This window comes from Echiichthys vipera (assembly GCF_963691815.1).
Source record: "Echiichthys vipera genome assembly, chromosome: 9".
NCBI classification, from domain to species: Eukaryota; Metazoa; Chordata; class Actinopteri; order Perciformes; family Trachinidae; genus Echiichthys; species Echiichthys vipera.
In genome coordinates, this window is record NC_139834.1 from 6,933,720 (window position 1) to 7,077,898 (window position 144,179).

General features: G+C 40.4%; 4 protein-coding genes across 4 annotated transcripts in view; 2 read left to right on the forward strand and 2 right to left on the reverse strand.

Moving 5' to 3' along the window:
- Positions 1 to 13,859: 13,859 nt before the first annotated feature.
- syt6a (synaptotagmin VIa) lies at positions 13,860 to 78,750 on the forward strand (the record flags this gene model as incomplete). The annotated part of the gene is made up of 7 exons (XM_083919621.1): positions 13,860 to 14,052; positions 65,054 to 65,444; positions 66,669 to 67,230; positions 74,094 to 74,214; positions 75,266 to 75,437; positions 76,911 to 77,061; positions 78,644 to 78,750. The coding sequence occupies 7 exons, from the start codon at positions 13,860 to 13,862 to the stop codon at positions 78,713 to 78,715; spliced, it is 1,662 nt and encodes a 553-aa protein (XP_083775747.1). The 3' UTR covers positions 78,716 to 78,750.
- A 3,961-nt stretch (positions 78,751 to 82,711) lies between these two features.
- On the reverse strand, positions 82,712 to 90,535 carry olfml3a (olfactomedin-like 3a; the record flags this gene model as incomplete). The annotated part of the gene is made up of 3 exons (XM_083919732.1): positions 82,712 to 83,496; positions 86,636 to 86,948; positions 90,425 to 90,535. The coding sequence occupies 3 exons, from the start codon at positions 90,533 to 90,535 to the stop codon at positions 82,712 to 82,714; spliced, it is 1,209 nt and encodes a 402-aa protein (XP_083775858.1).
- Positions 90,536 to 115,239: 24,704 nt separating this feature from the next.
- Positions 115,240 to 139,541, reverse strand: c1qtnf12 (C1q and TNF related 12). The gene is made up of 8 exons (XM_083920664.1): positions 138,427 to 139,541; positions 123,269 to 123,373; positions 122,988 to 123,099; positions 122,608 to 122,792; positions 120,567 to 120,675; positions 119,845 to 119,938; positions 117,307 to 117,385; positions 115,240 to 117,215 (listed from the first exon to the last, which is right to left on the reverse strand). Exons 1-8 carry the CDS (start codon positions 138,604 to 138,606, stop codon positions 117,117 to 117,119), a joined length of 963 nt encoding a protein of 320 aa, XP_083776790.1. The 5' UTR covers positions 138,607 to 139,541; the 3' UTR covers positions 115,240 to 117,116.
- A 2,211-nt stretch (positions 139,542 to 141,752) lies between these two features.
- The window catches only part of sdf4 (stromal cell derived factor 4), a 6,995-nt gene continuing 4,568 nt past the window's right edge, over positions 141,753 to 144,179 (forward strand). Inside the window, exons 1-2 of the mRNA XM_083919962.1 lie at positions 141,753 to 141,954; positions 143,275 to 143,591. Coding sequence (XP_083776088.1) covers positions 143,281 to 143,591 — 311 coding nt within the window. The 5' untranslated portion in view covers positions 141,753 to 141,954; positions 143,275 to 143,280. The remainder of the gene's footprint in view (positions 141,955 to 143,274; positions 143,592 to 144,179) is intronic.

Sequence of the window (144,179 nt, forward strand, 5' to 3'; positions counted from 1 at the left end):
GGAAAATAATAAGACATTAAACCCTGGGCGGGCTGGATCCCTTATGCTGCTCGCAGCCTGTCTTTCGAAGAGCGGCTTTGCCTCCTTCTCACCAAAGGCGCTTAGATTTAGGGGCTCCTGCCTCCTGCCACATTTCCGAGGCAGCTGTGTTATTATGGGGTTGAGATTACTGAGTGTTGGTGGGCAGAAGACGACCTCAACTGATTATTAGGGAAACAAAGAGTGCAGCCTGCTAAGGGTGGCCTGCTGGATTGCTGCTTGAACACGTTAATCCTGCACGCTTAAAACTCTCTCATAAAAAGGTTAAATACGGAGTCCCAGGGTTCAATCAAATAATCTTTTGCAAAAGAAGGTTAAATAGTAGATTAGTACAAATTGAGAAAACTATATTTTTATGTTTAAGGAGTTCTTTGACTTGCCAGTTACTGAAGAGGGAAGTGAAAAGTAAGTGAGAAAAGTAGGAAAACCTAATTCAATATTCCACTTACATTTGTAATAATACAAATTGGACAATACAAATACAAAGTTTAGAAAAGGATGGTTACCTTAGGTTGAGGTTCTCTTTGTAAATTTCAGAAAACTCTTGTCATTAGCGTCCCCGGTGGCCGTTAAGTGGTCCAAAGTAGTCGTTGGTACGGGCGAGCATCGGCCAAAACAGTGAAATGGATTGTTGTTGAAAGACTGCTGTAATATGAATTACAATCATATGTGAAAAAATCTGATCCGACTCCCCACCGGATCAGCAATCTCGGAGCTGAAATGGAAACACAGCATGTGTGGACTGCTGGTTTGTTTGTTGACGTTGGCGGACTCAATTTCTAAGTTAACGTTAAGCTAATGTTGTACACTGTTGACTGTCTCGGATTTTCACAGAAAAATTCATCCTGAGTCCTGTAAGTCAGTCCAAAGGCTGTTATTGACATCTGAAGGTCTACTTTTTAAAATCACGTTAAAACCTGTTTGCCCATTGGCAACAAAAAATGATTAATGCATGTACAAAGTTGCAAACAGGACAATTAATGAACACCCTTTCCCCCAGACCATACTGTTTAAACGTCACAGTTTGACAGAAGAGTCAAGTCGAGGGGCTGCAACTAGTTCAGACATGTCTTTAAAGAGTAACTTAAAAACTTTTATGATCACCCGGCTCACGGCAGACCACAATGAAGGGGAGACCATACAGTTAAACCATTCCAATATATTTATTAGAAGTAGGCCCTAAGTTACAAAGAAAATAAAGATCAGTGTAAGTGGTGGCTAACTATTTGTAGTGTGATATGGACTGTTTTACTGAGAATGTGCGAACTAGCAAGACATAACTAGGAAGAACTGTTGGCAGTTGTCATCGCAGGCAGGCAGGCAGGGAGAGAGACGCGGCCCTGGAATCTTCTCCCTAAAAACTCAGACCGAACCATGTGCACCTGGATGGGACCTGACCTGGAAAGCAAAAATGGGCAAGCCACCATGGAAACAGCGCCTCCTCAACCACACAGGAGAAGGACACCTGTCCCCAGGAATACAGAGATACATAACAAAACCAAATCCATTTTTTTAAAGTTATAATTACATGTACATTGACTTTATAATGTAGTAACCATTTATTGATCCTGGTCCCATGTATTTTCCTTTTTCCAGAGAAAATCATAAATAAATGTTGAACGGAGGTTAGCCTGACAGTCGGTCGACGTGGGCTGCAGTCTTCGCTGTGTGTTCAAGTCATTTTTTTTTGGTCGAGACATGAGCGACGTGAAAACACAGTCAGACTTCATTGCCACTAGTTCTTTGATGTTGGTTCGGTGTGTCTGGGCCTTTAGGGTAACTGAATTTGTTAACCTTCTAACTTACCACCAAATGAAAATGTCAAGACTGTGTAATGTTACATAATTAATAAACTAGGTGGCTCACCAAGCCTGTGGCATTTGGCAAGTGTAGTAATGTAAAAATATATCCCATCGCTTGTTTTTTCTATAAAGGAGCTCAAAGATAATAGCTCAGCGACTGGTAATGCTAGCTAACATTAGCCATACTTCTAAGATAGCCAAGCTTCATATGGTTTATCCCCCATCCACTCTAAGTTTTTAAAATGCAGTGTTTTCGGCAATGCTACAAAAAAAAAACATACGATGAAATTATCAAGTCAAGTCAAGTTTATTGTCAGTTCCTGCAATACATACACAGGAATTGAAAATGTGTTTCTCTCTGACCCACAGGGCAATAAGTACAAAAGTAATATCCAAATAAATAAATGTGTTTATGTTGTCGTTCCGTGTGCCGCTGACAGACCCTGATTCACGACAAACGCCATCATAGCCTAAATGTTGCAAAATCTACATAACAAGACGTTGAAGAAAACAGCTGTTGCTCAAACTCTGTTTCTACATTTCGCCTTGATGACTTTTCTTTGTGTTGTTCCTGCCCTGTTGTGATTGTGAAGCTATTCCTTTAAACGCAACAAAAATGACAGAGCAGTATCGAAAAGCTTTTTCCACATCTTTAAAACTGACAACAAAGATATACAAGGCAATTAGGCGAAATGCTGAACCCGTTGTTGCTCCTCGTGTGATTACTTTCTGCCTCGCACACTTTGATATAGCAATAGAAAAGTGTTCTCAATTGCTGAGACAACAGTCAAGGCTGTGTTTATCTGTATAGAAACAAACATCCGACCATCCTGCCCGAATGATTTCATGCTTGGGAAAGCTGAGGTGAGGAAGGCAGAATATGTCAGGTAGGAGGGAACAGTAAAGTCCTCACCTTCTAAACACAGACAAACTGATTTGCTTTGCCCCCTTTAGCACAGGCTTATTGCCCTTTTATTGCTCCGAGGGCTGCTAAATCTCTAAATTGTCCTTACAGCACTTTAGTAAGCTTGAGGGGATACACAAGATATTTGATTCACACTGCTGCACACAATTTGGAGGGTAAAAAAACTACAGCTGCATGAATCCTACATGTGGAAAGAGACATGATTCTACTAAAAGCATCAAATATTATCAAACATACAGTTAGCCGTGCAGCATTTGCTTTTCTTAGCATAAACAATGAATTTTGAAGTATGCGACAGTTATGTCTCATGTTTCTGACAGACGGCTAATTGAAGTTTGGCTTTCATACAACCCCTTGACTTTAATTTATGAAACCTGTGTGCATCTCTGGGTTCAGTTGCCGTGGCGACTAGATCACATTTCCTCCCTGTATAATGAAAACAAGCTCATTTACTCTATCATCTCCGGGCTCTGTGTTTCTGCACCTGCTCAATACAAGGCTGTAAATGTCTTCAATTACTAACACACCTATGGAACCATAAATATGTAGCCTGGGGCAGTAAAAATGGAGCTTTCGGGGCTCATGAAGAGGAAGAAGCCTCTCTCTCTCTCTCTCTCTCTCTCTCTCTCTCTCTGTCTCTCTCTCTCTCTCTCTCTCTCTATATATATATATATATATATATATATATCAACAGTCACGGTATGCAAGGCTTCAGTGGACTTGGGAGGTAATCAGTGCTGTCATCCATGAGAATTATACTTAACCCCGGCTAATACCCAGGATATACCAAAATACACCACAAAAATATTATATTTTATTTCAGGAAAAGTTGCAGTTTTTTCAGATTTTTGGTGAAAAAGACCAAAACATTTGTAGCTTTGAGCTGAATGCATGTAAAATGCTCACAATGACATCACTTACATGCTGGTGTTTAGCAGGGCTAATATTTACCGCCCAATATCTTAAGCCCCTTTCACACATTCACTGCACACCTGAAATGATGTAGACATTACCAAGAGGAGCTGTATGTGTGAATGCAAATGTATGAATCAGTTCGGCCGTACATTAAACGGACTGCCAGTTCCCGAGTACAAAGTCTGTCTAATGTCCGATTGAGCCCATGTGTGAAAAAAGCAGCTTATTGGAGTTGGAGTGGTGAGTATTCATTGCAAGGGAGTGGGCGTGCTGTTGATGTTTCATCGGCTCGCAGAAACTGGAAGAAAAGACACATCCGAGGGTGGAGAAGAAGGCTGACTTACACAAAGACGGCAATGAAAATGTCTAACTGGAGAGGATCAGGAATTCCTGTCGGACAGGGCCAACGGCGAAGTCGTCAGACAAGTTTAAGGAACGGCAAGAGACTTGGTTGTTCATAGAGCCAGACCGATATATCAGTCAGCCAATGTAATCAGCCGATATGGCCTATCACAAATCGGTTTCCGTCTGTGTCAGGGTTGATGTTTTCGTATAGGCCCTTTATATAATGCAGAAAACGCTGATTTAAAAATGGTGTCATATACAGTGCCCATAGAAAGTTATGATACCCTTTTGAAATTGTCTTTTTTTTTTGTTTTAACCTGAAATGATGATACATAAAAAATATATTTTTCAAGCATGATTTACACATTTTGCCTTACAACATTCTAGTGTTTTTTTTCAAAAATTCTGAAAATCAATATAATAAAAAAAAAATGAAGAAATTGAATAGCAGGGTTGGAAAAGTGACGAGTCCCCAGATGTAATTCTTTATGGAGGCAGCTTTTGATTTAATTACAGCCATCAGTCTGTTTGGATCTGTCTCTACCAGCTTTGTGCACCTAGACAGGGAAATATTTCCCCATTCTTCCTGCAGAACTGGATGGACATCACTCTTCAAGTCCATCCACAGATGTTCTGTAGGATTCAGGGCTGTGACTGGGCAGGTCTCTGCTGATCGTGGTGGTGCCTGCTGCCGTGGTCCTACATGACGCTTCCTGCTGCTATTATCACTGTTACTCATATAAACTATCACTAGTTTAATAAACTATAAAATTTGTAGCTGTATCGTAGCTGCTATTGCCACTACTCATCACTGATCATGTTTGCCACCATAATAATTATCATTTTCATATTCTATCACCTTAGCTGTGCTTGTTTCTACTATTCTGTTGTATTAACTGTCTTAACATATACGTCATATTCACATTACTATAGATATTATTATAGTTACTGTTAGGCTTTGCTTGCATCTCTGGAAGTGTGTCCGTCTGTCTCTCTCTGTCCATCTGTGTGTCTTTTCTCTCTTTCTCTCTCCTTTTCTTCCTCCCCAACCAGTGCAGACAGATGTCTGTCCTCCACAGAGCTGGGTCTGTCTGACGTTCCTGTCTGTTATAGGGAAGGTTTTTGTTGCCATCGTACTCTACAGAGGAATTGTTGGGTCTATGTAAATCATAAATAAGTCATAGAGTGTGGTCTTTACCTACTCTGTAAAGTGTCCTGAGATAACTTTTGTTATGATTCGACACTATAAATAAAATTGAATTGAATTAGGCCACTTCAGGGCATTCACCTTCCTGTCCTTTAGCCACTGTGTTGTTTTTATGGAGGTTTGTTTTGGGTTGTTGTCATACTGGAAGGTGAACCACCTGCCCATTTTCAAGTGTCTAACAGAGGGACAAGGGTTTGAATCAAGAATGTGGGTGGACTTGGCAGCATCCATTTTCCCTTCAATCCTGACCAGTTGCCCAGTCCCTGCTGAAGAGAAACAAGCCCACAACATAATGCTGCCACCTCCAGGCTTCACTGTAGGGATGGTGTGTTTTGGATGGTGTGCTGTGTTTGGTTTCTGCCAAACATAGCTCTTAGAGTTCAGCCCCAAAAAGTTACATTTGGTCTCATCTGATCATATAACCTTTTGCCACATGGCATTTGAATCTTCAGTGTGTTTTTTCATGAGACTCAGTGTGACATTTTTTCAGAAGAGGCTTCTTTCTCTCCACCCTGCCAAACATGTAGAACTTGTGAAATTGTTATCACATGCACAGATGGACCAACCTCTGCCATTAAGACTTGTTACTCCTTCAGGATCTCCATGGGCCTCTTGGCAGCTTCCCTGATCAATCTTTTCCTGGCTCCGTCATCCAGTTTGGAGGGGCGGCCCAATCTAGACCAGGTCTGGGTGGATCCATATGCCTCCATTTCTGGACAATACTCTGAACGGTCCTCAGAGGGGAAGTTCAAGCCTTTGAAATCTGTTTATATCCTTCTCCTAACTTGTTCCTATCCACAACTTTATCCTGGAGCTCCTTTGAAAGCATATTTCCAACCATGGTGAATTCTTTGTGTTACCGTGCTCTACTAGGAAAGGAATCCTCAAGAACAGCTGATTTTATTCTGAAGTAAAATCAAAAACACCACAGTTGATGTCAGGTGGAGGCCAATTAACTTGGTGTAATACTTTTTATACTGTATGTATTATCATTTCAGTCTGTATAACAAAAAAGTGACTATTCCAAAAGGGTATCATGACTTTCTATAGGCACTGTAGCTTTTCAAAATTATTTATTTATCCTATAGTGAAACACCAGCACCTGACAGATACAACACAGTACTATTTAGATCTCTATTTTATTTTTTATCGGCTCTTTATTTTCTCTGTGTTTCATTTATACAATTTATGCATTCTACAAATGATATTTACAGTAATAATGTTAAATAATCTTTATTTATTTATTTTTTGGCCTTTCATGCCTTTATTTAGGTAGGATAGCTGGAGCTTTTGACAGGAAATGGAAGAGAGAGGGGGCAACATGCAACAAAGGGCTGCATGTTAGTCAAACCTGACCCCTTAAATAATCTTTAATAATGTTCTTCTTGTCAGTGTAAAACTTAAGATTTTAAAATACCAAAGGAAGCTAGGAAGGACATTAAGACACATGTTTTTGGTGGAAATCTCCCCTAACGATACACGTACAATAATAAAAAGCTTATGCGGATGCGTAAAAGCAGCATTATGATCAGGAAATGTGATTTTGTGCATCTAATATAAAAAGGCAAGCTTTACATAATGTATTGAAAACAGCAGATCCTTTTTTCTACGTCTCTCACTCTCTAAAACCCAGAGAATAGATCAAAGACATTATTGATCCTGTCCGCCTTCATTTGCCACCAGATCTGAAGAGAACCGCTGTTCTCCGCCTCCTAGAGTCAGCCTGCTGTCATTCACTGCTGGTACAGTATCTAACTACGAAAAGAAATGCACTGTAGTTTGAACCTGTAAACTTTTTACGATCATTTCTTTCTTCAGTGAGACACCTTTTCAACGATAGCGAAGCGATAAATTGACAATTACATTGTTTGGACTTTACTCAGATCTGTTCTGCCAGATCTGAGGCTTGGACTCGGAAGTAGCTACACTGGTTACAGAAAATGAAAAAAAGTGATGAGAGTGTTTGGATGTTTATTAACTTGTTAAATTTGACTATTCAGCAGCTGGCTGGCTAGTTAGCTAGCAGTTAAAAATGGCAGTTGCTGTTGCTGATGTGTTTGACCAATCAATGATGTACACTAGCGTCAGAACCAATCACAGTGCATTTACGTCACTCAAGGCTCCACTTGTGCTGGCAGAGTATCTACCTTGAAAAAGAAGAGCTAAAAAAGCCCCTCAACAACTATAATCGTTCCCTGTTCCTATAAAAACGTGATATAGTCATAAATCAATCTCGACCATATCATCCCAAACTGGTTTTTAATCATGCTTTCATGCTCCGGCCGGTATGATTGTGAAACAAGTTTTAAATTGAATTCTATAAAAAGTTTGCATTGTGTTGACCCGTAAATGAATTATGAGAATATTGAGCAGAAAACAAGCTGACAGCATTTACATGCCTCGGGATTGATATGCATGACAGTGGGCGCCGAGAATCGACTCTTTTGGACTCCATCGCTCTTCGGCGCCGCGCTGACAGGAGCTCAATTAAACACCTCATCTCAATGACATTCAGGACATGTTTGGATGAGATACTGCTCCGTGCACATTTCACCTGGACACAGAATAATTATGCTGATCCCTATGCATGCTGCCACTCTCGTTCATCGCCGTGTTGTGTGCTCAGCCTCATTGTAAAATACTGTGATATGGCTCCATAAGTATTTTAAGCTCCCTTTGAGGGCCTAACAGAAATAGCATGTGTATTTCATTGTAAATCCCACAGGCTGTGTTACATTCATTGGCAGATCTATTTGTTCGCAGATCACGGCTTCATCCGTTCTATTGTAGCTTCACAGACACATCCATCAGATCCTGCTCACACAATTTAAGACTGATACGAATAAGCTTATCTATGAGTCAAAATAGAAATATTTCTCGTGTTGCCCCACAGCTGAAATGGTTTGATGAATACGTCATGACAATGACAATGACACACACACACAGACACACACACACACACACACTGACTTTCTACTGTAGAGATCCTGCCACCATGGCCCCCAGGAGAAGTTTGTCGAAGTGCTGATTTTGATTAGCATAGCTTTGAGTGAGCCAGCCCTTTGTCATGCATTTGCCATGATGAATCAAGTTCAACATCTGCAGCCACCGGTGCTGTCACCGCAGAAAGATTTACCACTGATGAAGTTGATTTGCATATCAAACCGAGGACCCCTTGTGCCACAACCCCGACTCATTTGCTGTGAAAAAATATGCCCGCCCCTGCTTCAAAATTATCAATATGACCACCCCAACCCTCCTCATTTATCTATAGCTTTTAGGCAGAATCCTTAATGACAGCAGACAGAAATGTTTTAAACCTGTCGGATTATTAGTACTTTCTAAAACGAGCTCGCTCAGCAGTCGTCCTGATTATCGCATTAATTCAACATCAGCATAAAGAAAAGCCTTTATTTGTTTTCTTAAAATCACTTTTGTAGCTGCGGAGGATCTAAATTATTCAGTGATGGAAACACATTCGTATGAGAGACACTATTTCATGTTCTTTCTAACTGTGCCTCATGAATAATTAACAACGAGGGTGAAATGTACTGCGCACTTAAATCTGAGCCGTTTAATCAATGATTAATTCTGTTTAACTTATAAGACGGCGGCCATTTGAATACAGAAATTGTTGATAATATTTCTTCTTTGATTTGATGCTACTGGGATATTTTTAGCTTCAGTTGCCTCATTTAATATGACCGCACCATTTACTTAGGTAAAAGTACTAATACCACACAAAATAATCCACTGCAAGTAAAAGTCCTGCATACAAAACTTTACTTAAAGAGATATTTTGCAGAGTCAGTAAAATACGCCTTTAAATAAAAGGTATTATCAGCCAAAGGTACTTCAAGTATCAAAAGAAAAAGTACTTATTATTCAGTAAAATGTTCCCTGTCCTTGTTTAACCATTTTATTATCTGATTTTGGATTCATATTACTGGATTACTTTTGCATTTTATTGCTCTAGATGTTTATTGTTTTGCTTATTTTAACTCCTTCATGTACAGTGGGGTAGTGTAATCTACAATGCATCATTTTCTTTAAGATCATCATATGTTTTTAGTGTCGCTGTCCTGTGAGAATCATATTTCTCTAAAAAGTCAACTTTTCCTGATAAAAGAGCCCTGTTTTCAGCTCTGTGAGGATGTATTTTCCTGCTCACCCAAGAGGCTTTTTAAAGGGTTTATTTAACTTAAAAGTTACAAGAAGAAAAAACGTTAAAAATGGTCGTTACGTGTTTTAGGAGAGATCCAAATAGTGTTGCCTGTGTGGCGTTAGTCAGTTGGCAGAAGCCGTAAAAACCTGTCCTCTCTGGTGGCCCAAACGCTGCTGACTTAACAACTGCGTCACCTCATTTGGCGATAGTGACTTTATGAACATTTATTTATAAATGAAAATATTTGCGATTTTTTGATTAAGAAGCAGGAGAATTTTATTAACACATAAAGGAGCACTTCATCTTTCAGCTCATCAGAAATATTCAAATTTATAATGACCAAATTTGGATTTACATGGTTTTTTACTGTAAAAACAAAAAAGCTAAAGCGAATGTAGGAGAGTTAAAGAGACAACAATTAAGATGCAGTTGACACGTAGTGGAGTAGATGTATAAAGCTGCGAAAATGGAAATACTCATGTAAAGTACAAATACAGTTGAGTAAATGTACCTCGTATATAGCCTTTTTCTACCCCAAAAACAAGCAGAGACAGATTCATTTGTGGCTGAAGTTACTGATGGAGGCGACACGCATCATAGCATTGCACTTGAAAAGAGTGGAAAATCCATCCGGGTAGAGATGATAAATACTGCAGAGTAATTTGTCCCGATTGTAACCTTTCCCACTAAAGACAAAAGCCAGATGTTAGTGGGGCATTCCACCACTGGCCTGTCTTGATATAAGTAAGCATGACTTCCACTTGTACTTTTATATGTATTGTAATTTGAAGTTTACCTCAAACGGCAGCGTGTAGATGGGATTTTTATTAATGGGAGAACATAGGTGGGTTTTCTTGGTAATGGTGCATTATCTTTTTTACAGCAGGTTATTTCCCAGCTGTCTCCACATGATGGAATATATGTTGGAAATGAACCGGTAGTGTTGTTGGTTTGACTGGGCATCCTTGGACAACACCCTCTAAATAATGTAGAAAGGAGAACTGCTACACACCAGGTCCATTTTCTTCCACCATTAAAGCCGTGTTTTCAGCACTGGAAGGAAATCATTGAGTGGTTTTGTTTTGACATCCAAGCACTTGCTTGTGAATGCGAACACAGGTATATGCAGTGAACCAGTTAGCTTTAACGAGACCTCAGGGCAAATGAAGAGGGGGGAGAGTCAGTATCAGGTGCAGCAGATGCACAGAAGTAATTGACTCTTTAGAATTTGTTATTTGCCTGTTAATCAGGATTGTCCAAGGAGAGGAGATCCAGTCTTCAGTAACAGGAAGCACAGTCGACACCCAGACCCAACCTTTGAGGAGAAAGGCGGGGTTGGGAGCTACGATAAGCTCTCAATTATCTAAGCTATCGCAGAACAATAACCTATCAGTGCAGACAGTGTAGTATTTACGCCCTGGTTTAACTAAATTAAGGAAGGGAGTCAACCAAGATCTGGTCACTTTGTAATTACAAAGGCGTGAAATAATTTTTCTGATGCCTCATTCGTCACAGGGTTTATTAAATTACTTTAATGCTTAAGAACATAATTAAGGAATAAGGTCAAGCAAGTTCACAGAAAGGTCAATATAATATAGCAGAAAAGTCAAGGCAATTAGGTTTTTTTGCCCATCTTCACAGCCTTTAATTGGGAATAAATTTGAATGTTCATTCATTCTAATTATCAGATATGAGAAATTAATTTGAATTGAATCCTCAGAGGTTTATGAAAAAAACAGCACAGGGATCAGCTACTAGACATATATTTGCTTTTATTGAGCTTCATTAGCTACAGTGTCCCAATAGACACATTAAGGCAATCTTCACATCTCAATTCACACGGAGAAAAAGAAGAAGACTTTAGATTTTATAGTCCCTGAGGGGAAATTCCTCTCACAGCACTGTACACATCAGACAACAGAACATACAACAGCATGCATAACGACATACAAAGACGGACACCAGGACACACTCCAGTCTGTTCACTGAGGTTTACTGTTTGAGGCGGCTATGGCTGCAGGGATTTAGCCCCCAGAGTAAGCCCTTCTGCGCCTCAGTGCTGTGCAACTGCACCTGGAGGGCAGCGGGTTAGGTGGTGATGGAGTGGATGTGTGATGTCATGGCGATGTTAGATTGAGGTTGCATTATGTGCAAATGCAAAGCCCAGACACACCAACATCATCATAGAACCAGTGGTGACGAAGTCGGACTCACATCGCCTGTGTCTCATCCAAGAAGTGGCACTTGAACACACTGTGAACTCTACAGCTGACAGCCAGCTGGCATGTGCGTTCTGCAGCGGTGTGAGAGGAAATAGAGGAAACAGGAAGCCTGACAAGACGGATTCAAGGCACCAGTTAGGAACACAATTAAGAACCGTTTCTGCTGAAGAGCCGAACTTCCAAACAGAGTGATCTCACTCACTGCCGATGATTGAACATGCTGAGTGCCGATCGGGAATGCCAAGCAGATCTGGTACCTACACTTGTATTTATATTCAGGCGTTGTTTATTCTTCATGCCCTCGGTGTGTAAATACCATAACAGTAAAAATGTGCTCCACCAGCTGTAACATTAAAGTGCTGCATTATGTAATATTCCAATAATATGGTATATATTTATTGCATGACGATATTCTAATATTGCTGCTACAGTCAGAATAGAAACCAGATAGCGGTGCACGTGCGGTGGTGCGTTTATTTGTGCGCTGTATAAGATACAATGACGAAGCAAATTAAGTTGTTTGGCTCTGGGGTGAAGAGTTGGGCTAACCTGTCAACATCGCAAATAAATGTGCAAATAAAAAAACCTGAAAAACCTGAACCTTTTTGAAGTCTTGGGAAGCGAAGAATCCCGTCATCTTTGACCTCAAGGATTTGACCAGAAATTGAGGGTGGACATCCTGTAAAGTATCAGACTAACTACAAAGACTTTAGTTTGGTTACTGAAATAAAGTTTTTACTCTTTAATGTCACAATTTCATTATTTAGCTGACGTATGACTGCATAAAAACATTATTTACTCAAAGTACAAGGTGCCTAAAAATGGTGACCATATTTTCACAACCAGAACCTGATTGTCAGCCTGACAAACACTTTTAAAAGTGAGTTTTGAACCCTGATATATACAACAAATACTGAAGTTCATTTTGCTGTGAATGGCGGCACAGTGGTGTGGTGGTTAGCACTGTCGCCTCACAGCAAGAGGGTTCTGTGTGGAGTTTGCATGTTCTCCCCATGTCTGCGTGGCTTTTCTTCCTCCCACAGTCCAAAGACATAGACTTGTTAGGTTAACTGATGACTCTAAATTGCCCTTAGGTGTGAATGGTTGTCTGTCTCTGTTTGTCTCTATGTGCCCTGTGATAGACTGGCATCCTGTTCAGGATGTACCCCGCCTCACGCCCAATGTCAGCTGGGATCGGCTCCCCGCGACCCCAATAGGGACAAGCGGTTGAAGATGGATGGATGGATTTTGCTGTTAATACTTTTGTACTTTTACTCATGCGAAATCTTGAATATGTCTTTAAACAGAGTATTTCTACAAAGTGGTATTGCCACTGAAGCAGCGTTTCTAAATGACCATTTGTCCAGACTGAAAGCTGCCTCATGACTTGGTGTCTCACCTTCTCCCTGTCTTTGTTTCTCTCTCTTTCACACACACACACACACACACACACACACACACACACACACACACACACACACACACACACACACACACACACACACACACACACACACACACACACACACACACACACACACACACACACACACACACAAACACACAGAGTTAAACCTCCATCATTACAGGTTGTAAACACTCAGGGATCAAAATCAGAGCGGCAGGGGATTGTCGGTGGGAGTGGTGAGACCTGGCAAGTCGCAGGTGGTTCAGCTCAGGGGGGAATTTATCACCAGAGACATTTTGACCCGCAGGGACCAGTCGAGTCAGTCAAACTGTGAGAAAAACAAGCCCAGTGGCTGTTATGTTTTGTTTTTATTTTAGTTTGTGCACACTCAGAGAGGGAGTGGTGACATTACAGTCATATCGAGGGTGGGGGTGTTGGGGGAGTGACGTGAAAACACAGGGATGAAGAGGCGGGAGGATGGGGGGTTTTGTAAGGCTCTGGTTAGTTGTTTTTTTTAGCATATATGTGATGCAATAATTCAGTCCTACTACCACCTGGGGACAAATGTGATTCATTAAGTCCTCACACATTAGTGCACATACAACATGGTCATGCACTTAATGTTGGCCCTGCTTTCACACACAAACTGAAACACATAAACACACACACACGCCAACATGTACTTGCATTCAAGTGTGTTTGAACACAAACACACTTGAGGGACCGTGGAGGAGAAGAATCAGTCGTGGACGGGGGGACAAGTTGCATTTATCTTCTGCATGCTAGGCTGCTGCTGCTGCGCGTGTGTGTGGGTGTATTAGTCCCCTTCGGATGAGCACACACGCGGCCGAGGATGCAGCTGGGAGCATGAGTTCTGACCGAGAGGAGTATGACATGGTCTGTCAGAAAGCTGTGACCCTAATTGTTGACCTTTGCCTGCACAACAGCTCACTGTTGGACCAGGACACCTGTCAGGATTACCTCTTCCTGTTGTCCAGCCACAACTCTGACCGCAAAGAATTGGGTAAGGAATATAATTAACTCCTCATCTGTATTAGGTGAAGGGCAGCAGCTTTACTGATGTGCTGCTTTGTGAGTCTACATGCTCAGTGCTTCCTAGAAGAGAGTTCATAGTCAAATATTTCATGTAGCTTTACTTGCCTGTGTTATTTAATGTAGTTTTACTTTTTTTTTTTTCCTTTTGTTTACCACATGTGCGGTCTCAGAGAGAGCTTCGACTGAGCCATTAATACATCCTTAATGAGTTTTTGTGACCCCAGGGCAATAGGGAGCAATAGGTGTATAAAACAAACTCACATTGACTCCCCAGTCTGCTCCAGAGAACAGAGCTTCTATTCTGTTAATAGATAAGCCCGGAGGCTGACGAATGCCAGCCGATGCTGTCCTGACCACTCAGGCTTACAAAGAAAGAGAGATGAGAAACAAACAAACCTGTGTGTATGTTGACTGTGTCTGGGTTAACAACAACACACAGCAGTCATGTACTGTATGTGTTTTAATCTGCTCTGCAAAGTTTCAACATCATGAATATTTGACTTATTCATGAGGGATGATTTACACATCTGTTAGAGCCTCGTGCATCTGTTGCTTTGGCACTTGTAGTGGGATCATCACCCTCTCTAAAGGAATAATCCCTCTCTTGTTAATGTAGCAGCTCCTTATAAAGGCTTTGTGTGCTTTAAGTCTTTGTTGTGCTAATTCGAGTTGTGAAAAATGTGCCGTTAAATCTGGCAAATATTGGCCGAGTTGTCTTGACGCTGGTTTAATTTAGTGTTACATTGCAGATAATGCTAAAAAAAGATATGGCCAAAGGGTGTGGGAAGAATTGTAGCTTTATAGATTTAGAGTTCTGACGGCGTAAAGCTGATTTTAGATAGAGTTTTAACATTGAAATGTGTACAGTTTGGAAAGATGGTAGCCTACTTTAGTTTTGTCTGAAAAAGTGGATTAAAAAAACAGAGTAAGTAAATCAGGGTATGCTTTCATACCAAATATGTAATATGTTATATATTGGATATCCATAACCATGTGTTTTCTATAATCTTTATTATTCCATCTATTCTTTTTTTCTTTTTTCTTCCAAACACTGACTTCTGAAGTCCATAATTTGCAGTTTTTTGTTTGACTGAGGAACTGCTCTTTCGCTTCGTCAGCAGGTGCACAAGAAAGATGAAAATATAATTTGTGGCTGCTTTTTTTCCCAAGGAGGGTTCCCTGTTCACGGAGTGCATGCCACACCAATCCTGACCAAATCCACTGTCAACTCACATCATTCTCAGTGGGGGAATTGAACGTACATCACAGTGCCACTGGCATCCACTACTGAGCTGTGGGGACATTAAATGCCATTGCATGTTACGCAGCAATTGATGTAGATGATTTCTGCCACATGGAAGCTAAATACAAGCTGCTTCTCATAATGTTGGAGGATGTGTAGGTTTGGGGGGGAGGTTGTATGAAATGTCTCTTTGTATATATTTTTCTAGTCAATAATTCATAGATCCCGCAGAGAGTAAAAGCATGTGGTCGTAGAAAGCAGAATGTTCAAGAAACAGACATTCAAAGAAAAGGTTTTCTTCTCTGCAACTTAGTATTCTCTCCCTTCTTATAACACATGAAAAATCACACAGACCAAAGGTGAGAATCAACTACTCTCTCTGTTTCCTAAAAGTTACGTTCCCATACAACAAAAAACTGCTGATCTCGGATTACGTTTGTCTTATTACATTTTAAGAACATGTTTTGGGGCTTTTTTGCGTTTAAGATAGATACAGCAGATAGTGAGGAAATAAGGAGAAGGAGAGAAGGGATGACATGCAGAAAAGGGCCGACGGTTTAATGATAGAATGTATAAAAAATAGACGTAGCATACTCGTTGTACTCGTACTCTTAACTTGATCCAATCGTACTTGCCTATGGGAGTTGCCATCTTGTCAGACTTTGACTCCGCCTAATTTCCTCTTACCAAAAAAGGGCATTGATGTGAGGGGGGAGGGGGATACGTCCATCTGGCTGACGTACACCTCTGAGGAGAAGTGAGGGCCAGTGGCTAGCTGTCACCCAAGAGGCCACACCCCTAATTATTCACAAACTTTAACATCCAATAAAAAAAAAAATAGCCTGGTACAAACAAATTCACCCCCTCAGAGTTCATCATTAATTCATCTTCAACCGCTTGTCTCTATCTGGGTCACAGGGGGGCTGGAGCCGATCCCAACTGACATTGGGCGTGAGGCGGGGTACACCCTGGAAAGGACGCCAGTCTATCGCAGAGACAAACAGAGACAGACAACCATTCACACTCACATTCACACCTACGTGCAATTTAGAGTCATCATTAACCTAACACCTGCATGTCTTTGGGAGGAAGCCGTAGAACCTGGAGAAAACCCATGCAGACAAGGAAAGAGCATGCAAACTCCACACAGAAGGGCCCCAGCCGGGATTTGAACCAGAAACCCTCTTGCTGTGAGGCGACAGTGCTAACACCACTGTGCCCCCCCCCCCCCAGTGTTGTCATGTAGATATGACCTAAACATACAGACTAGAATGTTTTTTTGTGCCAGGCCTTAAATAGGTTTAAGGGCGCACTCACACTGTCCTTCTGGACCGCGACCCGGACTTTAGGGTACTTGTCCCCCCTCCCTCTCCCCCCGCGCCCCAGCCCCGTTTGTACTCACACTGCCAGGGCCTCGGCCAATGCTTCTTGCTGTCCATACGTCATCACGCCGTAACACGTCACACGCATTGATGCGTGTGTGTGGCTTTGTTTACAAATCTTTCCACAGACCTCGGAGTTTTTGTGCGTCTTGTCGACTGTTTTTGAATATTTTCATCCGACCAAATCTGCAGTAAACACTCCACCTCCGCATCACACCAACGTGAACCTTTCACCACCATTGTTGTTGTTGTTGTTAAATGTCCGTGCATGGTCCGTCCTTCTATTTACATGTCCGAACAGGCGGACATAATGCTACTGCCGTAGGGCTCGTGCTCGTGCTCGTACACGTGCGCACGCTCGTGCTCGTACATGTGCAAACGGCTCCGCTAAAGCCCACCTCTTTCAAGCGGGCCGTGGACGGCCCGCTGGCCGCAGTTATGCGCGGAACGGGTGCACTCACACTGCTTAAAGGTACTAGGCTTTAGCTGAAAAACCGGTTTTGGCCCCGGCCAGAAGGACCAAGTACAGTAAAAGATACTGTCCAAGTATCCTGAGGAAATGGCCTGTTTCACATTGGGGTCAATGAGAAACTGCTCTATTATGAAAACCTAGTGGACACTCAGTGAACTGCAGTTTTTGGCACTTCCTTATTGGATCAATAGGGAAGTCACTGTGGTGGGGGCTTGGGTTGGATTTGATCCCTGGGCAACATCTCAATCATCCCCTGGTGGCTGGCTGTATAGGCCATAAACCTCGCTCCCCTCCATGTTAGCGGAAAACGCTATATGTCAAATATATTTTTCCTAGAATGGTTCTGTCATTTTAGGTAGTGTTTATCACACTGATGCCTGTTCAAGTGTTCATTTTTCTCATATGTTTGGTTTTAATTTTGTTATTTGACGCTATAAAATGGGTTGAAATGACATGACTATCAGTTGTGACTGGCTTGCGATTGTTCTGGCGGGTGTACAGGCGAGACTTTGATGACGTGACTGTACCGCCCAATCACTGCTGCGCAGACACTGGTAACAAAACTACAACATGGCTTCACTTTTGTAGAGTGGGAGGAAGTGGAAAATATGTTGACCATATTTAATAAGTCCAAATAGGGAGGAGGTCGGGGTGGACATCCAGGAGACTACGTTCGTGACCTGCAAGAAACCAGAAGTCAGTGTTGACATATTTACATAACATGCATAACTTAAATTACGTAACAAACATTTAGTTGAACCCAAATCCTGACCTTTCCCTAAAGTAACTGAACAGTTTTGTTTCAATTCACAATGATACAATGTGTTTAAAGTGTAATTCTGGCATATTTGAATCTCATGGTCTTTTTTGGCGTGGAAATACATCAAATAAGCCATTGAGACAGCTTTTTTCGTTGATCACCTATTAACAGAGAAATTGTGGACAGTCGCTATCAGCCAGATATGGCTAACACTGATTAGCTTTGGGCAGTATGTGAACGTCTTTTTTAACCACTAATACTGCTCAAAATAGCACCAAACCTCTGAAGCAGCATGATGAGAGTCCCTACACATAAAACAAAACATCAACAATGTAGCAAGGGAACCCAGAGTTTATTAAAAAAAAGACAGTTTTACAATGCTACAAGCTTTAGCAGCCGGCTCTGTTTGTATTGAGTGTTGGCCCACATAAGTCAATTTTCCGAATACACTGGAGTTCAGTTCAATACTTTCCTCCTTAAAAGTATCTTACTTTCCTAGGGCCTGAGCTACTCAGTGTTAGCCATGTGAGGCTGTTAGCGCCTGTTCGTGATGTCTCTGTTAAAAGGTGATCAATGAAAAAAAACTGTCTCGATGGCCTATTTATATGGAAATTTAAGTTTAATTTATGTTTTTGCCTGATTCTTTTGTACCAAATATCACTGTTGGCTTAATAAGTAATTTGATCAGGGCAGGAACAATAGCGAGACGTCCTGGGGTTTGTTACCCACTACTTTTTGAAAGAACCTTAATAAACATATATTTAGAAGGGAACTAAAGTGTTAGCTTAGCCTGCTAGCTTCCAATTCTGCAAGTGAAATACTTAATTAGCAGCACGGTGGATCCTCCCAAATGCTTAATATTGAAATGGAGCAGACGGCTTGAATCACAAACAGTCACACAAAACAGCCACACAAAAATTATGAATTCAAATTTAAGTTAAACTTTTAAATATTTCAGACTCACAAAGCATGCTGCATGTTTTTAGTTCGTCTTCCTCATAGTGTTTCTAGTCAGTTGTGTTTTTTTCTTTAATCTACTTGTAATTTTCCTTTTTTCTCTCTACTTCAGGGAGATTTGAGAATCTAAAAATGAATTGCTTTCATTTTACCACGTTTCCTCCTCCGTGACTATTAAGTTTGCAAACATGCAGCTGTTTGAATATGTCTGCAGCTATCAGGCTCCCAGCAGCAGACTCATTCCACTAGAACAAAATTTCACTTCCAAACTCCCCGCTGTTGAACAAGCATCCCCTCGCTAGTTCAGGCATCGATTATGATAAAATAAGAATGACTAATTAGAAAGCCTGGGACTTTAATTCCCTCTGTCCCGATGCGGCAGAGAGATAATTACCCATCGTCTTTATTGACCAATTTGTTGTATCTTGAGTCGGCTGATTGTATTCCAATCAAGGCCACGCCGGGCCCACCTGCTGTGCGTGTGAAAGGCAACACAAGACCTTTTTTTCAGGGAGATAAATTAAAGCTAGGATCGGCGTCTCACACTCTGCTGAGCGAACATTTCCCACTGATCAACTGCCTGCCTCGGGTATTGATATTCACTTCAGAGCGGTGATACAGGTTACAAAACATATCCCTTAAGCCTGTGCAGCTCCTGAATGGCTGGATGCACTCATGAACCCACCTTCCGCCCCCTCCTCAAAACAAACACAGCGCTCACCCCTCATTACGGATTCCTCTTTCATTATCAGCTGTGCTTCAGGTGTGTGGGCTTTGAATTGACAGGGCTTATTTTTTTTTTTGATCACGCCCATCTCTTCTTGAGGTTTATTAAACAAGACCTTGGCTGGCAGAGGACATTAGCATCAGTAGATCATTCATTTAGTTCCCACTGGTATCCTCTCTCTGTGTCTGTGGTATTTGCAGGGACGGCTGGTGCATTGCAGGTCGAATCCAAAACCAGAAAAACAAGAACATCAAATTAACTGCACTGTGGAGATTAGAGCCCCAGCCGAATCACTGTGCCTTTTTTAATAATTAATACCCACTGTCTACTGTCTCTGGTATTTTATTGATACAACATTTCACTGTAGACCATAAAAGAACAGAGGAGACACCGCCTGTCCCTGTTGTGGGAGATAACACTTGCAAAAATATCCGTGATGAAAAGATCAAACGTCGTTCCTCAAAGGCTTGTGCTATTATTGCTGTAATCATTAGAATAATAAAAATGCATTTTGATATTATGCATCCGTCACTCAAGAAAGGTGAACAGGGATCCGAGGTACGGAGGGTTTTACATATTTATTCTTTCTCTGCACTTTAACACCACTGCTGCAGGTATAAGCATCTAAAGTAAGAGTGTTTCCATGACACCAGGGGTTTAAATCAAACAGATACGGTAGAGGAGGGTCAGTGAGCCGGTTCAGTAGGAGGAGGAAATAATGACCGTTAAAGTGGAACACATTTTTCATTAAAGTTAATGTGCTAAAGACAAAAGTCAAACAGTGGCTTGAATACCAATCAGGCCTTCTGTAAGCAGTCTGTGAACAGCATTATAAATGGGAGTGCCTTCATCTCTTCATTCTCTAAGGGCCTCTCCGGTGTTTCCTCCCCCCACATTTTCATTTGTGATGCTCAATGGCAACTGGGACGTCCCCGAAGGTGCTAATTTCAAGTGATGTTATCCACTCCACAGTTGAACAGCTGTGGAACTACCGTGCATTACGAATCCATCTCCATGAATAAATAATAAAAAATCCTTCTTCTTGGACTTCAGCAGGGCAACAAAACACTGTGTCCTACCTCGTGCCGGTATACTCTCTCTCTCTCTGCGTGGCTTTGTCCTACAAAATGCATCAGTGTCATTAATGACAAAAGTGTTAGCAGGATGAGTAATGTAGAAACCTGCTGCGTGTTATCCAGGCCAGCGCACTGGCCAAGGCCTCTGCTGAGCTATTGAGTAGGAACATCGGTTTATTGATTAAAGAATCAGGCCCCAGGCGAGCAGAGCGGCGAGAGCCTCACAGGGTGACGAGAGACACAACAGAACATGAGAATATTTATTATTTTGCTTTCTGCCCCACTGGAGGACTACATTACACTACAATTTGGTACTGAGATACAACAATTAACCATATGTCCCCATACCACCCTCCTTAGTTACTGTTGCTATGCATGTCAAGTTTTCTTTTCACATACAGAACAGTTTACAAGACGAAACACTCGAAATTCATGGTAATTCTGTAAACAATGGGTCCTTGATTTGAGACAGAGGTAGATAAAAACAGGCTCCTTATTTTCCAAGTTCCTTTCACACATGCACCGCAAACCTGAAATGATCTAGACATTACTACTATTACTGGAACTTCGGTTGAAAAACATCGTTCGAATTCATGGAACGGCAAGAGACTCTGTTGTCTATGACCAAATTATCAATCAGCTTCGTGACTACAGTGTGTTACCTGTGTCCTTTCATCCTTCCTGTATGCTCTACCGAGGCGCCACCCCTCGCCTAGATTAAAACAGAGTATTTCCTGTAAGTAAGAATGCATCTAACATGGACAATCAGCTGTTGTGTGTTGCATGTGAGAAAGGGAAACTTTGGACCATGTCCAGACCTGATGTTAACTTCATACGAGAAAACAGCTTATTCGACAACTTGCGGGTTTTCAGCTGTAGCTAGCTAAGTAAGCTAACGTGACTTGGGTTAAAAACGGCGTCAGGCGGAATTTAATTGTTAATTTATTTGATAGGGACAGAGCACGTTAATGAATATCAGTATAAAAAGATGTAAACATGTAGACATGCTTATTCACATCCGTAGTCAAAGGTAACAAAAACAGAAAATTCAAACTCTTATTCTAAAAAGAGAAACTCTTATAAGGTTCAGTCCACTTACTGTGCTGTAATGTGCCATATTGAAAGAAATTGTGTGAAATAAAGACTCAGAAAGATTGAGGCCAACTATCTTTTGGCTGTAAAAATCCTTTTTTTATACTAACAATTGCCTTTTCTTCATACATGGGATGGCTCAGCTTGGCTCGGTGGCCGTCAGCCCAGCACTGCAGGAATTTGTATTTCCATTACAACAGGGCTACCTGCTGTGTCTCTTCAGTGGTGTAGCTTTTTGGGGCTTTTGGGGTTCTGCAGTAGCTCTGTGTATTTTGCATTTTATATTTTAAGTTTCAGAAAATGAACCTCAATTCACAAATATGTAGAATATTACTCCAGACGTCCCTGTTCTTACGTCACAACGTATACTGTCCAATAAACACACAGTTTTCTTGGATATTTAGTTAAGTATTCTTTTACCGTACAACTGCAAAAACACATTTATTACATAAATAATAATACACATAACATGCACAATGCGAGGCCACTAAACAGAAAATGCTGACTCACAGTACAAGCAGTGCTAACCTCTTCCCCTGGCTATCAATTAACTCGCTCTAAAAATGTACCTTTCAGCAAAACAAAATTACAGAAAGTATTTTCTAGCTTATATCATCCATAAAATTAATAAACAATATACTCATGGACAAATAGTGTCCAAGGCAAGAATGCAGGAAAGATATTTGCAGCAGGAGGCCAGATTCATATGCACTCGGATGACAGAACAACAGCTACTGTGGATAAACACATTTCATTTCCTGTAAATTCCTAACAAAAAAAAATGTTATTTAAGTGTTTCATTTGCAAGTTGCAAAATCAGGAAATGTCGGGTTTGGAATCAGTAGTAAAGAAGAATAAGAAGAATTCCTTTATTATTATTTATTATTCCCGCGAATGGGGAAATTCAATTTTCACTCTATTATTTTTCATTTTACACACACGCACAGGCCCGAAATACACACACATGCACAGACAGGAGCTATATACATGCAACCAATGGAGAGATGTTAGAGCGATGGGGGCTGCCAGTGACCGGCACCCCGAGCAGTTGGGGGATCGGTGCCTTGCTCAACAGCACCTCGGCCGTGCCCAGGAGATGAACTGGCACCTCTCCAGCCACCAGTCCAAACACCATTCATGGTCCACACAGGGACTCGAACCAGCAACCCTCCAGTTACCAGCCCAGTCACCTATGGACTTAGGTACTACAGCCCGCGTTCGGGACCAGCTTCCATACAATACCAGAAGGTGGACGTGCTCATCATGAATGCAGATTTTAAGCTAGTTAGCCAGACATGCTACCGTTTGTAGCTAACATCAGACCATGCAATCACATTGGTTGGTCCACTGTTACACTTTGAAGAGGCTAATAACTCTTTATATACAAAGTATCACTCTAACTACCCCACCACAGATTACTATACTGTATTTTGTTTGTATTAAAGTGGTTCTTAGTCTTTTGTCTTAACCTAATTACCTCATGTCACTGACATCAAGCTCTTCTCACACCCCCTTTATTCCTAACGAAGCCTTGTTCACCTTCTCCTGTCTCAGAGTTTCACTGACTGGTTTCTGTTCACGTTGCTGTTTTATCATAATGACAATTATGTCACGGTGGAAAGCTTTCTGGCCTCTGGGGGCCGACGCTCCTGTCACGCTCGCAGGGTTGATGGTGTACAATCAATTGTGGGGCCCGTACACTTCATCACACAAATTAATGTGCAGTCTTGGAGGGTAATATCACTAAATGATGGAACATTAGCAATACTTTTGTTCCAGTAAAGTACAAATTAAGAACTGAGATCTGTAAAGACGTTACTAGCACCGGCTTAGACCTGCGAATTGGACTGACACTGAGAAACTTATTTTGTGTAATTTAGTAAGGTTCTGTTTCGTTTCAGACAGAGGAGGTTAGTGTGACGCAGTTTAAAGTCGCAATTAAGGATTGTTTTTGTTCATCGGAAGTTGGAATCATCAGCTGCCTAGAAACATGACTGGGGCCAGTCCGGATATTTTAAGTGTCGGCACGCCCCCAGTTTGGACAAGCAAGCAGGAGTACCAACATGGAAGCTAAGCAATGTACTGCTGTGGACGGAGGCAGCCGGTAAATATATTTTGCCCACATAAAAAAAAAAAATTAATGTCAGTTCGCTATATTTAGCATATTTTCACCGCTTTATCAAACCACCAGACATCCCTTCCGATGGGGAACTGAAGCCATTCTATCTATCTGTGCTCTCTTCAATACCATTGCTTTATTCAAATACAGTCAGTTTACCTCACAGAATAGAATTATTGCACAGTTATTGTACAAATATTGCACATTTTCAATTTCTTTGGGGTTTCTATACCGTTTGGTTTTGCCTTAATTTTGCATTATTATGAATTTACTGAGTGTATAATGTTATATTTAAAAAAAAAATTTAATCCTTTGTACTTCCTCTGTATGTCACACACTGCATACATTGCAGTATTGACAATAAAGTTGACTTGACTAGTGTGTTTGTGTTACTTTGTAAATGTCACCTAATATTTTAAAAGACCAAAGTCACACAATTACACAAACTCACTAACCGATAGACCAGCAACGCCTGTGTTGTGTGAGGTAAAATGACTGTTTTTGTATAAGCAGTCTGGTGGCTTTGAAGCATGATTAAAGTATAGATTACAGCTCTGTTCCCTGTTGTTATGGGATGTTAGAGAGAAGGTAAAGCGGTGAAAATATTCTAAATAAAGCATACAATTAAACTGATATTGATTTGTGGGCCTGGATGAACATACAGTTGGGGTAGAAAGCCACAATTAATGGAAAATAAGATGGAATATAATAGTTTAAATGCATAAAAAACAGGGAAATTAAAACCCACTAAATGATAATAAAGTTCAAACTGTTTAAATCTGTACCCATATTTGCAGCATGCACACAAAGGCTACATCAAGAAACACTGCAGCAGCATGGAAGGTTATCTATTCCCTTTTGCTCTGTTTTTGTCTCCTTTTTTCCACATTATTGGTGGAGATCTGAATTTTTAAGACAAAAACTCATATTTTGCCTCGAGTGCACTTTCTACCATCGGCGCCTCTGAGGCTGTAGATGAACACTAAAGACACTTCTTTACCCGATGGTCATTTCAAGAGTTCTTCAGTTCAAGTCGAAAGTGTGTCTAGTGTTTTATCCACTGTGGTCTTTTTTAAATTTTACACTGGTCAGAACAATACATTTCTCTTCTTAATGAACATGCATTGTCCAGACACTAATTTCATAAAAGATGTCAGCCTCGTTTTTTTGGTTTTACTCATTTTGTTGTATGAATCATGTACCAATTAAATACTTATCGGTTCCCACTGGTACTTAAAGGTTGGTGCAGTAAAGGAAAGTTAGAGAGAAAAGGGGAAATAAATTGTACTATATAAGTATGTTTCTACATATCTGCACCTGTGGGGTACAGTACCGGGAAACAAAACAGAAGTTTGGGGAAAATGATTAACAACTCTTATATTCTGTAGAAACTATGTAGTTATAGGATAGCATATTTCACAGTTACGATTTGCCAACCACAACTGTGGGAGTTCACTAAGTTAGCTTTTGGTAATCTCTGAAAATGTATACGTTACTGAAGAACGCAAAATATTTGGGTTAATGTTTGGCTACTCAACAATGTTGTGGTACAGCATTATAGCTTTCAGTTAGGAAGCTGAATAATGAGGCAATGTACACATTCACAGCAATGTACTTATAAGTGACTTAAGTAAGCAGCCTATTGCATATAAACAATTAAGAAAAAGACAATTATTTGGATTTACTGCATAAGAAAAACAAATGCATATTGTAATGCCAGTTATGTATTACTATACAGGTTCTCTATATTATTAGTGTATATTTACAAAAATGCTTTATTTGTCCTTTACTCTAATGTTGTTTTTCCACTGCATGGTACGGTTTGACTTTTTGGGTTTTCCAGTGGCAAAAGTTGTTGATAGTACCTGGTACCTGTTTTGGTACCCCCTCAGTTGAGGTTCTAAGCGAGCTGAGCCGATGCTAAAAGGTGGAGTTAAACCCAGGCAGACCACTGATTGGTCAGAGAAAATTGTAGATAGCATGACATCACACATTCTGCACAAACCTGCCATTTTTGAACAGCCAAGCTACCATCAATTCAATCAATTAATTAACTTTTATTATACATGAATAATACACTACACTAAACACTATGCCGTACACTACGCCGTACACTACACTGTACACTACGCCGTACACTACGCCGTACACTACGCCGTACACTATACCTTACACGACGCCGTACACGACGCTGTACACGACGCTGTACACGACGCTGTACACTACTGTACTACACCATACAATTAACAAAGAGTAGTCATTCTTCTGTTTGGATGCCGATGAAAATATTCAGCGGGTGTCGCATTAAATATGATGCCAGGCCTGTTTCCCATGGCGTCGGTATGGTGATCAGCTGGGAACCTCAACCACACTGAGGGGGTACTCTCCAAAGTGGAAAAACAGAAAATAACTGTACCATGCAGTGAAAACACTTAAAATGCCTAATTGTTGCTACCTCATAGTTTCCTTCCACTGTACCTACATTCAAGTACCATCAGGAAGTATTCTACCTTGTTCATACACTTAAATTACACTGTAAATTGTAAGAGGTTGCGTTATGAACTGTTACCAAATCTTTTTCTCATCGGTAGATTAAATTCCCCCAGGGAAGATTACATTTCACATTAAAATGGACACGCATCTCCTATAAGTGGAGTGACTTAGTGAAATGGTGCTGATATTCTCATGTAGACAGACAGTGTGTGAGAATAACACACACATGAGTCCAGACAACAGAAGGGTGTGAGATGCTGCCTCTGGGTGAAGGATGTGAGAGATTTTCTTTTTACTATAACTGTAACTACCCACGGGCTATGACAAGATAATGAGGAGGAGGTCTACTATATTAAAACTTTATCCAGTAATTAGATAGAGACGTTCCATGCATGAAAGGCTAAATTAAATACAAATACCAATGCTTGAGGGGCAAAACCAAGGGTGTCTAATGTATGCAGCACGGCATAGATTTATACTATGATGGCAAAAGGGTACAGAATTCTGCCGCCATGTGTTATGACAGTGATTGAAGATGTTTTTCTTCTTCTTCTTACAAAAAAAAAGTTCAGCCAAAGGAGGCGAGCATCACTTTATATATATGAAATGGTCTATCATAGAATGTGTATAATATTTTTTTTCAGGCTGATATTTTACTTTTGTGTCGGCCTGTAAATCCTGTGTTCCTGAGCTGCCAGAAAATGTGTTAGTCACAGTGCACCTAGAACATATGGCGCCTTAGGCCCTCCATCGGTTCAGTATATAATTCCTATTTCCTGGAATCTCTGCTGCTTCCTGTATTTTGTGTTTTCACTTATACTGCCATTAACAATCCCCTGAGGAAACAGGAGTACAATCAGGCTAGATGGGAGATGGGGGAAGGACAAACCGAATAACAACCTCATGACAAAAGACCAGGAGGCATAGAAAAGTGTGTCTAGCATGTCAATCTGTGTTTGCAAACGTGCATATGCAGTCGGTAGAACAGGAGGCCTTTGAACAACGTGGTAATCTTGTTTCATTAAAACTAAAGGCAGAATTAGATTTTTTCCTCTTGTTTGAATTGAACGGGTAACCAGAGGTTTGCAATTTGAAGTTTGTTGTGACATTTCATCCTCTGATTATATTAGCTCCCTCTGCAAAGCAGCCGATGCCTGGTCTGAAATGACGTTACCTAAGCTGACAAGAATTGATGGAATGACCTTACAGCGGGTCCACCGGTGGAAAATTGCTCCGTGATTTTATTGTGAAACATTGGAGATGTGAAAACAGTTGTGTATCTCTGTTGCATTTTTTTCCACTAATCTTTCATCAGTGGAACAACTCTAGACTGTGGCACAGGAGATCAGATGAGTTCTTGGGAGAAAAAAACACCTTCTGTATGAAATATACAGTAAAACCTATGGTTCATGTGTAGGGGGGCATGTTCCATTAAATTTGAATATCATTTGTCATTTTATTTTATTTTAATTTAGCAATCATTTATCTGTAAGATGCAGTTGTAAATATCCAGATACAGATTCTGTTCTGTGACAAAATTACTTGAAATTCATTAATTCTGAGGCAGAGGTCCAGGTTTTGCCAAGAAGACAATGTGACAAAAAGTGCAACTTTTTAATGTATCAATAATTCCAGATTAGAAAACAACTACGGTCCAATTTGTAAATTACATTTAATAAATGTATAGAAAGCAAAGTGACAGCAACACTGGTGTGATTTTCACACGTGTGTGTGTGTGTGTGTGTGCATGTTATCATGTCAAAATGTGGTCCTGGAGACACATACTGTAGCGGGAACTACCACAGGGGCGATTTTGAGTGTTATGCTAGGTGTTTACACGTCTATCTGTCAGATTTTGTAACTGCGATAGCATTGCAACCGTGCAATATGCCGTCACGATTTTAGAGGTGTGTTAGCTGATAAAAATGAACGCCTAGTTTGGAGATGGCTGTGATCCGAGCAAAGGTGCCAGAACTAGGGGGAAAGAAAGTAGGGAAGGGGCCTTGGCCCCACCACTCTACTCCCCTGGCCTGAATTAATCAGCATCACGGCTGGTGTGGTCAATAGCAAGATTGTCTCTAGTTTAGTACGTCTGAAATGTTATTATAAAACCAATAGGAAGTGAACTGCATATCTTTTCTGGTGAAGTAGTGTAGTATGCAAACACTGGAGACTACACCAGCATATATATCCCACAATGCATTGAGTGGTAATGACAATGATCACAGACTGCGACCCAGGCAGCTCTATAACTTCAATTAGGCTTCAATTAACATTTCTTCAGAATCCAGAAACCAGCGACTGTTGGACTTGTTCTTACCTTTTCTAGTTATTTAAGCATTATCTGGCGATGTTGGTAGAGCCCGGGTCGAACTGCCGTGGGTGCAGATCTTGGTGGTAGTAGCAAATATTTAAACGAGAACTTGGCACGGTTTACCATGGTTACACATCTTCAACCAGGAAGGAGGTTCTCAGGTAGTGGCGTGGTAATTACATCTCAGTGCGTCCATAAAGATACTACTGTTTCACATTAAAGTGTGTTTAGTGACAGTATAACTTAGTGATTATGTAGTGCATAGTATGCTGTTTTGGATGCAGTATTGTTTTTATATGATCAGTAGTTTATAGTGGCTTATGTTTGCTTATCGTAGCAACATTTTGGTCGATATTGCTGTATACTGGTCAATATTTTGTGCACATTTTGTACATTGAGCGTGTTCACTGACTTTCCATTCTTGTACTCTTGCTTCACTGTATTTCAGCATTAACCTTTTTCCCATTTTTTTTTCAACAGATCCAGATATCTATATATAATCTACTGAAAAGCAACAAGTAATTTGGTATTAGTTAAGTAGAGACCATGTCCAATGGAATTAATTTCAGCCGCACAGAAGACAATATACAAACATGCAATTGAACATATACAAAGTTTTCTATAATTAATGAATATTACCATATTTGTTTGAGTTAAATGGAAAAATATAAACTGCTCAGCACAACCCACTATAATAACAGTCATAACTTTCATTATTTCCACACAATTAACATCAAATTACATGGTTATTTCCAGGAAACCTTCAAGAAATGTCATTCATTTTCATCAGAAAACTTACTGAACTGCATCACATTGTAGACTTTTGTTTCCATGTCTAGAAAATAGCTGATCTGTTCAGCACATGGATTATGATTAATAATGATGATTATATTCATAATTTTCGCCAACATGACAATAAGGCGTATCTTGGTTGGTGTATCAGTGTGTCTGTGGTGAATTGTTCCCCGTGTGGCATTAATATTACAACAGGTGATATGTGTTGGGAGAGTGATGGGAACGAGTCACCCTAATTTACAAGATAGCAGTAATGACCTGGGGGTCACTTTATGGAAATCCCTCTATGTAAATAAGTTTTACAGATGGTAATGCATCCCCTGGTAGATCCTAGCCCCCCCCTCTTTGACAAGCTAATCTCCAGCCAAGTGTGTAATTAAGAACAGAGTCGGGTATGCTGGGAATGCATGCGCGTGACATGACAGTGAAGCAGCGGCCTGTGCCATCCATGTGGACACTAATCACCTGTCACCGTTTGTTACTGACTAAGTCGCTAACACATCCCATGAGCCAGGTTTGGATGAAGAAAGAGAAGAGGAGCATTACTAAGTGATGAATGGAGCGTCATTAGGAAATGACAGAAGGATTCTGTCACACGTGCAGGATGTTTCATCTGCGTAACACTGCGACAAACTGTGGATGTTTCAAAAATGTTACACTAAAGCTGGGGGAATAGTGGAGGTTTGTAGCCTCAGGCATAAGCCACCCTTTACACTGGATCCATATCATATCACTGAACTACCTTAACATGATTATGTCTTCATTGCAGCAGAAATGACACAGGTACCCGAGGGTTCATACTGAGAGTGAGCAGTCTGTGCTACATAATATAATCCTAACCAGTGGTGGTAGTACAGTAGTATTCATATCCTTTACTGTACTAATTTAAGAATGTGAAAATACTCCACTACCAGGAAAAGTCGTGCATTCAAAACCTTACCTAAGTCAAATTATGTAGCAGCCAAGGGTGTAACGATACAGCAATCTGGATCGATTTATCATTTCAATGATCAATGATCCAATACAATTGAAGCAAAGTGAAAATATCGATACATATCATCATCTTTTAGATGTGCCTTTATTTTGAAATGGCCTTTTTTTTTGTGTGTAACTAATTTGGTAAGAAATGTCAATATTAACACCAGCATTGATGTTGTGTTTCATCACAGTCCAGTCAGATCATTTAGTTTCCAGCTCAAAAAACATTGAAACCCAGGGATAAAATCGTCAAATCATATTTGAATCACTTTTTGTGAGTTGATATAAATGTAAACTGTGTCAAATGAGCGTATGCTATTGTCTCATATCCATCGCAAAGTCCTGTGTTTTTGGATCCATTAACCACCCTGACCTACCTTTGCGGAGATTAGCGGTCTTGGTCCTCTAATGTGAATAAGTGAAATACACATAAATTACTGTGCATTAGTTTTGTTTATATATCAACAGTGCGTGAGAACAGTCTGTTTAGGTTGTTCTTATGGCGCTGATATGGTTCGTCAGGGGCAGGTGTATGAAGGGGACATCGATGACGTGGCTCCACTGCCCAACTCTGACTCTGGCTCTAATATTAAAACACGTCAGCACCAGTATCTGGGATATTTTGTCTTCACTTTTGTACGGTGGGAGAAGGTGGAGACATGTTGTCTATCTTTATATACAGTCTATGGCTTAACAGAACTGCTTTAATAATACATACATCAATTTGACTCAGCGTTAATATAAAAAATTGATTAGTACAGCTTTAAAAGGTTACCTTTAAAGCTACCAGCATGCATGGGCTGTGTTCAGTGCACGGTTTGGCAGCCCCCCCCCCCCTGTTACTTTACAACTAAAAATGATTGAATCCCCTTTCAAGGACTGGGCTCTGTATACCAACAGCTTTCACATGATAATGACTCTCCAACTCCCTGCACCGTGCGAAGATAACACGTTGGGTAGCAAGGTGTTCTAATAGCCGCAACTCCTGTGTCAGTGTTGGAAAGCCGCTCTGCATTTAGAGCAGAACTGGTCACTCTGATGGAGGAAATGGAAACACTCCTCCAGGACTGCTGAAATCACTAGAGGGAGAAGTCCTGTAATATCCGGCTTCTTCCAGACCTGATCAAAAACTGATATATCTGTGGCTCAGCAAAGTGGACCTGTGTGCTTAAAATGGTAATCATTAAAGGGACAGTTCACCCCTAAATCAGTATCAGTCTAGATAGCGTTGGAGATATTGGAGGTAGAGATGTCTGCCTTCTCTCCAATATAATGGAACAAGATGGCATTCTGTGGTGCTCTAAATATCAAAATAATTAATTAAAATGTTTAAAAATGGCTGCCGTACTCCCCAGCTGAGTTGTAACGTTCCCCACAAGCCAGGAGTGTCAGACCACAGGGGACTTCTGCATGGTGATGCTGTTGGCAGTGGAGTTTGGTAGAAAGAAAAGTTCCTACATGAAACTGCTCACAACCAAGTCTGTGGATTATCTTGAGTAACAAAGTCATGATTTCTGGAAACAGACATTGCAGTTGAGTTTTTGAGTTATGTATTTTTGGTGCATTGAGCATCGCATGCTGAGTGTCATTTAGCTCCAGAGATGAGGCAGACATCTCTATGACTGATATCTTCAACACTGGGACAACTCACACTGTCACACCATCACACCAACACAACAACACTCTAGTTTTATAAATGGCACCACATGTAAGAGGGAAAATATGTATTTTTAATTTGGGGGGTGAACCGTCTCACAACAAATGTGGGTTAATACTACAGGTCAAAGAATACTCGGGGCAGCAAAACAAACTATTGTTGTTTTAATAAAGAAGTCAGGCAATAATTGGTCTATTTTCCATTATTCTGTGAGTAACTGTGGTCTGCAAACAGTGGAAGTGAAAGTAGTTGAGTGAGAAGTTGGAGGTGGGGAGGCATATTGCCAAACTTAAAATGCGCATAAAACTGGAATGGAAATGCACCTACTCTCTTTCATTGAGTTTGGAACTTAACTGACTTTTGCTTAAACCCTGTTGAAATATTCTCTGCTACATAACCCTGAAACAATATGCCTTAATATCAGACAGGTAGACAAGAGCAGCTCTTATTTCTATTTGCTGGCTGTCAATTTTGCTGACCTGCTAGCGGACTGTATCAGCTGTATGTAGCTTGCTTCTTAAGCTAGTGTGGAAAGTAACTCCGTTCATTTACTCAAGTACTGTAATTAACTATTTCTGAGGTACTCTACCAGTGTTTTCCATACATAGACCAATATGTGGCGCAGCACCACAGAATCAACACCGAGTGCTACAAATAGTTTCAGGGTTTGTTTGTGTTTTCAACGTGATTTTGAAATATAAATATTGTTTATATATATATATCTTTTATTCACACACACACGCACACTCACACACGCACACTCACACACACACACACACACGGGTGTGAACACAAACCCAACTACAACTAGAATAGAAATAGATGAAATAGAATTAATATTAAAAATATAGACTGCTAAACAACCTGTTTTTGGCTAATCCCACAAAAAAAGATAGCGGCGGCCGCACCGGCCTGTTTTATCAGAGGTTCTAACTCAGTTTTGTCTTTTGGAAGTGAAGAAGTTGTGCATCTTCTTCCACTGATTTCCTCTCCTACGCACTGTTGCTGACACAGGCTGGCAGCGGTGCGGAGCAAGTTATTGCGTAGAACATTTCAGGAATGTCTCAGCTAAGCTGCCTACGCTACGGAGGCTAGTCTATGTGTGTGCAGGTGAAGAGAGACGGAGGATGAAATCAGAGCAGACAGCTGTAGCTGGTGATGGTCGGAGCAGAGAAGAAATTTGCATTTAAGTTGTTACATTCTAGTAAATCTTTCATATTTCCTGGTTTGTTTCTGTAAACAGCGCCTCTGCTAACAGAATGGTATTCATCATGTGAATAACCTGAGTTCTCTGTGCTCATGTAAGCACCATATCCTGAATATGATCATAAGCTTCATAAACTGGATATGCATGTCCATGTCAAAGCACTCATTTGTGAATGTGCAGAGGTCTCAGCTTCTGAAAATGTGCTGATATACCTTCAAAAACAATTTCAACCTATGAACACAGGCAAAACCTTACTTTCTTTGTTTTGTAATTAAATTATTGAATTATATATATATGTTCAGTTTAACTTTTAGAAAGAAAAGGGAATGTGCACTGTTTTGCAGTTTATACTTCAGAAATAATCATTCTTTCATTTGATAAAAAAGAGAAGAGAATAGCCTGTTTATTTTGTAGATTTTATCAGTTTTGTCTATTTTAAACTCAGTATTGTGAATCGAATCCAATCATGAGTTCAGTCAGTGTATCCTTACGTCCCTACTGATCATTCTCATGAAACTGTGTTAATAGCGCTTTTTGTCCAGCTACAATACTGTTTTTTCCTCTTTTTATCAGGCACCTGGCCTGGTTTGAGCTCTTCCACACAAATAATAAAGCAAAAGAAAAGGTAATGGTGTCTGTTTTGAGCCCCTCAAATCCAGACCAGATGCCCGGCACCACCTGTACGGCCCTGCACCACACATTGCTACTTGGTCTGTGGGAAGCGTTGTCTAACTTCTTCTCCAATTTAATTCAGAAACAACTGCTCTCCTTTTTACTCGACTACATTTATTTTGTTTCATTATTTGTTTTACTAATTTTGCAGATTCAGGTTAATAATTCAAAATACAATCAATCAAAAACTGATGCTGTAATATTTATATAAACTTGATTGATTCCCAGGGGAAATTCATAAGCTGTATGTGTCCCACCTTTACCAGCTGCAACATTAAAGTGATGCGCTAGTATATATATTATTACGTCACTAATTACAACCAAGTGATGTCAAATTCAATATGACATATCGGAGAACTACCACCACTCTTCACTTGCCTCTTATTGTATTTGTGTTAATAACTCCTCTATCAGACAGGAAGCCATCACAAGAAGACCTAGAAATGCAGCGCTAACACTTGTTCATTTGCATGTTAAGCAGAATCCTATGAAACTAAAGAATTCTGACAATGTAATAAAAGTTGACGTGATACCAGAGAGAGAGAGAGAGAGAGAGAAAGAGAGAGAGAGAAAGAGAGAGAGAGAGAGAGAGAGAGAGAGAGAGAGAGAGAGAGAGAGAGAAGAGAGAGAGAGAGAGAGAGAGAGAGAGAGAGAGCCTCTTGCTAACTCTGTTCCTTCATTAACGCAGCAGAAACGCCCCCCTCTATTCCCTGATGCTCTCATGCCAGCACCTCTTGAGTCCGTCCTCGCTCAAGTCACTCCTTTAACCTTCTGCCAAGTTAACACACAGTTCCAGGTCAGTCGTGCTGATGCATGGGAGGATTTAAGAGGGATGTATTAAATCTCCTCCAGGCGAATACCTGACTGGATTTTGATTTTGATTTTCATTCTCAAAGCATCAGTCCCCTGGGGAACACAGTCCTCCAGCCGGAGCTCCGTTCCCTTTGAACTCTACTTAGATTTTCTCGCTGGGCTACCGACCAGAAGCAGATCCAATATGCTGTGGAGGCCTCAGAGGCTCCTGATGTACGGTTCATTAGGAAGATGTATTGTGCTGAGAGCATCCCTAGTGAGGATTGACCCTGTTGTTACAGCAGTGCATGTTTTTTCAGCCGAGGGCCTCTTACAAGACTCTTCATAATTTGAATAGGTTATTTTTCACTTCAATAGTCTAAGGTGAATGGGAAAGAACAACACAAGAGAAATGTATCAGAAATAAATAAGACAAGAATTAAAAATATGGGCACCATCTCAACACAGAAAATAAAACAATGCATATTACATGGATTCACTAGCTGCAAATAACACTGTACCTTGTAACTAAATATTGAACACACACACACACACACACACACACACACACACACACACACACACACACACATACACATCAAGAGTGTGAAGGAAAGTCGTCCATATTAACCAAGCCCACAACACAGCGACTTCCTGGTTGATCCAATACTAAAGTGCCAAAAACTGCAGTTCTCCGAGTGTCCACTAGGATTAGTTTGTACAATAGAGCCGTTTCTCATTGACATCAGCCAGATGGACGTATCTCCCTCTCCCCAACGTCATATACATGCCCTTTTTTGGTAAGAGGAAATGAGGAGGAGTCAAAGTCTGACAAGAAGGCGACTCCTAGAGGCGTATATGATTGGATCAAGTTGAGAAAACAGGCCCCGACTGAGAGGTTACATCCATTTTTTATACAGTCTATGATATTAACACACCTGAAAACACATATCACGTGACCATTTGTGTACACTGGACATGCAGGTGCTAGTGTAAAAAGGGAAGAAAATTGTCTAACGTTACTCTCTCACCACAGACATTGCTGTTCTTCCTTCTTGCCAGACTGAACAGTATCATATGAGTATAAGGTGGTAACGGTGCTGGAAAACACAGATTAGGAGTTGTTGCAAAGCAAATACGGTGACATATTAAAGCTCTACCAGGAGCATTATCCATCAAGTGAAAGCCATGGGAAAGGGAAAGGAGCACCCACACAAGATGGATGAAATCACAAAAGGTGATGAAACTGACTGACGTAGGGGTGTGCGTCGTCGTCTCCGAAAGTCTCAGTATTTCCCATCCAGACCAAAATGCAACTGCCTTTTCAAACTAAAAACGAGCTCTGTAACATCGGAGAAGTGAGGACTCAAGTTAAGTTTTTTAAGATCATTTTTTGGCAGTGTTTATTAAGTCTTTATTATATAGGGCCGACAGGAAATGGGGTGAGAGAGAGAGGGGGGACATGCAGCGAAGGGTCGCAGGTCGGAGTCGAACCCCTGGCCCCAGCCTTCACATGGTTACTTTATATTTCAAATAATTAACACTTCGTTAGATCAGAAGATAGTCTATGAAATGTTTTAGATTTAATCATTTAAATATTAATCCTTGAAAAAAAATTATCTCATAATTTAAATGAATGAATCTGAAAACTTTTCACTTTGACAGCCACTGATATACAGTTGGTATGTATTCAGGCCATTGCTTTCTCCACACTCACTGACAGCAAGAGACAATGTCAAGCATCCTAGAAAAGAAAAGGTTGTTTACCCAGATATGTCATACTTCTGAGGTTCAAGAGAAATAAAGTCAACCCTACAATACAAAAAACTGCACCTTCAAGTTCTGTCAAAATCTGACAAGTGCTGCGACATTTATGTCAAAAACAATCAAATCACAGCACCTAATGGTACTCATAAAAATAAGAAATAATTTTGATGTGAAAAAGCTCCAGCTCAGTTGGATTAGGAGGACATTTAAAGCAGGCGAGGTGGGACCAATGGGAGCTATTCTTACTCCTTCCCTTTAAAAGCACACTGTGACATGGCACTCTGACATTTTCGTGATGAAGACAGCGATAAGGAACGAATGAGCCACAAAAGCTTCCAGCAAGACTATATTTAGGCTACTGTGTGTCCTTGTGCAAGAAGGTAAGGAATGGCAGTGCGTGAATATTAGAAATGAAACCAGCGTGAGAGCAGGAAATGGTGCTTCTCTCCCTGGGAAAACCATTGACTGTACAAGATATGTAAATTCACTTTAAGGACAAAAACTATAACAATAAATAAAATCAAGATTAAAGCCTCTGTGTGGGAAGTAACACAAATATCTTTCTTAGTAGTTAAACCAAAGACAACCCTTTTGTGATGGTGAATTCAGCAGAATAAAGGACTTAAAACCAGAAAGAAAAGGATCTGAGAGGTTGTCATTAGATACATGGTTAGTGGCTTAACGTTTTGGAGAAAAACTGACTGTTAAGACATATGGATTTGTGGATTAAGCATCTCAAAGTCTGAACTGAAACAAATAAGACTCAACGTTATATTGTTTTCTGTCTAAGAAGGGGACAAAATGTCGGACGTCGAGTCGTCGGAGCATGCAGATTGAGGTTTGGAGTATAACTAGAAAGACTGTAGAGGGGAAAATCCTGAGAAACATCATGGGAGTAATGATCAAAGATGGGTAAACCTTTCAAATTACGGGAGAGCCGGTGGGGGTTCAGCCCTGCAAAATGAAAGGCAAGTCAATTTAGAGTTTGAGACCATTAGACAATTATGAACCATTAACATCTATAGCTCGTTTTATTGCTTAGGACACAACCTTACAGTCAAAGTGTTTGTTCATACAGTGATAATACCTGTGTCCATTACAAAAGTAATAAACACTGTGACTTGTCATCTGAAATGATACATTGGTCTTCCATTTTTTTTATCCATGCCATAATGTATAGTAACATAAATACTTGGGATCCCATGGTCTTTTTAATGAAATATATCTATTTGAACGTAAGCAGCAGTTCCAGTTTCATATCTTCTTTAAACAAATGTTAGGAATTGTATCAGATTGCATCGTATTGCATCAAACCACACCGAATTGTTATGTATTAAAATGTATCGGCTCGTAGCTCATGTATCTAGAAACGGATCAGTTCCGTTTAATAAAAGCATTTGTAATGCTGCAATGTATCATGAAATTTATCTAGGATGAGTATCCACTCTGTTGATCAGCATGCAGGGAAGACTTCACTTCCCATCTCACACCTTTGTGGAGCAGGCTTCTTCTTTTTGGCAGCCACAAGAAAAACAATATCTCAGAATAGAATAGATGCAGGAAAAAAAGCGCTGTAGCGATATCTCCATTGAAAATAACAAATTAGTTGTGACGCTAAAAACAAAAACAAGCCATTTCTGACCACGTGGTGAAAAAGGTGAAATAAATCATAGTGATACATACTGCAGCACTTTCTTTCTTCCTGACAGTTCGAGGCAGCGGATAATACTGGATAAGGTCGACTCACACATGCACAAGTCGAGACATTTTAGCAGCACAGTCTCTGACATAATCCCCCAACATCATCAGGGTATCTCTTCATCTTTTAATCTTTTTGTTCTTGCAGAACGCTTCACACAGTTTCAGTCTGTCGGGCAGAAAGTTAACGAGAACTCACAAATTCTCTGCAGTGATGGAAGAGACATTTAGATCCTTCGCTTGAGTAAAAGTACCAATACATTTACGTAAAATACTCAATAAAAGTATCCAAAATCCTTCTAACTACTGTATGTATCAAAAGTAAAAGTACAAATTGTTAAAACAGATGCATCGGTGTTCAAGCAGCATTTTACTGTTGTAAAATGTATATGTCAAGGTGGAGCTAGTTTTAACTACTTTATATTCAGTCAGGGGTCGGCAAAAGGACACTAACAAACATTGGACACCCCTATCTCCATGGTGAAAACACTGGCTGGTCGTCCAATTTAAGTCAACACATCCAGGACCGGACTTGAGTCCTTCACAATAAAATGATATGCTTCAATAACTCCAAAATATGAAGTAAAAGCTCCTTTATTTCCATTGTTAATGTATACCACCACCTGAGCCACTCGTAGCCTAAATATTTTCACCGCTTTCTCTCCTCAAAGTCCCTTTTGTACACAAATTAGACATGCCCATGTACATGAATGAAATTTCGCTCAGATTCTTAGAAGAGTAAAAATGAATAATGCATGCACTTCGGTGGCAGTCGCCCAGGAAAAGCATCGAAAGCTTGTCACACCTGATGTCCAGAAAGGGCCAATAACAGCGATCAGTGGTGACAACGAGATCTCGGAGTGTAAGTACCTGAAAATTGTACTTCAGTAGTACTTTAGTAAATGTACTTGTTTTATTTTCCAGCACTGCTTTGTGGCCCGTTCACAGAGGATTATAGTGACTGCCAAACATCAGCCAAATGTTTCCTCTCCACTTCATTTAAGACTGTTATAGTGTGGCGTATCTTGGGCTCTGTAGCGTAGCTATTTCTCTGTTTGGCCCCACGGGTAAACATCTAGCCCGAGTGCCCCCTAATCAGTCTTAATCCACTTAAGTCAGCCAGCTACAGATGCTGGGGTTACTGCTCCAGAAGGAATACCTTTATCCAGCTACCCAGAGCTAAGTTCAGTCTGCTGGTTCTGGCATGTTTCAAAGTGAACCTTAGTTTCATTTTGTCCCTCAGTTAGGCGACTGTGTGAATTCCCACTACTGATTAGTTTATATATTTCGTTTGTTTTCGTTGGTTGCCCTGCCTCCTCAGGCTTGCAAACCACCTGGGCAGCATGTCTGACTTACAACTGTGTTACTGGTTCCTGCAGTTTTCGGTTTCATCGTCTCTTTTACCTTTCTATTAGGTTTTTTTTTTAACCACACTGTGCTCCATTTGGTAGCAAAAAAGCATGTAAAAAGGCACTATGATGACCTTTTCTCTGCAAAACAACATGAATATATTTTTTCTACTCACTATTTTGGTGCTTTAGCGGCTCCGGGGGATAGCTTCAACATGATCTCCATCGACCATGAAGACAATTCACTGCCTGCTGCTTACTCTTGCAATCACTGACGTGAGGAGAAAGAAAAGGAGTATGAGCATACCTCCTCTCATGCTTCTTTTAGTAAACCTCGCATGCTTTCTCCATATGGGCCTCGACTAAAGCCCCTTTCACACATTCACTGCAAACCTTTCATTATCTAGAGGTTATCCGGCTTTTTTGGGGAATATTTGTACAACTTTTCAACACTTTAGGTGAGTGGTAAGGCAATTTCCTCACACACAAAACAAACTACGACTTTATGTAATTGCAGTTATGGCAAAATCTGTTAATCCCAACATCCCAACTGCAGACCAGCCAGGGTTCTACTCAGTTTGCTTATTTCACAAAATACATGTGTTTATAATTTAATTTTCAAGTCTTACACCCTTAATGCTAAGAGATGATACAAGTGTGACTTAGTTATATTCTGCATATCATTTGCAGCAAGGAATAAAAACAAAAGCCCTTTAGTTCACCATTATTTTGTAGTTTTCTGCCAGGCTGTTTAAAAAATAACTTAAAGGAATAGTTCACTACAAAAAACTATATCCATTAAAGAAAGTACTCACTTTCATTGGCCCTCTATGCCCCTAGAAAACATTTTCTATCCAAAGAAAGCAAAAAAAAAAATTGCTAAACTATTGCTAAACAAAGCATTCAGTTTGTTGCGCGTACATGCCTTTTTTTGTTTTTGGGTGAACTATTTCTTTAACATCAGGGTCAAGAGTAGTGTTTTGCTGCCCTCTGTGGTAGAAAGCTGTGAGCCTGTTTCCCCTGTACACCCAGCATCACTAATGCAGTACTAGTGGTCGATTATGTGAACAATGATGTCACGATATATATCTGTGCATCGCTGCAGCAAGGTGAGTTAGTTAAACCACAGGAAGTCAGAAAAAGAAAAGATTTTCAGGGGGTGCCAAGTTACTTGAAGCGCATGTGTCTTGGAGTGTTATTCAGTTTGCTTTATGGTGTATTTTAGTTTAATTTTAGCTCATCGTTTTGGTTTTATGATTTGCAACTTCACTGTTTTGGTTCACTATCACTGCTGCTTCCGGTCACAGCAGTAAGCAGCTGTTTTCAGCAGAAAAGCTCTGATAAAACCACTGTACTGAGTGAGCGGCTCCACGTGTAGTGCAGTATTTAGCAGCTTAAGAACCAGATATTTCCCCTCAGAGCCAAAATAGGAGAGTGGATATTGGACTTACATTTGTCAGGTGCAGAAACATGACTCCAAAAAGAATGCTGATGTTCTTCTGTATTTGTTAGATGTATAAATAAATAAGCGTTTTCTAATATAAAGGTTTACTGCTGCTCTCAAAGTGGCCATAAAAATTAATTAATCATGCTTCAAGAAGTCAGAGATTGAAATGCTGACCTTTTCAATTATCCCACTGTAATTAGTCAGATGTGATTTGCAAGGATACAGTGCCTGCAAATGTGTAGCGAGCTTTGTGCGCATCAGCTGGACTTACAAAAAGTACATCTGGCCATGAAATTCTGTACTCGTCCACATCCTATGTCGGACATATCATGTTTAAATTGACATTGCTGACAGTTAATAACATTTACTTCATCTTTTATATCCCTTAATACAAGTTAAAACACGTTTGGAACAGCAGTTTTTCCCCCTGCTCATACGTATTGTGCTCAGCTACATACTGACATTTGTTTGGCTAACACTCATCAGCAGTCTACCTTTAGCTGAGGCATCACCATTTCAATGCTTACACCCATCAATACCCCGTCAAGGACCTGTCCAGCTGCTGTCAGCTGACTGTCATGCTGTTCACTTCTTATAACCCAATCTGTCATGCATTGTTAATGTTTAAAGGATATTGTTGTGCATGCTGTTTGAGGCAGCTACAGAGGAAACTGAGTGATGGGATTGAACTACAGGATTATGGGTGCATCTGTGGCTGTGATATTATTTTTTTTTTCATTTTTAGGAGGGGAGGTGGGTGTTCAGCTTACAGTGTACATGCTTGATTTGATTTTAAATTGCTAAAGAAATGAAAGGAAGGCACTGTGTCACAATCACATTAAGCACATTATTCTTGGCAGGATGTGCAGTGTGTTGGAGCGGTTGATGATGAAATCCGGTGTCAGTTGGTTGCAGGTTTTACCGGAGTTGATCTCTAACACCAATGAGTTATTTCATTAATATTCCTTAATATGACTCATTGCAGGACACACAGATCAAACATATACGTGCAAATGCACCTTAGATGATACATGAAACTTGCAACAAGTCCTTCAAATTACACTATAAAATACACTTTAGTGTTTCTGATCTGATCTGTCACAATTTGTCTGCGACCTTCGAAACCACTAATGTGTTTTTTCATCTGAAAACGCTGTGGGTGACTTGGTTAGGTTTAGGGAAATATCATGGTTTGTATTGAAATTAGGGATAGGCATCTTGAGTAATTTCCACATCTGAGTATTCGCAAAAAATCTTACGTAAGAACAGGGCCTGAAATGAGGCTTTGATGAGGTCTTAATCATAGACTGTATAAAAAATGGACAAAGCGTCTCCGTCGGGATCTTGAGGACGATTCTGGGAGGAGGGACAAACGTCCATCTGGCTGAAGTATACCTCCGAGGAGAAGTGAGGGCCAGCAGCTAGCTGTCACTAAAGAGGCCACGCCCCTAATTATTCATAAACTTCAACCTCCAATAAAATAAAAACTAGCCTGGTACAAACAAATTCACCCCCTCAGTGTTGTCATAGAGATATGACCTAAACATACAGACTAGAATGTTTTTTTTGTACCAGGCCTTAAATAGCCTGTTCAATATGGGGGTCAATGAGAAATTGCTCTACTATGCAAACTACTCCTAGTGGACATTCGGAGAATTGCAGTTTTTTGCACTTCCTTATTGGATCGACCAGGAAGTCGCTGTGGTGGGGGCTTGGTCTTGAAGTAGCATGGGCTCATAGGAGTTTTTGTCTTCTTTGTGATTCAGACAGAACCAATGTTCACGGACGAGTTCATTTATTTAAGTTTTATTCACGTTAGCTAACATAACGTCAATCTGTCAACCAGCCTCAGGAGGCTACAGCTAATATTTTGGGCTTTCCAATGTAGCCAGCAGATATCCAGGCCAAGACATCCTCTTAAGAGCGGCGACCATTGTTTACGGTCGGATTAGCAACTTGAGACGCAATAATGAAGCTGGAGTTGAGAGACGGCATCTCCATATGCAGATAAATAATAACAAAAAGCTAATGAAAAGCTAAATATTCATCAGACAATAGCCTGTAGGTTCTGTGATTGCATTTCAGCCGATGCTTTCTTTCTCATTTGCTCTCCCTACGGACTGTTTACCTGCGTGCAACCAATACATGCTCAAACGTAATTTGTCAACACTATTCGGGCTACAAACTGATTAATGTGACGTTTACTCGCTGACTTACCATTAGATGAGTTGACTACACACACAGCCGATGTAGCTTGCGTTAAATAACAAATTCCATCCTATTGCAGCCCAGCGATTTTATCCATAGTCAAAACAATCACACTTGAATAACTTTGAGTGTGTTGAATGTTGCTGAACATTGTTTTAATGCTATAACGGCACCATACGCACTAGCTTGGTAGCTGGTATAAGCCACTAGTCATAGTAGCAAATAGTAGTAATATATTGACAATTACAATTTATCGATGCATTTAACGAATACCAGCGTCTCATACTCATACCCATCGCTACTTAATTGCGGTTTGGGAAACATCTTACTTTGGGTTAATATGATTACTTCGTTGGAAAGGGGAAACATCCTTAAAGTCCGATATTTTGTTGACTCATCCACACACCTCGACCTCCCCCCTGCATGGACTTTGTAGCTCTATAACAACGCTTGAACGTTAACATCATGTGGTCTCTGTTCACATGCTAAAAAGACTGCTGCTGTAGTTCTTCTCGGGAAACACCATCGTTGTCCTGATTACTTGTACCATAAAATATGAACAAGGGAGGACAAGCCAACATCTAGTAGCACTATCTAGTTTTAAAACATTCTGCACGAGTAGTTCAGCGTGCTACATAATGCATTAGCTACTGTAAGAGCAAAGAAACCCTCTCAGCTCATAGATATGCTCTGTTCGTGTTATCCAGAACACTTTCTAGGATCTCGATTTTGAACGCTTGCCAACTGCACCATTTCATACATGTGTGCAGCGCTCTAAATGCAATGAATTCCTATCTATTTTGTCAGTGCTGCACGTCCAATTGATTGTAAGATGCTCCTGCAGTCGGAGCCTCTGGTCAGAGAAGCATCCTCTGCGGACCACAGCCAGTTGAGGAAATGATGCTAATCTAGATAGAGGGAAGACTTGGGCTTGCACTTTCTTCCCCCACCCCTCCTTATCTCTCTCTCTCTCTCTCTCTCTCTCCATTGAAGATTGTACTGATTGTGCTGCAATATGTCGCATGACCACGGTCAGGACTGCAGACTGAATTTCTTACCGTGCTTATTAAATCAATGGTGTGTGTGCCTCTTTAAACGGAGAGTGGATATATACATGTGTTCATCATAGCAGCTTACCGCAAGCTCACTCGACACACAACAAAGCAAATGCTTGCATGTGTTGCTCATCAAAAAAAGACTCCTTTTTGATCGCCTGTGACGCATTTCCCTAATGTTATTCTATGTAGAAATAAAACAACTCTGTTGAATGTGTTGTCTGGACATCTATTCACAATAAAGCTTTGATATTCATGGGGATGCGCTCATGTATATTCATGCTCCCAAACTTATGCATGTCTCCATTCTTTTGCTGCATTGCCTGTGTTTTCTTTAGGGAGCAAATAAACATTTCTTTGCTGGGTTTCTCTTTTTGCTTTTTTCTTCCACTACATGTTTAGTCTCAGCAATGCTTCCTGCAACAGAAGTTGAAGTAGCTTGAGGGTGTTTCAGCACAACAAGATTGAAGTGCGAGGCTATTGAGCTTGTTTGACTGTTCGCTGGGCTGACTGAGGGATCTGCCCCTAGACATTTGCACTACAGTATCCTGCTGACTTGCTTGCTCACACTGCCATAGAAACTGGGTTCCTGAGTGCAGTGGAGGCTCAGTCTGATCAGGAGCAACCAAGGGAGAGGATCGGAAGGAGAGAGTGAGGGGGGGAGGAGAAAAAAAGAGACAGAAGAGAGAAAAAAGAGAAATAGAGGGAGGGAGAAGTGAGAGAGAGTGAGGGATCAAGAGAGGAAAAGTGAGAGACACTGGTGAGTACATAGCTGTCACAGCAGATTTAATCAGTGGTTCAAATCTGGTGCTTTGAGCGTCTTTTTTCTTTCTTTGTTCGCTTTTGACGATTGATTTTTCCCGGCTTGATGTCACTGCTGAGGTGGTGTGAAAGCAGGTTATCAGTTTTTTGGGGGGTTGTGCGAGGGGGAGACGCACAGCGCTTTGCTCTCAGATGCAGAACAGCAGCTGTGGCTTTTTATTTGTTAGTCATTACTGTTGTAGCCTCTCAACTCGTAATCTTTGACTAATATTTACTTTTGAATAATACATGCTGAGATAAAACTACTTCTCTCTTTTTGGCAGCCTTCCTGACTATATCATAGTCCTTTCTATCATTTATAAAGCACCATGTTAATATTTGATAAGAGGGGATGTCTGCAGTGCACTTTCCGTCTTTATCTTACACACCTATCATACTGCCGTCTGAACCCTGGTGAAAACTGTTAAGATATTGACTTCTGTTTGTCACAGCTTTTTTTTTTGGATATCAGTTATTGAACGGCTCAGCTAATGCTTTTTGTTCACAACTACACCTGTAAGTCAGAGGTGAAGAGACTTACTCAGCTGCAACATGTTACGTCAGGTCACTGCTTTGTGCATGTTTTCTATTTGTGTCTCTGTCTGCTTCTGTTAGCACATGCTTATGTCACTTTTTTTCTTCTTCCTCCTCCTCCTCCTCCTCGCCCTTGCTGGGTTTGATCAACGTGCATCATGACACTTTGATGAAGCCCCAGAGCTGTGGGGCTAATAGAGGAGGAGAGATACAGCAGGATACCCTGTGTGCTTCATGTCAGCCTGAGTGCAAGGAAATTGTGTTATTCTGATCATTGTTAGCCATGTTGTCAATTAAGATATAAAGTACTCAGATGTGCTCAGACGCAAAGGTCCTTGCCTTGAATTCAGCAGGAAGTATTGTTGGAAGCCTGTCAGTGTTTATGTTTATCTCTGCGGCTCACTTGGATCCCCTGCCTCCCTTCACCTGTTCCTACAGCGCCGTTATATTCTCTTCCCTCCCCCCTCCAGCGGCAGCAGCAGCTTTGGGAGAAGGCTGTACTAAACAAATCTAGCCAGGCTTATCAGTTTTCTGCTGGCTCCTGCCATGACTGGACCCCGGTGGCCCTTCCTGGCAGGCTGTGTATCTTTGCGTGTGTTTGTGGCTCCGCTCTAGATGTGTTACAAAGCGCATGTGACCAAGTGCATGCATGCATGCGTGTGTGTATGTGTGTGTGTGTGTGTGTGTGTGTGTGTGTGTGTGTGTGTGTGTGTGTGTGTGTGTGTGTGTGTGTGTGTGTGTGTGTGTGTGTGTGTGTGTGTGACATGATTGAGTGTGATCGGGACTGCCGCAGGGGTCGTTTTGCTTTTCCTTGGGAGCAGATTCAGGGATTCTGGCATTTGTTTTCTTCCCTCTTTCCAGTGACATGTTTTATGACTTCTTGTTAAAATGTCACTCACTAAAGGCTGAACTTAAAGTGCCCCTGCGCGGAGGCTTAGTGTGTGAACAATAGTACACAGCGGTGTGATAAACCTGTGAAGCATACAGCTGGGAACGCATGATGCAGGGCGGGTTGAGATAGTGCTGAGCTCTCTGATGGTCCCCTCCACGCACAATTTGTTTCAATACAATAAAAAATTGGGCTGGATTTTGACAGCCCTGTGGCCTGGATCAATACCCCAGTCGTCCGTGAGAGGAGCCAATATCGCTCTTGTAAACAAGATGATATGCTACACTGACAATGATTGCACTTGCTTAGTACAGTAGGAGCACAAGAAGCTAATGTTAGATAAAGCACCTGAGAAAGGAATCCTGTTTACGAGGATGGTGAGAGAAAAAGCTCTGCTGGGCAGCTGCTACTGACATGCATATGGCTGTTTATCTAATATAGGACAGTCGGTTCCATATTAGTAAAATACCCACTCTTAGATAGTCTCTTCTGCCACTGTCTGACACTAGTGACATACACAAACTGCTAACTCAGCGACATAGTTGACTGAATGTAGGGGCGGACCACCTTAACTTAGACCCCTTCCAAAGTGTCGATACACTTCACTAAAGGACACCAACAACATGCAGGGGAACGATGAGTCTCTTGCTTAAATATGTAGCAGATAACTTGAGAAGGACGAGTGCTCCTCGTCCGCCTATCGTCTGTGTTGCACTGTATTCTGTAACCCATCAGATTCTATGACCTGTAGCACTGCACTAATAGATTTCAAAAGAGCCAATGTGAAGCTCCATGTTGGTGCCTACGGCCATCGCCATCTTGGCAGTGCCTGACGCCACCTTACTAGCTAACCCAAAAATCATTAAAGACGTGGAGTATGGGAGTATTAATTATGCATAATTTTAAATCTTAATATAATCTAAACGTATAAAAGTTCTCCTTCCGTACAAAACTGTTTTTTTTTTGCCAACAAGTTTATTTCATGTTGGTCTATGGAAATTGAACCGCTTTTAGAGCCTCAAGTGGCCACTTGATGAACCGCAGTTTTGGGCATTTCTTTATTGGCTTCATTAGATTGCACCTTGGTTGAATGCAGAAAAAAAACTGTGATTTATTCAGTTGTTTTTTTTCTGAAAGATAAAGTAGAATTCATATAATCTCTACTGCATTGTTTTTTGTTTTGTTTTTTTCAGCTGTAGCACATCCCCCCACTGAGGACCAAACGCCATTTCTACTCACAGCAAAAAAGACAAATGAATCAGGACAGGGTTAATGAATGTCACTGAGCTGTGACAAAACATGTGGGGAAAGCCCTGCATCGCTCAGATAAAGTAAAATGGCTGTTGTAAAAAATGTCCTGTAGCTCAAGATTATACCATCAAATTGCGTATTTTGTCCGACCAACTCCGATGATTTCCATTTAACTTTCATATAAGATAGTGTTTCCCCAACTTTTAGGCTTTTTACCTCTTAAAAATAAAACATAGGAGAAGTCAGAAGTCAATTAGTCAAATTGAGACCTCTCTTATCATATGGTCTAATTTTAATACATTTAAAATGTTTTTTTTCACAAAATATCAAAGATTGGACCTACATATTCTGTTCTGTGTAGCAGAACCTAACCTATAACCTATCCCATCATGCATTTCATGAGCCCCTCAGGCAATACTGGCAGGTTTGGCACAGCAACAATCAACACCTCCATCTTGACTCACTAAGAAAACCAAGAGGGGTCAATGGGTCAACCACACAACTGCTTTGCTAATGGCTGAGGCTGCGACTTCACCGGCCCATTCTGCTTTGCCACTTGAAGCCAATGTTTTATTCACCTTTTTCCTCGCATAGAATGGAAGTGAACGGGAGGGGATACTTGCCAATGTTTATTTCCCCAGGTTGGAAAACAGTCAAACACATGACAGAGATAAGCAAGCAGCAATTAAAAAGCTGGATCTAGAGAATATTTGGCATTTCTACATAAACGATCAAAGATGTCTTCATTTCCCACCAAACAAACTACCTAAAACAATTTAATAAGTGATTCAGATTCTATAAATTATATCAAACCCCATCCTTATTGGCAAGTAACATTTTCATATAGTTTGTCAGCTAATTAGTGATGAAAATACTCCATAATTACACCTTCTAACCAAACTTGCATGTAAAATAAAACATAAAATACATAAAAAATATCATAAAATCCAAAACTTCAAAGCCTTTATTACATTAAGCTTCAGGCATTGCTTCTTACTGTAGGTCACGTTGCAGCTATAAACCAAAGCTTTCATCACAACCTGATGTTGTTTTTTGAACAAAGATCTCTTCCCCCAAAACACCACCAGCACATATAACACCAAAACACCCCGAAGGCACTGTCTCACTGTGTCCGGTATACACAGCAGTTTAAATTTAGGTTTTCTTCAACACAAAAAGTCGATAAGGACAGTTTCAGAGTTGGAGGTTGCATCCTAGAATGTTTTACAGGAGAGATAAGTGCTTTAATGGGTTTTTGTTTGGGAACTAAACATAAAAAGAGGCCTCATGGGAAAAAAATATTGGGAACAATTTGGATCAATAGTTAATTCATTGCGTCTCTGTAGATGTAGAGTAGTACTCTTGTTTCAGTTTTAAACAATAATACACCAACAATGTAGAGAGCTTCTGAGCTGCGTCTGCACGATCAATAATCAGTCATCAAGATCTGATCGGTTAAGTAAACGCAGGTATAGAGCGGAGACACGAGTGGATTCAGCTGCGAAAGCCCTGCAGGTTGTCGAGCACTGCTGGGGTACCTTTAAGCTCGATAACTCTCCTCGTGATAAAACGCTTTCTGCTCGCCATTTCTCATGTTATCAGATTCAATGCATCATGAGGCGACCGGCTTCTTGAGCATGTGGGTCCCAAATGTCAGGCCTCAGTTGATTCAACAGAGTCGGGGTGATGGATGCATCATTTCCTCATGCTGACTTGTTGTTTGCTGCCATCATTCAGGGCCAAGGTCGGGTCAAACCAAGGTCCTAACCCCTGCACAGAAATATGATGTGGCTGCTTTTTTTTTTTCTATTACTCTATGAGGCATTTACTGAGCCTGATTTGATGTGTCGTTGAAAATTAAAATTATGTAGGGATACCTAAGGGATAGAAAATGACAAATATCACAGAACTTACAGTTTGACATTTTGGGAAATAAGCTTATTCGCTTTCTAGCCATAAGTGTAATGAAAAGATGGAGCTGGACTAATTATAGTACATAACATGCTGTTTGGTGCTGTAATTTTGTAAATGTACAATTATCGCTCTTACATATTGTTTATGTGTGACAAATTGGTATGTGCCAAGGTGTTTTGAGAGTAAGTTGTGGGTTATTAATTGAAAGTCATAACCGTTTTTTCAAAGAAGGTTATGCAGTTAATAGAGGTCCCCTCTCAATGCACTCATAACTTCCCTCGACCGTAGTGCTCCTCACGAATATTATATATTTTGTTGTCTATGGAAGAGTTACAGCAATTGTTTCCGCTATGCACTGGTATGGCTTTATGTAAAGAAAATCATATAATACGGGATATTAATATCACTCCTGTTTGTACTGTGAATCAAGCTACACCTAGAAGTAGGTTAGCTTAGCAAAAAGACTGGTGTAGGGGGAAACACCCGACATAACCAACTGCATTAAAACTCAATGGCACAAAAGCTGGTCGCATAGTAGCAGGAAAAAAAAATAAAACTGCGCCCTGACTACAAATGCTGCACACCCGGTCCCCATGTATTTTGGCTGTTACACTTAGCATACAGATATGTGAGTGGTATCAATATCAGTCAGTTAGCTTAATGTTGAGACTGGAAACAGTGTGAAACAGTTACCCTGGCTCTGTCCAAAGGTAAAGAAACTCACCTACCAGCTCAGCCATTAACACGTTATTTCTGGTTTGTTTGATGAGCACAAGACAAATGAGGTATAATTTGGTGTTTAGTGAGCTTTAGAGGACCTATTAGATGGATTAGATATACATCTATAGATACATATAGATTAGATAGATTTTGTTACTTTTTGATGCATCATTTGGACAGAGCTAAGCTGTTTCACCCCTTTACCATCCTCATGTTAAGCTAAGCTAAGCTAGGCTAAGCGTCTCCAGGCTGTTTCTTCATATTTATCAGACAAACATATGTCCCCAAAATGACGAGCGATGTCGAACTCTCATGTCTATACATTAAATATAAGGCTACAATCGATTAGCTTAGCCTAACATGCTGAGGTTTTGCTACTACCAACAACAACGACAATAAAGGAATATAAGTGTTATGTAATGTACTGTATACATGTTTATTGCCTGACTCTGCCTCCTAAACAAACTCTATTAAATACCCATTGCCCTCACAGCCTCTGGTAAACAATTTTAATAGGCTCTTAAGAATGTGCCAAAACATATTACCATTTCAATTATGTTTCTCCCACATATTTTTCCTAGACCTAATCAGAGACATTAAGAAGCTATAGCTTCTTCCCACTCCCTTCACATCACTCACACCCTCTATGCACATGACAGAGTGGCTGCTAGTCATATTTATTCTTCATGATTAACAATGCAATATTTCAGGGCAATGGAGCATTTCGAGTGGAGTAAAAGCTTTCATCGGGCAGTACCGGGAGCTTATAACTTCTATCTGTAATGGATATAGCACATCCATTTAAAATCCCTGGTGATGGAGATGAGCTTAAGCTACTTTTACAAGGGGCCAGATTGCAGCTGTTAGTGTTATTGTGATACCTCTGGAAATGAAAACATCCATATAGTGGCATGCAGGAAGAAGAATGGGCCAAATCGATAAATGGTTCCCCACCCTTGTAAAGTCATACACTTTCAGCCTTTATTATTTGAGAGCATCATGCCGTCCACCTGCTCTCATGAGTTCTTGGATTATATAGATTTTAACTCCAGCTGGTTTATGATATTTTTTCCTACGCATCTCGTATAAAACAAATCATATGACTTCATATTGGTTATAATATTTATAGCTCTCTCTACAGTAAAAAATTCATTAGCTACAGAATGATGGGGGGACATTGAGAGATGAGGCTGTGCAGGATGATGGATCAGGCAGGATGCAGATGTACCATATGTCAGGTGGCGGGTTGGGGGAATGGCATGTTACCTAACTCGGGCTGCTGAGGAGAGCCAGAGCAATGATGAGGTGTCTTGAGGTCAGGGGCTCATAATATCTGAACTGTGGAGCAGGATCTCTTTCTATCACTGGTCTGTCCAAACAGAACATAATGCCTGAGGGAGGGATGAAGCTATACCGGTGTGTTTTTCTCATCCCAGGATCAGATACAAAGTAAGTCCATCCTGGAAAACGTTCAGTAAAGAAAGGAGGACAGTTCAAGAGGAGAACGGGATGGAGGATGGGAGCGTAGCATGCAAGGCTGGATAACCTACTGGGAAAAGCTGGTTTTCTTTGTGTTAATTGTTTTTTTTATTGGCGTACATGTAACTAAAGCAACTCAAGCAGACCCTGTGTGTGTAATATGTGGCTCACATGGTACATTTTCCAACTAAAGAGGTGTTTAATAAAGTTACCACAGGAGGAGTCCAACAGTAATAAGTGTTTAGGAGCCTCCTAACAGATTAATCCAACCAGGGCAGCAGCATGTTCGGCTTTGGTGCAGGCAACTGTGGAGTTAGCTTCCCATCAAATTAATGTTTATTCTTCCCTAAAGTTAACCAAGTGTCTTAGCTTAACCTGAGCCCCAATCCTTTCCTTATTATAGTTGCCACATTTATAGTTATGGGTGAAAGGTAGATAACACTATAGCCGGGCCATAATTCAATATGATGATTTATCGTCAGGGAATCACGTCGTGATGAAATGATATATTGAGATATCGCGACACACAATCATCTTGTCTAAACTGATAAAAACAAGCACATACTCGAATTTTTTAATCCAATTACTCTGCTTTGATTGCATGTCAAAGCCAGAGTATAGCTGGAAAAATACAATCTCTATAATTTCACTGTAAACTGAATGTTCATTTTGCACTAAGTTCTTCATAAAATGAGAAAATACTCACTACTTTTCATTTTTCAATTCTTCAAAAATAAATATACAAAAATAGGCTTTACCATGTGGTTGTGCACAATTTATTTAATGAATAACCAGAAAAAATGCTATATTGTGTTATATAACACTGCTCAGTTGCACACAACTATGTCTGTTAATATCCTAGTGTCTACAAAAGTAGCCACATGCTCATCAGCGTCAAAGGTTTAACCATGAAGTGGCAACCTGTACTTAGGAACTTTTTCAACATACTTCTTCTTGCATACTGTACGTTTACTTCATATAACGTTGTTAATCTTGTACTGTATTTTGTACTGTAAGATGAGGCTGGCCTTATTCTATATCCAGTATTTGTCGAAAAAAAGTCCCATGAAGTCCTGGTTCTCGATAGTTTAGAAAGATGTAAATCTGTCACGTTTTAGAGATCATATCTTCATTATATCAATATAGTTTCAGTTTTAAAACAGGAGTAAACAGTGCAATTTTTCAGCAGTGGATTAATACACATACTCTACAGCATTTCTGGCAGCAAGCTGATGCACAGTATGTGGGACTGACCCACAGTAAACTACAGTGCTCATGCTCATTGTGATGCAGGAACATGTCACCCGGTGCAGCAGAGTGGCGTTGTGATAATAATACTGGCGTCTGGTCAACAATGAAGCTCGACAGCACAGAGAAATAAGATATATCAGGCTTACAGATACTTCATCCACCTCACTGCTGGTTTTGTTCTTTCATGGTATTTGCTGACAGGAAGAAATAACACCAAACTTATCCAGAAGTTCTGCTACTCCCTGAACAAGATTTCCCAGCAGTTGAAAAGCTGATGTCTTTTTAATTTGGGTAAACAAGTCTCTGGCGTCTCATGGGCAACAGAACTGAGACATGATTGGGGTGATTTGCTCAGAAATCTGACTCGGCACAGCTTGAAATACTAATTTATACTTCATATAAATAGCAGCCTTACTTAAAGCAAGAGTTTAATTAACACAGAGTTAATTATAATTCTAAATACGGTTACATGATTTAAATATATTGATGCAAAATTATATTTAACAGAATATAGAAAACCTTAACTCAGCTGTTGTTTGAATTTCACATTTCAGTGTGTTTTAGTGTGTAGTTTTCTGCTTTTAACATGGCAGTGTAGATATAACATTTATTTATTTGTGTTAATTTGACGATACAACACACATTTACCATTTAAATGAAACAATAAATCTAATTTTTCACCTTTAACGAAGTGCTGCAAATGATTGATTTTAACTTATGATAAGTGCATCAGTTAATACTATACGTTTTATAGCAACATCTAAGACAAAACTGTGATCTGCAGATGGTTTAATTAACCATAATGTAGTAAATCAATTTTCAATTTGAGGTTTGCCTCAGGAAAGTCACGGCACTGATGGGTAATGAATTGATTTTGCAGTATATCGCTCATAAGTAAGGTTAACTGCAGCAGAAATGCAACAGTGTGAACACCTACCGCTCTAAATCTTTCTATTTTTAATGTTTATTTTCTCTTGCGCAGGCCTCAGAAGCTCTGCAACCTATTTCAACATTTGCTCTCTGCAAACAGCCCCCATGAGTAACGGCAGGCTGAAAGCTGTGCGACAGAGATAGTGGCTCCTGGTCAACAAGCAGGTTAATTGTGTGATAGGACCAGATGCTAATGCTGGACTGAACTCAACAATCCCAGCGCCGCGGGAGACTCCCCCGGGGCTCCTGATTGGCCGCAGAACACAGCAATCATATCACATTTGGCACTACGGAAAATGTGCTCAGTCCATATTACGTAGAATTTTGTGGAGAGTTTAATATCCCAACTTTTCTGGATGGTGTTTGAGCCGTTTGGAGGATTAGACGATGTGCAGGGGAAGAGAGACTACACTTTGATTGCGTTCACACTTGTGTAGGCGATAACAGCTTCCTGAGAGTCTGTCCTTGGTGGAATACTGAGTGTGAGCACAGGAACATTGTATGAACCCTCTGAAGTCCATTAAGTAAACTTGAATCATTACGTGATGGCAAAGTGGGAACACAAGGCGCAGAGTGTGTGCCTTTCAGGTGACTGCAAAAAAAAATTATTTAAAAAGGACCAGTGTGTAGGATTTAAGGAGCATAAATTGAAATGTAATATTCATGATTTCATTAGTGTATAATCACCTGAAACTAAAACTCGTTGTGTTTTAAGCTTAGAATGAGACAGGAGCAGGTCCTTTCCCACAGGGCCTGCTATGTTTCTACTACATTACTCTATATCAGATGATTGAATGGGTGTTTGTTATCAATACCGTAGATATGAGGCCCTACTCTAACTCTTGGTTGGCTCAGTCGGCCATTATCATCTTTTTGTAAGCTGACTATTAGACGCTTGGAGCAACGGCGACAAAAATCCGACAAACACAGGCTTTTGATCAAGAGACCGGTGTTTGTGTCCCCTGTGACGTTGACTTTTAAATAGGCCTGTGACACAAGGACAGGTTCGGAACCAGAATCAAGTTATGATAAAAATGATATGTATTCTTGTACAAGAAGAGAGCATATAGTACACTTAACCACTTAACCAGTCCTCAGAGCCGCGTCATTTAAACATGTAGTTGAACAGTAATGGTTGTCATAGTGATATACAGTATTTAGAAAACATAGTAAGATAGCTTGGCTCTTCCCATAGCAATCGCTGACTCTCCTGCAGACTCCTCAACATCCACAGTGAAACACAAATCAATAGATACAGCCAGAGTTCTCCCATAGAACTAATAATAATCTGTTGACATTTTTTCCATCAGTATGTAAACTGCATTACACCGCGTTAACGGCACAAACGTAAGTATTTTAATAGCCAAATAATTTTGTTGCCTAAACCTAACCAAATAATGTAATAATTGCCCCCTGGTGGCTGTCTGCAGCATAGGTCATAAACCCTCTCAAGTAAAAGTACACATTATGGAGTTCTGATTAGTTAATGTTTGTTTATTTTTTCAGAGAAGTTTGGTATTAATTGTTTTTCAATGCGCGGAATGAAGTGTCATGATTGACAGCAGTGTTTGATCGGTCGGGTGGGTTTAAAGACAGGACTTTAACGCGTTTATTCCATTATTACTGCGCAGACCTACAACATGGCGGCGCCCGTATCCGTCATATTTTGGCTTCACTTTTGTACAGTGGAAGGAAATGAAAGAGACATGTCATCCATCTATTTTATGTCTATGGTCACTTTAAAATCCCGGAGCCACTGTTGTTGTGTTTCTGGTGTATGCTTAAAAGTTAACTTTGAACTTTCTTCTTGTCATACATTTTTGCTTGCCCAGGATTGCATGTTTTTTGCAGCTCTTTTCTTTTCCCTAGGGAAATATCAGATGTCATGAGTGACAGGCGGAGAGCATGATGCCAATAAATCCTAAACAGTGACCTTTTAAAAAAAGTCGATTTCTTAACAACGTCAATACACATCAGTAAAAGCACCAATAATCGCATTCAATTCCAGTTAGTTGAAAACTGTAATATGATGTTGTGTTAATACCTTTTTAAGACTTAAAAAAGTCTTTAGTAAAGAAATAAAGATTCCAATACTTGCACAAAAGATTCTGCAGGAATCGCAAAAGTGGGAAATGTTCAATATCCCCCAAAAGAAACCTCCCCGTCAGATTGCAGAATTAGCCATTTGCATCTTGTAATAAGCCTTGGTTGGGTGACGTCTTTAGACCAAACAAAACATGCCTTAGACATAACAATCCCCCTCTGAACTTCTCTCATCACAAGGTCTCTAAAACAGTGTCCACATAGGCCATGAAAACAGTCATGAGTTATCTGCAAGAATCAGGATGTACAGAAGCACAGATATGCCATTATACCGTCATGAGGCTATTTACGTTATCCATTTGGCACAAACAAGCTATGTACTAGTCATATGATAAGGTTTAACAGAGGAGACACTGAACTGCGTCTGACCTGACAAAACTATGTATATGAAAAAACAAATATCCAAAATTCCCACAAGTATTGACATAGTCAGAGCTCTGGATTTAAATAACGTGCTGATTTAGTTATTGTAGACAGAGCTGTTACAGCTGCTGAATGTAGCGCTATATTTATGGAGTACATAAGAGAATGGTCTTCTTATCTCCCCACTAGAAGGCAAATAAGAGTATTGAGAGATTGTCAAACACTGATATATTCCTCATCTACAACAAGCAACAGCCAACCTAATGAATTTGGAACTAACAAAGGCTGAACCTTATCACCTTTTGGAGCTGTTACCATCTGTTCTGAAATCATAGATGCGTCCCCTGAGGTATATTTCATCTATATTTTAAATTGTTGGTATTTTGCAGTCCAGCTGCAAAATCTGTCCTCCTTGATGCCTCCATATTTCAGGTGTCAATGAGTTTTATCATTTTCACCATGACACTTTCCTGGACAAGACATCTCTGACGCATTTTTTTGCCAAAACGGAGACAGAAAAAAAACACCACCCTGCCCTAACAGACAGCACTAAAATATTTGAACATATTTCCACTTGACAGTTTATCTTGGGCTCACAGGTAGGAGCTGTCAGCCTGACTGAATGACTGTGCTGAGGGCAAGAGAAGGTCCTTCTCTACATCTCTGTAGTGTTGCATTTCACGCAGGACCCAATTCCCAGTTTTCTCGCTCAGGGCTGCAGACTTCACATAAAGGCACAAAAAGTTATCTTTTGTGACTTTAAAAGGTTTTGTCTCTTTTATCTTTATTGCCAAAACAGTTGAGTAGAGATGAGACCTACTTTACCATTCCTGCTACTTTTAGTGTTTACTCACTATTTCAATCATCAAAACCCGATTTCTACACATAAACAAACTTGAAATCAAAGCAATCATTAATGACTAATGTGTTTCTAAATATACTAAACATAATTACTAAAACATTTGTCTTTGAGCCCGATTGAGACAATTGCTCCGTAAGTATGACATCTCTTTCCCACCTTGGTGTGGTATGAAAGAATGTTTATCTCTCCACGGATTCAAATTCCTCTTCACAGCCCCGGCTGATCTGCTGCAGTCTAAACTCCTCTTCGCATGTGGTGGGGCTTTAGGATTTGGGGATCTGGGGGATTATGGGATTTTCTGATTGCTCTGAAAAAGACACCATGGGATACAGAAATCCAAAAATGGCTGAGGTACCCACATCAAGATTAGAGCGTATTATATCCCATCCTCGGGGATAGAAGACAGGAAAGCCACTTCTGACAGCTTTGAAACAAGTGTGTTTGGGAAACATTTACAATTTAATTCGATTGTAGTAAACTACAAAGCCTACTTTGTGCTGAAAGCAGCTGTGCAAAGTTGATGCACTTTTCCAGTTTCATGAAATGTTATTGCCCATACTTTTCCTGAACCAGTTTAATTTTCTCTCAAAAGTGAAACCGATTTCGCTTAATCCTCTAAAGCCCCGTCTACACACATATATGGATATTTTTGATATTCTCTGCCTCTTCTGTCCACACACTCTTCATTTTAAAAATATCTCTGTCCAAACTAGAAAAATAAAAGTGCTCACAGGGCCATTAGGTGGCAATAAAGGCTATGACCAGCAAAGAAGATTCAAAGCGTGGTGATCTTGATTTTCTTTGGTGATATTAACAAATCTATAAAACTGGGTGGAAAGGTGTAGCAGGGGTCAACCCAATACATTTCGGAACGGATTCGAATCACGGGGCAAATACATTAATTATTTTTCACTTTCGTTAACGTTGTAAGATCTTGTGCTACATTCATGTGGTGTCAGAATAAATGGAAAAATGCATTGCACGTAACTGCATTTTAACCAAGCCCCCATCACATCGACTTCCTGGTTGATCCTATAAGGAAGTGCCCAAAACTGCAGTTCTCCAAGTGTCCAGTAGGAGTAGTTTGCACAATAGAGCAGTTTCTTATTGACCCCCATGTTATACAGGCAGTTTTCACAGCATAATTAAACCTGTTTAAGGCCTGGTACAAAAAACATTCTAGTCTGTATGTTTAGGTCATATCTTCATGACAACACTGAGGGGGTGAATTTTTTTTGTACCAGGCTAGTTTTTATTTTATTGGAGGTCACGGTTTATGAATAACTAGGCTCTTGAGTGACAGCTAGCCCCTGGCCCTCGCTTTTCCTCAGAGGCTAGTTGTCAGGATTAGCATGCTAACTCCGTCATCTCCACCTGGACTGCGGCCATTCATGTGGTGGAGTTTCCATAAGTGACAAGATGGTTTGCTCTACGATCAACTGTTCAAACAGATAGTTTTGAAACACACCATGTTAACGTTAGCTATGCTATGCTAATTAAATAGCAGCACTTGCACCATGACTTGTAGTATGGCCTACTATCGATGGCACATGCACTAGATGCTAATCTGGAGCAGCGGGAGGATTCGGGCCGTGATGGTAGGTGTTTTACAGTCTATGAGCATGGTACTGTGTTGAAGATCAGTTTAAATCATAGATCAGAAATGCTGGCGGCCTAACATTAGACTGACAAGGATGTGCCTTCACTCGACTCGCATGTCCGCTAGAGACACGTGCCATGTCAGTCTCTGCCCTCTAAAGACTCCCGTTCCCTTCTGGCCCCAGAAAATAATCTCAACAATGACTCCCACTCCTTACTCCGGTTCTGTTAGCCTACCTCCCAGAGTGGTGCTTATTTGGCTAATCCAGTATACATCTGCCAGATAGACGTATCTCCCTCCCCCCAACGTCACATCACTGTCCTTTTTTGGTAAGAGGAAATGAGGCGGAGTCACAGTCCAACAAGATTGCGGCTCCCAGAGGCGAGTATTATTGGATCAAATTGAGAGAACGGTTCCCGACTGAGAGGCTACGTCCGTTTTTTATACAGTCTATGATTTTAATGTTGTGAGATAGGGCCTGTTTTAGCGGAGGTCTAAGCCGTCCGAGTGCCATTCTAGTTTAAAATCTTTCTGGTACATGGCTCAGGGTGCTATGACACAACCGAAATGTGGGTCATGAGACTGATGTCGAGGTGGAGTTGCTGTGTGAGTATATATATGGATATATATATATATATATATATATATATAGATGGGAGTTTGACAGATCCCTTAAAGTGAAACCAAAACACCTTGATTGCCCCCTGGTGGCTGTCTGCAGTATAGGTCATAAACCCTGTCAAGTCAAAGTAAACATTATGGAGTTCTGATTAGTTAATGTTTGTTTATTTTTTCTGACAAGTTTTAGTATTAATTGTTTTTCAATGCACAGAATGAAGTGTCATGATTGACAGCTGTGTTTGATCGGTCGGGTGGGTTTAAAGACAGGACTTTAACACATTCCCATTATTACTGCGCAGACCTACAACATGGCGGCGCCCGTATCCGTCATATTTTGGCTTCACTTTTGTACAGTGGGAGGAAGTGAAAGAGACATGTCATCCATCTTTTTAAACAGTCTATGGTGTCACTTTAAAATCCCGGAGCCACTGTTGTTGCTGTTTCTGGTGTATGCTTAAAAGTTAACTTTGAACTTTCTTCTTGTCATACATTTTTGCTTGCCCACGATTGCATGTTCTTTGCAGCTCTTTTCTTTTCCCTAGGGAAATATCAGATGTCATGAGTGACAGGCGGAGAGCATGACTAATTGTGAGCTATAGGGAAAAGACAGCACCAGCACCAGTGAGCACCATTCTTAGACGTTGGCCTTTAGGTTAAGGTAACAAAAGCCAAAACAGTGCACGACACAGCAGTCGTTTATTGCAGTTGATCACTGAGATGTAGTTAGGGACGGTACTGAAATGATGGGGTGCTGAATATTTTGTTTTACTCATAATACAACAATATTGTCGTGGTCCTGCATGACGCTTCCTGCTATTATTATAATCTATAAACTTAGCTCTGCTTGTTTCTAATATTCTGCTGTATTAACTGCCATGACATATAAGTCATATTCACATTACTATAGATATTATTATAGTTACTGGAAGTGTGTCTGTCTCTGTCTTTGTGTCTCTCTCTGTCCATCTGTCCGTCTTTTCTCTCTTTCTCTCTCCTTTTCTTCCTCCCCAACTGGTCAAGACAGATGTACGGGGGATTGCTGGGTCTATGTAAATCATAAATAAGTCACAGAGTGTGGTCTTTACCTACTCTGTAAAGTGTCCTGAGATAACTTTTGTTATGATTTGGCACTTTAAATAAAATTGAATTGAATTGAATTGAATTATTGAATTGATTCAAGTCATTTCATTACTAACAGCATGAAACAGAATTTTCACGCAGACACCAACTGACTGTCGGAGCCCTACCCCCTTAGTTACTGTTGCTATGTCAGTAATTTTGTTGTCGCACTCGGCTGCAAGATTATATTCTAAATCCTGGAAAGTCTAACTTTATATGATAAATGTAACAGTTCTTACCTTGTGAAGGCGAGAATGACTGTGTGTAGGTGTAACAAGTCATCAGTTGTACCCATAAAGATCCCATGTATTCTCTTTTTACCAAAACTAACATTTTGACTATTTGGTCCTTGATTTTTTTTCAACAAATTTTGAAATTTAAAAGACAAATTACTCTCCCCTCCCCCTTAATAATTTTCTTACTTTCCCTAATTGGCAATAAATGCACATCATCACAGTAGTGTATCAAAGCTTCTGTACCCACCATACTTTAGATTACAGCTGTGTTAAGTAACAAACTCCGTACAAACACAATTTCTGACGTCTCCGTGATATGTGTGCACATCTTCAGTGGAATAGACTTCTCCTACCGAAGGTGAGTCAATTCATAACAGCAAACAGAGAGACTGCATATTCTCCCCAATGATGGGGTTCCTATGGAAACCAAGTTAGATTTGCACTTGACGGAAAAAAAGAAAGAAAAAGAAACGCCCTCAAGCTTCACTTCTGCGACTGGACCTCGAAACAAACCTTGATTAAATTTGTGCGCCCTGTGAAACACCTGATAACGTCCAGCCAAGCCCTGTTGTGGTGGGACTAGCAGCACAAATGAGAAAACCTGTGACTAAATCAAACAAGAGATTGTACCGATACATGCAAAGCGTGGAGAGCAGGGAGAATATAGATGCCGGTTGCTTGCTGCAGAGTTGGATGTGGTTCAGCTTGTGGGAAAGGGTAAACATGCCACAACGTTTTCTGAGTGTTGGAGCTGTCTCTGCATCCACGCAAGTCCCCCGGCTCTGAGGTCAATCCCTGAATGTTTTTATTTTTAAACATTTAAAAACCGTCTTTCACACAACGGTGCCCCTTGCACCTTTTTGCTCTTTGGCCATAAAACCCACCTGGTGGAGCTTTGCGGTGAGATTGAGTCAGCCCCTGAAGTATTGATTGTGAAAGGGGTTCTCAAGAACTGAAAATACCCTTTTGATTGACAGCAGGATAGTGATAGTCCGCTCCTTCATGGTTTGGGTGGGATCATTAATAGTGTGCTAAACCCCGGGGTCAGTCTAGTCTCACGCTGTCAGGTCCAGAGGGAGTAATATGTTCACAGAGCTCTGCTCCATTACCCATCTGTCTGGAGAGGGAGAACAATGGCTTTTCAATCACCCTCTGTTTCTTTTACATTCATGCCCAACTCTTTCTCTCTCCATCTCACTGTCTCTGCATCATTAGCTCTCTGCATACTCCATGTCTTGCCTTCTGAACATTAGAAGGTAAGGAAGACACAGAGAAATCAACACTTCTACTTTTGCAGTCATTATTGTAGAAATGACTTACTGTAGTAGCGGCATCGCAGTGCTGGAGCTCCCTCATTAACCTTATAACACCAAACTAGACTGACGACAGCTGAGCAAAAACATAAAAATAAGAAAATCCCAGTTTCTTTTTATATCTTTATCAATTGCGACATCTGTCATACTGAGTGAGAAAGTTTAAAGCAAAGTAATTCTGCAGCTGTGATGTGACTAATGGATGCAAGTGTGATCACATTTAATTTCTTTTCTTTTTTTTTATTGGTACTAGAAACTTTCAGAATGTGAGGTTCACTTTATGCAACGATAATACTTGAGGTGAAAGACAAAAGGTGCATGCTGATGTTCTAAAAACAGCAGGAAATTGGTTTCTGTAGTTTGGCCCACTTGTTTGCCTGTGAAACAAACACGGTCAGTACTTGATGCTGCAGCAGAGGCTGTGACACACATCTGCATTAATGGTACCTTTGAACTCGTAGCGTCCCATTTTGCATAAGAATTTGCACACATACAAATAATAAGATTCAGTGTGACCTACAGCTTTGGGGTACCTTGTTATCCCTGATATCGATTGTGAATAAACATCCATAATCTGCTTAATTTTCCTTTTATTTTGTATGATTTTTGGGATGGCACCAGTTTCAGTCCAAAGACTGGTTTGAGTTAAGTGGGCCACTTCTCTGGCTCGGCCTCGAACGCTGTAGCCAGTTCTCTTAATACATCGGCCCATAGCATGGCTCACTGAATAAACTATACTTCCTGCCCTCATTCCCCAAAGCATTTTGGTTCAAAAGGTTATAGCATATTTATCTAGCAAATAGAAATAAGTCAAAAAAAAATTAATCAAAACTTAATTTAATCTGGAGTGTCCTACAGTGTCCAACTTTGAAAGCCCCCACTTTAGTGGGTACTTCACTTTGAAGGGTGCTGTTGCAGTGGAAAGAGTAAAACAAGCCGTTAGACACTCAAATACACATTTTCGACCCATCAACGCATTTTGACTGTCACCATGGGCGTCCCTTTTTTCAGTACCACAGGCCAGGATCTGCTTCAATTTGCCGTGACGGCGGATGAAGACTCCGGGAGCGACAGTCCAGTCAAGACCAAGCTTTGTGGGGAGCTGTGTGAAATCTCAGTTGACACGGAGAGGCCGGGGCTGTGGACAGCTGAGAAATCCTCCTCAGGCATAAATCCCCCAGACTTGAAATCCTGTCCACCGCTTTGGAAGGCTATAAATTCTTCTTAGTGGATCCTCCTTTTAGTTTGAATTTTGTTTTTAACAGGAAATCTCTTAATTTCTGTGGGAAAAGATGGTAATTGAGTCTTTTTGTAGACTTTGGTCAATAGAGAGATCTAAACGCAGTCATACAGGTATTATTTTAAGTGAGTTAGGTTGCTTTTTAAGACCATTTCACATCAAATACCAGTTGTGGAATTATACTTCTGCTTCCTTACTTCTTAGAAGCTCATATTTTACATTTTACTCGAGAAAAACACAGAAAAAATTGATGCAGGAGTGTTATTCTACCATGATTTTGATACTTTTGCTCAAGTAAAGCATCTGATTTCCCATATAAACAATGAATCACATGTATTCTCTACAAACATAACCCCACCTGCAGGTTTATTTTATTTGATGCACATATTATGCTGAAGTGAGTAAAGGTTGAGCTGGGTATATATTAGAAAAGAGCTAATTCAATGAGCTTTGAAGCAGCTCCCTGCTATCTCCGGAGTGTTAATGCAGGGACAAAGGCTACAGAGACACTCCTCAGTGTGAGTTATTGTAGATAAATCCGAGCAATCACGGCACGTGGAAAAGAACACTCCAGCAAAAACTGAGAGAATTGAATTCAATCCCAGCGGCCGGAAAGCGTGGAAAATATTTCTGGTATCAGGTGGAAAAAAAAAATTACTTTGAATCAAAAAAAGGAACGACTCTGGCAAGTGTCACAAAAGGTAAAAGCCAGAGATACTGTACGGTATGTTTTCTGTGATTGTTCTTTTTCCCTTTGGTCCCTGTGAATCCTTGAATAGTGCTTGTCAGCATTCTTGGTATGTCTCCAGGTCTTTGTATGCTGCTTGTTCCCCAGCATGAAGCATATTCAAAATGCTGGGAAATAAATGAGTTTGACTGTGCCGGCTCCTTTTATCTGTTTCATGGTAAAAAGTCATGAGGAAGGCGTCTGACACTCTGTTTCCTATCCTACCAGTATATTTTTTTCAAACTCAAATAGATTATATTGTTTTAGTTTTTATCATCTGTCAGACTATAATTACTTTTGACCTGTAAAGCCGGGGTTAAAGCAAGAACTGATTTGTGAGCCTGAACATTTGTCCAAGAGGAAATGTGTACACTGAATTGAATGTTGTATGAATTTAAAACTGCTCTGGTTTTATGGCGCCAGAGAACTTTAATCCTCAGTAATGTCATCACAAAAAATGAAGTGTGCATGTGCATTAAATCCATACCATACTCACATTTGAATTCTGTTTACATTAATATGCTTTCCTCATCCCTTGGCTGAACTGAAGGCTAATGGAGGTTACTTTAATATTTATGAAGCACATCTCCATGTACTTGGCTCGCTGTGTCTTGTATAAAAACCACTGATATAGCACCAGAAGAATAATGCCCTAATAGACCGTCTCTCTTTCTCTCCTCTCTCACCCTTGTAATCACCATCTGTTTGTCCATATTGTGTGATCCTCTGCTTCTGGTCCCCGTGGCTCGCCACCAGACGCTTCGTTTGGCCTGCTGCTCGGTGTGTTTGTGGTCTGTGGACTGGCTCTGCTGGGCCTTCTAACATTCATCTCCTGGAAGCTGTGCCGTGTGCCTCAGCGAACTAAGGCCCATTTCCCCAGTCCATCCCTCACCCCGGCCTGTGACCCAGAGAACTGTCCACTACAGCCGCCGCTCCTTCTGCCCAGCCCCCAGCAGCCACCGGTCACCATGGCGACAGAGAAGGTGAAAGACCCTATGGGTTCGATGGGTTTCCTGGAGGCAGCAGTGAAGATAAGCCGTACATCTCCTGACATCCCCACCGATGTGCAGCTCTCCATGAGGGAGCACTTCCTGCGCCGCACGCAACGCATGCAGAGGCAAACCACTGAGCCGGCTTCCTCCACTCGGTTAGTCATTTACAGGCATGTGTATGTAAGACTGCGTGATGTGGGTATTCATGTGTAAATATAGAATATATTTAGCAAGCAAGCATTCATGCACACATGGGCAGAGTTTAAGACACGCAGTCATAAAGGTCCATTAATTCAATATGAAATAAAGGAAAATATTGAAATCTAAAAAACACCTCACTGCTATACATAGTATATATAAAACTACATTTAATAGAACATTAATAAGGGTAGACAATCTCTATCCAAGTACTTTAGTATCTACAAAGTTAATTACAACAAATAGTGTAAAAGATGTTGCCTCAGAGGCATCTCTTTGTAAGTCATTATGGTAAGGCTAATTATATGTGATTGCTTCTTCATGAGAATTAATTATTGGAATAGAGGGAGCGGAAAAGACATTTTGCTGCATTAATACTAGCAGAACTGCACCATATTTTCATCATATTAATAAAGGGACATCATTCGTCCGTTCAGCCTATTATGCAGCCAGTCTTTAAAAAGCACCTCCATTTGTCATTTGAGTAAAACAGCAAAAATTTCCATTTCGGGTCCTGACACAACACACCATCGGTCACCTCCAGGTCATCATTTGGTGCTTGTTGCACTGTCACTGTGCTTTTCTTTTTTGTTGTTGTTGTTATTTCATACATTTAGGGCAGTTTTATGTTGACTTCCTTATATTTCACCGACACAGTTTTTATGGTATTTCCCCATTCTTCACACAAAGGCCGGAGAAACCAGTGCAAAGCAAAGAATAGCAAAACTAAACAGTGTCGGATGCAAATGAGGCATATTCTTAATCAGTATTCCAAGCATAAAACAACACTGACAGTGGCATGAAAATTGTAAACTAGCTTTCTAGGATAATTGTGTTCATGCCTTTTAAACACACACACACACACAATTAAAAAAAACAATATAAATAAAGGCCATAGGCCACAAGTTATTTCCTAGCATTATTTCCTCATACGGGAAATAACTCAAATAGCCGTTGGCTGTTGTCTTCAATCAGTTGCAATTTAAAAAGAAGACGTCAGCACTACTTGTTTGAGGTCAGATCGGTGTTTCATGGCCTTTGCATTCAAAACACCCCCCTGTTGAATTCATAACCTCCCTGTTTAGAGTTTCCCTGCTCGTCTTCACCTCTTCAACACAACTCACAAGCCATTCCCCCATCAGTCACTCTCTTCCTTTCATCTTTCTGTACTGTCCCTGCAGGCACAATTCCTTCAAAAGACACCTGCCCAGGCAGATGCAGGTAGGCAGTCTAGACCTGGGAAATGACTACATGGTGGATAATGAGGAAAAGCCAACTAGCATTGGCCGCATCCAGCCAGAGCTCTACCAACAGAAGACCCTGGAATCAGAGGATTCGTCCAAGAACGGCAGCAACAAAAACTGTGGCAGGATTAACTTCTCTCTCAAGTACGACTACGAAAATGAGGCCCTGATAGTCAACATCCTCAAGGCAGCAGAACTACCTGCCAAGGACTTATGTGGCACATCTGACCCTTATGTGAAGGTCTACCTCCTGCCCGACCGCAAGAAATTCCAGACTCGCGTCCACCGGAAGACGCTCAACCCCATATTCAGTGAGAGCTTTCAGTTTCCTGTGCCTTACGAGGAGCTGGCGGTCAGGAAGCTCCACATGAGCGTCTTTGACTTTGACCGGTTTTCGAGGCATGATATGATCGGAGAGGTGGTGCTAGACAACCTGTTTGAGACATCGGACCTCTCCAGGGAGACGAACATATGGAGGGACATCCAATATGCCACCAGTGTAAGAACCTAATGTTTTTTTCTGTCTCTTCTAGATTCAGTATTAAATGACTGATTGTATAAAGACACTTATATTGAATATGTCTGTCATAGACTCGGGAGTTTTCGTGAGTATAACAACCTCTGGGAGTTATATTTTCAACCAGGGTCATAGCTGAGCATACTGAGGTCATGTCCACCAGGAATTTTCTTTTAGCCTGTCTGACAATCAGACGGATTTCTGGCACGTCGGAAGTTTTTGTTGGCTGTCTTGCAGTTTGAAAAGTAACACAATCTGATTTTCCACATGGCATCTGTCACAAGTTCCTCCTAGTGAGCTTCTTTTAATATTAGATGGGTGGTATTTTAAATACTGTGGCTAAACCTGAAGTCTTTGAAACTGAAATTCGCTTCAGGACACAGACGAATCTTGAATCTTCCACCAGCTCAATATTTTTTCTTTTTTTCCTTCTTACTTTCCGTTGATGGACTGCTCTCTTGATTATCTTATTTAAATACACTTTATGTGAAATGTCACTGGACAGTTTCCAAGCTTAGAGTACGTTCTGTGTGAGCTCCATGTTGCGGCTGGTCAATTCATCCATACAGTTGTTAACACAATGTAAAAGATGAATAAAAAACGCACATTGTCTTTCCACTTTTAGAAACCGTTTGGAAAGTTCAAATCTACAATTAAAACTTATTGTATTTCATAGGCAGATTCTAGTACTTTTAGACTGAAGCGTTTATTTGTAGCAGTGACCAGTGCAAACAGCGCTCTTGACAGTTTGGTATTTTTCTTACATTGAAATTCAATTTGCCCCTCTGTGTGGTCGGCGCGATACGCAGCGCAATGCAAGCTCTTGGTAAACTGTGTCTTAGACATTGTGCTGAGAATAGATATCGCATAACAAGATCTGTTTCTGAGACAAAGTCACTCTGTTGTGTTATGAGAAGTGAATCGGCTCTTTATTAGTGTCTAGACTATGTTCACTTTCTAACATAAAATGCTAGCTCAAGCACAGGCCTAGCATATTCCAATTAGTGCTAGTCGAACACTTCAAGTTTTGTGGTTTGTCCAAACAGATAATCTGGAAGTAGCCTGTGTCACACTTTTCAGAAAAAGGCAAGTAGGCAAACGAATGCGGGCTCTCAGTCCAATAGTAGCCAAATAAAACTCAAAGAAAATGTAATTCAGCTGTGAACTTTCTATTTTCTTTTTAGTGTTCGCCAACATTTTCTGAGAGAGGTAAGTGGTGCATTAAGGAAATTAAAATCCTGGCTACAGCCCTTTATTGTGAATCAAATTTCTAGAAATGCATTATCATTAAATACATTATAAAGAGAGATCAGTGTGTTTACATGCACAATAGTAACCCAAAAATGGCTTTGCATCAGTTTAGGGAACGGTCGGATTATTGAAGTTCCCCTCGTATACATGAGCTGGGGTTGAATGGGAAAATGACGGAGTAACTCAACCTCCAATACAGTAGGTGGTGCTCTGCCGACGTACAGCTGGACTGAATAAGGCCAACTTTTAGACAGAATTACGAATTCTTCTTGGTAGTGATGTTACTTTCCGTTGAGAAGTCCTCCCTCAGTTAAAAGGTAACGCTCTATTGTTGTTGGTTTTTTCACATTGTTTTCAGCGCCGTTGCTTCCTGGCTTATTCTATTTCCGAGAACGCTGTTTACGCGAATAATCGGGAAACTGAAGGAGTTATCTAGGTCTATTAACCGGGGTATAAGAACTCCGATTTTACCCGGGGTATGGTGTTTACATGGTGTTTAAGAAACCGGTGTATGCCCTTAACCCGATTATAATCGTGTTTTTAAACTGCATGTTAAGTTTTTCCTCCTACAAAAACACAATTGTCACATACAAAAGGGTCTGGCTGCAGTCACAAGGGGTTAACATCTCAAACATTAAAGGATATTTCTGACTCACAGATCACTCATGCAATTATTTTTATGTCGGCTTTGTTACTTGTTGATAATGTCCAAAGGCCATTTTCAGGAGGTGTTCCTTGTCTCTAGCATCTTAGTGCCCTCATCACTTTTATCACCTCCAGAGAGCTCTTTTATCTGAGACTTTCCCTTCCTCCGGTTGTTGAACTTGAGCTTCTTTAAAGGTTGTTCAATAATCTCAACGTTATTGCTTAGGAGGCAGAAAAGCAGGCCGCCCTCTCCTTGGCTCCCAAACTTTATTGAACCACCAAATGATTTTATGACAAAATCTCTTGCTCACATTAAATGGCAGACTGGCAACATAAAGAATGCACAGATGGTACATTTCAGTGGAAACAAAAAACAAACACAAAGTGTAGCGTAATGTAAGCTTTGGGTAAGATAAAGATGCTGCTTTATAAACACTGTTAACTCTTAATGAGTGGGAGAGATGGCAGTATTTAGCAGAGGGAGAAGGGGTGTAACAGAAAAGATCCATTAGCTTTCCTCAGTTCATACACCAAGGAGATAATCCTAGATACCACCAATTTAGCACTAATATAAGAAGTCTGGAGGACTAGCAGTGTACCTATTGACTTCAGACTATTTCCCATGTCTGTTCGATCTGAACAAACTCTTTTAGGAAGGTTTTTACTTACGAATCATTGGCATAAATCGAGGAGATTTTTTAGCATGTGAAAGTGACTAAAACTGAGACAAAATCATTCTCTGTAATAAGGCAGCCATAGTGTAATAAAAAAAGCAATGAAAATGTAAATGCAGTCACTGAGTAATAAGGAAATCACTTGACAGACTAAGGCCTTCTTTACACTTGGTTTTATAAGGTGTTTCGGCGATTCAAACATGATTATGAGTCTTTATGTTAACTCTCGCAAGACTTGCCTCTCAATGACATATACTAGTCTTAACCATTCGAGGTCAGTGGCTAACATTAACCATCTAACCATAACCATTTTAGATCACTGCATAACCTTTAACATCTGAGACTTTTGCAAGTCTTGGGTTTCCCTATAGATGACCACAATCTATCCAATAGCTGTTGAGATATTTCACAAAAAGCCGTAAATTTCAACCTCACTGTGGCACTAGAGGACGCTTAAGGGGATAGCCAAAATTATTTGTATATATTCTTGTGACCGTCGACTGTTTTTGTACAAAGTCTGGTGCCCATCCATTTGGTAGATGGATTTGGAAGTCAGTGTGCTTCAGCCACTGGGGACCATCAATGTCTGAACAAGATGTCATATATAATTATAGATATAGATGTTCCAGCCTAGGCCAAATGACCTGATGGCCGATCGGCACACTGACATCCCTGGAGCTTTGTCGCTAGCGTGGCTAAAATATGATTAATGCGCTACAGATGATACTGACTGGCACCAGAACAGCCTGTGTTTCTACAAGGACAATCAAAGTGTCACTTCATGCTTTTACAACACTTGACATTTTTGCTGTGCTCTCTCCCATTATGGCTAAACCTTCACACCCTTCAAAGGAAATCACTCACTTCCTCAGCAGAGAAAGCCAAATCGCAGCTGTATGTGTGAAGAGACGTTAAGACTGCAGTGCTCAGACAGACTTGTGGGGATTTGCCAATCAGTAGGATTCTCAGCTGATTCAGAGTGATTAAGGGTCCATACCACCTTAATACTATTTATGGATGGGGCTAAGAACTCACATGAGGCAGATAACAGGACCCTCATTAGCTCAAATATTTCAGTATGCAAGGTATGCTTTTTCTAAGACTCATTCACTTTGATTTTGTGGGTAATTCAGGTTCGGTTATGTTGAACTACCAAGCTGTGAATTTGATTTCCTCTCTGTTTTTGTTTTAATTGTCTGTCTTGAGTGATGATGAGCATCTGGAAACATAATCAGAATTTATGTTTTTTTTTTTAAATATATATATATAAATAATGTAATGAAAACTGCAAGGAGAATAGCTAAATTCCCTTTTTTGGCAGAAGGGTAGACAGAGAAGTCGGCCATAATTTCAGAAATAAACCAAATTAGTACAAAGAGATACTGACAGCTTAATAACATCGAGGACTTGAAGTGAAGCCCAGTTGTTTGACCTTCTTGTCTCACTTTAATAGCTCTATAATAATGGTGGTGAGGCCTGTAGGCTTATTTCTGATTCAGTTAAGTCATCAAGAAAGTTAGATAAGAAGATCAGTTACATACCTGTGCATAGGTGATTAGCTTAGCTTAGCAAAAAGACTGGAAAGAAGGGTTTTGTCTACTCTGGTGGACTTTTGCTGCCAGGTGAGCAGGGAGCTCCTGGTGCTGGTGCCATTCATCTGCATGTACTGCAGTGACAGGCAGCCGGTTGAAAAGTGGCAGTTTCCCTTATTTTACCAGACCAAAATGTAATGTTGTCAACTGAAGAAGTGGCAGAGGGTCAAAGTCCCAAAAAGATAACACAACACCCAAAAACAAGTTCACAAGTATTTTAATGAACACAGTACTGTGGGTATGAATGGTTAAGCCTCTATCGTGATTGACAGGTCTCTGTAGAGCCCCACCCTGAAGCATCCCCTACTTTATTATCTATTTGACTCTAAATGGGGCCAGTTACAAATTGAACGCCATGACCATAAACTCATTAGGAAAATGTTAACTAAATCCATTGAGAAGTAGGCTCATTTTCTAATTGACTTCTGTAAAATCGGACTTCTTTTTGGAGCCAGCACTGGCTTCACTTTTCAGGCCCAAAAGCCTCAATACATCCATTATTTTTTACAGTCTATAACACAAGAGCAACAGACTCTAAGTCTCCTACTTATCTAACTTACATGCACAAACACACTTCTTGTCCTGCACCCTAACTTGTTGATTGAGCATTCAAACAAACATTTACAAAAAAAGTCCACTGTTGACGTCAGCTTGTGGGCAAAATAGCTACTTAGCTATTCAGCATCGACCTGTGAATGCACCTACAAATGTCACTTTGGCCCATTTAAATGGTGGTGTGGACCTCACTCTAAAATACCACTAACAACATGCTTTCTGATCATGACATGTTCCCTGTGGTGTACCGGCTGCCTGCTAGCAGCTGTCAATCAGACACCCAGGCACTTTCACGCCCCTCCAGCCAGCGGAGATAAAAAAGAACATTTCTGATATTTTCCCAGAGATCAACAATACATTTAAAAACACACACTGACATGACTTTTGTCAGTAAAATGGATGTAATAAAGGTGAATTCAGCACCTCTAAAACAGTCACAGAAATGGAAAAACAACTGTTTGCTTATTAGCCTTGTTGCACCCTCCACTTAAAACCTCCTCTGTTGGAGCATGAGCTTCACAAAGGGGGAACTGTTTGCAGAGAGTTGCGAGACAGAAGTTGATGGTAAGCTACAAACACACATAGTGAATAAACAGTGAAAACTTATTGGCTCGTTAGCGGCCGACCTCCTAGGTCGACAGAACCAGGCGAGCTGTTTCCCCCGCTTTCACTCTTAATGCTAAGCTAAGCTAAGCTAAGCTCTTCAGTTGTATCAATCTTCTCGTCTAAATATCTGCAAGAAACTGTCACTCAAAATGTCAAAGTATTTCTCTCTTTATTTTGAGTGGACCTTATGATTTGTTTTGTCCTGTGTTACAACATTTCAACAAAACAACATATTATTAATTTGCCTTTGAACACAACTCATATGCTTGCATCCCTCCTGCTGCCTGATCTAAAAGCAAAGTTACCAAACTCTTAAAGCAGTTTTTTCAAGCCAAAAAATGCAAATAGAGACGTTTCACTATTTTGCATCAAATTGACTATTTTATGTTTACACCTTTGTGTGTCGTCTGCACTCTAATTAGGTAGTTTAGAGTCTCAACTGTGAGAATTGGATTTTATTACTTTTGTAAACAAGAGGCCACCGTAAAACTGACCACGTTTCTGCATTTTCATGACAGAGATTAAGAGGGATAACAAATAACCCAGGAATGTACATTTTGCTCAAGAACTGCACTTAAATACAACCTTGAGATTTGACTGAACTGCAGTTTCAGATTATTAATACAAAATATAAATCTAATTATAAATTATGATTAACCTTTACCAGATGCAACATTAAAACAACGCTTGACAGTAACAGTTGCCAGGTTACCACTGGCAACCAATTATTGGCATTTGGTTGCCATTAGTTGCATAAAACGTAAAGAAATAGGAACAGCAAACAGCAAAATGTAGAACCGGAACCAGACAACACTGCACATGAAAATGCTGCATCTGTGTCGGCACATTTATCACTTTACTCACAGGCATTTGTTTTAAAAAACAATGGTGAGGCAAATAAAGTTCTTTCTCTGGGGGTGAAAAATTCAACTTTTTTTCTTTGACCTTTTTGGGTCTTTTATGTCACATTTGCATTAAGCTGATGTAACTGCATATCTTAATTACTGACAATAAAAGGTGACTGAAAATGGAAACCGTATTTTCAGTTTTGGCAACTAAAAGCCGATGCCTGGTTGCCAGCCTGGCAACCACTTTTAAAAGTTACTGTGGAGCCCTGCAGTAAAGTGATTTACACATTAATGCACCATTAATAATAATCCAGTTTATAATATATATTATTCTGAAATGGGCCGTTTCGCATGAGTACTATTATATTTGTACTTAAACTTCAGCAAGAGTTTGAATGTAGGACATTTACTTGTGACGGAATTTCTAAACTGTAGTATTTTTTGCTTCTTTCACTTAAGTGAAATATCAGAGTAGTTATTCCACCTCTGGCCTTTACTGCCTGCTTCACTGACTGTTTATTCCATAAAATAGATCATAAACAACATACAGTATTGATCCCAGAACCTTGAGGATGAGACACTTATTATACAGGAGTGTGGATCATCAAGCAACTGCGTTCAATGAAAGCATGACACTGAAAGAGATGTTTTGCTTGTGTGTGTGTTTTCCACAGGAAAGTGTTGACCTTGGGGAGATCATGTTCTCATTATGCTACCTGCCTACCGCAGGCAGACTCACACTTACTGTCATCAAGTGCAGGAACCTCAAGGCCATGGACATCACTGGATACTCAGGTGTGCGTTTGTTTGTGTTTGTGCGTGCTCATGTGTGATTCACTTACAGTTGCAGTGGCTCAAAATGAATGATCCCGCTTAGAATAACTAAGCTTGTCAGATAAAGTGAACAAACAGTGGAGGGCCGTCTCTACTGCTGCGTTCAGCAGTTATTAATATTCAGGACTTTGCAATATTAAGACTTTGTCAGCAAACAGTTGCAGGCAGCCTGTTCATTGTAAGAGCCACTTTTCCATTCCACCTTTTCCTTACAATACTGATATCACTTTTAAAATGTGACATTTATTGGGCATTAAATGCCAGGGTTCAGCTGTAATTCAGAGTGAATGTGACAGTTTTTCCACCCATGTTCAATGACATTTCAAGATTTTAATGAGTCACAATTTTAATCCCCTGAGTTTTTTTAAAGCTATTTTTTCAATCTGTGCCTCGTTAAACCGTAGCTATCAAATTGTGCCTTTGAGCATATTAGGCTGCAAAGCAAGCGTTCTTGTTTGTTGTTTATAGATTAAGGATGCTTTACAACTAACAAAAACGTGGCACAATGAATCATACATTGGATGAAGATTAAAATCATTCATCATGAAGCTTTTTCAGTCATGCTGTTTAAGCTATCTATGGCCTCTCACGCACTGTGTTTACTCGAGCCGTTGACTCATCTACTTTTATGCACATTACTGATGCCAGGTCCTCCAGGGGTTACTTTAATGCTTAGAAACACACACACACACACACACACACACACACACACACACACACACACACACACACGCACACACACACACACACACACATACACACATACAGCGTGCTGAAATAGACCACTGATGGCTTTATCTTCAAGAACATCTTTGAAGATGTTTTAGTAGTCAAGGCAAACATTTGTAAAAGCTCTGTTCTTAACGAATCCCAAGAACCTGATCTTCCTGCTAATTATTGCTCTGGCAGTTTGCTAGGAAAGATGGATAACGTGAAACATGAGATACGATTTAATCATCAGCACTTGTTTAGATAAAGCCACTTTCCTGTCCTTCTTGTTCTCACTGATTAGATCCCTATGTCAAAGTGTCGCTCATATGTGACGGGAGACGTTTGAAAAAGAAGAAGACGAGCATAAAAAAGAACACTCTGAATCCCACCTACAATGAGGCCATCATCTTTGACATCCCCCCAGACAGTATGGACCATGTCAGCCTGCACATCTCTGTCATGGACTACGACTTGTAAGTGCAAAACAAGCATTTTATCTGAAACCAACAGATGAGGATAATCAATAAAATGTTGAAGAAAATTAAAACTCCCCCTCCACTGAAAAATGCTATTGTTTTTAATGCTAATTGTTACTTCACTTGTGCAGAGTAGTCTGCTTTAAAATGTGTGGTTAAATTATGCTCACCGTTGAAAAAGGGAATTTCCATGTCTTTTTTTTTTTTAAATCATAAAGCTGGTCCAGGTGCCATATAAATACTGTGACAGTTATTAAACGACCAATCCACAGAGAAATGCACACAGCCCTTATACAGAAACTGTGTCTTTAAACTAGCCGGCGGGATTCTTCAACCGCTTGTCCCTATCGGGGGTCGCGGGGGGCTGGAGCTGATCCCAGCTGACATCAGGCGTGAGGCGGGGTACACCCATGACAGGACGCCAGTCTATCACAGGACACATAGAGACAAACAGAGACAGACAACCATTCACACCTACGGGTAGTTTAGAGTCATCAATTAACACCTGCATGTCTTTGGACTGTGGGAGGAAGCCGGAGAACCCAGAGAAAACCCACTCGGACACGGGATTCAAACCAGGAACAAAGTTGCGACATCACATCACATATATATAGGTAGAAAGTACAGCTAAAGTGCTGTTATAAAAAGATAATAAAACAAACAATGCATAAACTATAGGATTGATTAAAAGGCATACATACCCAAGAGTTAATTAAGTAGGAGCTCATTCAAAAAAGGTTTGTCTTAAGAAGAGATATAAATGGAGGACAAAGTTGTAACGAGCGAGCATTTTGCATTTTGGTGTTGTTTATTTGTCAGGCCCTAAAGTGTGGAAAAGGCCTTCAGAATGAACTTTTCAGTGATACATTAGACATCTTATGTCTAGTAGTTAAACTTTCAACATGAAGCATTTTCATAGATTCCTGCATTTTTCAACAACAAGAACTAGATATCATCTGAAAAGTTCAATTTTTTTGTCTGATTTATATTCCTCAATTTTAAATTGTAGCTCTTCAGAAAAAGAGTGCACCTTTACAGTATGTGAAGCTAAAACAGGAAAGGGAAGAAGCAGAAGCAGCGTGGACAGCTGACAGAATGAGAACATGCCTGTTAAAGGTCACTTTTTTCTGTGTTGTATAAAAGGAGCAGACACTTTTTGGAAACCGAGCCTCTTGTGTTTTCTTCATTGACTGCTCTCACGCTAGACTAAATCCGGTTGTGCTAATAATAGAGGCTTTCATTCTCACTTCAGACATTGTTAATGTCCTTCCTGAGAGTCAATTCTAGTGTCACAGAGACAATCAGATGCACTTCACTGTATCAATCGGCAGGACATCCAGATTAAGATTTGTGTCTCCTTTTATTACAAAATGCCCTTCTTGCAATTAGAAAAAAAACCCAATTTGATGTATGGGATGTCTTTTCAGCTTAAGTCAGATTAATCCATACAGTATGTGTGTGTCCCCTCAGGGTAGGTCATAATGAGATCATTGGTGTGATGAGGGTTGGATGCCATGCAGAAGGACTTGGCAGGGACCACTGGAACGAAATGCTGGCTTATCCACGCAAGCCAATTGCACACTGGCACCCCCTGCTGGAGTCCAAGAAGTCTGAGAAAGAGGTAGGTTTGGGACTTGAGGCATTTTTAAAGGAGTATTCTGTACGTGGTCATCGTGGAGGAAGAAGACTCAGGGGCTTAGATGTTTATTTTTGATTGAAACCTCTGCTCTAGAGCGTAAGGAAGACGGATGGATTACTGAACGGGCCTACCGGGGACAGGCTCAGGGGGCCATAGGGTCAAAATGTTGCAGAAAATTACACTTACCACTTACTTACTAAAAATACGCTTAATGATCCCAAACATACTCAAAACAACTACAAACGACCCAACATGACTATGAATAGACGCTAAAGGCGCACAGAGATGCAAAACACAAAGAGAAGCTAAATGACTGAAAATAGACAGAAAATGAACAAAAACGTACACATAATGACTACAAGTGACCCACAGTGACCACAAGCACACAGAGTATTACTAACATTAGGCATAAAACTACCACAAAGAGATGCAACATGACTAAAGATAGATGCAAAACAACAACAAAATGTCGATACGCAGGTGCAAAACGACACAAAAGGACCCCAAACAACATGACTAAATAGCTAAATGCTAACAGGCCCATAGAGATGCAAAAATGTATGTGTAAATGTGGTGTGCATGGTTAGATGAGATGGTGTGTAGATGTCCACTGCCATCAGTGTGAACGTCTGTGTGAATGGGTGAATGTGAAAAGTAGTGTGAAAGCGCCTTGAGTAGACTAGAGGGTGCTATATAAGTACAAGTCCATTTACCATTTACCAGTTGCAGCAGCAATGGCTAACAGAACAGCCCAGGGGAATTAAGGTCGGCCACTTGCGTCATAAATCTATATAACTAGGTCTAATTTTAACACACACACATGATACACATTTGTTTAAAGTTAGCGTGCCTTACACTTTCTGGAGATACCATTATCTCCGATGTCCATCGCGAGTAACGTCCGTAAATCAGCGTAGAAATCTTTTTAGACGCTCCTCATATTTCTAAAACTTGCCTGAAAAACATTTGTTTTGACAACATTTTGTTGTGACAAAATACATTAATATGAACTAATTTCGTGTACTTTTAAATAGATATATTTTTTTTAATTACTAAGGCTCAGAATGTCCCCCTTAACATTGTTCTTCTATTTTATTGCAGATTTTTTTCAAATAATATATATGTTTGAAACTTTTTTTTTTAACTTACCCATCTTTCCGAGTTGTTTATCAATGTATTCCTTCTTTTCTGCAGCTAAAGGGCAAAAGGGATACATGTTTTTGTTGTTGTTATTTCAATAATGTAAAGATCTTGATGCTGGTACATTGCGTCTGTGTTTTTGATGGGATTGTAATGTGCAGATCTTTGTTAGATTGAGTCTATGTTCCTTGAATGAGTACCTTAAGCCTCTTGTTATTATTATGTATTATTATTTCATATTTCCTGTCATAAAAAATGGGGAAATTAAAGAAAAACACACATTTTTCATATATTTCTGGAACACTGACACCCCTGCTGATATTTCCCCTGTGTTGAAAGTGAGAGTGACATTGCTGTATAAAGAAAAAAGAAAAAGCAGCATGTGTTATGAATCACTTCCTGTCTGTGTCTGTGTGTCCTGCAGTGGAAGGCAAGGACAGCCAGCTTTGACAGCCAAGGTTCCTGCCCTTCACCCAGACCCCCTGCAAGTCCCTGAGCAGAGCCACCTGTGACCCAGCAGCCCAGAAGGGGGTTTCCTCCCTCCTGCCGATCCACTTCCTGTCTGTCTGATGGAGGAGAAACACAACCCCACTGTCTTTCCCTCTCTCACTCTTTCCCTCTCTCACTCTTTCCCTCTCTCACTCTTTCTCTCTCTCTCTCTGTCTCTCACGTCCCTTCCTTCCTCAAGCACTCCCAAGAACTGATCTAGGACCACTGTCAAGTCAGTTAGTTGTGTGAAGCGCAGTCTGTTCAGGTTTTAGGGTTGAAATGTGGGTGCTGTGATGGCCCAGAGCTGCTCTCGTTGTCCTCAGAAAAGATTGGCAGGACATTCAGTCTGCAGACATTTAATATTGAGCTGTCCGAGCTGAGGTGAACGGACGTCCTCACATGGAGACTTTCCAAACACTGAAGATTCAGCTATGTGCTGCAAACCCTTTGATAGAAAAACTTGGATATTGCTCCATGAGAGCAGCGGCGGTTTCACAGCAGAGGACACGTCCGGGGTGTAAAAAGAGACTTAAACTGGATCTGAAGCAATTTCTAAACTCTCCAGTTCTCTCTCTCTTTCATTGAATTTTAAAGTGCTGTATTAGCATAAAACCGATATTGGACTGTAGCATTTTGGAACTATTAGATGTTAAACTGCTCCGTTCGTCGTTATTGTTTGTGAAGAATAGCAAAACTGAAATTAATTTCAAAGCTCCAGCTGAGTTCTCCATACTTCCAGTTTCATGAATAACATAAGCAATTATCTGATCTGCAGCGTGTTGAGGAGAGGTTGGATCGGGCTGAAGCTAAAATATTCTCAACTTGGCGTTCATGAGCAGCAAAGACAAGAAGTTTTATGTAACAGAGAAGAAGGAATAGCATGATAACTGGTATTCACACAAGAGCAAATTGGCCACAGTATATGATGAATCTTTAATTATAAAACCACTTTTTCAGTCTTTTTCGATACAAAAAATACAAGGTTTAAATTACCTGTCAAAGGGCACAAATAGCTTATCAAACTAAAAATAAAAAAGGTATAAAATGTTGACAGGAACTCTAGATGTTTCTGTGGAAACTTGTGAGCACACTTTACACACCCTTACCTCCTTCTTCATGTTTGCTTTTGAGCAATTCTCATCCATTTCTTCCAAATGAAAACTGATACATACACTTGTTTTCCTTCAGACAAAAACTCTGTTTAAAAGCACTTCTTCGTCTCCTCTTGTTCTTTTTTTCCAAGCAGATTTTGGTGGATGTGTATAGTTTCATGTACAGCCGTATGTATGTTTTGTTTTTCTAAGAAAACCAGAAAATACATGGTTAGATTAAAAAAAAAAAACAGACATTTTGAATATTTGTAGCTCTGTTGGTGGTGATGATTGAGAAAACTCTGAAAATGGTGAACATATTCGTCTTTTGAACTTAGAAACATGAAACTATCGTGATGTTTATCCTGTCATTAATCACACTGTTGTGCAGGGGGAACGTGTGTGAGGACTTGGCATCCAGATGGTTGATCTGCACACATGGTAAATTGGTTATTTCTGAAGACATTTGATGTGATTAAGAAAAAGCGAGTTCTAGCAGATTTCTTTGCACCAGTATAATCCCTTTAATGGGTTCCTATATATTATTTGCTCTCTTTTCAGTCACTTAAAGGGATCGTTTGGATTTTTTTTGAAGTGGTGATATATGACACTTCGATCCACAGTCGGTGTATTTCCTACAGTAGATGGTGGTCGACAACCCCCCCGGTTTAGAGAAGCAGGTATAAAAAGGTAAGAAATGTAATGCTGTGGTTGGGGGCAACAGTTAAACATATTTTAGCCACCTTAAAAAAAAACAGTCTGAACTAAAGCTGTTCTATGCTCTCTTCAAAGCCACCAGACTACATTTTCAAAAACAGTTATTTTACCTCAGAACACAGGAGTTGCTGGTCTACCGCTGCCTAGATCGGTAAGTTTGTTTGTTTGTCTCCCAACTGGGAGTGTGCCGAACGCACACTACTATCTACTGTAGGAAATACACTGACTGTGTTGAAGTACCTCATAAAACATCACTACAAAAAACCCAAACTCTCTCTTTAAAGCCTGGATTGCTGTTTATAACTGATGCTATAATCGTTCAAAAGAAAAAAAAGTAATGCATTAATAGCTTAAATAAAAATAAAAAACCATAATGGTGGTTCCAAACATCTTTGTGATGAGAGTAAAACATAATTTGGTTGCTATTTACATAATTTTTCCTCCAGCTAACCCACTGGTATTAGTTGTAGTAGTTTTGTTTTGCTGTAATTGGAAAGCATAGATAGCAACAGTACATTCAGGCCTGGAAATGTTGAGCTACAGAGTCAGCATGATATCAGGCGAGAGAACTCCCAGGTAACATGCACAGTTTATATTTGGCACGGCTTGTACGGCGTCTTCTCGATATGAGGACCATTTACTGAATAGCATCATATATGACAACATTCTTGGTCGTGGCTTAGACCGGACTGGACTTCTGGTGCCTCGTTCAGCAACAGAAGACAAGTGATACTACAGCTCAAAATACTGTACAACGAACACGCCATATATCACAGAGCTCGTGAAACTGGGGGCCAGACATCAAGACATGAGCAGATGCATTCAGCATGCGGATCTGTTTTAGCCATTTCCTTCATTGGTACCCAGGGTGAGCTGTCTAGTATCTCAGTGTGTGTGTGTGTGTGTGTGTGTGTGTGTGTGTGTGTGTGTGTGTGTGTGTGTGTGTGTGTGTGTGTGTGTGTGTGTGTGTGTGTGTGTGTGTGTGTGTGTGTGTGTGTGTGTGTGTGTGTGTGTGATGAAAGCACAGGGGCAGCTGATGGGCGGACAGGTCAGCATCTACAGAGCAGTGGCATTTCTCTAATTGGAACTTGTTATAGCGAGAATGAGTCAGTGCATCATCGTTCGTGCTTGACATAATCCATCATTGCGTCGACACTCCTCCAACACCTCTGTTTTGCAGTTGTTTTGTTGTCGAACTTCCTCTCCCATGGCATTATTCATAGATTTTTAATATGTTATTTTAGTGTTGAAACAAGTGGTTGTTTTCTTAAAAACATGTGCTCTACAAAAGGTCATATATTTCCTCTGACTGTGTGGTGTGTTTTCATAGTAGAAGTTTGATGAATTGCCTCACTTTATGGACTGTTTCAAGACCTTCTAGCTTTGCCTAATATTGTAATGTTTCTTGATATGATCTTGTATCCCTTCCAACTGTTATGATAGCACTGAATTTCCAATTTTTTATTGAACATTTTGTATTTGTAATAATAGAAATGTTTGAGAAAATGTTCTGGTGATTGACATCGACAGTTGTTAGTTGAGACAAAAGCCTCATTATGAGTTCCTAGATCATTATCAAGACTCTGAATATGAGTGACCTAGTGTGTAATAAAGTAAAAATATCAGCCATCATTTCAGCCACAAATTGTCATTCAACAAGTCTGAAAATCAGCGGCAGAAAAAGTGCTTTTTTCCCTCCCATGGGGTGTTGTGTGTTATCAGTTCTGTGACATGATTTTCTTTTCTTTGATTAAAAAGACTTATGCAAAAATGGGCTCCGCGTTGTGAGTTTTGTGCCAATAACACATACACAGCATATAATGACAACACAGCCGGTGGCTTAACAAGCAGGAACAGGCACAAGGGAAATGAGATTTCTTCTGGATCAAATGGTCAAATTAAATGAGGGGAGGACAAAAAAAACACGGCACAGTGAGTCAGACTTGACAGCCTCTAACAAACTGAGTGCCATTTTCATGTATGTTTTGGTATATCACACACAAAAGAATAGAAATTAATAAATAAAAAATAGTTCAAAGGCTATTTGATTCACTTAAAAATGGGTGGTTTGCATTAAATTCACCGTGAATGACAGAGTCTGCAGGCTACTGAAAGACCTTTGGTGTATCGTTTGTAAATGTTCTGCTCCTTTCCTTTATCATTGACTTTGAAAACATAACACCACTTCCCTGCTGTCACACCAAGAGTTTCCTCTTCATGCTCAGTCTGTAAATGATTTGGTAGCCATCGTCCCAGCCATAGAGCTGTTTCTCCTCGGGGTTGTATTTCAGACTGGCGTGGGCGCCGTACCGCCTGGGAAAGTAGATCAGGGGAGCCTCCTCGCTGATCACCATGTCGTTGACGTCAAACAGGCACTGAACTCGGGACCGGCTAGCCAGGCGGGTGTTGTAAACGACATAGACGGTCCCACAGACTATGAAAGCCGCCTCTGAGTTCTCCCGCGGGCACCTGGTGTCCCAGATTTGTTCTATATCGAGCGTGGCGGCGTCCATTTTTGCAAGTTGGATGTTGGGTTCACTGTCGCTGGTGGCGTACAACAACCAGAGGCCTTCGTCGTCTGCTGCGAGGTCCGCAACAGTTTCTGGGTTGAGGCTGTAAACGGTAGCGTGGCTCTCCACCGGGAAGATGGCGGCGTCTATCACCGAGCCACTCATGAGGTCGTATTTGACCACCTGCAAGTCTGTATCAGCCTCCTGCTGTATGTAGTACAGATATCCATTATAGACGGCGCTGCCAGACCCGCTCCACGCAGATGGAAGCGTGATCTGTCGGCTGCCGGTGACTCCAGGAGAGCGGGAAAAGTCTTGCACAGAGTTGAACTGGTAGACGCTATCTCCTGTTGTCCCGTTAAAGACGTAAAGCCTGGACGACCTGGGGTCTCTAGTCCACATGCCCTTGGGACTGCCCACTCTCTTCAGGATCTTCACTGATCTGATGAAGGAGATGATTTCCACACACTCTGCAGTGAGAGAGAACACAAGGAGATGGTTGTTGTAGTGTTGCTACGCCCATCAAGCTTTCTATTGAATACTCGATTATGATTGGTCAATTATGGCATTATACTTTCTGTTATTTCTGAAGAGCTGACCGCTGCTAAGGATGCAGCTCTAATCACAGGCTCTGCAGGACCTTTTCTCAATCCATAAAATCTTTTATTTATACTATTATTTTCTGTCAAATTATTGACTTACACCTGAGGTAGGAAGTTTCTTTTCCATAATGATCTTTCATCATCTTGTAATAATGTGTTCTGAGGGAAAACTAGACTTCTGCACCTCCAACTTTAGAAATCTACTCCGTGAAAGGAGACTTTGGTCAATCCCAGGTCCTTTCAGAGAAACAGAGAGAGTTCCTATTGGCTCAAGACAGAGAGGGCACAGCTGCAAAAGGAGGTCTCACTCTACTTCAAATTTGGGTTTTTCATTATTATTTTGGGGGGATTTTTACCTACTGCAGCTTTAAAAAGCTGTAAAATGAGCGAGATAATTTGGAGCAAGTGTGTCATACTGGGTATTAAACCGATTAAAGAGCTGTGACGTTCAAAACAAAACGGTGCTTATGAACAGCTTTTTAGGTGTTAATGAAGAGAACCAATTGCTTTTTGAGAGCCGTTCCTTGTATTGTTGCGTTCAAAGATCCCACACCAAACCTCCTTTTAAACACCCTTGCCTTATCGATATTTGCATTTAAATAGTATCCCTCGCCTCCGGGGAAAAAGTATTTTAAAAAATAATCTTTAGAACGGCTCTTTGAAAGGAACGGAGTCGTGAGATCTGGCTCCCGTCACAGAGCTGTAATTCCCATCACTATTAAACCCCTTCAGGGGGATTCAAGACCTGCATCGGGGGTTTAATTTGCTATAATGACCCGCTCACTCTACATTTTCCCTTACTTGTTAAAGGATATCTTTTCAGGCCACTAGAATGAGAAGGCAGTAAGGAAAGGCTTTAGGAAGAAGGCGGTTATAGCTGGATGAATCATCTTTGCACGAGCCTATTTTGATTAAAATCTTGCTCTATAGTGAGGACTGCTCTGAACTCTTGTGCTGGAGTTTAAGCGTCACAGCAGTCAAGGACAAAAAAACGGAAATCAGATTTGGGTTTTCAGAATTCAAGAACATTAGTAAACACGGACAACTCTCCCTTTGTTAAAGTCGTCAAGTATGAAGTCTGGAAATGCTCCATAAACAATGAATAGGGAAAGATTTTATAGACGACACAGAGCGCCCAGAGGGATGTTCTGAGTTTATGGGCACATTGTCTGTTTCAGAACTGAGAACACAAAACAAACACAAACAAAATCAGTCTCCCATTCATTGTCTGTGGAGCAGCTCCAGACTTTATGCTTGACTTTACTATGACTTTCTTCTCTAGTTTCTGTCTTTGAGAGAAAGTAGCTCACAAATATTGTTTTAACTTTACCAGACCATAGAAATAGCATATTGAGCGGCACGCATTAGCTCACCTTGTAGAGCCGGCGCCCTATGTACTGAGGCTATGGCTTGAACGGAGGGTTTCAGACAGAGTGAATACAGGTATATTCAGACGGACAGTATGAAAAAAATAATGTGTTTCTGAACATTAAATCATGTAAACATGTTCTAGTAGAAACCCAAAATACAAGTATGAACCTAAAAAGGAGCATAATTCGTCCCTATTAAAGCAGTGCTGCACATCTGGTGAATTACATGTCAATCAGTTACACCATTTTTATTAAGATATTTCAAAGGTGTGAAGTTAATATAATTGTAAAAAATGCCTTTAGATTTCTGTCTCCCAGCTGGCACAATTACTTCCATTGGCATGTTAGATTTGTGTTAAAGTGCCATTCCTCAGCTGAAATGTATATTCTCAACCTAACATTTAGAAAACATCAAGCAGCCTGCAGCGGTCAATATCAGGCTCTCCAAATTAAGGCGAATTCAAAGCAGTCAGGGGGAAATTAAACACACACAGACTCATAATGAGAGGTATGAGTGCAGCATGCAGATGCTCTCAGTAAAAAAGTATGGAGATTAATACCGTCCTTTCACCAAAATGCAAGAACAAAAGGATGTCCCCCCGATGTGTCCTGGAGCTCAATGAACATCATGCTCAGAAATAGGTCTCTGCTTTGCAGTAAAATTCGTTTGGGGTCACTTGACAATGGTTCACTGTGTGCAGAGTGAACATGAGCATGGAGAGTAATGCTGCTGACCTGAGGGCAGCTTCCTGTCTCTCCTCTCTGCAGACACACGGCTCCAGCTTGCACAGGAGATTTCACAGTTCTAGAGAAGCCTTCGCTCCGTATTATTCTTTGTATTCAAGCATCTGAATGAGAAAAATCTCCCTTGATTAAGAGAGCATGACTTGCATTATGATTCTGAGCAGAACGTTTATGATATTCTTGGATTATGTGTTACTGATTGTTGTATTAGCCAGCGTGAATAATAAAGAAATCAATATTCTTTTTTCATTTGGTTTTGTGAGAAGAGTCGGTAAAAATGGTAGAAAACGAATTTACAGATTCATCCCCAGGGATTTAGCTTTTGGGAACAATTAAAAATATAGATCTTTTGCTTCGTGTGCACATTTGGTGAAGTCTGCCGTGTAAAGCCTGATGTGATGTGTCTTTCCACGGGTTTTAAGTCCCTTTATTGTGCAAAGTAAAAGACTCAGTGTTGCAGTTACATCTCAGTATTGTTTGTAGCAGCACGCCTCGGGATGTGAAGATTATAAAGACAAATGCTGTGCACAAACAGCAGAAGGGGGAGTGTGGCTCTGCTGATATAAATGAGTTGCATCAAGCCACATTTCTCCTGGAAAACATGACTGCCCACTGACTCAAAGCACTCGGTTAAATGACTTTTAACAACACTGTGTTTGTTTCCCCATTTTCCAGAGGCAGGACTTTTCCGAGACAGCAACTCTGCAGAAATTGTGATTTAGAGGCTGGTGTGACGTGTGATGCTAAAATTAACCAAAGAACACACAGCCTGTATACATCCCATAGGCTCTGACTGTGCCAGGGCTCCGTCATGAATGAAAATGAAAGATCAAACGCAGAAATCCCGCTGAGGACTTTTGGTTGAAGTGTGTATGTGCTTCCCCGCAGCTCACCAGAGACGCTGGACTGCAGCTCCTCCCAGTCTTCCCCCTCCTCTTCCTCTCCTCTGCTCTCCTCCAGCCCCCAGGCTCCCTGCTCCAACACCTTGTCTGCCTTATTCGCACAGGCCCGAGGAGCAGTTTGGGTCTCGACGTAGTCCATCTCTCGCTCCACCCGGTTCACCCGGACCGAAGCCCCTTCCAGGTCTTTGGACATCACGCTGTGCTGATTCCTCAGTCCATCCATGGCCTCAGCAGTGAGCTTTTTGAAATCCAGCAGCTCTGTGTGGTAGCGATGGGATTGTTCGTGCCAAAACTGCATGCGTTCCTACCAGACATGGGCAGAGCAAAACAAGTGTTTTAATAATCTGTAGGACGAGTGTTTTTTTCTTCAGTGACTTTCCACAGTTTAGTTATATGACCCCATTTTCTAACCTGAACCATTCAAGGTTACTGCCTAGCCTTGACCATGTCTCAAGACATTTACAAATCTTTGGTTACTATATCTTTAGCTGTCCTCATTAACTGTTCGTACATGTAGCTACAAAAAAAAAAGAATGCACTGTAATTTGTACATAATCCGCAGAGGAAATCAGGTGATTCAAGAGCGGCATCATCTGAGTAGGGAGGAGGTTTCTTGTGGTGGAAGCCTCTCAAAATACAGGACTTACACCTGGGATATCAATGTTCGTTCACCAGAAGCACTAAGGCAAACCACAGTATTTTTTCTAACCGTCGTTTCAGTACCTTCACTTTTTTTTCTTTATTGGTTTTCATTGTACAAACGTCAGCAGTGTTATGTCCTCTGTTACATTGCCAGTTTTATTTTCACAAACACAACATCCCCCCAACAAACTCTCACTCTCTTAACATCTCTGTAGCATTTAGAGCCAAAATCAATGGAGAGCACATGATGACAATAGCAGTTTGTACATAGTACAATTCAATGGTACCTCTACTAAAGTGCAGAAATACAAGCAACTTTTCAAAACATGCCTCCATCTCTTTTTGGCCCCTATACCGGTACTTTGATTCCTCAGGTATCCTGTCCTGAAGAATCCTCCTGAAGCCTTTCCTATAACCACACATTTTGTTAAATCATTATTTTTCTTCCCAGATTCCCTCATAAACATCTACTTTGTATTCTAAGGCATTGTGCCATATTCTTGTTCCACATGCTAATTGTAGCTGCAGGCGCGCAGCATGTCTTATTTCAAAATAAGAGCTGTCCTTCGTTTTTCTTGCAATAAAGAAAAATGAATGAACTCACCTTCTTTGGACACATGAAACAATGCCATCTCGGAGTCTAGTGGAATATATTTACGAATAAAATCCTCATGGTCATGTTGATCACCTCCCTCCAAAATTTCTCAATTTTGTCACTCTCCCAAATACAATGTATACATGCTCCTTGAGTCTCGTTACATTTAAAACTACTGTCAGGTATGTTTTTATTATCTAAACTCAACTGTCGCAGTCACATATTGGTTGCTGTTTCACAGGGTCAATCCTAGAACACCATTGCCGGGTGGTTTTCACCCTAGCAAATATGATTTATGTAAATGTCATTATGCTGCATTAATCTGAGGGTCTCTGGGTAGCCTCATTGTCTTTGACATCTTTGATGGCATGGGTGTTTTCCTAATCCAAAACACACTTTTTCCTACAGGGTGATTTTCACCCAGCAAGAGGGATGGAAGGTAAAGTAGGTTTTGGGGGGATTCTACCCAGGGAAAGTCTTAATTGTGTGCCTTCACCAGTCATGGGTGGACCAAAAAACAAGTTTCCATCTTCTTCTTTTTTTAGGATTTTTATGTTCCCAAAGTCAGAATTTTCCAGTCATTTTGGAGCATTTTTATATGGTCCCTTATGATGCTTTTCTTTCAATTTGTTAGACATGGCACAGTTTAAAATAAAAGAACACTACTCAAATGTGTCATGTATTGTCATGTTTTGATATATTTTGATGACAAGTACTGTTTACCTGGCGTTAGAGATGGTGTTTTAAATTTGAGCGAAAGTGTTCTATAGAATGTCAAATTTCGTAGGGCTTCATGCGAATTGTTGTGTATAACTTTTCATAAGATATCAAATGAAGCTGCTGATGAGAATACGGTCACCATTGACAGTTTTAAAAATGGCGGGTTTGTGCATTATGTGTCTCGGACCAATCAGAGGTCTGCATGGTTTTAACTCCACCTTTTAGTATCGACTGAGCTTTGAAACCTCACTGAGCTGATTCCAAAAGCCTCAGGTACAAGCCACAAGTTTTTCTACTGACAAACCAAAAAACAGTGAGTAGAGTCGAGCCGTATCATGCAGCGGAGAAACAGCATTACTTTCCTTGCCTACCAGACTATATCTCAGAGAGTAAAAAAAACTATCTCTGTTTCTATCAAAGCATGATCACCAAACAGAATACGGTTTCTCAGTGGAGTGATTGGCACAGTCAGTGACAGGTAAATTATTCAGTGTGAGATGTAATAACTGAGGGCTTCTCCACTGTCTCCTCGCCACCGTTTCATTTTCTCCCTTTGCTAGCCGTGGGCCTGTGGTCAAAATGGAAATGAAAGTTCAATGAAAACATGCTTGATGAATTGCTGTGTTCGTATCAGTGCAGAAGTCGAAACCAGCATATTGGAACTGAGACTGGAGGGACGCTACGGGGGGGTGTTTGGGGGGGAGGGGGCCGAAGAGCTCTAAATAGACGGTACATTTCATGCGGATAACAGCTTTAACCATTGCAGCAGCACGGCGGGTGAAAAGAAAAAGCGCAGACTCTGAAAATATACTCGAAAAGAATACATTAAAAGAATCATTTTAATGAGAGTTCACTGCAATTACTCACCAAGGCAACCAGACATGTAATCCTCTTAAATTTCATATCATAAGCCAACAAAAGTCTTCCCTTACAAAAGCAACGCTGTCTCATAACCTCCTTTTAAAAACACAACACTGAACTCTCTGTAATTTGATTCCTTCCTCCAGGCACTTTGTTGTAGCACGGCTTCATTCTACCTTTGCAGAACACAAAGTACACATTAGGATGTTGGGATGTTACAAAGAGCTCGATGTGTCATTGTTTCAAAGCTCTGTTAATGTTGTTGGACAGAAACTGCAGGTTGCATGTTCCCGCAGAGGCCCCCGCAAAGTTGATGAACTGGGCAGAGATTGTGTTAATTGGACTACATTAGTGGAAATTAAATTCACATAAAAGAGGTAATCCAAAAATCGAAAATATTACGTTGTATTTTTACATTTTTAATGATAATTTTTGACTGATATTTCAGACATTCTGACTCAATATGTTACATTAGTTTCCCATTTAAGTGGGGCTGATGCCAATGGTTTTAGTGATGGCATACACAAGTTTCCTATTTGTATTTAAGGCATTTTATTACTGTGTTCTGTCTTTAACTGGCTGCGAGAAAAATTTCCCCTCAGGGACAATAAAGTTAACCCACATTTTATGGGCACATTGAAGTTATTCTTATACTCAAAACTGTGAACTTTTGCACAATTCTTGGTCAATATTTTTGCAGATTCTTTTCATTTTACAAAGATATATATTTGACAAATTTTCTGTCCATGTTCTTCTTATAATTCTTGATTTTTGCAGTACTTTTTCCTTTTCTCTCTATATGTTTAGTGTCCTGCACCAAACATACCAAGGCTAATGTGAAAACCTACTTGGCAATAAAACCTGATTCTGATTCAGACCGATCTGTGCTATTACTTATAACTCATGGGAAACTACAGTATATGGATCAATTATCAGTCATTTAAAGGGGTATCGCTTCTTACCTCAATAGCCAACAACCTGTTCTCCAGATAATCCATCAGCCCCTGGTAGTAATACTGGGCTCCTGTGAAAGTCCAGGCAGTGGAAACAAGGAGGACAAACACCAGCTTCATTGTGAGCCGATCAATGGGGACAGCAAGTTTCTTTGTCTGTCCAGACTTTAGATGCGTCTTCGGGATTCCCCTCCTGGCTGTGTCGCCCCTGCAGACCTGTCCTCACGAGCTTCACTCAACCTTCAAACACTCTGTGTACAGTGTAACTGCATGTGCAAAGAGGTGAGAAGGATAGAGAGCAAAGTAGGAGGCCGCTCTGAGAGTTTCCAATTCTTTGACCGCTCTCACTTTGCTGGAATGTTTTCACAAACTCTCAGGGAGGAGCCTTGTGCCTCTTACCCCTCTCTGTCCTCCAAAAGTGAATGTGCCGCACTCAACTCTGTGCACGTTGGTGTTTGGTGCACATGTTGTCCACACAACTGGCAGTGCAGACACACAATTAAACAGCTGTGTCAACTGCTACTTCTTAAACAAAGGTAACTGCAGGGTACATTCATATTGTCCGTGGGGAAAATTGTGGAAAGCAGAGTAACATACTGCAGTTAAATTAGTTACGACGCCTGTCACGGGCGGTAACTACAGGCAACAGAGGGAGGAGGACTCAGACAATCGAGAAGACAGGAACAGTTCAGGGATTTATTAAAGGTATAATAGAGTAAGAAGCTTACTGGCAACAGAGTAGCAATGAGCCCACAGTATAGCAGGAAGAGCAAGGGAGAAGTTCTGGCAGACATGCAGACAGGTAGGTCCAGAGGCTGGACAGCAAAGGATGGGTAACCTGGCAGCTTTGACGATCTGGCTGGGAACGAGTGAAAACGGGTCGTTTATATACTGCAGGGCTAACGAGGGAAAACAGGTGAGCAGGTGACAGGTAGAGAATGAGAATGAACGGGGTCTGAGGAAGTGGGAATGTGGCTGGAGGGAGAGACGGAGGTTCAATCCCAATCTCCCATTGTGGGGCGCGTTCCCAGTAAGTCTGTGAGGGCTCCAGGCTGTCAATTTTGTGAATCACACAGTTTAAGGAGCGGTCACATTTATGTGAAATTTACGAACAATTGCATGCCGGGGCAATATTTTGTTGTGGTCAAAGTTCACCAAAAGTTTTATTTTATTTTTTTAAATTAATTTAACCTTTATTTAATCAGGAAAAATACTCATTGAAATAAAAAAATATATATATTTTTCATGAGAGTCCTGGCAAAGACAAGCAGCAGCACAAGTAACGCAGTTTCAGACAGATAAACACACAACAATTACTATATAGATACAAGTAAGAAATAACATCTTCTCAGATAGCAAAACACACTTCAACAGTTGAAGAACTCCACGAGGATTTGCTTCGACGTGAATATTTCATCCGTCACTTTGCTCGCACAGAATGGAAGTAAACGGGAGGCGAATGTTTATCTCGCCCATGTGTGACTGCGCCTGGAAGATGATGTAAAAACACACAATTCGTAGCGTTGTGACAATAAAACCCGGGGTTAGCAGGGTAACGGTAAACAAGGAGATCCCGAGGTGCACGGTGACATTGTTTTTGTGTGAATGATGTGCTTTAACCTCATCGCCCTCCCTCTGGTGAACCTGCTGTAACTGGCTGCAGCTGAGTCTCTCTCTCCAAAGTCTCATTTCGTTCCAGTCCAGAAGTCATTCCTGCTGTACGTAAGGAAGTAAAAGACAAACTTTTCAAACAATAGAGTTCAAACAAAATACAAAAAAGATTATCATCATCATCATCATCATCATCATCATAAAAGAACAAAACAACACAAGGTGATTCAATGAAGAGAAAGTAAAACAATACAGAATACTCTGGAGGAAAAAGTGCAAAAATATGTTTCTCTGACCTTGTGCCAAAACCTGAAAAACATTTGCAATGGCGACTTTGCTCCATCAGAGTCTGACATTTATGGCTTTGGTTGATCTGCATTAGTTCAAACATCTAGCTCCCCTCTCACACTGACAGCTAGAATTAGTCAATAACGCTTCATTGGTGCTCGGAAGCAGGTTACTCTGCTCTGATGTGAGTGAAGAGGGTACACTGTAGATTATCTCACTGCAGGGTACTGCAGCAGGGCATCAGGGTTTGATTACAAAGGCGATCACGCTGACTGACTTCTGACCTTTCACCCCGGCATGTTTAGAAACTTTCCATACAGCCGACAGACATGGAGAGATTATGAAACTGTCCCCCATACTGTAGCAGCGAAACACTGCTACACAAAAACACAAAACGAAGATGAATCTCTTTGTGGTTGCATTATATCTGTATTAATTTAGGTCTGTTCTACATTGTTTAACAGAAGACAAAAACAACTTTAAATGATGCAGCCACGTTTAGTGTCTTTGTGCTCATTTTGTGTCTCTTTTTGTTAATTTTGTGTCTCTTTTTGGTAAATTTGTGTGTCTTTGTGGTCATTTTGCAACTTTTTGTGGTTGTTTTGTGTGTCTTCATGGTAGTTTTGTGGATTTTTGTGGTCATTTGTGTCTCTTTGAGGTAATTTTGCATCTCTTTCTTTTTGATTTGTGTCTCTTTGAGGTAATTTTGCACCCATTTATCCTTGTTTTGTGAGACTTTGTGACATTTTACATAATACTGTAATCGTTTTGCCTGTCTTTGTGGTTGTTTTGTGTCTCTTTGTGGTCAGTTTGTCTCTCTTTAAATGGCTTTCCAAGATGGCTTCTCTTTACCTGCCTCTTCACTACCATACGACTAAGTACTGAGCTTCTCTTCCCCTGTTTCACCCCTGTCACAGAAGATCTAACTATGACCCATGAAGGCTGTTTACACTTCAGGAAACAAACCATAAAAGTCAGGGAGAAGTTTGTGTTCAAGGGTCGCAGCTTGTTGCTGCATCATCATAGTTTGATTGACGGCCAGTGCCAGATACTCTGGCAGCCTAATCGTGCTCTTCTTCGATTGTCTGCTGCCCACCGACATCTCTGCGAGTCCTGAACCACAACCCCACCAGTCTATTTTCATGACTGTGCAGACAGCAGACCCGACCGTGAGTGTCGTCATGGTAACAAAGTGCCATACAGCTGCTTTTAGACATCGAAATGGGCAACCTGGAGTTTGATCTAATCTGGAACACATTGCCTGTCTGGAACTGGCTGTAAAACTGTATGTGTGTGTGTGTGTGTGTGTGTGTGTGTGTGTGTGTGTGTGTGTGTGTGTGTGTGTGTGTGTGTGTGTGTGTGTGTGTGTGTGTGTGTGTGTGTGTGTGTGTGTGTGTGTGTGTGTGTGTGTTTTAATGCCCCAGAGGTTTCTTCTTCAATCATAGTTCAGATTGGTGTGAGTAATTACAGCTTTATCCCTTTTTCCCTCCATTCTACTAAATCGATTTGAAGCAATGCGTCTCATGCTGCCTGCTACTCAGTGCAGATTTTTAATCTATTATTAATTACCGGCTTAATTGCACCATTGAGTAGTGTGATGTGATCAAAGGGCAAAGCATCATTCAGGATTCATTATGTTCTTCTAAGCATCGGTATATTGCAGTCTCATAACCTTTTAGCTCGAAGCTGGAGCACAATGAAAGAGTGTAGCTGTAGCCCAGACATTTGTTTAAATGGTTGGTTTATTGATTCGACTCATTCAAGGGAAAGAAGACAGAAATGTCCAGTGGCCAACTCCACTAACACACACTTCTGTGCATGGGTGCTTTGCAAAGTTATCCACAAGAGGGCAGCATCTCTTTTTATGTGAAACAGTCAGAAGGTGAACAGTGGTGCACAGAAAACGCACCAATATAACAGTGTCAAATACCCTATAGCTATATATTCTTCATTATTGTATCATTTTACATCATTTATCACTTTTGTGACTTGTGTCCTATTCTATCTTTGTATGAATGCCCTGTTTGTCTTTAACTTTGTGGTTTTGCTCTTGTTTGTTGACCCAGGTCTCTCTTGAGAATGAGACCCCTTGTCTTTGTTACCCCTTTTTGACCAACCCAGACCTAGTTCTAGTGCTGGGATGGCGCTGGTTCACTTTTGGTTCAACTTGGGAACCTTCTCAGAACCTGTTTGGTTTTCCACAGGCTAGAGAGCCCAGAAAACCAGATCATTATGTCACTGTATACGTCTTAGGTTTCCCCAAGAATGCTAATGCCCAGTTCAACAACAACAACAACAACGACTACAAAACATTTGTACTGCTCATTTTGAGTACAATGGATGATTTTGTTTGAGAAGAAAGGTAATTGTCTAACACTTTTTGATTCTCATTAACACTGAATGTAGATGTTAGCCTTTGTTGGAAGCTAATGTTGGCTCATTTGCTCTCAAGCACTAACATTGGCTAGCCTTAGCTAGCACAGACTACATGCAATTGATCACAGTGCAGTTAAAATAAATTATCCATTCATGTCTTTACGATTCCTGTCTTTACAGGCAACGTCAGAATCAAATGACTGCAGCTGCGTTCAATGAAAACTGCTGTTACACCAGACATGTACATGTGTATGTTTGCTTTCTGAGTTGTTAATTGATCTTTGATTTTCTGAAAGGAACTGTGTTTAATTATTGTGCATAACTGTGAATAAACATTTTTTTAAAACTTAACATTAACTGTGTTTCTCTGTTGATTAAGCATACTAAAGAAGACATGTCTCTTTAGAAAAGATGTTCATTTTGACAAAAACACAACACTGAAATACACAAATTCTAAAATCTCAACATTTTTTAAAGCATGGAAGAAGTGGTGCCGGTTCTAGACCAGCAAAGAGTTGGTGCCGCTCTGGAACCAGTTTTCCTGGCCTAGAGCCGGTTCTTTGGCTGTGGAATCAGAAAGAACCAGTTCTAGATTGGGCATCGGCTCTGAACCGGCCCTCAAAATGGGTTAATGAGATTACCTCTATAAACAAAGGTTAAACAAATAAATGCATCATTAACAAAATGTATGTAAAGTATCAAAAGTAAAAGTACTGGTTCTTCAGAAAAAAGGTACTTCTTGATTCTTATTCCAGATCAATGTCCGAGGCATTGCTCCTTTTAATTACTTTTTTTTAAATCTGAGATGATTAATGAGGAAGAAAAGAAGAAACAAGTTCTGTGACAAATCTGTCCACATTTTAGGGACTTTTCTCCAGTCATTTTTGGCTTTTTTGTGAAATATTGAATAAATTTGCCTCTTTGGGCTTCAAACTGTCATTTAAATGAAACCACCTTAGAGGTTTAAAGGGATCATGTCTCTCTGATTGAACTGAAAGACATCTGAAGCGAGAGGAGACAATCCCAAACCAAAAAAAAAACAGAATGCTTGGCACCATTGGTTGTATTTTGTAATATTTTGTTTTGTATTTACAACATTCATCTGAAAAGTAGCTACATTAATTATAGCTGTAAAATGAGAATAGTGAGGTAAAAAATACAACACTGCTGAAGAGTTGAAATAAAAAGCGACAAAAAGGAAATGGAATTACTCAAGTAAACCACCTCAAGTACCTCAAAACTGTACCTACAATACATGAGTAAATGTATTTAGTTACTCTCCACTACTGGCGGTCAATGTGTTCTGCTTCATTGTGGCTTGTATCTGAAATGTGTCCCCTGAGGTAAAGTCGACATTACTAGGTGTATTTTGTTGAAACTTGCATTACTTCCTCACAGATTCCACTACTTTAGCTGTAAAAATAGTAACAATCATGACAATATCTATATATATTCTGTCATTTAATAACTTTTTCCCAATATGTGAGAAAGCACTGAAGTGAGAACATTTCTCATTGAGAAAACTGATAAAGTCGCAATACAAGGAATACCAGCAAACTAGAATTACACCTTTATTTCATTAGCTACGTTTTGACCGAATCTTTCTCGGGACATACTGTATATAAATAGATACAAAGAAAATTAAAGATATGAACAGATATGTAAGTATAATTCCAATGACTTTTAATCAATAGCTGTCGGGGTCAAGACCTTAGTATTCGCCAAGTGTAACTTTAGCTGACAACCCTAATATTAGGCAAAACTAGAAAATGCATTTCCTGTGGGAAAGGCGTGGGAAGGCTGACTGCTGAATGCTGACGCTGAACTGCATTGCTGGCTTAAATGTGTAAGAAGGAGGTGATGTAGCAGGAATAGTTGAAAGACTGAGAAAGGTTTAATTAGTATGAACATGATTTAAAAGATGAATTATACAAATAATATATAAAAAGAAATTTGGAATATTCTAAGAATGGTTGAACCTCTAACACTAAACTGCATTACTGGCGTGTGTATGACAAATCAGCTGAAGGAGTTGGAAAAGTGGGAATGATGGGGTGGATGAAATCTGAAAATCTCAATCAGCTGTGATGGTTATCCAAAAATATGAATGGAATTTGTATATTGATAGTCATCTTCTCGGGGTTTTATTCTTTAAAACGTAGGTCCATCTCAGTTTACATGTTACAGTTAACATGTAGTGACTTAGCGGCTTAATCAGCATCTCATCAGGTCACAAAATATACAATAAAAATATCTCATACTCGTGGATGCCACATGTTGGTGAGACACTAGGGGGCAACAGGAGTCATTAAAAAGACAAATATGATGTTCAAATATTCATATCAAAACCCGTTTGTAATAATAAGTATTGAGCTGATATTGTTGATATTCCTGTTAACAAGCAATGCTGTAAACATTTAATCATTCTGTGCATAACTGTTATATTTCTATTTTGTATATTATTTCTTCTTGCCTGGGTTCATGTCATATTATTGTTTCCATTTCATTTTTAATATTCCATATCAACTTGATATGTTCATTTGTGATTTAAATAAGACTTAGGCTACATTATAAAATAATATATAAACATTTATAACACAATCTAATTAGGTTCTGCAGGACATTTTAAACAGTATTAGACATGTTCTAAACATATTTTATATTACATGTGTGTTTTACTAGATTGTAAATCATTATATGTTTTTACAGCAGACACCTTTAGCTACTTTGCAGATTTAGATATTTAAAGGCTCAGGAGGCAGGAAACCTAGAAAAAAGGTGATTGTTGAGTCTGATTCAAGCTCCTCCCACCAGACACGCACCCGCCCGACGCAATCGCCAACTTCCCAAAGCTGTTTTTTAACGTTATCCTCCACAATGTCCGAGTCACAGGTAAGAAAATCCTTTTTTTAAACACATGAGCGAGTAAATAGTTTTTTTATTCAGGCAACACTGAACAGTGCTGAATGAGTTCAATAGACTATGACAATAGAGTATGACTCGGGACTCTAACGTAGCAACATAAACCTGAGCTTGTATTAGCAGCAGCCGTATATCTTTGGCTACGGTTAGCAGGAGGTTAACGTATGAGCGACCTCCGGCAATGTGTTATGGGTAGCCGCTGTGACCGGGCTGTTTCCATGGTAAATCAGCCCACACAACCTAACCTCCATCAAGCAACTGGAGTTGTTAGAGGAAAAATCATTTAGCAGTTTACCTGTCCAAGAGAAGAACAGCCAGCGCAGAATCCAAGTTCAAACCAATGTTATCCCCAACTACTCCCCATCTTTGAAACGCAACACCGATATTATACACGTTTTATTGCGTTTGTTGTTAGACTCTCTTTTACACTCCCTTTTTGAAGAATCGGTCTTCCTCTTCTTAGATTGTTTTGCACTGAATGCGTGTGTTTCCAACCATGGAATTGCAATCTTTCCTGTCCCGTCATCCGCCACTGCTGCAGACTGGATTTTGAGTTTCCACAGAAGAGACGTAACAGTGCATCTGCTTTAGTAGAACAGCCGATCACAGGGATCGCTCTCTCAGCTGCTCTGTGATTGGTCAAAGTCTTCTGTCACAGGGTCGATTCGTTGGAGGCTGAAAACAGAGCCTCGGAGAGACGCAGTGGTCTGATCTTCACTCACACCACTTCATTTACATTATCCCCAAGGCAGTGACTGCTGGGCTTTCAAGGAGGGGAAGCTAATTTTTCCGGCCTACATCATAAATGTGTTTGTTTATATGTAAATTCTACCCTTCGTTTCTTTTCAAGAAAATGATCTGTGACCTTGTTGTACCAACTAGGCGTCTTTTCCAGGGACTTCAACAGTGTCCTCTCAATGGCAGCAGAGATAGGCTGCTTAAACGGCCTTGGCCCAGCTGGAGCTGCTGCACCTGTGAATGTGAGTGTGAGTGACGAGGGGAGAAGCTCCGCAGCTGCCGCTGCTTGTTGGGGAAAGAAACCGCAGAGTGACAGAACAGAGTCACCAAACACAACGTTTTTTAACAAAGACAAAGTCTCTGGGGATCGGTAAAGTCTCCGGAACAGTTCAGAACAACGGAATGAAAAACTTGGAAAATGCTCCGGTGGATGTTTATTTTTCAAAATCCCTGATTCGCTCATTTAACTAGATAGCATAGACCCGCAGAGACACTGAGCGTCTGATGGGCGGGACAGAGCCCAGCATTTATCCAATGACCATCTAGTTTCTCTGCAGTGGAAGAACCCGCTCTACACTTCCCCACTGAAGTCAGCAGAAGCTGAGTGTCCGACTGTGAAGCGCTGTGGGGAAGAATGAGAAGGAAGTTGTGCCTGTTACCTGTGATAAAGAGCTGATTCTGAACAAAAGGCTTTCTAGCGCGTATTTAGTCAATGAAATGTACACACAGGAGTACATATTTCATTTTTTTAGTGACATTTTAGGGGAAGCTGAGCTTCCCTTGCAGTCTTAGAGCAATCGCCACTGCCCCAAGGTTATTATGGAGGTTTTTGCCAGATGCTGCCAAAAAATAGCTGCCTACAGAGCCTTTAATACAAAATATATTAAACTAATACATTATGATATTTTATTATTGGTTAAACTACCCATCAGTATATAAATTCAAACTAGCATAACCTTATTATAATCCAATTATATGATTTGGACCATTGTGCGTCATGAGTACCTTTACTTTCAGTACTTGAAGTAAATTTTATTGCTAAAACTTTACTTTTTATTTGAGTATGATCTTCAGTGCAGGACTTTTATTTCTTCCAACCATCGCGTATGGATGCCCATGGAAGGTGTTTGTTGATGAATACATTAAACAACATATGAACACTTAAAAATGTCCATACAACTGCTTACACCTACATTGTAATGTTTTTTTTTTGTGTTTTTTTTTTTAAATGTTTGCTTATGCTAAATGAATGGTTAAAGTAAATTGCCGACCTAAATTTGAAAATGCTCCAAACTTTGATTGTGGTTATGAGTGTGTGTGCTCCATGTGTGTGTCTGTTTCTGTGTGTGTGCAGAGGATCTCATGTAAATTTGCCTTCACACCAGGCGTCAGGAGCCACTCATAAAAACTTCCTTCCTTCTGCAACTAAACAGAAAGCCAAACACCCGTTAAAGGCAACATTCTTTATGACCCTTTTGTATTGATTGAGAGAAAACTTAGCAGCCCAGTGCCAGGTCGTATAAAAGTGCAGACCGAATGGGTGAAGCAACGTAAATCCTTTAGTCCCTTGTAAATAGCTTTAATACACCCGAGGCGCCAAATCACTTGACCTGCGTTAGCCCTGCCGTTTGGAGGCTTTCTGGCTGACTGAGCAGTGTGGAGCCAGCCCTTCTCCTCCCATTCTCTGGCTGTCAGTCCAGGTAATAGTCAAGGCCTTATTAGTGACACTCTTGCTCTGCCTGGCTTCATGGCATCTTGTGTATTTAACCAGCCACTGAGAGACACGTTTTTCTGCATCCCAAGTTTTGTTAACCTGTGTAGCCCTTAAAGGGATAGTTCAGATTTTTTAAAGTGGTTTTGTATGAGGCACTTGTATTACCTAATAGAAGGTCGTTTTGAGAAGCAATGTACTGCTGTGGACGGGGCAGCGGGTCAACGTCAAATATTTTCAGCTTCACCTTGCTGTTAGACAGCCCTGTTTTAGTTTATGTGGGGGGAACTGAAGTTGTTTTATGCTCTCGTCAAAGCCACCACACTCCATTGAAAAAAGCAATAACTTCACAACAACCTCACAGAACAAAGGCTTTTGCAGGCCTACTGCTGTCTCGAACCGTTAGTTAGTTTGTTTTACTGTGTGACTTTGGTGTTTTAAAGCGTGGAGAATTAAAAAACTAACTCACTAATAACCGATCGAGGCAGCGGTAGACCTGCAACTCCTGTGTTCAGTGAGGTAAAATGACTGTTTTTGTCAATGGAGCCTGGATGCTTTGATGAGAGCGTAAAACTACTTCAGTGACCCCCCCACACACACACACATAAACTTCAACAGGTCTGTCTGACAGCAAGGTCAAATATTGCAAATATAGTTTACACTTAAACTAATGCTGATTTTTTAGGAGACTAAAAATCGCCATTTTACATTTTCTTCGCACGCGAGAAACTGAGCAAGCTAACCGTTACTACTGCCTCTACTGAGGCCATGCCCATCCAAGACATCCCTCACCTGCAGGTGGTGTTCCCTGGTAGTATTCAGCTCCACATCATACTGTATAATTATCAGTGATGTTGTTAGTGAGGCTAGAATAAGGACTTCATAAAAACCGTGCTGTCTGACCAATGCTGATTTCAAACTGCACTCCAGTCTGTTAAAACACGGACATAGACGACTTCTCTCCTTTCAAAACTTAAAAATGAGCTGAGTAACAGTAAACGTGGGCGTGTGTGGTTAACTCTCACAGACACAATTGCAACTGAATCATTATTAGTCTCTAAACAGAAGCCACTAGTTTCTTTCTTTTCTTTTTTCACTTCACTCTCGTTTAGCCCGCTTCAGCCAGGTGTCCAGGTGCCTGCCCTCTGTAATCATCCTATTGTACATTATGTTTTACTTATTTATTTGTTGGTCAAATACTTGAGTCATTGGTTAAACATCCACTGCACAAATGTTCCGCTGCAGTGTGCAAGCTTTTAAAAGAACCCATTTAATCAGTTGCGCTTGGTGTGAAATGGCAGACCAAGGATAACTACGACATACAACCCTAGTTCAAAAATGCAGAACTATCCCTTTAACCAACTCCTTTCTTTGTTTGACTTGAGTCTTTTTATTGCAGTTTTATGATGTTCCATTTTCCACCATTTCCATTCAAGTGCTGGATCTCAGTGTTTGTGTTGTTGGCTACATAATCTTGGAAAGTTAACAGCTCAGTGTGACTACAAACCAACTTTTGGGAACATCCACGGAGCATCGGTGAGTCATGTAACTACCAGGAATTGTGAAATGGTTTGAGGTATGAGGTGTATCCAAGCCAGATTCCAATGAGGTATGCATTATGTACACACATCAAGTACGCACAGTACACAGGTGTGTCTCGTTTCAATTCATTGCATACAGGGGCTTCTTGAGAGAAATATTTTTTCAGCATGATATCTGTGGTTGGCCGTGTGCTATAATGAAAACTGTCTTTCAACTTGAATGTTCATTTTTCACCGCCCTGACAGCCGACATGCACTTGCTTGGGTTGCTGAGCATAAGGGTGCCCGAGGGGCTGTGGACAGCTGCTCAGAGGGGTAAAAACTCTTGACAAAAGCAGCATTTATCCATGGTGGGCTGCTGCAGTGGGAGCTTGACCGCTGGAAATAAAGACACAGTATGTGAGAGAATATCCAAGGAAATGCCGTCACAGCCAGTTGTCCCTGCACAGAGCACACAGCTGTTAGCCATACTGCTCAACGGTCCGGACACTGCTCTGTGCTGTGCTGCAGCATGATGTTACATGATGCACACAAGCATTTCTGATCAACGTGCTTCCAATGCAAGAGAGCCACAGTCCTCATTCTGTGTTAAAATATGTTCCAAAATGAATCCTAAAGCAGTTATAATCTGTATTTTTGTGACCATGTGAAAGGGGTTGCTTGTAGTGACAAACCTACAGAGAATTATCACCCAAACCTGCAGAGCTTTATATGAGTCTTAGCTCATTGTATAATTGTCCGACCCACAACTTTATTGTTCATTTATTGAACCAAAAAAGCTCCAAAACCCCACTGTACACAACCTGCTCAATAGGACTGTTGCAATTGGCATAAGACGCACCAGCCCTTGAACTGTAAACCCTTCTGTGGTGATATCACCACTCAGAGCAAGTGGGCCAGGATTAAAGTGAAATTCCTGCGTGAAATCATCCCAGGGTCTTTTTCAACACTTGCACACATCAAATAAGCCATCGAGACAATAATTTTTTTCGTGTATGACCTATCAACAGAGAAATCCTGGAGAGTCGCTAACAGGGGGATGTGGCTAACACTGATTAGCTTGGGGCAGTACGGTGAAGGCATTAAAACAGCTTTTTAACACTGGGCTCCTTCCTTTTGGATTGACTTTGGTAATCAACTTGAATGGACTTTACTACGAGAGGAGCTGGTACCAGGGCCATTAAGTAAGTCTTTCAAAACACTCTTTTAATAACTCTGGGTTCGCTAACTACGTTGTTAGTGCTTCGTTTTATGTGTTGGAACTCTTATCATGCTACTGCAGAGGTTTGGTGTTATTTTGAGTAGTATTAGTGGTAGCAACGTCCAGCTGTTAGTGACTCTGATTTTTCCGTTAATAGTTTATAGACGAAAAAAAACTGTCTCAATGGCTTATTTGATATGTGCAAAAAAGATCATGTCGAAAAAGGCCATGGGATGATTTATGCCAGAATTTCACTATAAAAGCGCCAAACTCGGTGTAAGGAGGCAGGTTGGGGTGGTGATGGGTCAAAAAAAGCACCAGAATTTCCTCCAGGAGACTACGATCCATGTCCCGTTTAACCCCATCCACAATCTTTTCCTAACCCTAATCAGGCAGTTTGTTGCCGAAAGGTAATCACGTAGTTTTGTTTGAATTCCAAACGTTGACCAAGTGTTCCACATGTTTAAAACAGCGACCGTAGTGAAGCATTGACAATTGACGCCAAACGGTCCCGAAAAAATGGCAGTTTGTGAAGAATCGGAATGAGGACGGGTTTTTTTTACTGTATTGCGTTTAAATTACCTCAATTGTAGATGGCCAGTTTGAGCAGGAGGAATGATTACAGCAAGCAAAAACTGCTACAATGTACATTTAGACAGACTTGAAAATGTGTGAACCTGATCCTTGAAAACATATCGGGCATATAGGTGTGTTAAATGTTGGTGAGGTGTAATAGAGTCTCACAGCTGTCAGGAGTACCTGGAAGTTTTATTCAATGCAACACAATCACGTGCCATGTAAAAATCAGTTTATATTGCCAACACGCTCCGCCAACCACTCCTCAAGCGCCACATGCGTCCCAAGCTTGTCTACATGACATGTTTCGGCATTGTTCTTGTTTCTGCCTCTGGAGCCGGAGCGAGGAAACATGGCAGGAGGCGGGCTCGTGCATACCATTATCTCACAAAGCACTCATTACAGGAGTATCTCCCCATATCTTCTATACTAGCAAAACATGTCACCTCACGCTCTCCGCCTCATTCTGAACACCGCTGCACTAAAACCCAACACCTCTTTGGCATCGGGCTCCACTCTAACCATGACTCACTTGAGTGAAATGCCTCAAACATTACAGTTGCCAGATTATGAAGTGAACAGAGACATATGTATGGGGCTTGGCTTCTTCTTCCTGTAAGAACGGGGTGGGGGTGGGTGTGGGGGGCGCAGCCACTTGACACAGCCACTTGTAACCCACCTGCAGCCCCCTTTTCATCAAAACAAACCGCCATGTTTCGCAACCATACATAACGAGAACATGTATTTTATTCACTGTCAACACCAGAGCAATAAAAATGAGGTAATGGTCTGCAGAGGAGAACATTAAATTACAGTTGTAATTGCTCAAGTTCATTATGCAGGCTCTGCGCAACATACTTCAACACTGATTAAGTGCACCTGATCCCGGTAGTTATCTTTGTGAAAATCACCACATTATCTGCCTTTACATTTTGTTGAATGATCTGAGAGCATGTAAATGGGGCATACTTCTTTTATATGGTAATTACATGTTTAGTGGCTCCATGTCTGGATTAGTGAAAGTATGAACGCATCCTAGCCTGAGATTTATCCATAGTTGCTCTGTAATTATCGCACAAATCTTCTTCTTTTTTTAACAGAAACTCCGATACATCAACTTGTGACATCGTATTGCGTCATGTTAAGGTTAAAACCTGTCTTAAGCAGCTGCAATTAGCTACAGTACAGTGCTGCAAGATGGAAACAATTTAGCAGTTCCTGGACCTCTTAATTTAAATCACATGATGTAGAAAGCCCATTAGGTATTTGTTTATCTTGAGGTATGTCCTGAGAGTACCTTATCTGAAAACCAGTGTCACGATCAGAGCATCGCAGCAGACTGGAGCAGGGCTAGGGAGAGATGGACTTGTCAGCAGCTGTTTCAGTCCGTCACATGGTGTGGAAAAGCTCTGTCATGGCCTACCTAATGGTAATTGTTTGGAGCGGTGAGAGCCCACCATCTTGTCTGCATGCTGGTATCTGAGGGGTTTGGAGTGGAGAAAAAAAAGGAGGAAGAGATATTTATCTTAGATTTTTATTTTTGACAGATTTTCTCAGTTTATAAAAACAAGTTTATTCTGTGTTACAAGACATAGAGGTTTACATTTAAAGTGGGAGCAAGTAAGGGACATTATCAGGGGGAGGAAGGGGGTCAGACCTTTTAGTCAAGTAAGTGTATAAACACGCTGTTACAAGTGCACTGAAAATCTTAATGAAGATGATTTTGATGATTTAGTGGATGATTTGTTGCGAGTAGCAAGCTAAGAAAAAACGCCAAAATAGTAAAAAGGGGTGGGGCCTCTAAAAGACAGGCCCAGGGGCCTCGCAGGACCATGACCCGGCCCTGTCACCGCCAACAACAATGATCTGAGTTTTTACAGCTATTGCTCATTACCTTAGAGGAGAGATTTTATGCATCTGGTTGATGGAATGGCTGGTGTAAGTTCCCATGATAGATAGATAGATAGATAGATAGATAGATAGATAGATAGATAGATAGATAGATAGATAGATAGATAGATAGATAGATAGATAGATAGATAGATAGATAGATAGAAAGATAGACTTTCACAAAGTCCCTAAGATAGAAGGAAAGGTGAGGGAAGAGGTAAAAGTGCGAGACAGGGAGAGAGAGAGGGAGAAAAAGGTTTTGGGAAGAGAGAGAGAGAGAGAGAGAGAGAGAGAGAGAGAGAGAGAGAGAGAGAGAGAGAGAGAGATGGCGTCTCAGACAGACTGTCTGGCTGCACCAGGATCTTCAGCACTCAGCGTCATATGATTCTAGGGTCAGAGGTTATCCTCACTGATGAATATCGGGCCAAGCCGCATCTCCTTCACAAAAGAAAGGGAGTTGTTTTCACTCCCTGGGTCTGGAAAGTTTATTTCAGGAATCCATCCTGCCAGCACGAGACTGTAAACCTGTCTGAAGGCAGAAGAGTTACGTCCACAAATATGACTTTTTTCTACTTTTCTTTTTTTTTTCTGTTTTATCGGTCTGCCAAAACATCTAGAGATGCTCTTTCTCATTCAAATGCACCTAATCACAGAGCAGTGGGAGAAAGAAGGTACAGTGAGTGTGTATATTTACTAGTGAAACATACATCCCTGGGATTTTGACAGGATTGGAAAGATTATAGTTTGCAGACTGTGAACTGTGTGAAAGTACACTGGTGTTTTGTGTTTATCCTTTCATACTGAACGTCTCATCCCACAAGCTATCATGTTATATCCCTGTGTCTTAAGGTGGTAATACGCCAGCTTTTTTTAGGCAACAGATTCAGCAAAGGGCAAAAAAGACTCAGTTAAAATATTTATTTCATTATTTCCCCGTAAGAATTTACAAGTTATTTTTGTCCTCACGGTTTTTCCATGTTCATCTTTCAACCCTACAATGAATAATCACGGGGCATTTCAAATAACACTGTCAGTGGGATTTCTACTAAAAGCTTCTGGGAGATTATAGTTGCTCAGGAGTGACAAGTGTGATATATGAGATCACACATGTGAACAAATGGATGGCAGACGGCTCGCCTGGGCATTTATGAGCCTACTGGATCAGTTCCCGCCAGGATATACACAATCGTTTGACAGTCTTGATCTGAGAAATGAAAAACCACACCGGCTCTGCCTGCAGAGTGAGAAAGGGCTGGTCTGACGCTGACTGAGGTGTTTTCAGAGGGAGGAGAAGTTCAAAGCCTCTTCCCTCAAGACATCATCACCAAAGCTGACAGTGGATGGATGGAACCGTGGTGAATGTCAGTGAGGCAGGGTGTTGCCAGATTTGAGGTTTACAGTAGTTCACTAAAACACTAACAACATTAGATGAGATAGAGAGGAGTGAGAGAGAAAGGGCTGTAAAACAATGAGATAAAACGCTCAATAAACTCTTTGTTCACATGCTGCTGCCCATCAATCACAGAAATTGGCTCATCGACCGTTATTACAATTTTTTTGCTGCTTTCATACATTCCAGCTCCCTCTTTACCACAAAGGTCCAATAAAATGTCAAAAATGCATCACTGCTGACGCCACACCAAACCGCATGTCTATCTCCCACTCCATTTTTTAGGCCTCTCCACTATAATTATTTGACAGCTTTAGTAACTAGCTACTTTAAAAGATTTGTGTAAACAAAACTTTAAGAACTTGTGAAGTATTAAGTGAATACTGAATTAAATTAACGTGCGACTTTGACGTATAAATAATTGTGTCATCCAGTCACAGATTGTTTATGACTACAATAAATAATAGCGTCCGACTAATCCTTGGAGGACACCATTCTCTTTTACCTAAATTGGATTTATTGCCATCACATAAAAGTCTGATATCTGTTTTAAAATATATAAATATATAAAACCAAAGCAAAGCAGATCAAAACAAGCCACTAAAATATAGTTCACCATTAAGAAGATAATACCGACTATACAGACCTGTTCGCCTACAGAGCAAACAGGTCTGTAGACGACGCTGTCATCTCGGCCATCCCATTTATCCTCCAGCACCTGGACTCCCCGGGATCCTACGTCAGGATTCTGTTTGTGGACTTCAGCTCTGCATTTGATACAATTGTCCCGGCTCTCCTTCAGGACAAGCTTTCAAAACTCAACGTGCCAGCCTCCACCTGCCAGTGGATTATAGACTTCCTGACAGACAGGAGGCAGCATGTGAGGTTGGGAAAGCACACCTCGGACACCAGAACGATCAGCACCGGCTCCCCCCACGGCTGTGTTCTTTCTCCCTTGTTCTTCTCCCTGTACACCAACAACTGCACCTCCAGTCACCAGTCTGTCAAACTCCTAAAGTTTGCAGACGACACCACCCTCATTGGACTCATCTCTGCACACTACCTCCTGCACTACTTGTGTAAATACATATATGTGTATACTTTCTATTTTTATGGTTAATAGTTTATTATGCTAAGGTTTATTTTTATGCTTATGTTTATGTCTGTACCATGCAAGAACCGTCAAATCAAGTCAACTTCCTTGTAATGCCAATTACTTGGCAATAAACCTGATTCTGATTCTGATTCTGATTCAAGTGCTTTAGTTAGATCAAGAATCTGTTGATTTTCCATTTTCAGAGAACAAAAATACATCAGTAATTGGTCTAAACCAACAATTTTCCTCAATGATTTCAATCATGTAGGCCACTGCCTGCTTCATCATGCTGGGGCCCTTCATCCTTATCTTATCCACATCATCAACCTCAGACATGAGCTACCGGCCCACAGCATGACCAGCTCTGCTGTTTTTATTCCCAGGAGCCCCCACGCCCAAGTCACCTCACCTGTCCCTGCTCTAGCCTCTGCTATGACTCGAGGGCAAAGATAATGAGAGATATTTTCCCTTATTAGAGTCAATAGTGCTATTCAAGGCTTAATCATCTGTTATACAGAGTATTACACTGGATGTTTGACATGTTTTTCATAACAACTGAGCTCAGTGCTGCTGTTGCATGAACCTGGTGCTGTAACTGGAGGCTTGGGGGAACTTAAGTTGTTTAAACAAATAGAAACTACCTAGTAACAAAATCTGGTACATGATCAATGCAACAAAGATACTCAGGGGTGCCCAATCCTGCTCTTGGAGGGCACCCCTGCTCTAAAGGGACAGGTGCATGCAGGTGTTTGTAAAACAACTGGTAGTTGCAGTTTTGTCTGCTTCCCAACACTGTCAAAAGTTGCATCATCTGACTTGACTTGGATTTGTTGGATCAGGTGTGTTCTTGCTTGGTTGATATGAAAACCTACAGCCACAGCCGCCCTTTACTGGATTAGTTTGAGACACCTGACTTAAGGCATTTGCTTCAAAAACTGTACTCCTTCATGGATTCATAACTCAGTCAAATCTGATCACACGAACATGATGCACACATTCTTCAAGTGAGTGTGACTTCATGTCCATCGTGAATAAACACCCTTAAATCCACTTAGAAAGTTCTGTGTCAAGAACTTGGCTGAGAATCATCACATTTTTAAATTTTCTTCGGTATCAAAGTACTCCAGTGGTTGCTGACTGTACATCCATGAGTAGATTGTAAACAGAATCTCCTAATGGCTAATTCGGCATACTTTTAATGGTGCCTATTTGTCAAAATATTACCAAATATAGGTTAAAAAAAGGGCTCAAGTTATAGCTCACAGTGTAACTCACTGAGTCCATGGAAAACAAAACCAAATTCAGAGCATGATTATCCCCTAAATAGCAGGTGGCAGGTGGATAGAAAAGAAAAAGTGTCTTATCAGTACCAAAATTCAAGTTGAATCCACACACACCTTTCTCTGGAATTGGCCCTATCTGGACACATCGGGTCTGACACCGTTTCTGGAGCTTTTCCTGCGTGATTGCCACAGAAGTGCAAGCAGAATTGATTTATACACTATTTCTATCTGTGAGTGAAAAATTTCATTCATGGACTCGGCCATTTACATGAATAATTGGTATATGAAAGAGGCTTTGATGAGAGTAAAGAGTAAGAACATTTGTGCGACACTTAGCCTGAGCGGCTTGAGTAGTTAAAAATGGAAATCAAGGAGCTTTTACTGCATAATTTGAAGTTAGTGAAGCATGTCATTTCATTGTAAAGCATGTTCCCGGATGTGTTAACAGCACTGATTTGGACGACCAACAGCAGCCAGTGTTAACAGGATGGAGGCAGGGGTATTCAAGTATGGCCAAAGGTAGTGCACGGCTAATTCACCAGTGTTAGCGTCCTTTCGCCAACTCTTGTAAGTAAATATTTAAGATATCCTTCGGTTAGAAAGGTAAGAAGTTCAACTTTATTTTCAACTGTACTGTAGCCTCATATTAAACACGCAGGCACGAGAGCGGTATCGATGTTCTCATCTTACTGTCTGCAAAGAAATTCTGATAAGCGTGTATCCCAAAATGTCAAACTAGTCCTTAAACACAGAGGGATACAACCAGTGTAGTGAAGCATGAGAGGAGTCAGACAAAACAGCTTCCAAATGAGCACAATAGGTCTTGGGTCTGCGTGTGCAATTGTCCCTAATTATGACAATGATTGGGAGCTCCACATTCCAGTGCCTCTTATGGTTTTGCTGCTATGTATCTTGGAGCCTGTGGAGCTATTAACACGATACCAATCTCACCAATGGCTCCAGTTTGGGCCTCCCATGGGCTCCTCAATGCAACCTGTCCAGCTCGAGGGGATCCAAACATCCACCTAAATCCTCTCTCCCCTCTACACTCACACACTTTTCTCCCCGGGGAGGTGGGCATCAGGGCAAACAATCAATGCCAATGACAGATCCACGTCAGACTGAGCGTAATTATGGGAACAGCGTTCTGAGAGATACTGTGTCATTAAAACCCACCGTCTCCACTCACAACTACACCAGACTCTTTCCTGCTACCTGACCAATGCTGTGAGGTGTGTGTGTGCGTGAATGTCAAGCTGGACCAGTGTTTCTGACGTGTCCCTTGTCCTCATATAACTCTTTGTGTAATTGCACCAGAGGTTGCTGAGTGAACCTGTAAAAGTGCAGCGATGTAGACATGACAGAGACATGAGACAAAACCCTTTTTAGGGGCCATGCATGACTGAGGGAAGCCTCAATTGCACCTGACAGCTGCAATCTGAGAACTAAATTGTCGGGGGGAAAAAATACTTACATAGCTGCTGTCTGATTATGAAACCGCCCAGACAACATTAATGCAAGATTATTCAAAGGAAGATATAACACATTCAGTTTGCATGGGCAACAGAAAAGTGGTCGTGGCACTCAATTTGCACAGGTATGTCAGAATAATGTCCTGTTGTGGTTTTCTTCTTGCTCTGGGCAATAATTAACAACAAATCATAAAGGCCTCAGCCAAAACAAGGAACAAATAAATGTGAATTCAAATCTGTCTCTTTTGATTTAAAGCCCAGTGACAACATAATATGCACAGCTGATTGAACAACGCAGCGTACACTAGCTGTACCAGAGCTAATATTAGCATGTAGCTACCCTATAAAGCCAAAATACAGTAACATTTGTAGTCATAATTGATTTAAGACTAGTATCTGACAATTTAACATCCGTTTTAAAATGTAAAAATTATAGAAATTTGAAATGTTGAGACAAAAACTGCATATAAAACAAACAGTTTGGACTGGACTTCTAGATGAGCTAGCTTCAGCTAACTGCTACCCTGAGCTAAAGCTAAATTACACACCTGCCTGTGTGCTTTAATGAAGCATCTGCTTTGATGCTCCAACATCTTAATATAACCCATATATAATGTAGTAGATAAATCTAATCATAATAGAGAAGAAAGTAACACAACTAATCCAACTAAAAGCTAACAAGCCTAGCTTAGCAGACTAGCACTAATTTTAGCTCCTAAATCCAGTAGAATTCATGTGATTCTAATTGGAAATAGTTTCCTTCAAATTTCAAACTCCTTTTCAAAGGCTGTATTCATAATAAAAGTAAGCAAAGTAAGGGTTAAACGTGCAGTAAGTCAGTCAGCACCGCAAGCTGTAATTAGTGGCTTTGTTAATGTTAAATACATCATTCAAGGTCAGTTAGCCATAAGAATAACTACTGTTTGGTTGCCAGGTTGTGGAAAGTTCTCCTCACATTTGCAGTTATACAGTAAATGTAATATGTCATTAACACATCATGCCCGCCAGTTTTAAATGTTAAATCCTACCAAAACAATCAAGTTGCCATCCAGAAAACCAAAATAATGACCTGAAAAAGCTGAGTCGAGCTGAATAAGTTCATTACTACGAGCGACATTTTTCACATACTTGATCCAATATCCAATATCCAAATGTTATATATTATGGCTGCTTTATAGAGCTACAGTAGTTATAAAAGACTATGCAAATTTCTCTCTGGAGGAGGGTTTTTATTTTATTTTTCACATTAGGGCCATTCATTGCAGCTGATAAACCTTTTGTAAAAGATGTCTCAGTGGAAAGTGGTACCAAATACCCACATGCCTTTATTAGTGTGAAAACCAGCAAGTAATGAGCTCCTCATCATTGCATTTATCTTTCATCTCCTTCTCCACTTGGGATGGTATCACAGCAACAGGTTTGTTTAGGGCCGCCTCGGTATCAGCAGGACTTGGACTGCTTGGCTGCATGGAGTAACTTAGGCTGCTGTGAAAAAATCCAAGGCATGCTAAAAACATAATATACAGGAGCCTGGCATCCCTAAGAGAGAGTCTCACTGTCTGTTGCTCTCTGCAGGTAGCCATGTTTGGAAGTGCTGACAAACGGAGAAGAAAGAGAGAATGCATGGGGTCCGGGTCGGTGAGCTGGCTCCTCGCCAAAATGTCACGTCCTCCTCATGTTTGTGCTCCAACTATGGTCACCTCTCATAACCATGCTTGATTGTGTGTGTTTAGAGTAAACTGCAGCACTTTTAATAATAAAGATCAGTGGTTTGGATTGACCTCCCTGCTTTATATGAATTTTGAGTTTGTAAACAGAGCAAAAGATATTAAAGGTATTGTATAAAGTGAGATTTCCATGTCTTTTTTTATAATAAAGCATGCAAAGGACCTACATGAATACTGCGAAAACAATCAAGAGAAATGCACACAGCCCGTATTCAGAAACTGTGCCTTTAAACAAGCCGTCAGGACTTCTGTGCCGGTACAGTGCCGTTACAGTCAATGATTGGGTAGACCATGGATGTATTAACTGGATACAGTTCCTGTGAAAGTTGCTCAGTGGCTCATGAAGCCAAATCAGTTTAACTGCTGCGTCTACAAATACTCGTATGATCGGCACTACTTCTGCAACGTTGGCTACTTCCGGTTTTGCGCTCAAGCTAAAAATGGGGATAAAATGATTTAATCATGCAGCTATTGTGGACTATCCCCTTTCTGACTGAATGGATCGAATTCTGCACAAAAAAGTTATCTGCTGATTTACAGACGTCCTTCACAATTAATTCAAGTTAATCGGAAAAAATCTTTTTGGGCCGGAGGGCATCCCAGGACAGATCTGAGTTGGCGAGACCCGAAAAAGCTGACCAATCAGAGCAGATTTTTCTTTGGGAGGGGATCTGAAGCTGCTTTTACATCGCCGCGTGGTAACTTGCAACCTCAAGTCAATTCAATAAGGGGCAGGTGGCAGGGGTATGAAGCGGTTGCAGCTTTGCTTTTTTGGGAAACGCTCATGGTAGATAGTTAACAAGGCGGTTGCCAAGCGGCGGTGTGAAAACAGCTTGAAAGAGACAAGCTCTAAAATGGAGCATTCACAGTGAATACAGGTATATTCACACAGACAGTATGAGCCATGTGTGTAGTGTGTTTTTTTGAACATTTAAGCATGTAGAAATGTTCTAGAAGAAACCCAAAATACAAGTAGGAATCTGGAAATGAGCATTATATAGGACCTTTGAAAATGTGTGACAGCTCTAGTCTGTGTTAGGGACGTCTGGACTCAGGGGGGGATTTGCTTAAAGCCATCACCCAATGAGTCAGTCACTAAGGTGGAGGAATCTCATAATTAAGGCCTCATTAAAGCTACACAGCACAACTATGTTGGTTTACTGGGCAGACAGAAACCTCACAGATTCACAATGGGGCCATTCATAATACCTCACTTCTCTGAAGGAAAAGAGAAAAGGCAGTTGCTCTTAGCATTTCGGCAGATGTAATTGCAATCACTCAGCTTGTCTGATGCTGATAATGGGGCGATGGGAAATTCCTGTCAGAGCCGTGGCGCAGGGTGGTTTCGCAACCACTTTGGCAGGCTCCGTGTTCCACTGCAGGGCAATGAATGCGTTACGGCATGCTCACATAGCTGTCATTAAACACATTTTGGAAAGAAAAAAAAAACATAAGACAATCAAAACTAACAAGTGTGTGCCATTCTGTTGCTTCTTGAGCAATGAAAAGGCAAATATTATGTAAACGTATATTGTCTGTCATCCCTGCACTGTTAGACATGTTGAAAGACTACAGCTTATGAAAAAAAAGGAAAGTGAAAAAAGCTTTAGCAATCCCACTCACCTAATATACACTATAAATTCTGGCTGAGCTAGTTTCAACATTTTTATTTTCAATAACATGTCTCTTGACTGGTAGTTTGTGTGAAAACTAAGCCGTGGGGAAATAAGAACACATATTAACTGGTACCTAAATGTTTGGTGGTTCATAAAGAAAAAAAAGTAATGTTTGTTTTCCAAATTTTGGCTTTTCAGCAAGCAGCCTCATTCCCGTCTGAAATGTGTGCTACAGTAGGTGGCTGAAATAGCACGTGGGTGCGACGTTCTTGTGGTTGGTTCTTGGGTACAGTATGTGACAGTTGGCATCCCAGCAATGCTTCCATGAGAAGCCTCTATTATAGGGCATTCATGCAAGGATGCTAACAAGCTCATTTTACTGGCTGGACAAGCATTTGTGCAATAATGTCCTTCTTATTGGTGCTCTGTGAGACCACCCAAGAAACAATATAGTGATATTAAAGATCTTCTAATCATCTCCAAAGAGTAGCAATTACATTTAGTGGACTGCAGTATGTTGTGATGGACAACAGCGATTCAGTTTTAATTAAACTGGAAACTTGAGGACTATAAAATACTTTTTTTTTTTAAACGGTCTGGACGAAAGGTAATAGCCATTAGATTTAGTTCTCTGGACTCTTGTAATAATCTTGTATGAAACACAGAGGGTCTCATTTCAAACACCAAGATGTTTGAAGTAATATTTTACAGGTAAGACATGAATTCACTTGGCAGTCTGCCAGTGTTTTGCAAAGGTATTTGAGGTATTTTATGATTTAAATGATGCCACAGAGAGTTTTTTTAAACTCTAGAGGATGTTTTCATAATTAAATCAGAGATACCGAAAAAGAAATGAGAAATTCTGATTTAGATATAAGGTTAATTCCCTAATCTCAGCTAGTGATAAGGTGTTTAAAGGCCCCTTTACTGTATTGTAAATAGTAAGATGTCCATGTCTTTTTTTAAATGCAGGTCCAGGTGCTGTACAAATACAATGAAATTATCAAAACACTCAATCCATGGAGCAATGCAAACAGCTCGTATTACTTCTGTATCGTTGTGATGTCACAACTATGCTACATATAGGTAAAAAGTGCCATTACGGACACTCCCTGGCTGCAATAATGGCGCAGAGATGCCAAGAGTGCAGGCGCAGAAGACCTGGAAACACTGACCAATCAGAGCAGACTGGGCTTTTGCAGGAGGACGTTTTTTAACATTAAAGAATGGAAACATGTTCCAGTACAGACCTAAAATACAAGCCTGAACATGAAAATTAGCAGATTATGGGACCTTTAAAAACAAATAAGCATCACTATTACCACCATTATGTGCAGAGACCAAATGGCAACATTTTTAAAAGTTTAATTTCATATTACAGCACAGTATGGGTAATAAAAAAATAGCAAAAAGATATAATTTTATTCTTGCAATAATCTGTGGTTTCAATAGTCCACAAGTGTCAATCAACAAGTGATTCATACAATTCCTCAAACATAAATACCATATGAAATTCCAATGCTTTCCAATGTTACTGGTGTATTAGTTATTATAAATTACAAACATCTATATGTCAAGAAAAGAATAAAATACAGTAAAAAAAACTGACTGTAAAAATAATCTGAAGGTTAAAAAACGTTCTCTTACAGCTCTCCATCAAAAGGTGAATCTCGAGTTGTCTGACACATTAAAGCAAGACTAAAGGCGTTTTCACATTATCGTGGAAAAACAGCCTTTGAACGCGCTTCCTCCATTATTGTCTATGTGTTGTGACAGCTCTTCGAGGATGTCCGTGGTGCACAAAAGTTCCGATTAGTTGAATTTTGCTGACATTTGTGGGTGCAGTCAATCACTTTGGACCACAGTTTGAACTGAAAGATGGACAAAAAGACAATCACTTCTACTGTATTTTGGATTTTCCACAAGTTTACAATGATAAAACTGGCAACATATTCAGACCGTAAAAAACAGATATTCACTCCAGGTTTTAAAAAATCTGCTTTTCACTCCAACTAAAGTCCTCACACTCCCCCGCTCGCTTACGCTCCAGTCTGCTCAAATGGATTTGCATGTAGATGTAGCTACCAGGTTTTTTTTAAAAGAACAATATTTGAGCCTTTTAAATGTCGCGACCTACCAATAGTGGCACTGGCATTGTAGCTAAGGTGGTGTCCTTTGGTATAGCACCAGCAACGCGGACCGCAAGACTGCTGTTTTTCTGTTGTAAAGTGAATACGCCATAATAGTCTACAGCCATGTTAGCGGCATTAGGGCATTCTTAAATGCTAACATCAGCATGCTAACATGTTGATGTTTAGCAATTTAAATGTTCAGTTTGATGTATTAGCATTCTAACATTGCTTACAATACTTCTTGACGGGGCATGAATTTACCACACTTTATGGAAATCCATACAACACGTGAAATTTCACTCAAAAGCACAAATATCAACCTCATGGTGAGGCTACATGAAAAGTCAGTGGATCACCAAAGTCAGTAGGATTCATTATCTTTGGATTAAGGTCTGTAAAAAATTTCATGGAAATCCATCAAATAGTTGTTGAAAGATTTTGTTCTGAACCAAAACGATGGTCTGCCACTAGCATGGCTAAAATGCAGTAATAGTTATGTTACAAAACATGAAATTACATACGAGGAACAAGATCTTGTGAGGCCGTATTCTGTCTTTTGAGTGTCCATTGTCCAGTGTACTCACAGTCTATGTACCATATAACATATATAAATGTGAGATTTAATCCACGATAAAACATAACTATAATTCAGGAGTGTGTACATAATAGATCATGTAGACAAACCACATCAGTATACATTAAACACACAAATGTACTTTCTCTTGTTCCATAGCTCTTCCAACATCTATCCAGAGAACATTAAAAACATTGATATTTGGTTTACTCTTCAACAACAACAAAAAATATATACTGTAACAGACATATTTACTGCTTTATTTTCAGGCTTTTTTTATTAGCAAAGCAACAGGAATCCAAATTCCTTAAGGGAAGTGGCAATGGTGCTCTGTGAAAAACAAACTCAGTCCCCGAGTTCTTCACACTGTCCTTTCACCATCTGACAAGCAGTCAAGTTCATGTCAACCTTACTTCCATCCTTCAAACCTCCCCTGTGGTTTGGTGCTGTGTGATGGTGCTCGTAAGAAGTCCATTGAAAAAAAAAAGACTAAAACAACACAAAAAAGAAAATGGCAGCAGTGGATGGCTTGGATGACGCCCTGTTCATGAGTGAGGCTATACACCAAGCAGCATGCCCATAAAATCTGAACCGTTCTGTATTGTGATGGAGGCGCCTGCTGCGTTGTCCACAAATATGGAGGTGTACTGCCCAGCCTGAAGGAGGAAAATATACCACATTGATTCAGAAAAGATATGAACACATAAAGATACTTAATGTTTGTGTTTTTCTCAGTGTGCTGCTCACCTGTAGCTCCAGCAGCCCCTGCACGCTGACAGTGAATATCTTGCTGTTACTTTCTAATCCAACAATCATCTCCAGTGAGCTGCAATCATATTTAAAAATGTGGTCAACAATTCATGTCAAATTTGCAATTTTATAGTGCTTTGAAGTTAAAAAGAAAAAGAAAAAAACCCAAACATGAATCCCACTATGCCTCCCAAAAACTGTAGTGCCGTACTGTCGTGTCTATATGAATATAAAGCTAACACCGGCAGCCGGCTAAATTAGCTAAGCACAAAGACAGGAAACGGGGAAACAGCTATCCTGGCTAAGTATAAATCTGCTTTCCAGCACCTGAACCCCAAAGTTTAAAAACAACACTTGGAAAGAACGAGGCTAGTTTTTCGTCTCTTTTACCCTATTTATGTTAATCTAAGCTACGCATCTCCTGGTTGTAGCATCATATTTACTGTACAGGAGAGAGGTAAAAAACAAACAAAAAAAAAACAGCAGTTTGCCTTTTGTTACCTTTGGATAGAGCCACGCTAGCTGTTTCCTTCTTTTTCCAGTCTTTATGCTAAGCTAACCAGTGCAGTTGGTAGCTTTAAACATGACAAATACCGTAGGTGTGTGTTTCATTCAGTTGTTGAGATCTTTTGAAATGTTGTAAAAAAGAGAAATGCGAATTAGTTGCATTTCCACCATTTGGTTCAGAATATACCAGGCTATAGTGTAGTTTCATCAGAAGTTGGCGCTATAGGCTATGCATGGCTGTAATCCGCTAGTAAAAAGAGTAGAAGAAGTAGAGCTTGCTAACCAAAAACAAATACAAGTCACCTTGGCAATCTAACCATCTATGAGAGAATAATAGAGGTCTTTAGGAATGTGGTTCTATTGGGCGAGTTTTAATTGTTCTTTTATGTCAGCACAGCCATGTTTCATGCTTTCCGGAGACAAATATATGAATAACAAAAAAGACGCTGACAATGGAAACAGCTGATCAGTCTCATGATTTAAATGTTCGTTACATCAGAACATTAAGCACATCAACTCTTCTTTCGACAGAGGCACAAACCACCTCAAGCTTGTTTAAAAACTTTTTTGCGCATGTCTTTATCAAATATTCCATTTCCATTCCAAAATGTGCATAAAAATGTGTTGACGTAAACACCACTAGTTGCATCATTCTTCTCATCTTACTCTAGGCAAGAAAGAGAATAAGCATTTCTCCCGAATGTCAAACTTTTTCTCAAACAACTCAGTGCCCTCAAGAGTCTGTATAGATGGTTGTAATATCGCTGCAGGCTTTAACCACACAGCGAGAGCACTGGCTCCTGTTAAGTGGAAAATGCTACATTTTTATGGCAAATCAATCATGTTTGTCTTCACTCCAACTGCCATCACAATGAGCCTCATTTCACATTCTCTGCATTTTCATGTGTGGGAGGGCGAGACTGGCTGGGGCTTTGGCTTGAAAAAAAAAAGCACAAGCCAACGACTCTTTTGGGTTAGGTAACCCATCATAATAATATTATTTATACGTTCCTCTCATTGTACCAAGCTAGAAGGGAGGCTGCGGAGCTCTGCGCAGTCCGGGGGAGACTTTAGGGAGCAATTTATTCGGCAGTTTTCACTGACTTTGTGTAAATAGAAATTTTGAAATATTGGAAAGAACTCAGAACTTTCCCAACTGGATTCGTAATTTTTGTTCGCCATGTAGAAACGCTGTATCAGATACTTCATTATCTGTCTCCCACATCCCAAACAAGGGCATTTCACTGCTGTGCTGGTAAATATAACAAGCTGGCTGAAGTGTCAAAGGTTAGTCTATAAAGATTAGTTAGGCGACAGGGACGAGGGCTCTAAGTGAGAGGACATTTCCTTTATAGACCTGCTCTGCTTTTATACAGGAAATGCCAAACTGGTTCCACACAAACTGTAACAGACAACACCTTTAACAGCTCATAAATTCTGGTGACAGTTAAGGTAGCATTAAACACCAATAAAATGTCACTGTTACACAGGGGGAAGTAAACAATTTGTCAAAACAAGAACGTCAAGAATGCAAAGTGTGGTTGCTGTTGTCAGATGAATTACTTCCCAAGATCAATTTGAGCAACTTTTATTGGTGATACTAGATGGTATAACTGAGCTAATGTGTTATAACCATAACAAATGAAAACCATATGGATACAATCGTTAAGTCGAGTATATTTAATTTAGGCTGCGAGTTCTCCAGCACATTTAACAATGAGTGCGTTAACATGCACTCTAGTGTTCTGGTTTCGGGAAACTGGTCAAGACCTTTTCCTGAATTTGAGAGCCTGGATATGTGACCTGTTGGACTCCAACAGAAACCAGGATACTGTGGCATGTAAACACCATCTCCAGCTTTCTTAACATGCTCTGTTGGTCCAGAACATTAGAGGCTGAGATTTTGAGGAGTCAAGACAAAACTTGCCCAGGTTTCTCATGGTTCCACGTAAACATCAAATCAAAAAAATTAAGACCTGGTTAAGACAAGTGGACATGTACAGTAAAAGCACGGTACAGAATACCTACGTGTATCTGTGGCAGAGTGATTCAATGCAGATCAGCACCCGAACATTATCCCTGGCCTTGAGCTGACTCTTGCTCCTCTTCACCTCATTGTGGTCTGAAAGAAGGCAAAAATGTTCACAATCACTACGCAATGACGCACTGTTCTCAAAAATATATTCCCCCTTGAAGTGACTGCTCTCTAAAATCCCTGAACACTGATTGTCCTATCCTAGCTTCATTGCAAAAAATAAAAAAATATGCCTTGGTGGACACAGGATCTTAGGTTAACATTAGTGGTTCTGCACTGTAATACAAGTACAATGCTGGTTCTTTCTTTCCATATCTTCTACATGAATAATCAGTTGGTGAAGATGTTGACTGGGACATGTGGCTTTCGCCTCAGTCTTTTATCATATCAATATCTTGTATGTAGCCATCAAATACATATGTAAGACTCTTTTACAGGTTTGTCATAATAAAATGAGTCAGCTGGAAACATTAAAAAGTCAGCCAAATACATCGTTTTCAAACAAAACATGGAGCTAACATTAGCCTAATTGGCTAGCTAGCTACAACTGATAAAATTAAATGCTTATGCAACAGTAATTAAGGGGGCAGGGCTTAGCAAACAGTCAAAAAACAGTGTTTAATCAATAATGCACCGAATTTAGGAGAGTCAGGATTGTCCTTGACTGCTTGAGACTCTTATTCCTTGGCAGATATACTGTAAGACTTTGATTTACCAATGTGCACATTAGCAGAGAACTGGTAGATCCCAGTGATGGGAGCTGTGAATCTTCCGGTGGACTGGTCCATTCCTGACCCTCTGAGGAAGGCACCTTTAGCTGGTGGCTGAAACAACAGAAACTAATTAATATGTTTACATTTTAATGCAATGACATTAGCAGATATTAAGTCTAGGTACTCAAGTACACTTCAGACACTCAAAGGACTTGTCACACAAGCATTTAAAACAATAAAGATGTCAATAAAGTTTAATGGAATCATTGCAATCGAGTTCAACTTTGGCAACCCACGAATTGAATCCTATGATCAACAGCTAACAGTTAAATGTTTTGTCTAGATGGTAACCCAAGATTTACGAATATCTAACAAGATGGTTAAGGTTCGGAATAGACCACAAATGTTGTCATAGGTCGTCTAGAAGTGAGTCATGTGAGAGTTTTTGCGAGTTTTCCCAAAGCTAGACACGTAGACACAACCACAGTTGACGGAGTTGGAGAGTATAAACTGGAGAAATAGCTTATTAGCTGTGCTGCAACATCAACTATAATTTGTGCCCTCCTCTGTCACAGTATAAAGTTATCCACAAATGAGAAATGGTTTACGATACAAGTGTGTCTTTTGAATAAACTGTCCCGTAAGCGCCAAAATAACAATAGCTAAAATAAATAGCTAATAGCTAACTGACAGTTAGCAAGTTCACAAGCATTTCCCCAGCAGTAACTCTAAGTTGAATGAAATGATGTACAAAACATCACTTTTTTTAACATTACATTTATTGAGCTTGTGTTTTTATTAAACACGAGAACAAATTGTCAGGGGGAATAAACGGAACAGTAGTAAAGAGAAACCGCTGAGAACTAGCACAAGCCGGGTTCGCTAGCATGTTAGCAGTTAGCTCACCAGCTACAGTTTACCAACTAGCTCTGCAAGTTGTCACCAAGCAAATATTCTGTGAAGACATGCTGATGAGTTTCACTGTTCCACTTTACAGGGGTGATCAGGCTTTAAGTCCCCTAAATACATTTTAAATCCCTTGCCTCCCTGTGTCCTTCTTCATTGTCTTTAAGCCCTTTAACACCAGGCCGTCGGTCAAAGTTGGGCTGTCAGTGAGCATCTGTTGCCCTAATTTTTACGGTGGGTTCTGCACCTGTGGATGATTATCTCAGAAGATGTTGGAACAAATTCAAAGTGTTGGACCCTTTGCAGTCACTTGGATATCCATCTTCTACAACAAATCCTTGATCATTTTGTAGAAAGCTTTATTGGCCGATAAAAGGCTGGAATATCAGTTCCCTCTGATATTTTTACGTGACTCACAAAAGGAGATTTCACCGCACACAATGTGACTTCAACAATGCAGGAATCAGGACACCATAAGATGTTGTACCTTCTACATTTCTTACAGTTGTGAAACCGTGACATTATGTAAGCGTGGTTAAGTCAAAATCGGTTAATCTCGCCATCCCTACTTCTGACTGCAAAAAAACATGTAAAATATCCTTACAAAGCCATAGTAACATGCCTACTCTAACAAAGTGCTGTGTTAGCATGTTAAATAGTTCGGCAAAGCATAATCCTCCCTCCTCCAGCCTTGTCAGCCCATCCCAACAGGGCATAGTTCTTCCACTACAGCATGCTGTTTCAAACAGTGTCTATTTATGTCCTCTCCACACTTTATTCCAAGTCAGAGACAGAGTGCCTTTTGTATGCCGCCCAGAGAGCGATGTGTCGAATTGAAAAAAGTAGATATTTTTGACCAAAGAGCCAGTCTGAGTCTTAGAGTGGCAGCTCATGCTTTGCCAGTGCCAGTTACCAGTGAGGGGATGATCCTCTCATAATTCCCCCACATGCAAACTAAGCGATGATTACCAAACACTCGCTCTTTCAAACACAGTTAAGACAGAGAAGCAAATGGGTCAGAAACAAAGCGTGTAACCATGCAGAGGAGGATTAGCCAAAACTTTTCTTTTTCAGCCATGCACAGGGAGCGAGGCTGAACCAGTTCATAAACATTTACTTTGTTTCAAACAAACATACTGTCTGAAAGTTCTGGAGCTCCACCAGAGTCTTCTTGTCGACCACCACAGGTCCCTTGAGCTTGCAGTGGAAAGCCTCCTCTATTCGCCGGTAGGAGGTCATACCCTCCAGGGTGAGGAGAGCCGTAGGTAGCTGGCTAGGGCTGATTTGTCTGTCCAGTGCTGCTGCTCTCCTCTCTGTAGCCTCTGACATAAACAAATCCAAGTTATTACAATGTAGAATGAGTCATTTTAAACTATTCTTTTATGATAACATGATGAAATAAAATGTTTTGGACATAAAATTGTGAAGATTCAAAGGTTGATCTGTAGGATGTCCCTGTAAAATCAACGAATGAGGAGCTGAAATGTGTCTGGGCTGGACAATCAGCAAGTTTCTACCTTTAATCATGTCTTTGAACTCCTGGAGAAGAACTTCCTGGGTCACTTCAGCTCCAGGAGAGCCAGGAGGTCCCTGTGGGCCAGGAGGACCAGGAGGACCAGGTGGGCCTGGCTAGTGGAGGAAAGACAAAACATGTACCCTCACGCATCAAATGTGATCTGATGGAAATCATGATGGAAGTTTATCTTATTTACCAATTACTGTAGTTCATAAATAAATGATTATCTAGAATCAAGTATTTGAAATAGTGCAAGACACACAGTCCGTATATTGGGTTTACCAGGGGCCGTTTGCGTTTGCGACACTTTCCAGGGAAGTTGCCAACCGGTCTTTTGACAAAATCCATCCATGATCCCAGTGGATCCACTCGCTGGTTGTCTGCGATCTGCAGCAGAAACAAAGTCATTCTATGATTAATTAAAAATACTGTATGAAAAACAGGGTATCAAAGAAAATAACTGTACAATTAAGCATAGCTCATAACAGGCTTCAGTATGATGTGATTATATCATGGCAAAGGGGTGTTGTACGCAACTATGACAGTTATGGACAGATCCCAGCTGGCACTTGACGTCAGTTTAACGTTAGTAGGACGTTGGACATGCGTTACATTCGAGTTGGCAATGAAAATCCAGTTGATGTCAAAAAGTCGGTTTGACGTCAACCTCCAACAACGTTAACAATTTGACGTTTAGAAGTTGTGGGACTTTGGTTACTGAACAATACAACTTAAAATCAAAGTCAACCGACCCCAGTATTCAACATCAAATTGACGTTGGTATAAGACCTTGTCCTGACGTTGAATTTTGAACGCATGCGACATCACAACCTACATTCAACCAAATGTCAACATCTAACGACATGACACTAATTAACCGATCGAGGCAGTGATACACCAGCAACTCCCATATTGTGCGAGATAAAATTTGTGTTTTTGTCAAAGGAGTCTGGTGGCTTTGAAGAGAACATAGACAGCAGCTTCAGTTCCCTGTCGGAAAGGGAATTGTCTGACGGCAAGGTAACGTATTTTTGCAAGCCAGGAGTCAGAGTTCATCTTAAATGTTCCCTTTTTGTAGCAGGTTTCAGATCAGTTTGTTAGTTTAATTTTTTCTCTCTTTCGGAGTGATATTTAGGCCGCATTCACATACCCTCCGGTAGTTCTGGCGAATTGCCGCAGGGTTTTACAGCGGTGGAAGTGTCACTTAAATGGCCCGTTTGTGTGACACCCTGTTTTGTTCTTTAATCCCCTAATGTAGCACAGGTAGACTTTATATTTCACCGTTAGGCTATTGTTTCCGACCGCTCTTGAAGGCAGTAAAAAGAGCAAGAGAGAAAAGAGAAGCAATCTGTTGTTAGACAAACTCCCGGGCAGTTAAGTGCTTGTGTTTTATAGCTGTTGTATGTGGCGATAAGATTGCTTGATTTGAGCTACCCGTTATATACTCAATAATGATATGGTGAAGTGATGGCATTTACTGTATTTCTATAGCACATTTCATACAGAGTTTACAAAATTCACAGTAAAATGAATAAGACACACGTCCCAGTAAAGGAGCACAAGATTTTAATAACAAGGAACATTTTTCACAGATGCAGCTACCACACTGTGTTCTCACTCAATTCTTACAGCATTTAAAAAGTGCTATTTACCAGATTCATTATAGAATTTATATCTAAATAATTTTGCCCAAATGAGGCATGATGCAAAGTACCGTACCTACAAAACTAAATGCAATGAGTCATTATTTCTTCCTTTAAAACTATCATTGGAAACTCTTGCCCTAAGATACAATTAAATGGTACCAGACACTAAGGAAGGTCACACAGGGAAATCCCTTTCTTTCTCTCTCTCTCTCCTACCCAGTCGACTGCAATTCCTCAAAGGAGCCTTTTTTTTTTAAATTTGCCATCTAGGTTTAGCCACAATTCTTCTCCGAAAGCTTCACCCCATGCTTATTTTTTCTTTCCAGATAATTCACTCAGGTGCCACGTCAGTTCTTATTTGCCCAATGTGCTCAGATGAATGTAAACAAACCTTGATTTTTTTGTTTTTTTCAGCACATGAAAATTTCCATGAGCACTCTGGTGAAAAATGAGTCTGCCCCGTGTACTTGTGATGTAGATTCTGTGGATTGCAGACCTCAATTACTGTAGTTTATAACAACATGTCAAAATAGCCAACACTTTCTCCGTCACCACAAGACACACTAGTATTTTATTTTTTTAATACTGCTTGTCTGAGTAATGTAATGACGGAAAAATTTAATAAACAAGATAACAAATGTATATACAGCATGTATACCGGGGCGAGTGATGATTTAAGATTGTTAGTCTGTTTCCTAACTTCTTCTTATCTGAAATAACTCATTTATAATAAATCACTTCATAGGAGACTGGGATCTGTTAGGGAGATAAGAAACAGTCCAAGAAGACCTCTGGAAGAAGCATTTCTACGCACATTGCTACAACTGGCGTGTTGTCATTTTGGTAAAATGTGAAGCTGAAAGAATTCCAGCTTGATTCTAACCTTAACCCTTCCCCAAAATGTCAAGTGCCTTCAGTTGAGATAGAAGAGGAGATAAAGACGAGCCATAGAGGTGAGCTGCCTGAAATGGAATTTGTTTAGGGTTGGCAGCGGGACACAGATCACTTATCTACAAAACCAACATGACCCTTTCTTCACTGTTTAAGACTTGCCTCTAGTTCCACCGCAACAAAGTTACTCCTTGTTTGTCTTTTCAATATACCGGAATAAAAACTTGTTTTTTTTATATTTGCGATTTTGCGGCAGCCTCTCCCTCCCTCTCTCTCTCACCCCCCCTGTCTCCCTCTCTCTCCTTCTCTGACAGCAGACAAAATAAACAACTTAACAGGCGCTGCGCCGGCTGCATGTTGGATCAGTCTGTGTTTTTGTTGTGATTTTGAGGTTTGGAAACAGATAAAAGCAGCAAGACTGATTTGGTCAAGACAAGAAGACTTTTACACTACTCAATAGTGTTTCCATAAGACTGGGAGCCTGGAGGACAAACTGCCTTTTCCCTTGACATGTCAATTTTTCACATTCATTAACATACCACCATATTATGGGAATAGTTTCTTGGGAAATACTTGCAATAAGTGATTGTTTTTGTTTGTTTTTGTTATAACTGGGCAATATGGGTGCAGTAGAAACAAGTTGATACAGTTTGGGGAACCTGTTCACAAACAGTTGCTTTATTATCTACACATCCAGCAGTTAGAGCAACATTTTCATTCATTGGGAGTCGTGTTTGTGGTCACCTGATGAATGCAAGTGCAATATTGTCTCTCACTCCTGATGAAAATATCTGGCTCTTAAGCTGCTATGGCATTTGGTATTTGAAGTGTATTTAAAGATTATTTGTGTTCTTGCGGAGAGTTAGATAAGAAGATTGATGCCACTCTCATATCTGTCCATTCAATATGAAGCTATAGCTAGCAGCTAGCAGCTAGTCAGCGTAATGTAGCATGGAGACTGGAAACAGGAGGAAACCGCTAACCTGGCGCTGTTCGAAAAGTAACACACCAGAACCTCTAAAGCTCACTTACAATACATCTTATTTCTTAAATTCCTACAAATACTAAATGCTTTAGACTATTTCTTGGTTGGTGTTTGGCTTTGAAACTTTAAATAGGCTTAAATATAATAGATGGATATATACATATATATATATACTCCTTAAATCCATGTTGTTAATTAAGATGCGATCATATGGAAAGGAGTTTTAATTTGGATAGAAGAAGCCTTCTGGTTTCCTTTTGTAGTCTGATTAATATTGACCAATCACAGTTGAGCAGGCTTTGGTTGCATGCAGGTAAAGAGTCTGTATGGAGAACAAAATTGGCAGCACGCACTGGCCTTCATGCAATCATGGAACCCATCAACTATGTCTGACGACACTTTAACTTTTCATTAGCTTTCCGTTATTATTTATCTGCACTCTGTCTATAGACACTGTCTCTAAACTCCAACTCCATTGTCATGTCTTAATCTTCTAATCAAACTGTAAATGACCACCTCTCGGAATAGGAAGTCTTTGCCCGGATATCCGCTGGCTACGCCGGAAAGCCTGAAATACTAGCCGTTGCCCCAAGAGGTTAAATTGTTGTCAGACAATTGAGTTTTCTGACACAATGTTTATCCTGTTACTACTGAGAAAGCTCGGATAGCTTGGCACATACCATCACAGAAGTGCCTGAAAATGAACTCACATTAGACAAAGTCCATTGTTCAAAGCAGATTCGAATATAAGAGTTTTATTGTCAATGAACAGCATTCTCTGTAATCATTCAACCGTGTTGAGTTGTCAGGTGACATGAAAGCTTGCAATAAAATCCAATGTGTTGTTTTTACACTTCAGTTTTGTACAGATTAAACAAACAAGATATGACATGTTCAGTAGTGAGCTAAAGAGGTGCTGGTAGATACATTTTGTTACCTTTGGATAGAGGCCGGTTAGCTGTTTGCCCCAGGTTTGAAGTTATTGTGCTAAGCTAACCTCATATTAGCTGTACAGACATCAAATTTTCCAAAACTATTCCTTAAGTGTAGCATTAGTGTGCATGCAACGAGGGTGTGTGTAGTCTTTTGCATTTGCTTACCAAGCTTCCCCCCTTGGGATCAATAAAGTGTTTCTATTCTATTCTACTGAACAAATATTAACATGTTGACGACGAGGTTGCGGCTGTGCTGCGGTTATACTAGTATTCTCTGCCCAAGGCGGTTTGAGTATATTTCCACTGGGCCTGATTATAAAACTGTTCATCACCTCAAGACAGCTCAGAAGACACCCAAACAATTATGAGAGCAAGTGGGTGCTAATTCTAAAAAAAAAAAAAAAAGAAAGTCAAAGCGTGTTGTTTATATCAGTGTCATAGATCATCGTCTTGCTTTTGCAGAGATATGAAATAGTGCAAGTTGGCCCACACGTGTGACTTATAATTACACATCTTAGCCATTCCCTACATAATAATAAAAAAGACAGCATATCATTGCCAGGAAATCAGCCATACTCTGAGGTTGTTATTCTCTTTAACACACGCCATTGTAATTAAACCATTAAAATTTTGCCCTCAAGGATTTTCTGTGCTCAAAGAAGAAAGGCTATGACCAAGGTAATTATTACCTTCACCTCTGAGCTAAAAAATAACAGCAAATCACTGTATAAATAATCAAAATCATCAGCTTAAGGCATGCTGAACTCTTTCCATTAAACAGATTGCGTTTTTATTTTAAGCATGTGCACTGTCAGAGCGTAACACACACTATACAGTGACAGCTGGGATGGCTCCCACAACCTGCCAGAAGAAAATCTGATTCATTGTATGCAGGTGAGTCTCTGTCTCGACTGAGAACATCAAAGAACTCACACAGGCAGACATGAAAACCATATTGCTTGATGACACAGAAAGATCTGTCAGAAGCGTTCAATCTCTCACTCGCTGCTATTGACTGTGGCGTAAAGTAAACTATGGATTCCCTGGCATATATCTGTATCAGCACGTACAACTGGTGAACAAAGTGGGGAGGGAGCAGATCCAGGTATCAGTCTTAGAGCTGATGAAGAACACCAGGGCTCTGGCTTTGATCAGTGCTGATGTGTGGGCCACAAAGTGGCCTCATCTGTCAGCAGGTGTGAGCACACTGCTTTCCAGCACGGACCGAGAGAACGTGTCAGGTATTCTGTCTAAAGGTGAGAAACTTTAAATCTTCTCGACAGTGTTTATCCTCGTTGATGGGGCTCTAAATCATCACACACCACCGAGGTTTCAGATCTTAAGAATGGGATGCATTGTGTCCAGAGTTTGGGTATTCACATCCTACACCAACAGTGTAAAGATACTCAATTACAAGTAAAAGCCCAGCATTCATAGTTTTACATAAAAGTATTATCAGCAAAATGTACTTAAAGTCCAACACATTTTAATGTAAAAACGACTCTGCTATGGGTAAGATTGTTTTAACGTGGTTTCCTGCATAGAAAGTAAAAAAACTCAGAAGGGGCTGGAGGCACATCTACTCTTTCTCCCTCATTGAGAAATTCTGGATCTGGCCTACTAGTCCTGCCCACCGATGCTTGTGCTAGGTTGAGACTCTTCAGAGACTAGAGCCCCTCGAGTGGACGGACGGACACGGAGCTTGGGGCTGCACGCCCATGGAGCTGATGTTTGTGATCTGCAACTAAGTTATAGTTTCAGCGTCCTGAACACAGCGTCAGTCAGACACAGACTCAGATAAGGAGTCTGTTGTGCACTAAAGTAGTCGACTAGCAGACGTGTCAGAATGGTAAGTGTAGTTAGCGTCTTTGATTAGTTTTATGTTGTTTGTTAGCTTGTTAGCTTGCTACTGTCAGTAGCTGACAGCTATTATGGCAGTGTGTTTTCTCTCTGTACTGACAGTCCGCTCTGAGCTGGAGGTTTCAGGATTAAAACAGAACAGTTGATCGTTTGGCTCTCCACTTTTAAGCCGTCTATACAAGCGGACCTCTAACATCACAGGGGACCCCTTACATCCTGGACACACCCTGTTCAGCACCCACCCCTCAGGCTTCTCACATGGGCAGGCTGCTAAGCACATAACTCCCCCAAAAACAACTAAATGCTGCTAATTCAATAAGTGCAATAACTTTTAATACTTCTACTATTTTCCACAATTTTATTTTTATATACGGTGTGTAACTGTAAATATTGAATTGGTCACTCTAATATAAATATATTTCGTGCAGTTTCTGTACAGTATACAACTCCTTATTTTTCTATTTATGAATAGATATATATTGTATATGTATACATTATCATTTATTTGCACTTATTTATATATTGCTGCCAAACCAAATTTTGTGTTTAACATACAATAAGAATACACTTATTCGCTTCCTAGTAGAGAGATATACTGTACAAGAAGAGTTGATACAAGCATTTGGTTAGCTTAGCTTAGCAGAAAGACTGGAAACAGAGGGAAACAGCTAGCCTGGTTCTGTCCAACAGTTACAAAAATCCTCTGAGTAGTTGCCAGGTAAAGAAGCCCTAAAGGGTCATACATTACATACATTTTATTTCCTGTCTTCCTGTGATTACAAGATAATTCCCCTCCATTTTCTTGTGATAACAAGATCATTTTGATCCGTTTTCTACGAGGTAATTAATTTGATAGAAAATGAATGAAACCCTGTCATGTCATGACTCCTAAAGACTTCTCATATCTTGAAGAACACTATAGACAACACATTGTAAAACTCCTCCCTGTACTGGTATTTATGTTGTTGTAATATATTGTTATATTAATGAGGACATCAGGCTCACTTACACCTCTGATAAAGCTGAAGCCTTACAAAACGTCTTCTTAGATGACACACACTAATGTGAACATTATCTGTAATAAAAATGCATAAAGTTGTTTCAGCCTATGTCAGGCCTTGATTGAAGAGATATGTGCTGGTGATCCATATTCTCCTGCTCCTCTGACATCGCTACACCGATTCCCCAGGTCTTAAAATTAATTATCTCGTTATCACAAGAAAACGGAGGAAATAAAATGTATGTAATGTATGACCTTTTCGGGATTCCGAAGCCAGGCAACCAGTGGAGACTCCAGGAGTTACTGCGCCCAGCCAAGAAATAGTCTATCATATAAGCCCTCGTAAAAATATGACGTGTTAATATTGTGTTGGCAGGCGGATTTTGTAACCGTTGGATAAAGAGACGTTTCCTCCCGTTTCCAGTCTCTACGGATCTTTGTTGTTGTTGAACTCTCTGCTACAAAGTGAATAAGTGCATTTCCCAAAGTGTCAAACTATTCCTTTAACTAATTTGTATACTGGTGGGTAGATAGAGCTGGGTATCTTTTCAGGTTACTGGTATCGTGATTTTTTTAAAGCTATACTGATACTAATAGAGTACTTATTTTGATACCTTTTTTTTTTACATCACACGATACTTATGTGAATGGAAGCATTCAGTGGCCTGAAATGCTAACACCACTCCTCCCCATCCAAATGATGAGGAATCCCAAACAAATAGTCATTTCTAGATCTGGGTACAAAAAAGATCGAATGCAGGTATTATTTGACTAGAGAAGTTTCTACACTACTTTGTACGGTATCGTGTGTCAATACCCAGCACTACTTGTAGGTAGTTTAGTCCAGTGGTTTCCAACCTGGGGATTAGGCCCCTTCAAAGGGTCACAGGATAAATCTAAGGGGTCATGAGATGATTAATGGGGCAGTGAACATGAAAAACACAACATTCTGCAATCGAAACCTTTTTTTGGACTCATTTCTAATCTTCTTCTGATGCCAGGTTTGTCTTGAACAGCTATTAAAATGAAGCCATCTGAGAAGATTAGAGGAGAAATGTCTCCTTAGGGGAACTGCTAACAACTTGACGGACATGAGACATGCACTTCTGGGCTTGCAACATTAATAAACTTTTATATTGGCTCCGCAGTGGAGTTGCAGACGTCTTCCCAGCCTGTGCTCATACTGAGATAACATCTTTCTCCTGCTCTTTGCATTCTCTGATTTGCTCACAGCTCCCCATAACTGCCCATAAGATCTCACCTAATCCGGTTGTCGCCAATACTATAACAATTTGGATCCAGTTCAGGAAGCAGTACGGATTGCAAAGGGCTTTGCTTTTTTCCATTTTTGTACCGACCCTACATTTCACATATGGTCAGATAAGGGCCTCAAAACGCTTAATGACCTATATGACGAAGGTGTCTTTGCGTCCTATGCATTTATGCCGGACAAATACAGCCTGCCTAATAGCCACTTTTTTCGGTACCTTCAAATAAGACATTTTATCCAAAAGCAATTCCCACATTTTCGGAACCGCCCCCCTGAAGCTTAGATGGACCAATTCCTGTCTCTGAACTTACAACACAAACGATTGATATCTGTCATCTATAATAAGATTGCTCTTCTGAGCCCAGTCCCCACAGTCTCACCTAAAAATGCATGGGTAAAGGATTTGGGGGGAGACATTACTGATGACCAGTGGAGGGACATTCTGAAACTGGTCCAATCATCCTCGATTGGTGCAAGGCACGGCCTATTACAGTGGAAGGTGCTCCATAGAGCCCATTACACCAACGCTAAATTGGCTGAGATATACCCTAGTCACAGTGATGCTTGTAACCGCTGTAAGAAGTCCCCAGCCTACCACGCACACATGTTCTGGACGTGCCCGAAGCTTGCTGAATTTTGGTCCAATATATTTCAAACCCTCAAACAGACTCCAATCCCCTGACTGCTCTTTGGGCTCCCTCTATCAAAAATCTGCCCATTACTACACAACGTGTCGTGGCCTTTACCACCCAGCTCGCCAGACGTAACATTGTCCTTAAATGGAAACATGTTTCCCCACCGACTCATAATAGTTGGATATGTGAAATTTTACAATGTCTAAGGTTAGAGAAGTTAAGGTTTTCACTGAGGGGCTCTTTGACAGCATTCCACCAAACCTGGGACCCACTGCTGACTCTTTTTAGTAATAGTCTTACTGTTACTCCTGATGATGCTGAGGATGCTCCCTAGTGCATGGAAGGAGATACCCCCCCCCCCCCCTCTTTCCTTTTTTTTGTTTTCCTCCTTCTTGAATTACTCTGTTTATTTTTGCTATTAGTAATTTTTTGACACAGAGCCCCAACTACACACTACTTTTTTTCATAAAAAGGGACATGAGCCAAAAAGTTTGGAAACCACTGATTAATCGTAAACAATGCATAAGCCTATTATATGTATTTTATGAAAAAAATAGAAGGGCACATGGAGATCGCACACATCCATCAAGGCATGCTTTTTCTCACAATGTTAATGTAGCGTATATTTTCAGTCGGGAACAAATTTTTCACATTATTCCAACACCACATGAATGCAGCTCAAACGCCCTATCTTGCAATGTAAATAAAAGCGAAAAATAATGAATGTGTCTGACTCGTGATTCTTTCTAGGTTAATGTTACACCCTTCCACCAAGTTTCATGAAAAACGGCCCAGTCATTTTTTCCATAATCCTGCTGACAAACAAAAAAGCAGAAAAACTGAAAACGGAAAACATTACCTCCTTGTCGGAGGTAATAAAAAGTACCTAACTAACTAACTAATTCTAAAATAAATGTCAAATACACATAGTTAAGAAGTACTATGTTTCCATCTCAAATGTAGGAGTATAAAGTAGTATAAAATGGAACTACTCAAGTACAAATACTTCAAAATTGTACTTAAGTAGTTACTCTCCACTGCTTTATCCAGGGCACACAATAAAAGTGAACAGAGTCTGTTTTATCAACCCACAGCACAGTGAGTTTCGAGCTTTTTGGGGTCAATTAGGAAATCAGTTGTAATCATTGTTGATAATTCACAGAGGCCTTATGAGATTTTATTACCCTGAAAAGAATAGTTTTAGGTTTCCATGGATGATTCTTTTTATGTGCACAGCTTTAAGTGGGTTTGTCATGTAGTTTGGGGAAAATTAGGTTGAATTTATTTGAAGCAATAAAATGGAAAATATTTCCCTGGGGCTGCATGCCACCAAAAACACAAACACAACTGTTAAAACATGTCTCTGTGGCTGCAACCAGATACTGAAACTCTACTCTGTTGCAGGCAGCTCCTGAATTCTTCCATGTGCACAGTTGGACTTATTTTCCTTTCTTTTGAGCGCTATCTGTTTTTCTACCTGTTCGCACACACGAGACAACATGAAACTTTTTGCTGCTGATAAAATAAAATGTTGCACAGGCAGGTTTAAGGTTGGACAGGATGATGGAGAGCCTTCTGTAATCTCTTGTTTTTACACCCCTGTACTTGTCCCTGTGCAGTCATCCATGCATGGGTGGACGGGCCTAACGCTGGGCCGATCCCGCCCCGGGAGGCAGGGATCCCCAGGCTGTGTGGGACGAGGGGATCCTGGTTACCTGCGTGCATCCCAGTCGTCATGCATCCACCCCCGTGTTCCCCACCGCTGCACTTCACAGAAAAAAGATTGCCTTGAGGATTTATCGCCGAAGAGCTAAATACAGTTAGGCATGCAATGTTGACTCTGTTCTCTTCTCACTGTGTTATTACTCAATTGGCAAGCACCGTGTGCACAACATAATTACTCCATCACACTATGAGGATGCTGTTATTAGTTCAACAAATGCTGAAGGAACACTATTTGCAAGTGTAAATGAAATATAGTTATTATATAATAATATAGTTGAACATGCTTCCTAAAACTTATGGCTTGATTTAAACATCACTGTTGTCTCAACAAACAAAAGGTGTGTATATATTTATCATGTGAGAGAAAGTGAATAAATTTGTGTTTATGCTCAAGAGATCAACCGACACAGTCTTGGCTTCCTCCTGATATGAAAAAGCAATATAAGCTGAAAGACTTTGAACGTTGTGTGACATCTGTTTTGTGCATGAATTATAGGTTTGAAATTGGAGTGAGTGCTCATTTTCCCTGTGGTAGGTAAAATGAGCTGATGAAAAGCACCAGTGATCTAGATCCATCTCAGGTACGCAGGTTTTTTGCCCTGTGGCTCGACTGTGGGCAGAACATTTTAGCTAAGTCGTCATTAGATCTTCCTCCTTTTATATTATTCCTTTGTGGCTCTACATTATGTTACATAAGTACACACTATAAATGATTCTTTTTTCTTCTTCTTACTTTTATTATGCAACCAATTTGCCCTCTGTCATGTTAAGTAGTTGGAGAAATATGATATGTGGTGACACCAACAGAGATACAAGGTATTAACTGAAACTGTAACTCTGTTAGATGCTGTGTAACTGATACATTTCATTGTTTTTTGGCATCTATAGAGAGCTGCAGGGATGACATTTTTGTAGGCCAACCTATAAATTAGCATCGCCCTGATTCCCCCGAGAAAAAGCCAACGGGAATTTTCCATTAGATTTTGGATAATTGTGGAAAATAAGCTCAGCTGCAGTTGAAAGTTTATGATACTTACACATTTTGTTCAGCAAGATAATCTTCATAAATGGACACCACTTTTTTGATTTCTGAAGCGTAAACGCAGAGGGCAGAAGTAAAACGCCAACTTTCGGCCTAACAAACTACACAACTGATTTTCTATGTTTGGCGTGATGATGTTTTATGTCCCTGACAAAGTCTGCATGCAGCCACTTGTAAGTAACCGTCTTTTTTAGGAGAGAAAATACTTGGAGTATTTACCGTCAATCTCTCGAGTCTGCGTTTGGTTAACACAGTCCTCATTTCATTTTGCTCTTCTCAACCGTTGGATTAGAAGTTTGGTACCACTCATGTTTGTTTGGTAACAAAAAAAGCTAGCTGCAGACAGTTAGCGTAGCTTAGCATAAAACCTGGAAACGGGCAAACAGCTAGCCTGGTTTGGTCAGACGGTAAAAAAATGTGTCTATCATAAGTTATATCTAACAACGTTTACCACATATAACCCCCTTACTTTGTTACTTTTGGTCAGAGCTAGGCTTGTCGTTTTCCCCCTGCTTTCACACTTTATCCTAAGCTAAGCTAACCATCTCCTGGTTGTAGCTTCATATTTACTCTTCAGATAAAGTTGTATTGATTGTTCTGTGCAAGGAAGTGAGTGTGCTATTTTAGGTTTTATTTGTTTTTTCAGATGCAAAGAAAATTGTGGCACTAAATACTTAACTGTGTCAACCCATTCTTATTATTGTAATTTCCTTTATAGAACTGCACATTATAATGCACATCGTATGCATTTGCAGGTCAATCCGAAATACCATCCTTCACTGTCAAAAATAAAAATGGCCATCTTATGTAGACTAATCAACATTATAGTTTTTCTTAAAGCTGAAGCTTTAGTTGACCAATGTACTGTTAAAGTATGTGTAATGATTCAGAAATCATAGTTTCAGGAACATGACCTACACAGGATAAGAATCAGGCAAGATTAAGGGATTTCTATCAATCTGGCTTCAATCTGAAGCTATTATAAATTAAACTAAATCCAAATAAAACAGTTGTTCTGTCTTTGTGGAGAAAACATAACACTGTGCGGTTTATTTTACTTTCAGATTTCATATGTAATGACAAAAGAGTTGGCTTTTTTCACTCTCTCTCAGATGACTTCATCCGTGATTTTTAATGACCTTTTAAGTCGTCTGACATGTTGAAAGCAGAGTTCACTATTGTGTAACACAGACTATAGGTAGTTCACACCATCAGTAGTGTATGGGAGGCGTGTGCTCTCACAGTGGCACTGTTTCCTGTGGGACTCGGCCTTGTTTCTTGTGTGTATGTTGATCCAAAAGGTCCCACACACTGCTGCATTAATCATCACTGGGGATGAGAGAGAGGAAACAAAAACCCTCGCCTCGGGCTAAACCCAGCCATTACTCAACACGCCAGGCGTGATGTTTGACTTGACTCCCTCAATTACAGCCATCAGAGATCCCTCACTGCTCTCAACAATGACAGATTCCTCTCATCTTTAGAGAGCAGAGCAAGAAGGCTTACATATGTGCACCTTTTACATATTGCTCTAAAACTGTACAACATGATGGTTCACAGAGATCCCGGTTGTTTGAAATGTACTTCACTTATCTCATTAAAAAAATTCCACTCACAGCACAACTCCACACCTCACTATTGTGATCACTTTCAAATGGAAAATCTCCCGAGGAATGCAGTGTACTGCACGCTGCCAGCAGCCCACACACAGGATTGGTCAGATAGAAAGCGAATGCCATCATAAGAACTGTTTCCACTGGGCACAAGGGAAAAACATGTAAATGTGGAGTGTAAATGTTTGGCTTGTTTGAGAACACAAATTTCTTGCCAAGACAGCTCCAATGGATGTGTTGTTTTCTCTGGGACCTAACAGATGTGTAATAGGATAAACTTACAAACTACCCAAGAAAAGCAAGTTTACCGCTTTTCACGGTGTGTGGCACGCTTTTCTCCTTTTTGTTGAACAGAAACAAGGACGGATAGGGTGGCACCAACAAATGCAACCTTGAATACAACCACTTCCACAGATGTCAAGCTTAAAGCTCAGGTTCTCATCAGAGGTGACGATGTTTGGCAAAGACACTATCTGGCATAACACTGCGTCTTAAGAGTGATTATGTCATTACCCTCTGATTGTGGGAGATGAGATGAAAAGAATGTTAGAGAGGGAGGCACAGGGGGCTAATCCTCACCGAGGTGTTCTCTTTCAGGACCCTTTCTATGGGGCTTTGTGAGGGGCTTACACGGCATGCTGCCCCAGTTTTCGGGGCCGCACCGCCCCTATCGGATGTCCCAGACACAGCGGAGTCAGACTAGGCCTGTGAATGACAGAATCAATGGGCTGGGAACAACATCGCCATAGGTCTTTAAATATCTGCCCACCTAACTTTCCCAGGAGTTACATCATGGCAGCGAGCCTATAAGGGACCTCAGGGGAAACAGTGTTTGTGAAAACACCCGGCTCCCTTGCGGGATGAGACGGAGGAGTGAAGTCCCAGTGGGGTGCAATCTTCAGCAGGCTTGAGGGTTGACACAAGGTCATCCTTCATAGCCTCTGCTTTTACAGGGCAAACCAAGTCAAATAAACACCACCAGGCCACAACCACCTACAATGTGTTCTTAAACATACAAAGGAGACCTCACTGCTTGGTTTCAAGGCGGAGGGAAAAGGCGGCGAAGGTTACGGTTAGGGATTCCAGAGCCTGGCGGCTGGTAGGAGCTGAAGGGTGGTATATAGGGCAGTGAGAGTTTGAGAATGCCAACATAATGGGTGGGCTGAAAGCAAAACAAATAGCCTGTTGAAAACCCTAGCAAATATGCAACACCAGCAATAAACCAATAAATAACAGAGTCAGGGGCCAACTGTTGCTCCTGAAAATTGAATTGTACTACTGTAATGCAGTTTTGCAGTTGGGTATTTTTCTACTGAAAACATCATCGGCTTGTAGACTTGTTGTCATAGTAAAATGAATCTTCAATAATTCTGTTTCTTACTTAATTTCCTGCAGCAGAGCTCAGACTTTAAATGCCTTATTTTATTGTATTTAATCTTAACTCCTTCTGCCTGATACACGTAACTTTTCTACATCCTGATTTGTTCATTTAGGCTGGAAAATTGGTTGAAGACACCCGCAGCGCACACTAATTGATGCATTGATCAGCCTTTAGATGTCCACATTCCTGGCATACCTCCGGAAGACATCCATTTAGTGTTTCACACATTTTGGTCCGTCTCGCTGTCTGAAGCTTGACCTAGTAGGGCACACCTGTCCTGTCCTAGTTTTTACCTTTGCCACAATTTATTTGCCCTGCATAGCAATCTGCACATACAGTATCTTACATATCTGCAGGTCAAACTTTAATCTCCATTACGGTTTTTCTGTATGCAGCATCATGATGTATAACAGGCTTGAATATCAAAAGAGTCCTTTTGACATTTAGAGAGTTTTACCTTGATGCTTCCGCCGACCTCTTCACTGTTGGAAACAGTAGCATTGAAGGTCTCTGTGTGTTGTGGGGTGGCCTCCTTCTGCCTTTTTCTCTCCTTTTTGGCATCCACTCCATCCAGAAGGACACACTGAGTCCAAAACACTGCAGCCACCACGGCCAGAGGCCCAGCCCCACACCACATCTTCACGCTTTTTCTATCAGCACCAGAATCCCTGCAGAAACAGCCTGAATCTTCTAGTGGAGGACTGATTATACAGAAGCTTGAGGATGCCCACAAGACTCACAAGACACAAAGTCCCAACAGGGGAAGGAGACTGGAGGAATGCAACTTCAGGGACTCCCCGTCCAAGAGACTGTCAGACTGACTGCTGCCGCCGTTGCTCCCTTCTTGATGAGCTCTCAGCCAGCACAACGTTGCAGGGGCACTGTTAACTCTAGCCAGAAAGCTAGGGAGGCTTACTCAACTATGAAATGTGTCAAGCAGAATGGTCCAAGGGAATGACAGATCGGCACAGATCTGACAGCAAATAAACCCATTAGTGAGATTTTTCACGCTTTCTGCTCTGTTGGGGGGTGAGGTGTAGAGGGAGGGGGAGGGGTGGGGGGGATACAGGGGGGCAAAAGAAGAGGCAGAGAGGAGGAGCGTCCAAAGCCGAGGGTGGGCGGTGGGGGGGCTCGAGATGGATGGCAATATTCTCTTTACCCCTCCGCTCTCTCCTGCTGTTTCTCACCCTGAGCGGAGGATCTAGACTCCAGCAAAGTTGCGTGATTGCAGGAAAAGCTGCAAGATCCACAAAAGTCAGGCTTTCATCAGAAGATGTTCTGAATCTGTCTTCCATGCACCCCGCGGGGGATGCAGAGTGAACAAAGCCCAAGATGGAGATGGATGAGGTCAAGTTTTGATCCTTGCCCTGCAGCCGCCCTCTTTTCACCTCGCCCCTGTCACAAAACTTTACAGGTAGCTCTTCTGCCTGACACAACTAAGGTGCTCCCCGCGCTAACTCTCCCAACAAGTCCAAGGCCACGTGGAAGTTTCACACTAGAGAGCAGTGATTTGTTGTGTGGTAGGTCCCTTTTTTTTGTTGCTGTTTCACTCCCCGTCTTTCTTGTCTCAGTTGCTCCTTTGCTCTGACTGAGCTTACAGGAGGGCTCACAGTGGAGTTTTATCATCACCCTTTCTCCCTCCCGCTTCTCTTTCTCCCCCACTCTCCCACTCCCTCTCCCTCTCCCTCTGTCTCTCTCTCACACCGTTTCTCTCCCTTGCCTCTATTGGCAACCCTACTAGCTTATTCAGCTCTGTTTTATCTCATAGATGAAATGTTCAAGCTGAAGAGGTTCTTTGGCAGACAAGTTGTGTGCGTGTGATGTGTATAAAGTTGTGTATCTGTCTGAGAGTGTCTGTCATTTTGGCTCAATATTAGTCTACACTACCAAAGCCCTGTGTTTACATCCACGCAAGAAATAAAAATGTACTATTTTGTGACTTTGAGGCATTATCTTGTGTAATCTGTCGCTTGAAAACCTGCCAGAGAACCTTGACTTTGACTGTGCATGTTTGTTTTATTCTGTGTTGACGTTCGGGAAAATGTTTTCACTTTTCTGAATGCTCTCAATTAGGAAAACATTTGAAGTAAGTGATTATAGTTACTGTAAATAGTTACTGTAAGTACTGTAAATTGCAGGTTTCAGTAAATAACATGACTGATGTGAACAAATTATTGGTTTGGGTATTCCTACAATCAGCTAATTTGTCTAAAAGGAAGTCAGCCCTCTTGTACTCATATAAACATAAATAACATGTTTGCTACCAGATTTTTTTAATTATTTGTTTTACTTTCAACTTACATGTTTAGACTGCTTCTTTCATCTACTTGATATTATTACATTTTAACACACTGCCACCCAGAGGCGGCAGCCTGCAGTACAAAACAACTAACCAGTACCTTTCCAGTATGGCTCCATACTTGTGACATCCTACTTCCTGTATTTGCTGGCACGCCTGTCTCAAAACCAAAACGTAGCAGGTCGCAGAAGTAGCGTCAAGCTCTGCACAGGGAAACAGAACAAAACCGGACGTTTGGTAAATCTGCCTTCAAAATAAAAGACAGAAATTCAGCTTGCACGTGTCAGAATAAAACAATAAATTAAATTTTCTTACCCCCCCCCCCGAAAAAAAACAATAGGACTATTGCATGTTTGCTTTTATAGCGCATGTGTTTTCTGCACTTTGTAAATGTTTTCTAACATTTTTCACTTTAGCTGACTTTCAAACATTCATTTTAGCTATTTTGCCATTTTTTTTTTTTAGGTAATGACATATATCTATTCTCAGCTATTTTTACCTTTATATTCATTACTTTTAGCTATTTCACAATCATTAATCCGTTTGTTTTTTAGCCATTTCGCCTTTTTATGTATTATGTTTTCACAATTTATCCATTAGCCATTTTGAACATTTATCCTTTACCTGTTACTTTAAGCCAACATTACTTTGATCTACATAGACCATTTACCCATTAACTTTACTTGGAACTAACAAATTCGACTGTTTACACATTAGGCTACCAGCGACCATCGCTGGTATAGAGAATTTTTTTTTTTACTTTTAGCCAGCCATTTAATATCTATTATTTGAGCTATTTGAAACATGTATTCTCCATTACCTTTGGCTAACTAACATTATCTCAACTGTTTGTAAGTCACGTTACTATAGTTATCAATGTTAACCATTACTTTTAGTCGGCTATTTTACTGTATAAATTACTTTTAATCATGTTTATACATGTATGCATTCATTTTAGCTAACAATTTAGACCATTACGTCTAGCTAGCTCAACTGTGTTTCCATTAAGTTACATTTAACGTTAGAAAGTTAATCCCATTGTCTTTCGTTGCGTTATATTTAAACCATTTACCATTACTACACATATATATATATATATATATATATATATATATATATATATATATATATATATATATATATACATATAAATATATATATATACATATATATATATATATATAAATATATACATATATATATATATATATATATATAAATATATATATATATTAACCATTTATCACATATTTAGCTAAGTTAGCTATAACTATTTCAACATCTAGCACTGTTAACGTTAACTGTTTTGCACTTTCTAGCTGTTCAGAAGTAGCGGACTGTGGAAATGTATTGACTTATATATGATAATTGTTCTCGACAAATACACATTCAATACGGATTTAATTTTGAAAGTGCTGCTCGGAAGTTATACTTGTGAGTTTGGTTAGCTTAACACAAATGTATCATAACAACGTTAGCAACTAGCTAAGAGGCCAGTTCAACTGACAGCTGGGGGTAATTGACGCTTCACCGTAATATCGGAAAGCACCTCTACAGCCGACTGTTATCTCGTCAGTGGAGTTTTTTAGACTGACCGTCACACATTTTTGGAGCGGTGGGTGTTGTGGAGGAGCCACGTGTACAGGAACAGGAGTCAGACAGTTTTCCTGACTGGAACCCCTGCAGGTTTGTTTGACTAGGAAGTCCAGCTAACATTAGCCACTGCAGCTAACCTGGGCATCTCTCAACATCCGAAGTCGTTTGAACTTCCTCACAGTGTCGTTTGTGTGCTTGACAGTTTGGTCGCATTGTCTCTATTTATACATGTAATACCATTTGCCTGACATTAACATGTAATGTTTCACTTACCTGCTTGTGTTAGCCGCGTACGTAGCTAACTAACGGTCAACTGAAATAAATTCGAATGACGTAACGAGGTTCAATTCACGAGCTTACCTGTATTTACGTTACTAAGCGACCATTAAAGTTGCCTTTTGAGCACGTAATTCAGTGCCAGTAAATGACATTAAAGTGGATGATGTGTATGGCAAGCGGTGTTAACATTCAATAGAATCACACTCCTATCTGTGATTACCTTTTAGATATCCATAACACCTTTTCTCTAAAAATACACAACAGAAAATCCTTCCTAGTCAGAATGATCATTTCAGATATCCACAACGTCATTAGTACATAAATACAAATGACGTCACTTTTGCCATTCATGTGTATTAGGCTCTCAAGTCACCCACACTTACATTTTAGATATTTAGAGTGAACTTTCTGGATATCTTTTATGTAATTCTTACAGAGAAAAACTCCAATTTCAGATATCCACAATTTACTAGTCAGAATTTTAATTCCAGATATCCCAAATGAAAAACTATACCAGGTATCCATAATGTAATCTTGACTATCTGAAAATACATTTTGTCTATTAACAGATATGTATAACAGCATCCACAATGTTCATGCTAGATATATCTAAAATGTAATTGTGGATATCTAAAATTGAAAGCTCAATAAAATATTGTTGATATCTGAAATGTTCCTTTTCGACTAGGACGAATTGAATTACAGATATGTGCAATACATATCCAGTTTAGTTATTTAATGTTAAAACCAGACAAAAAAAGACAGTTAATATTATTATAACCTTATGTTGCGTTCAGAGTACACATCACATCTTCGTGCAACATGTTCCCGTCTGTAGGTTAACTATGAAACTACGTTTTATATACGATACATGATATATTTATTCATGCTTTTGGCTGCTTATGTGTGTATTCCTGTTTGTCGAAGGGTTTGATGACTCTCGGTAGTTTAAACTAAAAATAAAAAATTCATCTTCTGCATAAATTTGCCTAAACTGTGGATGACATGAACAGGATTTCCCAGTGGGCGTGATGCATTATCTTGTCTTGGCTAACTTGGCTTGATACCTTTTTTTATTTTTTTATTTTTTAGAGTTAGTTCACATAACTTAAACCTTAAATTTTACTTTAGGAAATCATGGCTGTTTGGAGGAAACTGTGGTGCAGAAACCTCCTGGCAATGTCACTGCTTTTCTACATCCTGCTCCACACAATGGATGTGCATGCACGGCCAGCCAACATGTCAGCCGCTAAAGATAAGACTCCAGTGAGCAAGGACGACAACGAGATTCTCCCTCCGGACCACCTGAACGGGGTGAAGATGGAGATGGACGGTCACCTCAATAAAGACTTTCATCAGGAGGTTTTCCTGGGTAAAGAGATCGAGGAGTTTGAGGAAGACTCTGAGCCGAGGAGGAACAGAAAGAAGCTGATTGAAATTTTCACCAAGTAAGTCCTGCTTGTCTTCCTCATTGTAGATTTCAGTCAGGGGTTGCAACACTGGATGAACTGGATGCTTGAGCGTAGCTGCTTGTCAGGTTATTCACAAGTTACCGGCAGGAAGTTAAAGCAAAGAGGGGTGTAGCCCCTAGGAATAATATCCTGTATGCTGTGATCATTTAAACATCACTGTTATGATAAGCTGAAGGTGTCAGATTTAGATGTGCCCGGGGTATATGTCACAATTTACTCAAAATCCAAATATGGAAAAAATACTGATATGGAGCTAAGAAATGTACTGCTGTGAATGGGTACATTTGTGCCAGTTATTTTAGCCACCTAAAAAAAAAAAAGAATCTACGTCAGTTTAAGTGTACACTGTAGCTGTTATCTATGGCCTTGTCAAAACCACCAGACATTGACAAAAACAGTCCTCCCAGAAGTTGCTGGTCTTCTGCTGCCTTGATCGGTTACTTAGTCAGTTAGCATTATTGTTAGCTTGGTGTTTTAAAGGGTTAGAAACGAACAAAACTAACTAACCAATCAAGGAAGCATGTAGGTAGACCAGCAAGTCATGCGATCTGCAAGGTAAAATAA

What these genes read in the sequence shown, in the direction of transcription:
- c1qtnf12 (XM_083920664.1), bottom strand. Translation starts at nt 138,606, where the DNA reads ATGTGGTGTGGGGCTGGGCCTCTGGCCGTGGTGGCTGCAGTGTTTTGG. An exon ending in AGCTCCAGAACTTTCAGACA is followed by an intron (nt 120,676 to 122,607) that starts GTATGTTTGTTT and finishes CTGTTGTTTCAG; the next exon opens with CCACCAGCTAAAGGTGCCTT. An exon ending in TCACTCTGCCACAGATACAC is followed by an intron (nt 117,386 to 119,844) that starts GTAGGTATTCTG and finishes ATATGATTGCAG; the next exon opens with CTCACTGGAGATGATTGTTG.